At 59.7% G+C, this 139733-nt stretch overlaps 4 protein-coding genes across 4 annotated transcripts in view; 2 read left to right on the top strand and 2 right to left on the bottom strand.

Moving 5' to 3' along the window:
• POLE (DNA polymerase epsilon, catalytic subunit) overlaps positions 1–4550 on the top strand; it is a 64002-nt gene extending 59452 nt beyond the window's left edge. Inside the window, 4 exon segments of the mRNA XM_031650942.1 lie at positions 2002–2202; positions 2549–2674; positions 3318–3407; positions 3502–4550. Coding sequence (XP_031506802.1) covers positions 2002–2202; positions 2549–2674; positions 3318–3407; positions 3502–3615 — 531 coding nt within the window. The 3' untranslated portion in view covers positions 3616–4550.
• A 1356-nt stretch (positions 4551–5906) lies between these two features.
• P2RX2 (purinergic receptor P2X 2) lies at positions 5907–9246 on the bottom strand. The gene is made up of 11 exons (XM_031650187.1): positions 9182–9246; positions 8647–8782; positions 8471–8542; positions 8302–8377; positions 8125–8221; positions 7874–7954; positions 7641–7779; positions 7156–7286; positions 6934–7024; positions 6742–6807; positions 5907–6663 (listed from the first exon to the last, which is right to left on the bottom strand). The coding sequence occupies exons 1-11, from the start codon at positions 9244–9246 to the stop codon at positions 6313–6315; spliced, it is 1305 nt and encodes a 434-aa protein (XP_031506047.1). The 3' UTR covers positions 5907–6312.
• A 16909-nt stretch (positions 9247–26155) lies between these two features.
• On the top strand, positions 26156–28502 carry LRCOL1 (leucine rich colipase like 1). Its single transcript, XM_009182095.4, has 4 exons — positions 26156–26259; positions 27809–27934; positions 28057–28182; positions 28268–28502. Exons 1-4 carry the CDS (start codon positions 26164–26166, stop codon positions 28436–28438), a joined length of 519 nt encoding a protein of 172 aa, XP_009180359.1. The 5' UTR covers positions 26156–26163; the 3' UTR covers positions 28439–28502.
• A 13084-nt stretch (positions 28503–41586) lies between these two features.
• On the bottom strand, positions 41587–136920 carry FBRSL1 (fibrosin like 1). Its single transcript, XM_021923197.2, is given in 21 exon segments — positions 41587–43785; positions 44389–44593; positions 44829–44912; positions 45136–45213; positions 50850–50982; positions 52273–52344; positions 52490–52519; positions 52679–52747; positions 54137–54232; positions 54432–54488; positions 55255–55472; positions 56234–56439; positions 56532–56862; positions 59166–59211; positions 79707–79736; positions 98822–98857; positions 101139–101228; positions 118849–119046; positions 136496–136630; positions 136632–136720; positions 136723–136920. Coding segments are annotated over 21 exon segments (3057 nt in total). The 5' UTR covers positions 136760–136920; the 3' UTR covers positions 41587–42968.
• Positions 136921–139733: the final 2813 nt, after the last annotated feature.

Genomic DNA, 139733 nt, shown 5'->3' with positions numbered 1-139733 from the left:
ATGCAGTGGTGTGGTCTTGGCTCACTGCAACCTCCGCCTCCTGGGTTCAAGCTATTTTCCTACGTCAGCCTCCCACATAGCTGGGATTACAGGCGCCGGCCACCACGCTCGGCTAATTTTTTGTATTTTTAATAGAGACAGGATTTCACCATGTTGGTTAGGCTGGTCTCAAACTCCTGACCTCAGGTGATCCGCCCGCCTTGGCCTCCCAAACTGCTGAGATTACAGGCGTGAGCCACTGTGCCTGGCCCAAAAAAATAGTTTCTTGGGATGAAAGTGAACACTGTGGAAATGACAATAAAGGATTGAGAATATTCCGTAAACTTAGTTGCAAAGCAGCATCAGGGTTTGAGAGGACTGACTCCAATTTTGAAAGAAGTTCTACTGTGGGTAAGATGCTATCAAACAGCACCACATCCTGCAGATAAATCTTTCCTGGAAGGAAGAGTCAGCTGATGCCGCAAACTTCATTGTTGTCCTAAGAAATTGCCACAGCCCCCCCAGCTCGGCAGTGTCACCCTGATCAGTCAGCAGCCGTTAGCCATTTACATTGAGGCAAGACCCTCCACCAGCAAAACACTTGCAACTCGCCAAAGGCCCCGATGATTGTTAGCATTTCTGAGCAATAAAATATTTTAAAATTAAGGTACATACATTGTTTTTTAGACGTAATGGTGTTATGCACTTAATAGGCCACAGTATAAGGTAAACCTAAGTTTTGTCTGGGCAGAGTGGCTCACACCTGTAATCCCAGCACTTTGGGAGGTCAGGGCGAGTGGACATTTGAGCCCAGCAGTTCAAGAGCAGCCTGAGCAACATGGCGAAACTCATCTTTACAACGATTACAAAAATTACCTGGGCATGGTGGCGCATGCCTGTCGTCCCAGCTACTGGGAAGGCTGAGGTGGGAGGATCAATTGAGCCCCAAGAGGTCAGTGCTGCGGTGAGCCATGATTGCGCCACTGCAGTCCATTCTGGGCGACAGAGCAAAATCCTGTCCCAAAACAAAAACATACCACCTAGGTTTTTTTTTTTTTTTTGAGATGGAGTCTCACTCTGTCACTCAGACTAGAGTGCAGTGGTGCGATCTCAGCTCACTGCAACCTCCACCTCCTGGGTTCAAGCGAATCCCTGCCTCAGCCTCCCAGGTAGCTGGGATTACAGGTGCGCCCGCCACCACGCCCAGCTAATTTTTGTACTTTTAGTAGAAGTGGGGTTTCACTGTGTTGGCCAGGATGGTCTTGAACTCCTACCCTCAGGTCATCCACCTGTCTTGGCCTCCCAAAGTGCTGGGATTACAGGCGTGAGCCACCACAAATCACGTAACATTTATATGTACTGAGAAAACAAGCGTGAGCCAAAAATCACGTAACTTTTATATGCACTAAAAAACCAAAATATTTGTGTGATTTGCTTTATTGTGATATTTGTCTGTTGAGGTGGTACGAAACCGAACTTGCAGTATCTCCAAGATATGCTTGTATTCCAGAACCATTTGTTGAAAAGACTATTATTTTTCTATTGAATCATCTTTGTACCTTTTTCCATAACTTAATGAACTTATCTGTGTGGGTCTATTTCTGGATTATGTATTCTTTTTTTCTATCTCGGGTTCAATTTGCTAATATTTTGTTGAGCATTTTTGTGTCTATGCTCAGTTATTGGTCTGTAGTTCCTTTGTATGGTCTTTGGTTATAGTATCAGGGTGATGCTGGCCTCAGAGTAGGTTGGGTGCTCCCTCTTCAGTGTTTTGAAAGATATCGTGTAGAATCAGCAGCATTTCTTCCTTAAATGTTTAGTAAATTCCCCGGAGAAGCCTGTCCTCACTGATGGAAAACTGCCAGTGTAGAGAAGTCGGCTCTCTGAGGCTTCTACAGGGACTAAGGCAGGGAGGAAAGGACACCAGGAAACTGTAGCCTAAGGTCCAGAGGGTTCTGGCCCAGACAGAGCAGCACGGAGGCCCCGGGAGCTCCTTCCCGATGTGGGCTGTGGTCTCTGCAGGTGCTGTCCCTGGACACCAACATCACAAACCAGGTGAATAAGCTGAACCGAGACCTGCTTCGCCTGGTGGATGTCGGCGAGTTCTCCGAGGAGGCCCAGTTCCGAGACCCCTGCCGGTCCTACGTGCTTCCTGAGGTCATCTGCCGCAGCTGTAACTTCTGCCGCGACCTGGACCTGTGTAAAGACTCTTCCTTCTCAGAGGTGCGGCTGAGCCCCAGTGGGGTTTTCACTGTAGAGCAGAACGTCTGAGGGCACTGCAGTGTCTTGGGGGCTTCTGCAGCCCCAGCTCTGTAGGTCACACCTGCTGCCGCTCTGACTCACACGGATTGGCAACAGGCCCCTTCCCAGGCCTCCCCATACCACGTTCGGAATGTTGTCCTAGGAAGGGCTCAAGCGCAGGTGGGAGGCCGGAGCGCGCGCAGCTGCACTCAGGAGACTCGCCCCTCAGCAGGCGCTTCTTACAGCCCCTTCCTCTCCTGAGATCCTGCGCAGGGCACTGTGGTCTGGAGGCTGGGCCAGTGACCTCTTGCACTCTTGCTCTGCCTAGGATGGGGCGGTCCTGCCTCAGTGGCTCTGCTCCAATTGTCAGGCGCCCTACGACTCCTCTGTCATCGAGATGACGCTGGTGGAAGTGCTGCAGAAGAAGCTGATGGCCTTCACTCTGCAGGACCTGGTGAGCAGTGCCTGCCGCCCACCCGTGTGCCCTGGAGTCCGCAGAGGGGTTTCTGTGCACTCCTGGGAGCCGGGGTGTGTGCAGGTCCTGAGGCACGCCCTGGTGTCCTCCAAAGGGCCTGCCCTGCAGACCAGTCCATGCCTGAGCCCGACGGACTATTCTGTCTACACTGGTTGAGCACCTGCCTTGGGTCAAGAGCTGGCCTTGTGGGTGCTTTGTTCTAGTGGAAGGAGGCAGACGTTCCCAAGTGTGAAGAGAAGGAAAGGAGGAAGAGGGAGTTGCGCAGCTCGGCCACAGGAGGGCCTTGCTGAGGGGCATCTGAGCAGAGGCTGGGGGACGCACCAAGCTGCCGTGTGGTGGCACACGGCGTCCAGGCCTGCAGGATGGAGGGAGTGAGCAGGGCCTGGAGGGGGCCTCAGGACTGGGCATCTGGGATGGGACACCCACAGTGAGGGTGGGCGTAGGGAAGGCGCTGGCAGGGTGGGCGTGCATTTTACTCATAACCGAGGGGCTGGCTGCGCACAGCACAGGCTCAAGGCTTACTGATGGGCCCACAAATGTGTCTCGCGAGCCTGTGAAGAAGCAGCAGGCAGGTCTGGCCGGGGCGGGAGGGCCAGCGCCCATCGGGGTTGCTCCCTTTCAGATCTGCCTGAAGTGCCGAGGGGTGAAGGAGACCAGCATGCCTGTGTATTGCAGCTGCGCAGGGGACTTCGCCCTCACCATCCACACCCAGGTGGGCTTTCCTTCATCTGCCTCGGTTCAGCCTGGCCTCCTTGGCCTCCTCTCTGAGTGGACTGGGGTCTCACTGTGCCTGTTTATTCCTGCAGGTCTTCATGGAACAGATCGGAATCTTCCGGAACATTGCCCAGCACTACGGCATGTCGTACCTCCTGGAAACCCTGGAGTGGCTGCTGCAGAAGAACCCACAGCGGGGCCGTTAGCCAGACCCGGGCCCTGGGCGCCTCTGTGTCCGTGCCAGGCCTCCTGATGCCAAGGCCACATCCCCGTGCTTTCAGTGACTAGACCACTGACCACCCTGACTGTCCAAACTTGTGACCCCACGCCAGGGAACGGGGAGGAAACCAAAGAAAACCATTTTCAGGGAGCTCAGACGTCACAGGAGGGAGTGGGAGCAGGATGTGGCCCTGGCCTCGCCAGAGCACCTGCAGAAGCAGGCCATGAGCGAGGCTGCGGGTGCCCTGGCCACTGTTTCTTATGCAGTGAATGCTTTTCCAGGCCTCTGTTGCTTCCTGCACCACACCTGGTGGGGTGCGAGAGTCCTGTAGGTGCCCCCAGTTCTTTGTCCTGCCTCCCAGAGGGAGGAAAAGCCCCTGGGGGCTTCTGGCTCCCTGAGATTGGGCTCTGAGACGAGATGGGTTCCCAAGGCCCTGGTGGGGCTGGAGTCTCACCTGTTTGCATGGAGAAATGGGCTGGGCCCACAGCCTCACAGGAGCAGTTTGTGGGCTGGTTTCCCGGGGAATCCAGACCCTAACCTGTGAGAATCTGGATTTTGACTTGTTGAGCCCTGCTCATTTGGAGCCAGGTCTAGAGGGAACCCCCCATCAGCCTCAGGAAAACAAGACTTCTGTGCACCTCACTTCCGGCTCACCACAGCCCTTGTCCTTCACCTCCACACAGGACCGGCTGGAAGCAGAAAGAAGAAAGGCCAATTTCACAGGGCACCAAACAAGTATGAAATGTAAATCAGGAATTCAGACACCCCAGGCGAGAGCCTCACAGGAGGGAGGGGCCCCACAGGCTCCCCAGGAGGCTCACATCTTTGGCCCAGAGCCAGCCTTAGTTTGTCCCTGTCATCTACTGTCCGAGGCCATCGCTGCTACACTTTGTTTTTATTTGCATTTCATACTGAAGTTTCTCTAGGTTGTCACTGTGTGTGTGTGCAGGGCGCCTCAGATGAGGGGACTGGGTACCACTGGGTATGTGTTTGGCCCTTGGATGCTGCTTGGGCCGCCTGCCTGGAGAAACCTGATGCCTGCTCAGATGGAGGAGTGCTGAGGCCTCCAGAGTGGAGATCAAATCAAATTAGGGCAAGCAGGGGAGGAGGGAGGCTGGCTGACTGGGCTTCATTCCTGGAAGCAAATCTGGAGAACCCTCAGGGGAGTGAGGGGGGCCGGGACAGCCAGCCGTCCCTCAGGAAGACCACCTAGCAAGACCAGGGGTCGCCCGGTGCAGCCACGGGTGCCGGCCAGCCTGGGTTTACTCTGAGGCAGCTGGGGCTGGCGGCATTTGAGCAGTGGTGGAGGGGTCAGAAATGGGAAGCTCTGGCCCTGGTTCCCAAGCAGCGGCTCAACCAGAAGAGCCAGTTTCTCCAAAAATGAGCTGGATATTTGTGAGCCACACAGCATGTGCAGGCTGTGGGGTGACCTGAGGCCGGTGCCCCAGGCTGGGAGGCCACAGTCAAGGGAAATGGGGCCCGTGAGAAGACGTATTCTCGCCACCTGAACACAGCGCTGGGGTGAGGACTCCAAACTCAGGCTTTGAGGTCCGACCAGGGCCGTCTTCCCCGCCCTTCTCTGCCCTTTGACCTTTGGGAGTCGTGTTGCTCTCCTGAGACTGGGTTTCCCTTCAGAGGCAGGATGCCATCCGCCACTGGCACAGGCGACTTCATGATGCTCAGTTCTGGGCTCCTCCCCCCACCTGGTGGGCACCAGTCTAGCCACTGCAGCATCTAAGGATGCAGTAACCAGATTACCCACAAGCCCTGATCCAGTTAGTGCTGCTCCCAGGCTGGTGTCTGTCCACCCCGGCCTGGCCTGACTTCCCATCGCCATTCCTGCCCCCACCCATGGAGTAGGAATGAACACTGGCCTGAGCGCTGCTGTGGTCTGAGCTTTCATTTTCCTTGTGTGCAGCTGTCCCTGCCTCCCTCCCATTTCTCTCTTCCTGAGTCATGCTGTCCTCCCACATTTTGAGATGAGCCAGCTTTGGTTTGGAGTCTGGGGTGGCCCTGTCAGAAGTAAGTGCACTGAGGAAGTGGCCTGGGTCCCGGTGCACCCCCAGCCTGGGCAGACCTGACCGTGGCCCGGCTGGCTGTGGGGACCGAGGGTCATGGGGCGGGCAGACGTGCCCTGCACACTCCCAGGCTGCTTAGAGGGGAGATGACTCATAAAGGTCACTGCAGCCCAGCTCCAGGCCAGCAGGGCCTGGCCTCCCATATTCATAGGCTCGCGATGCTTCTCCGCAAGGAATGAGGCCAGAAGGTTCTGCTCACAGGTTTATTGGACTGAGTATGTTGTGACTTGTAAGGGAAGAGTCTGGGCAGATTCGAGGTTACACCGGTGGGGTGGAGTGGGGTGAGGGTTCCCAGGGCCCAAGACCAGGAGCAGAGCCCCTCAGAGCTTAGCTGGCTTGGGTTCCAGGTGACTGTGAGGTGATGGGAAGTGAGCAGCCCTGTAGGGGCCAGCTGGGGAGGAGGTGTCGGGCTGGTATGCCAGGGTGGGGCACAAGCCTGGGGCCAGAGCGTGCCCCCAGCCCTTGCACAGGGACCCTACGGTGCCCAGTTTTCGTGGAGATGCCCTGCTACTGAGGTGCCCATGTCTACTGTGCAGGGTCCCTAGCCAGGGACTGTCTCTGGCCCCACCAGGCCGGGTCTGCAGTCCAGTGTGACGGGAAGGAGCTCAGAGTTGGGCCAAACCTTTGGGGTCTGTGGGTGTGGAGGCTTGTGGGGCAGGCTCGGAGGCAGGAGTGATCTGCTCAGATGGGGCAGAGATGGGGCAAGGCCGCAGGGGTGGGAATGCTGGGCCACACTCTGCCCCTTGTTGGCCCTCCTGGCCTGATGGAGGGCTGGGGTGCTGGTCCTCGGAGCAGTGGCCGGGTTGGGGTGGGGCCTGGCCCAAAACACGGGCAAGGGTCACAGGCCAGCTACCTGAGGGGCGGCTCGGCGTACACACCTTGTCAAATTTCTTATGGCTGTAGACCTTGTTTTTGTTCATGAATGTTAGCAAGATCCAGTCGCACAGGAAGGAGCCCTGGGGCCAGCAGAGACCGGTGTGTAAGGGCCCGGTGGACACCCCGGACCCGCTGAGACCCCAGAGACGGTTTCTTACCACCCCGACGGAAGTTAGAGCTGTGGCCAGATTAATAATGGTGGGAATCAGGCTGAATTTCCCGGCCTGGGGAGAACGAGGGTTGTGGTCAGATGTCTGATGCCTGATGGAGCTGGAGGGAGGGGTGGGGCCTGAGGAGCTGAGATGACACAGGCTAGCAGGGCTGGCCACGGCCCCAGCAGGTGCAGTCACCTGTCCATGCACGATGACGTCAATGCGGATGCCGTAGGCCTTGATGAGCGTGCGGGTGGTGGTACCATTGATCTTGTAGTACTTGGCAAACCTGGAATGGGAAGGCCTGGAAGCCAGTGCCCACTTGTCCCCTGTGCTCCAGGGCTGCCCCATGGGCACTGGGCCTCTCGGGACCCCACTGTGGCTATGCCAGGGTGGACAGCAGTGTCCCAAGTACAGTACCTGAAGTTGTAGCCTGACGAGGCAGGCACGTGCTTGGGGTCAAGCCTCCGGAAGGAGTACTTGGGGTTACACTCCGACGCGGGCAGGTCCAGGTCACAGTCCCAGTTGATAATTACCCCGATGACACCACCCTGTCAAGAAGGAGCCAGGGAAGGGGGTCAGGAGGGCACACAAGAGGCCCCTCAAGAGCCGGGGTCAGTCCCAGGCTGCGTGTGAGGTGTGCACTGAGGGGCCCAGGGGCGGCTCAGGGGTACCGGTGGGTGTCCAGTGTCTGAGGCACAAGGGGTGCCAGCAGCCAGCCCTGTGGCCAGTGTCAATAATTCAGCAAGCGCCACACAGGACAGGTTGTGCTGATCACATTTCTTTCCTCTGCCTGAGCTGGGCCAGCTGGTCAGGAGGGAGGAGGGACTGGTCCCCTGTACCCCAGGCCCTCCCTGTGCAGGTGGGAGCCCACCCTGGCCCCACCCCGCCTGCGCTTGCCCTGCCTTGTATGCGAGCTCCGCGAAGCTCTCCCCAGCCTTTTCCACAATAAAGCCCAGCTTGAAGATGGGGCAGTAGAGGTCGGAGGCCTCGTGGAACGTGCAGCGCTTCAGGTACCCGTCTGTGCGGTCCGCGATGTTGCCCCTGAGGAGGAGACAGGAGGCAAGGCCTGCACCCCAAATATGCCATTCCCAGGAGGTAGCCCCCATGCTGGGCCGTCGCCACACCCCCCTCTTACTTGGAGAAGTGGAATTTGGGGTAGTGGATGCTGTTCTTGATGAGGATGGTGAAATTTGGGGCCATGGTACCCAGAAATTGGCTGAGGAGGCACGGACGGGTTGTTAGTGCCTCCTCCCGCAAAGCCCCCTCCTGGCATTGGCCCCCACCCCTCCCCAGCTCCTGTCACTCCTGCCCCGCCCCTTTGGCCTCTGGTCAGAGAAAAAGGATCAGAGTGGAGGCTCAGGGCCCCAGGCCAGGGCGCGGGTGCACCTGACGGAGGCCCCATCTTCCACCGGGCACCAGCCGAACACCTCGCAGGTCTTGGAGGGCCCCTGGTAATAGGGCACACAGCGCCCGGTCCGCAGGCCTGTGGGGCAGAGGTCACTGAGGCAGTAGTGAGGACGCAGCCCTGCCCCACCCGCCCAGCCCCAGCTGGTGCACACTGACCGTTTCCCAGCATGTCCAGCTCCCCAGTCACACAGTCGGCGTCGGAGAGGCAGGTGGCATTGTGGACCTTTATGCTCTAGGGTGGAGGCGGCCCAGTCAGGGACCCCGCAAGGGACAGCTGGCCCGCCTAGCTGAGGCAGGGTCCCCCAGCGCCGCGGGATCCCCTCACCTCGGGGCAGGTTCCCTGGGTCTGGGAGTGGGTGGCCTCGACCCTGGTGATGATGCTGAACACGCTGCCCCCCTGGGCTCAGAAAGAGGGGGAGGTCGGCCAGGCGGCAGCTGCTGCCCCCTCGGCCCACTAGGGTGGGGTGCACGGCGGGGCGGGGGGCAGGGGGCGGCCCGCACCTCCGGGGGCTTCACATACTCCTCCACGTCCCACACTTTGTGCTCGGACGTGGTGATCCCCTTGACCTTGGTGATGGTGGAGCTCTCCGGGCCCGTCTCGCTCTCCTGGTAGCTTTTCTGCACGATGAATACGTACCTGCGGGCAGGGGCGGCACCGGCTCCGGAGGCGACCCCGGGAAGGCTGAGTTCGCCCCGCAGGCACGGGCCTTCCCGCGACCCAAGTCCGCTCTGCGGGGCTGTTGGGGCCTGCCCCCGCCCCGCACCCCCAATCCCAGCCTCAGCCCCACCCCCTGCCCCACGCCCCAATCCCAGCCCCAGCCTGCTTGCGCCCCCAATCCCAGCCCAGCCCTGCCCCATTGGGTCCATTATTCCATTCTTCCAGTCCCATTCCTTCCATTCCATTCCATTCCATCCTCCATTCCATTCCTTGATCCATTCCAGTCCATTATTCCTTCAGATGTTTCCTTCCATTCCATTCAGGCCCAGACCTCCAATTCCTCCCAGATCCAGAATCCTCATTAGTCCCCAGAGGGACCAGCAGCCCCGGGCCAGGCGCCGGGCGGTCGCCCCCGCGGGGGGCTTGGGCTGGGCGGCGGCCATGGCGCGGGCGGCCCCCACCTCCGGGAAGCCGCTGCCGGGCTGAGGGTCGGCCCGCTTCTGCCGGGCGGGGGCGCCCAGAAGTGGGCAGGGGCTCGCGGCTCCGCCTCCGGGGTGTGGCCTCGAGCCCGCCCCGCCCCGGCCCCGCCCCGCCCCGCAGGTGTCCCGGGTGTCCCAGGTGGGGCTCGGAGCGGGGCCTCGCGGGGGCAGAGCCGGGAGCGCGGCAGCCCAGCCCCAGCTCCCGGGGCGCGGAGTGCCAGGGGGCCCGGTGAGGAACCAGCGATCTCGGAAGCTGGAGGGTCAGGATTCCCAGGGTGGGAACTTCTTCGAGCTCCAGGAGAAGGACGAGGGAAGTTCCGCCCGGCCACCGCCCAGCGCCCTGACCCGTCCGCCCGGTTCCTGCCGCGGCTGCCGGGGCCTGGAGCGGAACCTGCACTCCCGCCTTTGCCCGCGGGCCCCGCAAAGCCCAGCCCTGGGCTGGAGGGAGGGTCACAGCGATCCGCTGTCTTTGCAAGCCAGGTTTTCTTTCTTACTTTTTTTTTGAGACGGAGTCTGCGCTCCTATCGCCAGGCTGGAGTGCAGTGGCGGATCTCAGCTCACTGCAAGCTCCGCCCCTCCCGGGTCCCGCCATTCTCCTGCCTCAGCCCCTCCCGAGTAGCTGGGACTACAGAGCCGCCACCTGGCGGCTAAGTTTTTGTATTTTTAGTAGGGGACAGGGTTTCTGCCGTGTGTTAGCCAGGATGGTCACCGATCTCTGACCTCGTGATCCAGCCGTCGGCCTCCCAAAAGTGCTGGGATTTTTTTTTTTTTTTTTTTTTTTTTTTTTTTTTTTTACTTTTCGAACCTCTACCCCACCCATTTATTTTGAAGCCGTCCAAAGCATACAGTTTTCACAAAGAGCGCTTTAAAATGGTTTATTGTGATAAAATCAGCGTAGCATGTGATTAACTATTTTAAAGTAAACAATTCAGTGACATTCACAGTACTGTGCAACCACCACCACCTCTAGTTCATCCCCAAACACTTTCCCCACCCCAAAATAAAACTCCCATCCATTAAGCAGTCACGACCCGTTCCACACTCCTCCCATGCCCTGGCAACCACCAGTCTCTTCTCTGCCTCAATGAATGGATTTGCCTGTTCTGGATATTCCGTATCAAGGAAATGCAATATTTGTTTCTGAGTTAAGGCCTTTTCTGTCTGGCTTCATTCACTGAGCATGTTTTCAAGGTTCATCCACATTGCAGCATGTGTGAGAGCCTCACTCTTCCTTACGGCCAAGAGAAATGTCTATAGGCTGTACAAAGAAGGCATTTAGATTGCTTCAAACTCACCCTGTGAATGGCGCTGTTATAAACCACTGGAGTGTATGGGCGGTAGCGGTGAAAACTCAAGAGCCTGTAATCCAAGCACTTTGGGAGGCCGGGCAGAGCCGGATCCGAGGTCAGGAGATGTCAGAGACCACCCTGGCTAACACGGTGAAACCCGTCTCTACTAAAAAAAAAAAAATACAAAACTAGCCGGAAGGTGATGTGGGCGGGGCGCCACATAGTCAGCCTTCTCGGGAGGCTAGAGGCAGGAGAATGGCTAAGGAACCGGGAGGCCAGGCCTTGCAGTGAGCTGAGATCCATTGCACACTCCAACCTAGGCTGACAGAGCCAGACTCCCTCAAAAAAAACAAAAAAAACAAAAAAAAAAACACTGGGTAATGTAAGTATTTATTTGAACTGTTAAATTAACTCAATTAACAGGCTGCCTCTGCGCCTTGAGTTTCTAGGTAACAACAAACTGCAACCTAATGTACCACAGAAACAAACTGAAAGCCTAACTTAGGAGTATATTTTGGAACAAATAGCTAGGTCTCAGCCAATCACAGGCTGCCAACTGATCTGCTCATGTCCATATAAGGCAAGCACCTCAAGCTGTAACAAAATCAAACTAATTGTGATTTTTTTTTTTTTTTGTATCTCACTTCTGTGTTCTGTCTATAAAAACTCCCTGCCCACATTACAGAGTGGAGCTTTCAAACCTCCCTCACTGGTTCTGAGTGCTGCCCAACTCATGAATTGTGGAGTTGTGTTTTGCTCAGTTAAACTCTGTTGGCTGGATGCAGTGGCTTGTGCCTGTAATCCCAGCACTTTGGGAGGCCAAGGTGGGTGGATCACTTGTGATCAGGAGTTCAAGACCAGCCTGGCCAACATGGCAAAACCTCGTCTCCATTAAAAACACAAAAGTTAGCCTGGTGTTGTGGCACCTGTAATCCCAGCTACTCGGGAGGCTGAGGCAGGAGAATCACTGGAATCTGGGTGGTGGAGGTTGTAGTGAACCGAGATTGCGCCACTGCACTCCAGCCTGCACAACAGAGCGAGACTCTGTCACACACACACACACACAAAAAAACTCTTAAATTTAATTTGTCCAAAGTTTTTAACAGTTTGGTGTCAGAAGTGGGATCTGAAGTAGACCTCCAGCCACCCGCTAGGAGCACTGAAGGGCCTGTGTGCCTGCTGATCTCTCAAAGCATCTAGAATCAGGTGAGTTCTCTCTGCTGGATTTGTGCTCTATGAACATGTGTTTTAAGCCCTCTGCTTTGAGCAATTCTTTCTTTTCTTTTCTTTTCTTTTCTTTTTTTTCTTTTTTTTTTTTTTTTGAGATGGAGTCTTGCTCTGTTGCCCAGGCTGGAGTACAGTGGCGAGATGTCAGCTCACTGCAACCTCTGCCTCCCAGGTTCAAGCAATTCTCCTGTCTCAGCCTCCTAAGTAGCTGGGATTACAGGCACATACCACTGTGCCCAGCTAATTTTTTGTGTGTTTTAGTAGAGACAGGGTTTCACTGTGTTGCCCAGGCTGGTCTCAAACTCCTGAGCTCAGGCAATCCGCCCACCTCGGCCTCCCAAAGTGCTGGGATTACAGGCATGAGCCACCGTGCCCGGCCTTGAGCAATTCTTAGACTGGAATGGGTCCAGGATTGAATTGGATCCAAAACTTAACTCCATTGTTAGAGGCCTCAAGTAGGTCCCTTTCGGTTCGGGTTTGTCTGAGTCCAAGGAGTCTGCGTGCCACCTTCTGGGACTCTTGCGAATTTTGTGTGTAGGAACTATGGACCCAGAACTTGTGCATTTTTTAGAAAAATAGGTTAACCCCAAACTCAAAAAGACCCCTCCAAATTCTCAGAACCGTACACCTTTTGGAGACCTTAAGGTAAAGCTAACCAGGGAAGTTTTCCCCAGAAGCAGACGGCATCCTAAATGTGGACAGCTTTTCCAAGATCATGAGTCGACACTTCTCCACCATCATGAAAGCCTTAGCCTCCCCCCAGCCCCTTATTTCCTGCTGTTTGACTCTTTTCCTTTTCGTTACAGGAAAATCCACAGGACCGTAATATGTGGATGACTTTAGCTAAGGCTTATGCTCTAGGAAAAACCCAGAGTGCTTGTTGGGTTTGTGGGTTAATGCCAAAAACCAGGAAACTATGTCAATCCCTTTCATTCTTCACAATGACAGTCACCCTGGAACTCCCAGGAAAGAGTAGAGAGTGTCCCCGCGTGTCCCAGGGGAGAGTGGAGAGCATCCCCATCCCTGTGTCCCAGGGGAGAATGGAGAGCATCCCCGTGTCCCAGGGGAGAATGGAGAGTGTCCCCGTGTCCCAGGAGAGAGTGGACACATGCACTCTCCTTTGTGTTCCAGACACCACTGCTGTCACTTTCCTATACCCGCTGAAACAGTGTCCTGACCTTTCCAATTAACCCAAACACTACTCATATGAAAGTGTGCCTGAGCGACGCCTTCAGAAGGTAGATGAGGCCAGGCATCCCATACTCAAGACCTGGGGGTTCTCTCTGTGGGTGTGAGACATGGCGTGTGTGATGTCACTGGATTGAGTCCAGTGAGGTCCCTTTCCATTAAATGTGGTTACACACCCTCACAGCACACTGTAAAGGGACTTCCTACGTAGCTTTCCCACTGCACCTGCTGGGAGCGGGATGGACGTGCGGGTTTTCACTGACTTCTGCTCAGATGCCACCAGGTGGCGCCCTTTTCCAGCCCCGAAAGCCTCTGCTGGGTCTGGAGACTTTGCTTCCCGTGTTGAGCCTCCTCACTGGTTTGAATCTTGCAATTTGGTCTCGCTCACTCCTGCCTTCCAAGTAGCTTCCCCTGACAGTTTCCACCCAGGATACCTCCCATAACAGAGGCCAAAGCAGTCAACAACCGAAATTAGCACCAGCCTTGAAATCAATGAAGATAAGTTAGTTTTCACTGAAGAAAGTCTCCACTGGAATTCTTGGGGCCTCACTCTTGGTGGTAGTGAGGTGCTGGTTGTGTGGAATTCTAAACTAATTCATAAATTGGGGAACATCTTGGGCTTGGCGGCCAACCCGACCTTGTTGTCTGCAGCTTGCAGACCTCATCAGATGCAGATGCCCAGTCTTAACTTTTCCAGTCACCAGATTCGTAAGCCAAATAAAATTCACTTCTTTATAAACTACCCAGTCTCAGGTGTCTGTTATAGCAACACCAGATGAACTAAAACCGATGTAGAGTTTATTTCTGGACATTCAGTTCTGCTGATGTAGATGTCCTTATACCAGTAACACACAGTCTTGATGACTGTAGTGCTACAGTAAGTTTTAAGGCTGCAAGGTGTGAGTTCTCCACCTTTGTTCTTCTTTTTCTTTTTTATTTTTTTTAGTCAGTGTCTCATTCTGTCACCCAGGCTGGAGTGCAGTGGCACGATCTCAGCTCACTGCAGCCTCAACTTCCCAGGCTCCAGTGATCCTCCCACCTCAGCCTCCCAAGTAGCTGGGACTACAGGTGCATGCTACCACGGCCGGCTGATTTCAGTATTTTTTGTGGAGATGGGGTTTTGCCATGTTGCCCTGGCTGGCCTTAAATTCCTGGGCTCTGGTGATCCTCCTTGCCTCAGCCTCCCAAAGCTCTGGGATAACAATCATGTGCCTGACGTGTTCTTTTTCAAGCTTGCTTTGGCTATTCATTGCCCCTTTCCATTCTATATGAATTTTAAGATTAGTCTTACCATTTCTGCAGAAAACGCCATTGGAATTTTCGTAGGGATTGCCTTGAATCTGTAATATGTTTTGGGTAATATTGCCATCTTAACCATATTTAAGTCTTTCAATCCATAAACATGGGATGGCATTTCATTTATTCAAGTCTTTAATTTCTCTCAGCGATGTTTTGTAGTTTTCAGTGTACAACTCTCTTATCTCTGGTTAAATTTCTTGTTAAATACTAGATGCTTTATTTTTTTGGACACTTTAGAATTATTTTCTTCATCCTGGCTAACATGGTGAAACACCGTCTCTACTAAAAATACAAAAAACTAGCCGGGCGAGGTGGCGGGCGCCTGTAGTCCCAGCTACGTGGGAGGCTGAGGCAGGAGAATGGCGTGAACCCAGGAGGCGGAGCTTGCAGTGAGCTGAGATCCGGCCACTGCACTCTAGCCTGGGTGACAAAGCGAGACTCCATCTCAAAAAACAAACAAAAAAAAAAGAATTATTTTCTTAATTTTATTTTAAGATTATTCATTGCTGGTGTTTAGGAATACAGCTGACTTTTGTGTATTGAATCTTTATGCTGCAACTTTGCTGAATTTGTTTTTTACTTCTGGTAATTTTCTTGTCTTATAGATTCTTTGGCATTTTCTAGATGTGGGATTATGTCATTTGTGAATAAAAATAGTTTAACTTATTTCTTTCCAATTTGAGTTCCTTTATTTCTTTGTCTTGTCTAATTACTCTGTCTAGAGTTCCAGTACATTATTGGCTAGCAGTGGTGAAAGTGGACATCCTTGTCTTGTTCCTGGCATTAGGGGGAAAGCTTTAAGCATCATACTATCACATATGATGTTAGGTATGGGATTTTTTTTCCTTGAGGCAGGGTCTTGCTCTGTCGACCAGGCTGGAGTGCAGTGGCGTGATCTCGGCTCACTGCAGCCTCCTCCTGCTGGGTTCAAGCAATTCTCCTGCCTCAGCCTCCCAAGTAGCTGGGATTACAGGTGTGTGCCACCACACCCGGCTAATTTTTGTATTTTTAGTAGAGACGGGGTTTCACCACATTGACCAGGCTGATCTCCAACTCCTGACATTGTGATCCACCCGCCTCAGCCTCCCAAAGTGCTGGGATTACAGACGTGCGCCACTGTGCCCGGCCCAGTTTGCTATTATTTTGTTGAAGATTTTTATACATAACATATAGTTTTCTTTTCTTGTAATACCTGTGTCTGGCTTTGCTATCAGGGTATACTGATATTGGCCTCATAAAATCAGTTAGGAAATGTTCCCTTGTGAATTTCTTTGGAAGAGTTTAAAAATAGTTAGTGTTAATTTTTCTTTAAATGTTAACTTTTAAAAGTTCTAACTTTTAAAGTTAGAAGAGTTGGAAGAGGAAAGAATACTTCTTAAGACGGAGTCTGTTTCACCCTCAGGCTGGAGTGAGCGATCTCGCCATCGCAAGCCTGGAATTCACCATTTTCCGAGGTTGGACTACGCCACACTGCCGCTGTTTTGTGTTTAGATTACCAGAAGAAGCTGATCTTCCAGATGCTGCTCCCAGTGCTGGGATTATTGAGCCACCGCTACCGCCAAAAGAATACTTAACTCATTGTGTGAGAGGTCAAATACCCTGAAAGAAAAAGACAAGATACCAAGGAAAGAAATGGCCGGGCACAGTGGCTCACACCTGTAATCCCTGCACTTTGGGAGGCCGAAATGGCTGATCACAAGGTCAGAGATCGGTGACCATCCTGGCTAACACGGGAAACCCCGCCTACCAAAGTACAAAAAATTAGCTGGGCGCCGTGGCTGGCTTCGTAACCCCAGCCACCGGGAGGCTGAGGCAGGAGAATGGTGGGAACCCGGGAGGCGGAGCTTGCAGTGGCCGGACAGCACCACTGCACTCCAGCCTGGGCGCATAGGAGTGAAGACTCCGCCAAAAAAAAAGAAAAAAGAAAAGCAAAAGAAAAAATAAGAAAAATATAGGACCTGGCCGGGCCGTGGCTCAAGCCTGTAATCCCAGCACTTTGGGAGCCGAGACGGCTGATCACGAGGTCAGAGATCGACCATCCTGGCTAACACGGTGAAACCCCTGGCCCCTACTAAAAATACAAGAAACTAGCCGGGCGAGGTGGCGGCTTCGTAGTCCCAGCTACCGGGAGGCTGAGGCAGAACGGCGTGGAACCCAGGGGCGGAGCTGCGGTGAGCTGCTGATCCGCCACTGCACCTGTGCCTGGGCAACAGAGCGACTCCATCTCAAAAAAAAAAAAAAAAAAAAAAGAAAATATAGAACCCAATATCACTTACAGATGCACAAATTCTCAACGCAATATTTGCAAACCAAATTCAGCAACATAAAAAGGATTACACACCATATCCAAGTAGGATGTATCCCAAGAATGAAGGTTGGTTTAATATCCCCAACTAATCACATCATACACCATAGGAATAAAATAAAAGGCAAAACCCACATGATCATCTCAATAGATGCAGGAAAAGCATTTGACAAAACCCAACACCCCTTCAAAAACACTTAGCAAATCAGGAACAGAAAGGAACTTCCTCAACCTGTTAAAGGATATCTGCAAAAAAATCCCAGTTAACAACTTTCTTCCTAAAATTTATTTTTTATTGTAATAAAACATTTAACATGAGATCCACCCTTTTAACAAAATTTTAATTGAACAATACAGTATTGTTAACTACAAGTGTGATGTTGTATAGCAGACCTAGAACATACTCATTTTGCATAACGGAAACTGAAACTTTATACCTGTTCAGGAGCAACTCTCTTTCACCCTCTCTGCAGCCTCTGGCAACCCCCATTCTACCCTCCACTTCTATGAGTTTGACAACATCATTTTTTTTCATAATTTTTGAGATAGGATCTCTCTCTGTTGCCCAGGCTGGAGTGCAGTGGTGCAATCCTAGCTCACTGCAGCCTTGATCTCCAGGGCTCCAGTGATCCTCCCACCTCATCCTCCTGAGTAGTTGGGACCACAGGCACAAGCCACTGTGCTAGGCTACTTTTTAAATGTTTCGTGGAGATGGGTCTCATTGTGTTGTCCATCAGCCTGGTCTCGAACTCTTGGGCTCAAGTGATCTCACCTTGGCCTCCAAAAGTTCTGGGATTACAGGCATGAGCCTCTGTGCTCAAGTGACAACATAATTCTTTTTTTTTTTTTTTGAGATAGTATTTGACTCTGTCACCCAGGCTGGAGTGCGGTGGTGCGATCTTGGCTCACTGCCACTTCCACCTTCTGGGCTCAAGCGATACTCTTGCCTCAGTCTCCTGAGTAGCTGAGACTACAGGCATCAGACACTGTGTCTGGCTAATTATTTATTTATCTCCCTATGTTACCCACGCTGGTCTTGAACTCCTGGGCTCAAGCAATCCTCCCACCTTGCTTTCCCAAAGTGCTGCTGGGATTATAGGTGTGACCCACTGTGCCCAGTTGACATAATTTGTTTTTTTTTTTTTTTTTTTTTTGAGGCAGAGTTTCGCTCTTGTTGCCCAGGGTGGAGTAAAATGGTGTGATCTTGGCTCACCGCAACCTCCACCTCCCAGGTTCAAGCTATTCTCCTGCCTCAGCCAACCAAGTAGCTGGGATTACAGGTATGCACCACTATGCCCGGATAATCTTGTATTTTCAGTAGAGACAGGGTTTCTCCATGTTGGTCAAGCTGGTCTCGAACTCCAGACCTCAGGTGATCCACCCACTTCAGCTTCCCAAAGTGCTGGGATTACAGGCCTGAGCCACCACGCCTAGCCAGCATGGCCTTTCTTAAAGGCTCTTAAAAGAGGGCTCTTGGCCGCTGCTGGGATTACAGGTGTGAGCCACTCCGCCTGGTCTGGTTGACATAATTTGGAATGGTGAAGAGAATAAATGCTTTTTCCCTGCACTCAGGAGTAAGACAAAAGTGTCCTCTCTTGCCACTTCTATTCAATATTTTTGAAATTCTAGTTATAACAAGTAGGTGACAAATTGAGAAAACCTGCAAAAGAAGATCATCTCTATATGCAGATGAGATGATATTGTATAAGGAAAACCCTAAGGAATCCACGGGAAACTGTTAGAACTATTAAGTTCAGAGAGGTTTCAGGATACAATATAAATATATAAAAATCAGTTATATTTTCTTTCTTTCTTTCTTTCTTTCTTTTTTTTTTGAGACAGAGTCTCACTCTGTCACCCAGACTAGAGAGCAATGGTACCACCTTGGCTCACTGCAACCTCCGCTTCCTGGATTCAGGCAATCCTCCCACCTCAGTCTCCCGAGTGGCTGGGACTATAGGCATGCACCACCACACCCAGCTAATTTCTTATTTTTGTATGTTTTGTAGAGACAGGGTTTCCCATGTCTTGAACTCCTGGACTCAAATGATCCACCCTCTCTGGCCTCCCAAAGTGTTGGAATGACAGGTGTGAGCCACCACGCCTGGCCACGTTTAATTATTTTAGATTCTTCATGCAAGTGGGATCATGCAGCATTTGTGTTTCTGTGCCCGGCCTGTCTCACAGCATACTGCCCTCAAGGGGCACCCGTGTTGTTGCATATGGCAGCAGTCTCTTCTTTTTTAAGGCTGAACAGTATTATGTTGCCTGGACACACCATGCTTTATCCATCATTCATCCATCAACGGACATTTAGGTTGTTTCCCACTAATCTACTTTCTGTTTCTATGGATTTGCCTGTTCTGGACATTTTCTATACACTAACAGATTTATTTTCATTTGTTTAAAGCCTTTCTCTCTAAAAAATTTTATAGCATATCTGAGATATAATTCACATATACAATTCACCCATTTAAAGTGTATCTTCATTGTTATTAGTATAATTGCAGGATTGTGCAAACTCCACCATGATGTAAATTTAGGATATTTTCATCACTCCAAAAAGCTTGCTCCCCTGCCCTCCCCTCCCCATCCTTCCCTGCCTCACTTTGCCTCCCACCCTACTTGCTTCCCCTGGGTGGGGATGTTTGCTGAGTCTTTGGCTTCCACTGACAACTCAGGCACACAGCCCTGGCTTAGGTAGTTCTCCATTTATTTCCTCCCACATGGATCCTGAGCTGTCTCTGGGTCTCCCTTTTGGCCAATAGAATGCAGTAGAGGTGATGCTGTGTGACCTCTGGGTAGGTCAGAAGCAGCCTTGCAGATCCTCCTGGGGCTCTTGCTCTGGGGAAGGCACTAGCTACCCTGGGGCCATCGTGTTGTAAGGAAGCCTCTGTAAGCCACATGGGGGCCATGTGAAGAGGACAAGAGTTGATGGGCTCCCAGCCCATCAGTCCCTCCAGGTGCCAGATGCAGGAGTGAAGGAGCCATCTTGGACACAGCCCTGTTGAGTCTTCAGATAATTTTCGGCAGCCTAGCTGCTACCTGAAAGCTGATGCCTGAGCAACACGTGTGAGAACCGCCCAGCTGAGCACAGTCAACCCACAGACAGAGCAACCATCACAAGTCATGTTTTTGGGCTACTGAGTTTTGGGTGCTTTGTTTTCTGGTGGTCAACAGTGGAGGTGCTGCATTAGACTGGGTACATGTACCCCTCGTTCCTGTTGCCAGAGGCCAGGGCTCACTCTGAATCCCTACCCTGACTCCCCATATTCATACCCCTCAGCATCCTCACTGCTCTTTCCTGCCTCTCTCTCTGCTCCTCGTCCCCCCAGCCCTGCCTCAGCCTCCTTTCCCTTCTGGCTGGGCATGCACACTATGGCGTGGATCCTCTCACTTCCAGCCTCTCCCTGCCCATTACAGATGCCACCACGCACCCAGGAGCTTCCAAATCCTACCTGTGGTTCTCACCCGAGACCCCTTTAATGGCCTCAGCATTCAAAAGGGCAGCATGACTGGCACTGGAGCTCCAGGGCTGGCACCTCCCCGCCCTCTCTAGTGTCCCCCTGGGCTGTCCCTGCCCTCTCCACCTTCCCTGCCTCCGCTCCCCAGACACTGGGCTGTGCCCACCCCTCCTCCCCGTGCTTGATGCTCTCCTGCTTTCCCAACCCCACTGGACCAGGCTCCTGGCAGCAGGTGTCGTGCTGGTGTCTCTGGGAAGCCTCCCTGACATCCTGCTGCGCGTTGTCCCCCTGGCACCTCCGTTGTCCCCCTGGCACCTCCGTTGTGCCCCTAACGACACCCACCACACTCTGCACAGTGTGTTTGTTGCCAGGCCCAGCTCTCACACTGGACGGAGAGCGCCAAGTTGACACCAGGGCACAGCCTCCTCCCCCGCCGAGCCTGCCACGGCGCCTGGCACATGGTCGATCACAAATAAATAACGAGTAAACAGCCCATTACATGTTTACTGCCTAAGCAGATGAATGTAGAGATAAATAAAGACCACCCAGATGAGAGCAAGGCCAGGCTCTGAGTTCAGAGCTTGGGAGCGCCACACTCTGAGATCGGCAGGCAGGGGGCGGGGCACAGTTCCGCTGATTAGGGTGGTGGTGGTGTTGTGGGGAAGGCAGGGGCGGCTGATGGAGAGTGAGGTGTCCGGTGGTTGGTGAGAGGACATGTTTGGCGTCCTCTGGTTGGTCCTGAGTTGGAAGTGGGGGCAGAACACAGAGAAATCAAGCCCTGACTGTCCCAGCAATTGGCTGCAGAGGTGGAGCTGCGGCTTCCAGCTTCTTTGTGGTCCGGAGTCAGTAGCCGTGTGGGACTGGCCCCTGTCCAGACGCCTACACTCAGCCTCTCATGCGGGGAGATGAGCGTCTTCCTCCTGGGACCAAAGGAGGGAACAAGAAGGAGAAGGAAGAGGCAGGGCTGCGATTGTGCCCAGGGTGCTGCTGGGCTGCCACGTCCCTGCTCGGGGTACTTCTCTGCTTTGGGGCGTCTCATCGAGAAGCTGCAGCCTGGCCTGTCTCACCTCTACACAGAGGGGCTGCTGGGGCCTGACGGAAAAAGGTAGGGCCGCTGCATGTCCAAGCAGCTGTCAGCCACCAGGGAAGTTTTCAGCAAGGGAGCCCAATCTCACGAGTCACTCGCACGTCCTGTCCTCTGGGTGTCAACAGGACACGTGCACGACCCAGAGCCCAGGATCGACCCTGCAGCGGAGCCAGCTCTGCCCTTGGTCGGGGTGCCCTGTGGGGATGACTCCACCTGCTGGGTGCCCAGCCCGGCCCTCCTGGGCCCTTGAAACTCAGAAGAGTCGGGACAGGGGTTATAGCACCAGCCCCAGGAGCTTATGCTCAAAACATGAAAGCTGTGGTTTCCCAGACGATTTATGGGGATCTGTAATGTCTTTGACAAGATTTAGCATCAAGCTTTTTACTTAGCAGATTGAACTACTATGGAAACAAACTAGATATTGATAATTATAAGAAAAACTGAAGAAATGTCTGATCCAAGAGATTTTTTTTTTTTTGAGATGGAGTCTTGCTCTGTGCCCCAGGCTGGAGTGCAGTGGCGCGATCTCGGCTCACTGCAAGCTCTGCCCCGCTGGGTTCACGCCATTCTCCTGCCTCAGCCTCCCGAGTAGCTGGGACTACAGGCCCCCACCACCTCGCCCAGCTAATTTTCTTGTATTTTTAGTAGAGACGGGGTTTCACCGTGTTAGCCAGGTTGGTCTCAATCTCCTAACCTCGTGATCCGCCCGTCTCGGCCTCCCAAAGTGCTGGGATTACAGGCTTGAGCCACCACGCCCGGCCCCAAGAGATTTTTAAGCAAATATCCGGGAATAGAGACCCCCATGTATATAGAACATTTGAAAATCATGAGCTTCCGGCCGGGCGCAGTGGCTCACTCTTGTAATCCCAGCACTTTGGGAGGCTGAGGCGGGCGAATTACAAGGTGAGGAGATGGAGACCATCCTGGCTAACACGGTGAAATCCCATTTCTACTAAAAACACAAAAAATTAGCCGAGCACTGTGGCAGGCGCCTGTAGTCCCAGCTACTCAGGAGGCTGAGGCAGGAGAATGGGGTGAACCCGGGAGGCGGAGCTAGGAGTGAGCTGAGATCGTGCCACTGCACTCCAGCCTGGGCGACAGCGCCAGACTCTGTCTCAAAAAAAAGAAAAGAATGAGCTTCCATCCCAGGGGTAACAGCACCTCCAGGGCACTCATGAGGTCGGCCTGTGACCTTTGCTTTTATTGTGGTAAAATGCATTTAACATAAAGTTGATCATTTTAACAATTTTTTTTTTTTGAGATGGAGTCTCACTCTGTTGCCCAGGCTGGAGTGCAGTGGCACGATCTCAGCTCACTGCAACCTCTGCCTCCAGTGTTCAAGCAATTCTCCTGCCTCGGCCTCCTAAGTAGCTGGGACTACAGGGATGAGCCACCATACCCGGCTAATTTTGTGTTTTTAGTAGAGACGGGTTTCACCATGTTGGTCAGGCTGGTTTTGAACTCCAAACCTCAGGTAATTGCCAGCCTTGGCCTCCCGAAGTGCTGGGATTAGAGGCATGAGCCACCGCACCCAGGCCATGTTAATGATTTTTAAGTGCACAGTTCAGTGGCATGAAGCAGGTTGACGTTGCTGTGTAGCTGCCACTGCCATCCATCTGCAGAGCTTTATATCTTCCCAAATGTCAACCGACCCCGTTAAACACCAACATCCACCCCACCCGCCCCGGGCACCACCATTGCACTGCCTGTCTCTGTGGGTTTGACGACCCTGGGGACCTCACACATGGGCTCAAACGGTATCTGAACTTCTGTGAGGGGCTCATTCCCTCAGCATCAGGTCCTCAGGGTGACTGTGTGGCCTCCGGGTCCGAGCTGCCTTCCATTTCCAGGGCCACTGACGTCCCATTGCACATACATACCACATTCGGGGCAGGGGTTACGTAACACATTCGTCCACCCTCTGGCCGTCGTGAAAAACGCTGCTGCAAATGGTGTGACCTGTGACCTTTTAGACACTGGACTTTCCCAGCACAGGCAGCTGCCTGTTCCTGAGCTGAGCAGGGCCCTTTGATCTGTCGGGCACATCGTGCTCCATTTGGAAACGAGGGCTGTGAACTTTGCAAGGGCCTGTGAAAAGGTTTGAGACCAGAAAAATGTTTTTCCTGGTTCCAAGTACAGGAAAGATACTGTAAACTTCAAATTTAAAAAAGCTGGCCGGGCGCGGTGGCTCAAGCCTGTAATCCCAGCACTTTGGGAGGCCGAGACGGGCGGATCACGAGGTCAGGAGATCGAGACCATCCTGGCTAACACGGTGAAACCCCGTCTCTACTAAAAAATACAAAAAACTAGCCGGGCGCGGTGGCGGGCGCCTGTAGTCCCAGCTACTTGGGAGGCTGAGGCAGGAGAATGGCGTGAACCCGGGAGGCGGAGCTTGCAGTGAGCTGAGATCCGGCCACTGCACTCCAGCCTGGGTGACAGAGCCAGACTCCGTCTCAAAAACAAAAAACAAAACAAAACAAAAAAGTTATAGGCCGGGCGCAGTGGCTCACACCTGTAATCCCAACACTTTGGGAGGCTGAGACAGGTGAATCACGAGGTCAGGAGATCAAGACCAACCTGGCTAACACAGTGAAACCCCGTCTCTACTAAAAACAAAAAAAAATTAGCCGGGCATGGTGGCGGGTGCCTGTGGTCCCAGCTACTCGGGAGGCTGAGGCAGGAGAATGACGTGAACCCAGGAGGCGGAGTTTGCAGTGAGCTGAAATCGCGCCACTGCACTCCAGCCTGGGTGACAGAGCGAGACTCCATCTCAAAAAAAAAAAAAGTTATAGTTGTGATTCAATTTAGCTTTTATGTAGTTACATTAAAAATTATATTTAGAACGGGCACAGTGGCTCACACCTGTCATTCCAGCTACTCAGAGGCTGAGTTGGGAGGATCACTTGAGCCCAGGAGGTTGAGGCTGCAGCAAGCTGCGATTGTTCCGCTGCACTCCAGCCTGGGCAACAGAGCAAGGCCCTGTCTCTAAACAAAGTTATATTGAATAGGCTGGATATGACCGGAAACACGGCTTACTAAGCTTGCCCGATGGCTGGGGATGTGGCCATTCATCTTGGAAAGTGTTGACATGACTCATTTGTCTGGGATCGGGGCTCCAGGATCACGTGAGAGGGGCATCTGAGACCTTTGACCTTTTACTTCCTGTGAGGGAGGCAAAATCAGTTCCTGACTTTGTGATGCTGACACAGTGGCAGGGAAGACAGGAGGGAGTGCTGGGAGCGGGGAGGCTGCCCAGCTGCAGGCAGAGGTGTGGGTGCAGGGACTGCTCATGTGCGGAGGACACTGCTGGGGCTGGGCTGCCCCTGCGATGGGGATGGGGGAGGTGGGCATCCATATTTGGGTTCCTCTGACTGGTCTTGAGTTGGAAGTGGGGTCACTGACCGAGTCCTGACCTGCTGTGGCTTCCCCAGCAGGCGGCTATAGGCTGTGGCCAGAGCTCCACCTTTCCCCTGAATGCACGTGAGATATGAGGAATTTAAGAAAAATAATAATCAAGGGGATTCAGAGAGACAGAGAGAGGGAGAGAGGGAGAGACAGAGATGAGACAGAAAGAAACAGACAGAGGGAGAGACAGAGAGATAGAGACAGAGACAGAAAGAGACAGAGAGAGGGAGAGACAGAGAGAGACAGAGAGACAAAAAGAGAGGGAGAGACAGAGACAGAGACAGAGAGACAGAGAGCAGACAGAGACAGAGAAGAGACAGAGACAGAGAGACAGAGACAGAGACACCCTGCCCAGCCCCAGCGCAGCCATGAGTGATCAGTGATCTCACAGCATGGGGTGAGGGAGCCGAGGGGGAGGCCGAGGGTAGACTTTCTTTGTGTGGACTTCATATTCGCCCTTCATCTTACATAACGAATGGTTTATCTTATTAGTGTGAGTGGTGTTCGTTTTCTATTTTCTGGTTATTTATGGCCATCATGGAGAAATCGTTTTGAATTTTATGTTGATCTTGGTCTGGACTCTCCAGTCACTTCTCACGATTTGTGGAGCCTACTGGGTTTTCCCGTATGGCTTTGGAACCCGGGAGGAAAAGAGAGACTCTCCTAATGACGTCTCCCGTCTGGGCTCTGCTGGAAAAGTCCCAAGGAAGGGTTCCTGCCGTCCACCCTGTCCTGGGCCGGTCGCTGTGGCGGGGGCGGCGCCGTCCGGGCATGGGGCTCACAGTGAGCATGGCTGGGCCACCAAACACACGCAGGGCGATGCTACTGCCTCATCTGATGCCCGCACTGCTGCGCGGCTGGGCAGCAAGGGCCCCTCAAGGAGGGACCCCAGGCTGAGGCTCCTGCTCACGCTCACAGCAGGTGCTCACGTTCAAATTCATCAGGGGCACCATTGTCCGCTGGGAAAAGGGTTCTTCAAAATCCATTTTTCACGTTTTGCCTTGATGTGTTAAATCCATTTTCCATGCAGTGCTAAAAAGAAATGGGTCTTTATGCCACGAAAAGCCACAGAGGAACCTTAAGTTGCACTTTACTCAGTGAAATAAGCCGACCCGAGAAGGCTAAGACCAATTCCATCCAAACAGGATTCCGGAAAAGGCAAAACCAAGGAGACAGTGAAAAGCTCAGTGGCTGCCAGCAGCTGGGGAGGGTACAGTGGGTTTTTAGGGCATTCAGTATCCGCTCTGCAGGATACTGAAACGGTGATTCCGTGAGAACGCACTCACCCAAACCCGCAGCAGGCACACACCAAGCGACCTCGTGTGAGCTGTGGATGTCAGGTGATGACAGCGCGTCCCTGTGGGTCTATCAATGGTGACAGATGCGTCACACGAGTGCAGCATTATAATAGGGGAAACTGAGGCAGGGGAAAGAGGGTGACATATGAGAATTATATTGTCTGCACTTTTTCTGTAAACCTAAAACTGCTGTAGAAAATAAAGTCCATTATGTTTTTTAAAGTCTGTCTTGCAAGAGAAAGGAGAGGGAAGGGAGTGGGGATGCCAGTGCTAGGCGCCAAGCAGCACAATCCTGGGTCTCCGCAGGTCCACGTGCCCAATGGCTGGCCCAGGGTGGACGATGCTGCTGCTGCTGCCGCTGGGGTCCTTGGTGGGGTATGGGCTGCAGAAGCAGCAGATGAACCTGTCCCATAAGGTGGGTGCCAGCGGCCCCTGATGCCCCTGCAGGGGCTGCCACCTGCCCGCAGGGGCTGCCACCTTCCGTCAAGAGGCTCTCAAGGCCGGGTGCGGTGGCTCACGCCTGCAATCCCAGCACTTTGGGAGGCTGAGATGGGCGGATCATGAGGTCAGGAGATCGAGACCATCCTGGCTAACATGGTGAAACCCCGTCTCTACTAAAAATACAAAAACTAGCTGGGCGTGTGGTGGGCGCCTGTAATCCCAGCTGCTCGGGAGGCTGAGGCGAGAGAATGGCGTGAACCCAGGAGGCGGAGCTTGCAGTGAGCTGAGTTCTGGCCACAGCACTCCAGCCTGGGCAACAGAGCAAGACTCTGTCTCGAAAAAAAAAAAAAAGAGGCTCTCAAAGCGACACAAAGCGTCTTCCTGGATGAAACCCTCCCGGAGGCCACACTCGCTCTCCTGGCCACACCCCCGGCTGTGCTGCCTAAGCACATTTGAGGCTATGGGATGGTGACCCCAGCACCAGGAGCAGCACTGGGGCCACTACGGCCGCGGTCAACCAGGCAGGAAGGAGCAGGGCCGCGTGGGAGCTGCACTGGTGCACACTTCTGTTTTTTAAAATATACCCATTTTTCTTTTTTATTTCATTACTTTTTAAATTTGTGTGTGTGTGTGTGATGAAGCCTCACCCTGTTGCCCAGGCTGGAGTGCAGTGGTGCGATCTCAGCTCACTGAAACCTCCACCTTCCCAGTTCAGGCGATTCTCCTGCGTCCGCCTCCTGAGTAGCTCGGCTTACAGGCTCCCGCCACCACGCCTGGCTAAATTTTGTATTTTTAGTAGAGATGGGGTTTCACCATGTTGATCAGGCTGTTCTTGAACTCCTGACCTCAGGTGATCCACTGGCCTCGGCCTCCCAAAGGCATGAGCCATTGCGCCTGGCCAGAAAATACACCCACTTTTAATAAAGTTGTTATTTATGTTAACAGGCAATGGGATTCCTATTGTTATCTTAAAAATCTCTCAGTTTTAGGGTCGAATGCAGTAACGTCAGTAGACATAGCCTCATCCACAACACTCTGAGCAAGCAAGACCAGAGGTCGCACACACGGTGGTGCCTTCTGTGTGTGGGGGTGGGGGGTGGCTACAAGCCTTGGCACGGGGGGTGGGGGGGGCGGGGCCTGGCTGTCGGCTCGCCTCTGCTGGCTGTGTGATCCCGGGCGCCGTGCTCACCCTTCCTGAGCTTGTTTCTTCTCCTGTAAAATGCCAGGCACTGGGCCGGGCCGAGAGCTTCGCCCATGCTCTGCTGCTGCATCCTTGCCCTCAGTGCCTTGGTTTACCCTCTTCTGCATGGCTCACGGTAGACATTCCCTTTCTCAGCCCTGGGCCCCCAGCACTGACCTGCCAGAGCCACGGCAGTCTGGGTTTGTTCCAGAAACTTCTCAGGGAACCCAAGTTTGAAGGATGATGACACAGAGGAGCCAGAGAGACGGGAGTCCCTTCCTGAGTACTGGGTCTGCAGGCCCTGCCCAGGAACAGGTGAGCGAGCTGGTGAGTGGCATTTCAGGTCATCGGGGAGCCATGCAGGAGCCATGAGGAGTGCCACAGCAACTGCTGTACCACCAACAGCCTGGACCCACACACGCTCTGCACCCCTAAGACCATCCTCCTGCAGTGCCTGCCCTGGAAGAAGGTGAGGTGCATGCGGCGGGTGGGGGGCAGAGGAGCGAAACTGCTTGTGGCCCCCTCCCACTGCCCCGGAAGAGCCAGGGAGTGGATGGTGGGTGCAGGGATGAGGCGTCTCCTGTCCCATAGCCCAACGGGTACAGATGCTCAGACAACTCAGAGTGCCAGAGCAGCTGCTGCGTCCGCAACAACAAGAGCCCGAAGGAGTTCTGCACATCCCAAACCATCTTCCTGCAGTGTGTGCCCTGGCGCAAGGTGAGCTGCGGGCACCTGGGGCGGATGGAGCAGGGGTAGCAGGAGATGGCCCCTCTCCACGACCACTGCCTGGCTGCCTCCCCAGCCCAACGGCAACTTCTGCAGCAGCCACCAGGAGTGTAGCAGCCAGTGCTGCATCCAGCTGAGGGAGGACAGCCCCTTCCGCTGCACGCCCCGCACCGGGATCCTGGCCCAGTGCCTGCCCCTGGTGAGTCCCGGGTGGGGGCTCAGCCTCCAGGCCCTCCCCTGGCTGTAACAGGGAAGTCACACAGAAACCCAGCAACTGGCCAGGTCCGGGGCCGTGAGAGGTGGGCTCTGAACTCATGGGGCGGGCAGAGCACCCAGGCACCCCAGCTCGGAAAGGCTGGCGCTTCACCACCCATCTCATAAAGTGGGGGCCGCAGAGAAGGCTCCTGGGCTGGCACTGAGCCCACCAGGCCCCGCAGGGCACAGGTGCCCAGTCAGAGACTGTCAGAGCCTGCGGGGCTGCGGGGAGGGGGACCCAGGACCAGCCCCCCGTAGGAGCCGAGGTTGAACGTCTTCAGGCCAGAGAGAGAACGAGCCCTGGAGGAAGAGGGTCCTGGCTTCTCCCCTCCCTCCCCCTGACCGCTGCTGTGGTTTTCCCTGACGGGAAATCCATGGGATAAGCCTTGCGGTGCAGGCTCCGACTCTGCCGAGCCCTGGGGTCAGGGGAGGGGCCAGGTTGCCAGCGGCGCAAACGCTGTGGGGCGCAAATGTGTTTGCTGGAGCCCGAAGCTCCCATGTGGGGTGAACGGGTCCCGGTCCCCACAGGTGAAGCTTGTTCACAGCCCTCGGTACCACCAGGCCCCGTCGTGGGCGCTGGGAGCAGCTCCGGGCGTATGGCGCTGCTCGTGGGCGTCCCTCTCGGGCGCTGAGCGTGGGCGTCGGCCTCCGGGTGCTGTCCCGGCCCCCACGAGGCTGGCGTCGGGAGCAACCCCAAGATATTGTCCCGCCTGTTTGTCTGTCCTCTTGCGGCGAAAACCAGCGTCCTCTTTGCTTCACGGGTTCCATTGTTCAGCTCCAATTGTCCCCTGTCTTTTCGCTTTACCGGCTGGTTCCCCGTGGTCTTCGCTTGTTCCTTTCATTGTCTCTCAGTTTGTCCTCGAGTTCCCTTGCTTGCCCATCCCTCTGTCTCTCGCTTGTCTGTCCTCTGTTCTCAGTCTTTCAATTTGTCCCTTGCCCATCCTTTGGTTCTTATTCCTTTGTCTCTTTATCTGTCCTTGTCTTTGCTTTACTGGAGTTGTCCGACAGGTTTCTTTGTCTTCATCCTCGTCTTCCTTTATTTACGATTGCAGAAATCTGTCCGACGAAATCTTTTGTCTCTGTCCCTTGTCTTTGCCTGTCTCTGTTCTTGTCTTTGCTTGTCTGTCCCTTGTCTCTCATTCTGGTCTGTCCTCTGTTTTCTTTTTCATTTCCGGTTTGTTTTGCTTCCTGGTCTTTCATGGTCTGTCCGTTCTTTCAAGCCTGTCTGTCGCATTGCCCACTTTCAGCTTCACGGCTGTCCTGACGCACCATTCAGTCCCCCGCGCATCTCCTCAGCTTCGGGGCCCGTTCCCCGCGCGTTTCCTCAGCTTCGGGCCGTCCCCGGCGCGTTTCCTCAGTTTTGGCCTGTCCCCTGCACGTTGCCCCAGCTTTGCCTTCTCCTTCAGTGACGTGAGCTCCAACCTGGGTGTGAGGGACCGACCTGGGCCCTGGGATGTTCACACCGGACCCCGTTGCTCTGGGGCTGGCTCCAGTGGAAGCTTCGCTCACTGTTCGTGCTGCTGTTTCTGGAGCTCTGAAAATCTGTGGGGAACTGAAAGGCAATGACCAGCCTGGTGGCACGAAATGTCTGAGAACAAATCCCAGGCACTGGGACGTGTAACCTGATTGTTAAACATCAATAAAGGCTCCTGGAGGACCGAGTGGCCATGTCTCACCCCTTCTGTGTTTTGAATAATAAAAGCGTAAAATCTGGAGGAAACCTGGAGGTCACAGAGAGGTGGTGTCTGCTGGGTCAGTGCCAGAGCGGCCTCCTGGGAAGCCTGGGGAGGCACAGGCCGTGCTGTGGGAGGCAAGGCCAGGGCCAGAGCCTCGGGTTTGCTGTCACCTCCCACCACCACAGGGGTGTTGAATAAACGGGTGCAAGCCCGTGTGGACACCGCAGGTGAAAATCGCTCCCTCCCTGTCCCTGGCACGGTCAGTGCTCAGCACATAGGCACCCACGTCCGGGATGCAAGCCCAGGCCCTTTCTCCTTCCCCTGGCCCCAGCTGAGCTTCTGTGGTCACTTGCCTTCCCCTCGGGGGATCCCTGGTTCAGGCCAAGAACTCTTCTGGCTGCTGACTCCCGAGGGCAGCCCTGGGCTCTGTGTGGTGGTGGGGGAGGCTGGGGGCTGTTGGGGGAGTGGGTCCCTCTGCTTCGTTTGGTTTCTGATTCCATCTGCTTGACGTTCCCCGAAAGGCCTCCATCCCCAGCCCACCCTGTCCCTGCCATTTTCAGCCTGGGCTGTAGTGTATTTGTTTTTGTCTTGTTCCCAGTCCTTCCCCAGCACGTGGGTCTTCCTTTCCTAAGTAATTATAAACAATCTCCATCTCTGCAACTGCAGGACTATCTGAGGCTCCCCCTGGAGAGACTTGTGGGGCAGGAGCACCTGGCCGCGGTCGACTGTGCACACCCTGAAGTTACATCGTTTTGGCAACTTCCTTAAGAAAAGGCATATGACAGGCCGGGCGCGGTGGCTCAAGCCTGTAATCCCAGCACTTTGGGAGGCCGAGACGCTGGATCACGCAGGTCAGAGATCGAGACCATCCTGGCGTAACACGGTGAAACCCTCAGTCTCTACTAAAATAAAACTACTGGCGAAGGGCGAGCCTCTGTAGTCCCAGCTACCGGAGCTGAGGCAGGAGTAGCCCATGGAACCCGGGAGGCGGAGCTTGCAGTGAGCTGGAGATCTGGCCACTGCACTCCAGCCCGGTGACAGAGCCGACCCGCCCAAAAAAAAAAAAAGAAAAGGTATATGACAGGCCGGGCGCCGTGGCCTGGGGCCTCGTAATCCCAGCACTAGAGGCCAGACGGCGGATCACGAGGTCGAGATCGAGACCATCCTGGTTAAACCGTAAACCCCGCCTCTACTTCAAAAAAAATGTCACCAGTCAATGAGGTGGCGGGCGCTCAGGTCCCAGTTACTGAGGCCAGGCAGAGAATGGCGAACCCGGGAGGCGGAGCTGGTGAACTGAGATCCGCCACTACACTCCAGCCTGCTACAGAGCGACCGCCCTGCTAAAAAAGGCCGGGCGCTGGTGGCTCACTTCGTAATCCCAGCACTTGCAGGCCGAGGCGGCTGGATCACAAGAGTCAGGGAGATCGGTGACCACGGTGAAACCCCGCCTCTGGGGTACAAAATTAGCCGGGCGCCGGGTTGTGGCGCCTGTAGTCCCAGCTACGCCGGGAGGCTGGAAGTAGAGAATGGCGTGAACTGGAAAGAGCTTGCAGGAGTCAGATCGCGCCACTGCACTCCAGCCCATGGCTGTGACAGACTCTGTCTCAAAAAAAAAAAAAAGGTCACGCTGCGGCTCAAGCCTGTCCCAGCACTGGGAGGCCGAGACGGCGGATCACTCCAGGTCAGGAGACGAGACCATCCTGGCTAACACACGGTGAAACCCCGCCTCTACTAAAAATACAAAAAATTAGCCGGGTGAGGTGGCGGCGCCTGTAGGCCCAGCTACTCGGGAGGCTGAGGCAGGAGAATGGCGGGAACCTGGGAGGCGGAGCTTGCAGTGAGCTGAGATCCGGCCACTGCACTCCAGCCTGGGCGACAGAGCGACACTCCGTCTCAAAAAAAAAAAAAAAGAAAAGGCATATGACATTATGAACACAGTGTTAGGCCTAAAACTGAACATACTTACAGTGAAAGACGCAGCACACCATGAGTGTAGGAAGCTCACACGGGCAGCATCACAGACAGAATTGGAAGCTCACACAGAAAGCATCACACACAGAATCGGAGGCCCACACAGGAAGCATCACAGACAGAATCACACGGCACGTTTTTTACCCTAAAGTTCCTGACCTCACAGCCTCGGATTACTTTTACAAAATGACAATTTGGTAACGTTTTCTGTGGGAGAATGGAAAATCAGCTTAATCTTCCCACTGAGGGGGCTGAGCCACGTTTTCTGTGGATAAGAGTTGCTCAGGTATGAACCTTCTGGGGCGTGTGTGGGCGACAGACACAGCCGCCGTCAAGCGATTCCCATAAGAAGTCAAAGCAAACCTCTATCCTGATTAGAAGCTTCTGAGAACTGAATTTTCCACACACACACTTCTACCTGTCTGACACCGTCCCCACACCCCAGCGTCTAGATCCGGAATCTTCAAACAGGACATATTGGAGACACCATCAGGCCCCCGCCTTCTTGTTGATGTCAGGTGGGTGAGCCCAGCATGGGGGCCGTCCCTATGCAGGTGAGCTGGAGTTTGCGGGCCGTCCCCACAGAGGTAAGCCAGGGCATGGGGGCCGTCCCCACAGAGGTGAGCCAGGGAGTGGGGGCCGTCCCCACGGAGGTAAGCCAGGGTGCGGGGGCCATTCCCACGGGGGTGAGCCCAGCAACACTAGGGAAAAGCTTCCTCAACTCGCCTTCCCCACAGGTAGCTCCTGGCCGCTTGGCGCCCCTCCTCCCGCAGAGATACCGGAAGTGCACAGGGGCCGTGCCGAGTGGAGTCAGGTCTTGACCCAGTACAGTGAAAAGATCTTATTTTCCCAGACTTCACAGAAACATTGACCGTGTGTTTGTCAGAGTCAGCTGAGGGCAGACGCCACACCAACATGGGGACGGGGGTGTCTAAGGTGAGGGGTTGCGCGCTGGTTCCAGGAGGAGCAAAGTGAGCCCAGGGTGGATGCAGAAGGGGTTCCCTGCCTGGCGCTCGGGAGATGCTGGGGCCACAGCCACTGGTTTGGAGAAGCTCTCTGGGTTGAGGCCAGGGGCCCATGGCGGGGCCAGCGGCACTGTACGCTAGAGGGAGGCACCTCTGGGTCCTCCCAGCCAGGGGAGTGAATGAACCAGGAAGCCCCAGCTTCGTCCAGCATGGCAGAGGGGCTGCCTGTGGGCAGTTCCAGAACCATCCATCAGTGTGAGGCTGTCGGCCCCAGGATACGGACGATCCCCCCACTCTGTTCAAACCCCTCGAATCCTGTTTCCTGTCATGTTGGGTCAACTTCACTATGAATTTGGAAGTCTAAGAAAATTACAAAACGAAACAACATCGTGAAAGTGAGCAACAGATGCCACCGTGCCTGAGTCCGCCTGTCCGTTCCTTCCGCACGGGCGCCCTCTCCCAGCCGCTGCCTGGCCGACGTGTGGCTGGAGTCCACCCCTGCTCCTTGGGGACACGGCCTTGCTGTGGACTGAGTGTGTCCTCACATTCATGGGTTCAAGCCCAGAGCTCCAGTGTGACGGGACTGGAGTGGGGTTCTGGGAGGTGACTGAGGTTTTGATGAGGCCGTGAGGGGCCTCGTGAGAAGGGAATTCACGCCCTTGTAATGAGAGGCTCCAGGTGACCGCGGTGGTAAACAGTCCCACACTGTGAGAAAAAAGAGACGACAGAGCCGAGCGTGCCAGCTCCCCCTGCCCTGCCCACCCGCCGGGGCAGGATGCCCTGGGAAGGCAGCTGCCTGCAACCCAGAGGGGGCCCTCGTGGAGCTCGTCCTGCTGGCACTCAGATCTCAATGTCATTGTTTTAGCTGCTGGGTCTCTGGGGTTCCGCAGGGCAGTCCAAGAAGGCTGAGACAATGCTTATAGCGAAATCCTGAGAAACCCTTGCTTTCCACCCTAGTAGAACAAACCAGATACGCTGCAAAATGATCGTTGTTATTTTGACCACTCATCCTCAAGTTCTAACAAAATGATAATTTTTAAAAGAACAGAATAGGTAAATGTAACACATCAAACTTGAAAGCATCTGGAAGAAGTGTAGGTCCCAGCACTTCAGGAGGCTGAGGTGGGAGGACTGCTTGAGCCCAGGGGTTTGAGACCAGCCTTGGCAACATACCGAGATTCCATCTCTACCAAAAATACCAAACTTAGCTGGGTGTGGTGGTGCGCACCTGTGGTCCCAGCTACTAGGGAGGCTGAGGCAGGAGGATCACTTGAGCCCAGGAGGTCGAGGCTGCAGTGAGCTATGATTGTACCACTGCCCTCCAGCCAGCCTGGCAACAGAGCAAGGCCCTTCGAGAAGAAAAAAAAAAAGAAAGAAAGAAAAGAAAAGAAAGGGCCAGGCACAGTGGCTCACACCTGTAATCCCAACACTTTGGGAGGCCAAGGTGGATGGATCATGAGGTCAGGAGATTGAGACCATCCTGGCCAACAGGGTGAAACTTCGTCTCTACTAAAAATACAAAAACAAAATTAGCTGGGTGTGGTGGCGGGCGCCTGTAGTCCCAGCTACTCAGGAGGTTGAGGCAGGAGAGTGGCGTGAACCCGGGAGGCGGAACTTGCAGTGAGCCGAGATCGTGCCACTGCACTCCAGCCTGGGCGGCAGTGCCAGACTCTGTCTCAAAAAAAAAAACAAAAACAAAAACAAAAAAAACAAAAAAGAAATACAGATGTGAAGAAACACAGGTAACATTCCTAAGAGCACAAGGCACACACAACACCCAGGCTGAGCCTCCAGGGCTCTGGGAGATGGGGCCGGGCAGAGAGCGCCTGGTGCATGGGGGCCCCGGAGGGCAGGGGCTGCGGGTGGGGACAGTCACACGTGGGAAGCCACTGGCCTCGCCCCAGGGCGTCACGCTCAGGGGAAGGCCCAGCTGCAATGATGTAATTGATGCATGCAGGGAAAGTTTCAGGAGAAAGGTTTCACATGGGTTCAAGCGTCTTCCCCTCAATGCTCAATTACAAAGTGGGGGGCAGGTGGCCAAGTGCAGGTCAGGACCAACGCCTGATGGGACAAACTGGCATTGGGTGCTGCCGGCGGCTTCGAGGATCCCCAGCAGTTCTGTGTATTTTCCAGTCCAATGCCCACGCTCCGGAGAAACCCAGTGAGGGCGTCCCCCAATCGCTGCCCAGAACCTTCTGCACACCAAGGTTGTGAGAGTCCCTGAGAGGCAGGGGGCTCTCCCAGGAGGAAGGAGCATGAACGCTGAGGCCCTGCACCAGGCAGGGAGCCGTGCTGCTCGCTGATCCTGGGGGCTGCGGTGTGGACTGGGACAGACAGCCCGCCTGCCGGAACAGACAGAGGGTGCCGAGAGGGAAGGCAGAGGGTTGCCAGCTCACTCTGAGGTCAGGAAAGAGTTATTTGAATGGCACTTGCAACTTTTCAAGCTGGAAATGTTTAAAATAACAAATACCAGTTACAGATAAGCACCGTTTCTGAACCCACAGTTCCACATTGGAGAATCAAATCCCACAAAAATGTTTGTCCCAGAAAGTGCAGTCCCATAGATAAGACTTAATCCACAAACCAGACACAGTGCCAGGAGCTGGCATCACGGAGCACCCGTGGTTCTTCCTGGAGCATGAGGAGTCCAGCTCCTCAGGACGGTTCGAGAGCACAGGTGGCATCCCCAGAGGGGGCAGCTGCCTTTCCTGATCACCCGTGTATTCTTTTGCTTGTAACAAGGAGCATGAGTCAATCCTGTAATTTCTTTTTCTAAAATCTAGGCTGGCGTGGTGGCTCACAACTGTAATCCCAGGACTTTGGGAGGCCAGGGTGGGTGGATCACCTGAGGTCAGAAGTTTGAGACCAGCCTGGGCAACATGGCAAAACCCTGTCTCTATTTAAAAAATATAAAATTAGGCCGGGTGCGGTGGCTCATGCCTGTAATCCCAGCACTTAGGGAGGTCCAGGTGGGCAGATCACGAGGTCAGGAGATCGAGACCAGCCTGGCCAACATGGCAAAACCCCGTCTCTAATAAAATACAAAAAAGTAGCCGGGTGTGGTGGCAGGAGCCTGTAATCTCAGCTACTTAGGAGCCTGAGGCAGGAGAATCGCTTGAATGTGGGAGGCGGAGGTTGCAGTGAGCTGAGATCGTGCCCCTGCACTCCAGCCTGGGTGACAGAGCGAGATTCTGTCTCCAAAAAAAAAAAAAAAAAAATTTTAGAACAAAAATGTAAAGGAGGGAAATTCCAATAGTCGAGTTGCTGTTTCTGTTTACACGTTGAACTTGATGAGCAGGGGTGTCAGATCTGCTTCTCTGGGGCAGAACAGGAGCTGTGCGTGGCAGGCCCGGGGACCATGCAGCCTCTCGGCCACCCAGGTGCATGCACCTGGCCCCTGCTTGGTCAACTCAGCCCTCGGGCCTCTTCCTGACTAGGAGGCAGCCGTGTCCTGGTGGTCTCTCTAGTGGGTGAGGACAGGCGGTCACAATCCTCAGCCGCAAGCCATTGCAGGATTACGAGATGTGCTTCTGACCCTCCCTGCCCCCAGAACCCCCGCCCCCGGCCTGGCGGCTGGATGCTGAGCCTCTCGTGGGGCGTGGGGCTGGGGTGAGGTTTCCTGGAGGCCACACGGACTCAGCTGTCTCCGCAAGGCCTCTTTTCCTGTTTGCTGCCATGTTCAGCAAGGCCACATCCATCCCCCCACACCCTGTCGAAGAGGACCCAGTTCAGCTCGGAGTAGCCCCAGGCCCACACAGGAAGGAAGGAATCAGGGTCGGTGTGAGCCAGCGGGTCTGAAGCCTTCATGGTAAATATTTTATGATGCTTCCTTTTCTATCTAGAAATGAAATTCAGTTCTTATAAGCTTCACATATAATTTTAGGGAAAAGATATCTAAGGCCCCAAAATATATAAGCCCCAAACTGTGGTATAACAGAAAAATAAAAATAATTTATAGCAAAATGTTGTGGATTTCAAGTCCGTGAAGGCTCAGGTGTGCAGATGCCAGATGCAAAACGACCTTCAGGTTTCCCAAAGGCCCCTGGGTTAGTCCGGCTCCCACTGAGAACCTGGGCCCTCAGCCAGCAGGCCGGGCGTGGTCCACGTCCCCTGCCCTGTTGACAAGGGTGCAGGCCCCCCAGTGTCAGCCGATGACACCTCGGCAGAGACCCTCTGGTGGTGAGGGGGAACCCTGGGGAGGCCCTGTCTTTCCAGACAAGGTTGACACTGTCTCCCCTTCGCTGATCTCTTTCCCTGGTAGGTGGATGTAATGCCTGGAGCTACAGCAGCTATTTCATTACTATGAGGCAATGAACATGGAAAGGCCAAGAGAATCACAAAAATGCCAGGCCTGACTCAAGCTCCTGCAGCACCTCCCGAACCTCTGCCTCCAAAGCACATGTCATATGGAAAACTCCGTGTGTTGATGGCGTCATGGTCACGGATCCTGTACTTGCAGGCACACTCCTTTCTCTCTGAGCCTTCCCCAGCGTGTAGAGCCTGTTGGACACAGGAGCACTGGCCCCTGGCCTCTCCCAGCAGCACCACATGCCCTTGGGCTGTGGATAGGACCCCAGCTGACACTGCAGAGAGCTCAGTGTTGTCAGTCATGAATACTTACAGTCTGCATCAAGATCCTTGGATTCCAGGTTCCCATCAGCGGTGGGAAGATCACCATGGCACAATCTCTGGAATCTGCGAGTACGTCACCTAGAAGGCCATGTCTGAGCAAATGTGATTAGAGTCAGGATGTGGAGGTGGTGCGGCTTTCCTGGATTACCCAGGTAGAGTGTAAACGCAGACTAGTCCTCACGAGAGAGCTGGGGAAGCCTCAACATAGAGGTGGCCACGTGAGGACGAGGCACGGAGAACGGGCTCGTTTGGGCACCCAGGGCATTCCAGTGTTCATGCCTGTCCTGAGACTCCACTCCCTTGCTGGTGAGGGGTCCAGGCATTGCCAGGAGGAGCCCAGCAGGACATCTGGGAGGCTTCCCCCTTCTTCGATGCCTTCGCCCGTCCAAGACACACCTGGCCCCTGCTGCGTGCCAGGCCCTGAGTCTGGTAGTAACAGGACGGACTTTGATGCTGTTCCTCTCCCTCCTGGGATGGCCAGGAGTCACTGTAGCTGCTTGACAAATGTCACCCAGGTTGAGTGTTTTTAAAACCCTGTATCTATTCTATGAAGGATAGAATATTAAAACATATATCAAAACCTTTATTTTTCTGTCAGCATCAGATGTGCTCCCATTTGCCTGACTGCATCTTTCAGGTCTTGCTGAAATAAAATAGAATTTCAACTCCTGATTTTTATAGCAGAGTCTGTCTTACCCAGGTTCTAATTTACCCAGGTTCCAAGTTTTATATCAAGGTAATTTAGCCCAAGTTCTACATTACCAGGTGAGATGGAAATAGCCTGACCAAAATCCTCCGGGGACAGGGGAGGGTCACTTGGACTGCTGACCTGAACGATGTGCCCCTCACAGAGAGTGTTTCCAGGAGCGTGTACCCTCATAGAGTGCTCCCAAGAAGGTGTCCCTCCTCACAGAGTGCTCTCAGGAGAGTGCTCCTTCACCGAGTGCTCCCAGGAGGGTGCTCCCCCACAGAATGCTCCCAGGAGGGTGCTCCCCCACAGAATGCTCCCAGGAGGCTGCTACCTCACAGAGTGCTCCCAGGAGAGTGCTTTCATCAGAGTGCTCTCAGGGAGTGTGCTCCCTCTAAAAGAGTGCTCCCAGGAAGGTGCACCCTCACAGAATGCTCCCAGGAGCGTGCTCCCTCACAGAGTATTCCCAGGAAGGTGCTCCCATTTCACTGAGTGCTCGCAGGAGGCTGCTCCATCAGAGTGCTCCCGGGAGGGTGCTCTAGTCATGAGTGCCTCCCAGGAAGTTGTGCTCCCATTTCACTGAGTGCTCCTCGTGAGGAGGTTGCTCCATCAGAGTGCTCCCCGAGGGTGCTCTAGTCACAGAGTATTCCCAGGAAGGTGCTCCCATTTCACTGAGTGCTCGCAGGAGGCTGCTCCATCAGAGTGCTCCCGGGAGGGTGCTCTAGTCACAGAGTATTCCCAGGAAGGTGCTCCCATTTCACTGAGTGCTCCTGGGAAGAAGTCCACCCTGGATTCTGCACCATCAGAGATCACTCCCCTTAAAGATGATGCTTGGGGAGGGATGGCTGCCTCAGTGCCAGGGCTGGCCCTACAGTGGAAGGCAGCCCCAGAGGGACCCTGCCTGGATGGGGTCCCCTCCCCCTTTCTCTGCATTTCAAAGCAGGCTGTGTGCTTTGACTTAAAGGCAGACATTTCACCATTTCACTCCTTCACATGGCATCCCTAGGCTCGCAGGTAGTTCTGGCCAGGAGATGGCCCTGGAGTGCCGCCCACCCTCCAGCTGCCATCCTCCCTCCAGTCCCACTGCCGCCCTACCTCCAGCCACATTGTTGCTCTCTCTCCAGCCACATTGCTGCTCTCCCTCCAGGTGCACTGTCGTCCTCCCTCCAGCTGCACTGCTGTCCACCCTGCAGCCGCACTGCTGTCCTCCCTCCAGCTCTACTGCTGTCCACCCTCCAGCTGCCGCCCTCCCTCCAGCTGTGCCTTACAGGTGCATTCCCAGATCCCTGGAGTCACAGGACTGGGCCTTGGCCTTGCCTCCTCCTCACTGCTGGGCTGCCCTGCAGGGGACTTGGGGCAGAGCAGGCCTGTGTGGATGACTAACACAATCAGCTCACTCAGGGCAGAATATGCAACGCTGGAGTCTTCCTGAAGATTTGCTGCACAGGTTGGAATAACCAAGACAAGGGGATGTGAAGCACAGTCACGTGCCATCCAGCCGCGCTGTGGGAAAGGACAGGCTGCATAGGCAGGGGCAACCCTAGAAGATTAGAATGCGGGATTCTTTTTTTTTTTTTTTTTGAGATGGAGTCTTGCTCTGTCTCCCAGGCTAGAAGTACAGTGGCATGATCGCAGCTCACTGCAACCTCTGCCTCCTGGGTTAAAGTGATTCTCTTGCCTCAGCCTCCAGAGTAGCTGGGATTACAGGCGAATGCCACCACGCCTGGCTAATTTTTTTTATTTTTAGTAGAGATGGGGTTTCACCATGTTGGTCAGGCTAGTCTCAAACTCCTGACCTCAAGTGATCTGCCCACCTCAGCCTCCCGAAGTGCTGGGATTCCAGGTGTGAGCCATCACGTCTGGCCAGAATGCTGCATTCTTACTGTACCTTTTCTTTCTTTTCTTTTTTTTTTTTTTTTTGAGACGGAGTCTTGCTCTGTCGCCCAGGCTGGGGTGCAGTGGCCGGATCTCAGCTCACTGCAAGCTCCGCCTCCCAGGTTTACGCCATTCTCCTACCTCAGCCTCCCGAGTAGCTGGGACTACAGGCGCCCGCCAACCCGCCCGGCTAGTTTTTTTGCATTTTTTAGTAGAGACGGGGTTTCACCGTGTTAGCCAGGATGGTCTCGATCTCCTGACCTTGTGATCCGTCCGTCTCGGCCTCCCAAAGTGCTGGGATTACAGGCTTGAGCCACCGCGCCCAGCCTACTGTACCTTTTCATGCACAAACACCTACCACCATGTTACAGCTGCGGACAGGATTCAGGAGTCACATGGGGTGCAGGTGTGCAGCCCAGAAGCAACAGGCTGGCCCGTCCAGGCATGTGCCACACACTGATACTCACACAGTGGCAAAATTGCACAACACATTTCATAGAAGCCCCACATGGCAGATGGTCCAGGCCCCAGACAATAACCCGGTGGGGTGTGGAGTGGGAGCTGCCCCTCCTGCCACCCTGGAAGGGTCTTATGGGACACAGGGCACTCCTTACTGGGTGCACAGTGGGCCCACGAGGCCTCCTTCTTAGGTTGCAGCCCTGGGGCCCCTCAGTGAGGAGTTAATTGGCAGGGCCGGGGTGGAGGTGATGCTCAGGTCAAGGCCAGGTGTGCACCTGGAGCTTTCCTGAACATCACTCAAGGCAGGTGGGCCTGGTGCTCACCGCACAGGAGGGTGGGGGCTGCCACCTCTGCACCTGGCTCCTGCCCTCTGAGCTCCTGTTCATTCGGGCACAGCCAAGGCAAGGTCAATCCCACAAGTCCCTGCAGGGCCAGAACTCTCTGGCATGAAGGCGAAACTAAGAGCATCTTCTATGCACAAAACCCTGTGGATGTGAGTGAGGGAAGGCGGCCATGGGGTCACTGGGGGTGGGACGACAGGGGGCCATGTGACATTCCCAAGAACGAAGCGACACAATGGGGCATCTGGCACAGCCAAGAACTGGGGTTTCCATGGGGAGAGGTGGCGCTGGGGGAGGGGGCTGGGCAGAGCCGGGGGCTGGGGTTTCCATGGGGGGCTGGGCAGAGCTGGGGTGGCAGCAGGGCTGGGAAGCTGGGACCTGCTGTGCTTAACTTCCTGGGTGATGGCACCCGACAGCGTGGGGCCACCGAGGTGCCCAGCATCCCAAGGCGCCTGCAGGAGGGACGCACGCCTGTAGGGGGTCAGCCTGGGTGAGCCCGGCCCCCCAACGCCACACAGAACACACGACCACAGTTTCATCCAAATCAAGGCTGTATTTATCATCACTGATTGATATGGGAACAGAATATTCCAAACAAACGGGGTCCACCGTGGAAACGTGGCTGAAACACAGAACTGAGCAAAGCATGTGGCTCAACGGCTGACCCTGAAGGCTGGGAAGCCTGGTAGGGACACAGCCCAGACGTAGGGGAACACAAAAGGCCTCAAGGAGGGCAGGGCATGGGGGGCTCATGTGGGTGAGAGCAAAACCCAAACCGAGAGGAGGCCAGGCCAAGGGCCCGGGAGGCAACGACCACACCAAAGTGACGCTGATGCCTCACGCGAAAGAAAACACACAACAGTGATTTTTTTTTTTTTTGTACTCAGCCTTTAGACTCTTGCACTTCTAAACCTCCACCGATCTGGTCTACAGATTCCAAGAACACTGCACCATCCACACAAACGTCCACAGAATCGCCCTTGTGGCTGGAGCTGGCCAGTCCTGAAGCCCACAGGAGCCGCCCAGGAGTGCTGTTCTGCTGGCCCAGGGGCCCTGATGGGGGTACCCAACCTCTCCACGGACCCAGGGGCTGGGACGTCGCTGGCGGAACCTTCCTCCCCCCACCAGCGGCGGGAGCGCTTGCATAGTTGAAGGAAAGTTGCTGCCATTAAACTTCTGAGAATGTTTACAACCGGCAGCGCCTGGGTTTTTGTGACCGTGTTAGACAAACCACCAGAGGGGTTTCTGGAAACCGATTTATAAAGTCTATCTAGATTAAGAATTTAATAACGTCATATATTTATATCAACAGACTATTTACACGTTTCGTTTGCTTTTTAAAAAACAAACCAAAAAAGAAATTCTCTTACACTTCTGCATAATAAGGCAAAAAACAAAGTTTTGTACATTATTATTATTTTAATATAGATCTGTAACTTCGGTTCCAAGTACCAAGGGGGGGCCAGGGCTGGCCTGAGTGGGGGCCTCACAGTGCGCTGGACAAAGTGACCGGTTTTTCTCCATAAATAAGACAAAGAAACCCTGGGGATCTGGAGAAGGATCTGAGGCCATTAAACTGCAAATCCCAACCGAAAACGAAGAAGCAAAAGTTTCTTTTTTGGTTCTTTTAAACGTCTAAATAGCATAAAATTAAGAAAAATACAAATCCATTACAAACACTTCTCATTTGTGGGGGGAAAAGGTACAAACGCGATTTTTTTTCCCAACAGCCGAATCCCAAACTCGGAAAACAAAAGATCACCCTCAGAAAAGCCGACACCCAAGTCCCCGCCTCCGCAGGCTGCGGGTGGAGAGGCGGCGCCGCCCCAGGATCGGCGGGAGCTGTGCTTGAGTTCTAGGAACTGATGGAGAAACGGACAGCGGTGCGCTCGGAGAGGCGTCTGCGGCCCCGGGGCTACCGCGCCTCCACCTCCGGGGGGTTTCGGGACGGGGAGTAGTCGCGCGCCTCGCCCGGCCCGAGGCCCCCCAGCGGCGTAGTCCGGCTCCGCGGCGGCCCCGGGGGCGTGGGAGGCCCGGCCGCGGTCACCAGTGGGGGCGGTGCGCCGAGGGCGGCGGCGGCGGCGGGCGGGGTCCGCGCCAGGAGCCCGTTGTGCAGCGCGCCGGGCGCCAGGCGAGGGAAGTGCAGGGCGCCCAGCGAGGGCAGCAGCGCGCCGTCCAGGGCGGGGGCGGCGGGCGGCAGGTGCGGGGCCCGCGCGCGCTCCAGCTCCCCCTGCAGGCGCTCGGGGCTGTAGCCGTGGGGCTCACGGTCGCGGTAGGGGCGCTCCGGAGGCTCCAGGAGGGCAGCGGGGCCCGGGGCGGGGGCGGGGGCGGCAGCGGGGAAGGCGCGGCGGGGCAGCTCCAGGCCGCGGAAAGGCTCCCACGCGAAGCCCGGCGCGCCCAGGCGCTCGCGGCCCAGGCCCAGCTGCAGGGGCGCGGGGTGCAGGGCGCCCCCCGGGGGTTCGGAAGCCTCGTCCTCCCCGCGCTCCTCCTTGACCTTCACGTTTCCCGGAGCCGCCTTGCTGTGGGGCGGGGACGCGCGCGCGGGCATCTTGGCGGCCTCCTCCTTGGCTGGGGAGCGGCTCTCCTTGACCCGAGGTTCGGACTCGCGCTCCGCAGAGGCCCCGGGCCGGCCCAGCTCGCTCTGGCCCCGGAGCAGGAGTCCGCTGACGGGGTGGCCGGCGGGGGTGGCGGGCGAGGCCCGGCTCAGCAGGCGCGTCTTCTCCAGGAGGTCCCTGGAGGCGGCAGGGCGGACCCGTCACTCCCGAGACCTCCGTCCCGCCGAGCGGCGCAGCCCAGGCTGCTCCCATTGCCTGGCGGGGCCTCCAGCTCCTGGGTGGCCGGTGACCCCGCAGCACCCACGGCTCCCGCACCCCCACAGGCTCCCAAAACCTACGCGTCCTCTCTGCGCTGGGCGGCCTGGAAATCTCGGCCGAGAGACGAAGCAGATGAGCCGCCAGCAGCGACTTCAGCTCCCCACGGGCCCCTCCCTGTTAGGACGGGGGGCCTGCCGGCAGCCGCACCCCCGAACTCCTCCCTCAAACTCTGCGGCTCAGGCCGACCTGGAGGTCTCCCTGATGGCAGGTGTGGGTGCCTGTGGTGGGGGTGGGTCTTCACCCTCCTCACCCTTCCCAGCCCCAGGGCACGGCCTTCACTTCCCATTGCAGAGAGGAGTCGCCGGAAGCAGAACTTTGGTCCCCATACCCCGGGGCTCAGCACAGAGCTGGACAGAGCATGAGTGGGCAGCAGTGCGGCGAGGAGGGAGAGAGGGGGAGGGGGAGAGAGAATGGGGGCTGGGGGGGTACGGTGGGGGGATAGGGAACAAGAGGGCCACTCACCGTTCCTGCTCCTCCTTGCCATTGTCCGGCTCTCGGTCATGGTTGGTCAGGGCTGACCCCCGCTCCACCTCCACGGACTTGGGCCACGGGGGTGGAGCGGGGAAGGATGGCGGTGCCCGGTGCAGTCGGTTCCAGGCCTCGTGGGGGCTGGGCAGGCCGTGCACAGAGGAGCCCTCCTTCGGGGCAAAGATGCTGCCGCCAGGAGCTGGGGGCAGAGGCCATGGAGCGTGAGGTTGGGTCTGTCCCTCCCCAGCCACACCCCAGGAGAACCCGGGAGGGGTTTTAGGAGGGTCCCAGGCTGACATTGAAAAGGGGGTGCCCCCAGGGGGCCCAGCCCAGAGAGGAGGGAGGTCAGCCAGGCATCAGGGTTCCTGCAGAGGACACAGGCATGGGGGAGGGGCGCGGGCATCGGGGGAGGGGGCACAGGCTGGGTCACTCACCCAGTGCGTGGCTGCCCAGGCCCCCAAAGGCGTGGCTGCTCAGGCTCCCCAGGCCCCCAAAGGTGCTCGGTCTGCTGAAAGGGTCTGTGGGGGCAACCGCAAGCCCCAGAGGTCTGTCAGGTGTGGGCTACGGCTCCCACCTGGCCCAGTGAGGCTGCTGCAGAGGCTTCCAGCCTGGTGGGTGCTGCCTGCATGACCCAAGGGGCTCCCTGGGGCTTGGGGCCACCTTCTCGCCCACCTACTTCCCCCACCCCAAGGCTGCTGAGGAACCAGCCAGGCTGCGTGGGCTAAATTCAGAAGCACCCACCTGTCAGGGGGCCAGCGGGCAGGAAGCTGCCGGGATGGGCTGAGGCTCCAAATGGGTTGGAGGCAGGATGGGCGGCACCTGGGGGGGGCAGCCAGGTTTGACAGAGGCCAGGAGAGAGCACCAGGGCCTCCCATCTGCAGCTCTGTTCACAGGGGGCACCCCAGTTTCCTCTGTGAACCTTCACCTCCCATTCTCTTGCATGCCCTGAGGGGTGAAGTGTGTCCGGTCAGAGTAAGAGGTGGAATTTACCCCACAATTCGGAGGAGGTTTGACTTGGGGCTGCAGTGGCAGCCATCCTGGGAACCCAAGCGGGGCAGCGAGGGAGGTGCTGAGTGCAGTACAGCCCTCAGAGCAAAGGGGCCGCAACTTGGGCAGAGACAAAGTCCAAGTAACATGTGCCTTGATTGGACCACTCCTGAAGCCCTTATCCCAGAGCTTTCACCTGGGAGCTGATAAATGGTCCTCACTTCTTAATGTGGTGCTGGGCCTCAGGCCCGGATGGACATGGTGCTGTCTTGGAGGCTGCATGTCGCAGCCCCTCGTGGCATTCCTGGGCACAGGCCCAGCCCACAGCGCCATGTCAACATCAGCCCTGGCCCCCCAACAACCTGGGAGAGCAACCATGTGAGGCCCTGGCCCTGCAAGCGGCTGCTGCAGGGGACTCAGTGCTGTTGGGCCAGGGGCCATCCTGTACATGGGTCCAGGGGGCAGGTTTCTAGTAAAGACCAGCAGGGCGTCATCTTTAGGTTACTCCAGTTCCCTCCCAGCCCTAATCCTGGGGACCCCAAAGACGGGGTGCTCACGCCTCCCATGTAGGACGCAGTGGGTTGTGTTCAGAGCTTCTGATCTCCACTGAGCTCTGGCATGAAAGCTGATGCCAGGCCGGGCGCGGTGGCTCAAGCCTGTAATCCCAGCACTTTGGGAGGCCGAGGCGGGTGGATCACGAGGTCAGGAGATCGAGACCATCCTGGCTAACATGGTGAAACCCTGTCTCTACTAAAAATACAAAAAACTAGCCGGGCGTGGTGGCGGGCGCCTGTAGTCCCAGCTACTCGGAGGCTGAGGCAGGAGAATGGCGTGAACCTGGGAGGCGGAGCTTGCAGTGAGCCGAGATCGCGCCACTGCACTCCAGCCTGGGTGACACAGCGCGAGACTCCGTCTCAAAAAAAAAAAAAAATGGGTGAAATTGGTCAGGCGCAGGGGCTCACGCCTGTAATCCCAGCACTTTGGGAGGCCGAGACAGGAGGATCACTTGAGGTCAGGAGTTTGAGACTAGCTTGGCCAACATAGTGAAACCCCGTCTCTACTAAACATACAAAAATGAGCCAGGTGTAGCGTTGCTTGCCTGTAATCCCAGCTACTTGGGAGGCTGAGGCAGGAGAATCACTTGAACCCGGGAGGTGGAGGTTGCAGTGAGCCAAGATCACACCACTGCACTCCAGCCTGGTGACAGAGCAAGACTTCGTCTCAAAATAAACAAACAAATAAATAAAAATAAAATAAAATACCGGTGAAATGGACGAACTTCTGGTGAGATTAATGAAGAAAAAAAGAGAAGATGGCACAGCCAAGCAATATGAAGAATTACCAGGGCCTGCGGAGTTCAGGTGTGACGGATGGACAGCTATGGAGCCTGCCCCAAATCAACTTACTAGAAACACTCGAGTTACTGAAACCAATTCAAGAAGAAACAGCTTGAGGAATACCACACCCAACGGGGAAGAACAATCAGTACCTGGAACCTGAGTGTGAGCCTGCCCAGCCTTGAAGGAAGTGATGGCTGGACCTCACAAGAGCTCTTCCAGACAACAGAAAAAAGGAAAGCTCCTTAACTCGCTGAAGAAGGCAACCAGCCCTCATGACAAAACCTGACAGATGCAGTACAGGAAGGGAAACTACAGGCCAGGCTTACTCAGGGAAACTCATCTGAAACAAAGCACTGGAAAAGTGGCTCCAGAAATGTATCAACCACATTTCTGTAAATGTAAAACCATCCACTCGTAGATACGACTTTCTACACAGAAAAGGTAAAGGAATTGACAGACAAATGTCTTTGCATTCGTAAAAATTTAGCAAGATTGCTAGTTACAAAATCAAGAGATGGCACACGAATCTTCAAAACAGATATGCACTTGTTTTCTAGCAACAGCTAAAGAACTGTAACTTACAAATTCCAATCATAATATTAGTAAAATATAAAGCATCTATGAATAATTCTACTAAGACCTAAATGAATGAGATACTCCATGATCAGGGATAGGAAAATGATACCAGAGACGACGCATGAATTTCTCTTAGGTTGATGTACACCTTTAACCCAATTCCAGTGAAAGCCGGAACCTAACAGGCAGATTGAAAGTTTATATGGAAGAGAAAAAAGAGCAACAAGGAATCATCCTGCCCCTGCCAGCCAGATATCAAGACCTGCCAAGGAGATGGAGGAGGAGGCAGCACTGGCCCCAAGGACGGAGGAGGCCCAGTCTTGCAGGACAAATGGCAGAGCATTGAGGGACAGCCACCAGGTATCCAGAGGAGGGAAGGGGAGGCAGGGAAGGAGCAGGTTCGGTGGGGCGGGCAGTGTGGAGGGCCCAGAACTGGGCGCCACACTGAGCAGGTGTCCTGGCGGACAGCCAGAAACTGCAGCCTGGACTTCTGCTTTCTGAGAAACCCAGACTACCGGGAAGCTCCATGGCCCAGAGGCCACCATGCTTGTGAAGCCAGCCTCAGGTGGCCGCTGGCCACACTCATCACCCCTGTGTGGACAGGGCTCTGCCCTCGCAAGTCCACATGCAATGTGGCATCAAATGGTCACAAACACGGAAGAGACTGAGCACGGTGAGGAGAGAGTGAGGGGGGCTGCAGCGGGGGTTGGGAGCTCTGAGGAAGGGACAGGCCTCAAGGACTTGGTGGCTGGGTTCTTGGTTCCAACAGCAGGACAAGTGGGCAACGCAGAGCCCATGTGTGTGCCTGTGTGCACGCAGTATCGCAGGTGCCTGTGCATGTGCCTGTGTGCGTATGCCTGTGTGCGTGTGCCTGTGCACGTACGTGTGCCTGTGCATGTGCCTGTGTGCGTGTGCCTGTGCACGTACGTGTGCCTGTGCGTGTACGTGTATGTGTGTGCCTGTGCATGTATGTGTGCCTGTGCATGTACATATGCCTGTGCGTGTACGTGTGTGCCTGTGCCTGCCTGTGCGTGTATGTGTGTACGTGTACGTGTGTGCCTGTGCATGTGCCTGTGTGCGTGTGCCTGCGCCTGTGTATGTACCTGTGTGCCTGTGCGTGTACATGTGCCTGTGCACATACGTGTGCCTGTGCGTGTACGTGAGCATGTACGTGTGCCTGTGCGTGTACGTGTGCCTGTGCACGTATGTGTGTGCCTGTGCCTGCCTGTGTGTGTGTGTACGTGTACATGTGTGCCTGTGCATGTGCCTGTGTGCGTGCCTGCGCCTGTGTGCGTGTGTTCCTGCGCCTGTGTATGTATGTGTGTGCCTGTGCGTGTACATGTGCCTGTGCATGTACGTGAGCATGCACGTGTGTGCCTGTGCGTGTACGTGTGTGCCTGTGCATGTGCACGTATGTGTGCGCCTGTGCGTGTACATGTGCCTTGCGTGTGTGTGCCTGTGTGTATACGTGTGCCTGTGCGTGTACGTGTGTGTGTATGTGCCTGTGCGTGTGCATGTAGCTGACCCTTGAACAATACGGGTTTGAAGTGTGTGGGTCGACTTAGACACAGATTTTCTTTCACCCCTGCCACCTGAGACAGCAAGACCAGTCCCTCCTCCTCCTCAGCCCCACTTAGCGTGAGGACAAGGACGAAGACCTTTAAGATGATCCACTTCCACGCAGTGAATAGCAAATATCTTTACTCTTCCCTATGATTTTTTTTTTTTTTTTTCGGTGACAGGGTCTTGCTCTGTTGCCCAGGCTGGTGAGCAGTGGCGCAATCATGGCCTCACTGCAACCTTGACCTCCTGGGCTCAAGTAACCCTCCTGCCTCAGCCTCCTGAGTAGCTGCGACCACAGGCGCCCACCACGCCTGGCCATGATCTGTCTCATAAGGTTTTCTTTTCTCTAGTGGATGTTACTGTAAGAATACAGTCCATCATACATGTAACACACAAAACAGGCGTTCAGCAAGTGTTCATGCCATCGTAAGGATTCCTGTCAACCGTGTAGGCTGAGTTAAGTTTTGGGGGAGTCAAAAGTTATACCTGGATTTTCAACTGTGTGGCGGGGAGTGACCCAGCCTCTCTGTGGTTCAAGGGTCAGCTGTATGTGGATGTGCATGCTTCACGTGGATGTGTATGTGGAACTGTGTGTAACTGTGTATGTGTAGAAAGGCGTGTACCGGCCGGGCGCGGTGGCTCAAGCCTGTAATCCCAGCACTTTGGGAGGCCGAGACGGGCGGATCACGAGGTCAGGAGATCGAGACCATCCTGGCTAACACGGTGAAACCCCGTCTCTATTAAGAAATACAAAAAACTAGCCGGGCGAGGTGGCGGGCGCCTGTAGTCCCAGCTACTCAGGAGGCTGAGGCCGGAGAATGGCGTGAACCCGGGAGGCGGAGCTTGCAGTGAGCTGAGATCCGGCCACTGCACTCCAGCCTGGGCGACAGAGCGAGACTCCGTCTCAAAAAAAAAAAAAAAAAGAAAGGCGTGTACCGCACAGGCTGAGACACCATCTTTGGAAAGGTCTGTACACACGGCTGGCCCTCAGCCGGCCTCTGGGCACCCAGACTGTGTCTATCCCACACCATGGTTGAGCTTCAAGCCCACTTTCCTCCTGGGGGCCTGGAATGTGGACTTGTGCCAGGCAATGGTGCCCATGGACCAGCACCCCAGAGCCTGGGTGCCTCTGCGTGCCTGGAGGACACTTGCATGTGGTCACGTTGCATTGCCGGGGGAGGGGGTGACTTGGGAGCGGGTGACTTGGGGAGGGGATGACCTGGGGGAGGGGGTGACCCGGGGAAGGGCATGGCCTGGGGGAGCGGGTGACTCAGGGGAGGGCGTGACCCTGGGGAGCGGGTGACTTGGAGGAGGGCGTGACCCAGGGGAGGGGGTGACCCGGGGGAGCGAGGGAGTGACTCGGGGGAGGGGGTGACTAGGGGGAGCAGGTGACTCCCAAGGGCAGGGAGGTCCTCGCTGCTCCCGGCAGACCCCAACCTGGGCTGTGCCACTGAGAACAATACAGGCCAAGTCCTGGGACCCTCCCTAGGAAACCACCACAGCTGGGCTGGTCCTGGGACCCCCGGAGCAGCCGTGCACATCAGGAAGGGGCACTGGGATGTGGGCCCAGCCCGGCCTCAGGAGCAGCTTCTGCTGTTCAGCGAGAGGCCAAACTCCTCCTGGGACAGCGGGCGCTGGGAGACAGAAGGGGGTAGCCTGGCGGGGGCCTGGGTCCCTGCCACTCCTTTGCCTCTGGTGGGGCCAGAACAGGGAGCCCCAGAGAGGAGGAGTGGCCAGGACCAGCCGCCTCAGAGCTGCGTGCGTGGGCTGAAGGCCCCCCAGGACACACTGGGCAGGACTTGGTCGGGAGGAGAGGTGAGGTGAGGGAGTTGCCAGGCTTTGACCTGAGTAAGTGGTGAGCATCAAAAAGCAAAAACTGGTACTGAGGTCCAGAGAACGTTCTCACTCCTGGCACAGGAAGGCAGGCTCAGCCGGGCAGGAGCAGGAGGCTTCCGTGTCCCCCACCCGGCCCCCGATTCCATCTCTCACCTGTGCTGGGGAAGAGGGGCCGGGCCAGGTCCTGTGGGTAGTGGAAGCCAGCAAACACGCCCGGGGCGGGGGGTCTGCCAAACAGGTCCAGCTTGGCCCCCACCTCCAGCTTGTGGGGGTCCAGCTGCATCTCCTGGGAGGACAGAGCGTGTGAGGGCTGCCTGCCCGGCGACCAGCCCCGACCACAGGAAGCCCAGGCCTGGGGGGTCGCAGGGACTGGGTGTGAGTCAGTCCAGAAAGGAGAGCAGGTGGGATGAATTTCAAGGATGTATTCTCCAACTCAGAATGACAGAAATGTTACCGTGATCAGCAAAAAAGGTGAACGGGAGAGCTCACATCCTCTGAACTGTGGTATGTACTTAGCACATCTCGGCTGGTATGCTATGTGGTCATGGAAAACAACTTACTTTTTCTGTATTTAGATTCTTTTAAAAGTTAAGGCCGGGCGCAGTGGCTCACGCCTGTAATCCCAGCACTTTGGGAGGCTGAGGCGGGCGGATCACGAGGTCAGGAGATCGAGACCATCCTGGCCAACACAGTGAAACTCCATCTCTACTAAAAATACAAAAAATTAGCCGGGCATGGTGGCAGGCGCATGTAGTCCCAGCTACCAGAAGGCTGAGGCAGGAGAATGGCGTGAACCCGGGAGGCGGAGCTTGCAGTGAGCCGAGATCGCGCCACTGCACTCCAGCCTGGGCGACACAGTGAGACTCCGTCTCAAAGAAAAAAAAAAACAAAACACAGCATTCTCCTCTGAGTCCCGTCCTGCTGATACCTCTCCCAAAGGGCATTTAGGACACAACGATTTTTAAGAGTTGTGTGCGTAGGTCATGTGTGTCATCGAGAACAGCACAGGGACAGCAGAGGCACAGGGTCCCACGGGGTTGAGGCCACAGTCCCGCTGTCCTGGCCTCCCAGGACTCTATCCTGCCCCCACGGCTCCTAGCCTGATGGGACCAGCACCAAGCTGCCCACGGGGCCCTCCTTCCTCAGCCTTCCCAGGTGCACATCAGTTGTGAGCGCCCAGGGTCCACCTAGGTCACTGCTGAAGACCGAGGAATACAGCAGGCACTCCATCGCTGCAGGGAGTGGGGGCAGGGCAGAGGACCCTAGAGGCACCCCAGTGACGTGGGGAACTGGTGCGGCACCCCATGCCCCTGGTCTGCTCCCCATGACCCAGCCGGCACACCTCGCCAAGGGGAGGGCCTTGCAGCACCCGGGCACCCAGCACTGCCTTGTGGCCTCACTGACCTGCTTAGAGTAAGAGCCCAGCGCCCAGACGAAGGGGGAGGTGGCTCATGCGTGAGGATCACACCCGTGCACATGCGTGTGAACACACCCGCCTCACGCCTGGCCTTCCAGGGCCCAACCAGGCTGGAGAAAGGGGTCCACAAGCACCCCACACCAGCCCAAGTGGTCTCACCTTCATCTTCTGCTGGTGGCGATAGATCTGCCAGGCGATCTGCACGTGCACGGCACACCACCTCCCCGGCTTCTGAGACAGGACGGAAGCACTCAGTGGGGCTGGCACCACCCCCACCCATGTCTTCTGCAGACGACTCCTGTCACGGGCCCCCCCGAGGCCACCCCGGAGGCACCAGAGTCTTCCCCTGCCACAGGCCTTCCCAACGCACACTCACCTTGACCACCGCCCGGTACGGGTCAGACACCTGTGGAGACAGGAAAGGAGTGTTAGGTCCAGGCCCCTCAGGAGGCCGAGTCCTGGGGGTGCAGGGGACACGGCCCCTTTGCTGTGGCCACCAGCCCACCCAGGGCCAGGCCGGGGCAGGCCATCACCGGGCTGGGGACGGGTGCCCACTGACACCTACCCCAGGCGCTTTCTGCAGGAGTGTGTGAACCGCACCAGCCCGGCGGGCCACCTCAATGGCGTTTGAAGTCTGAGGGGAGAAAGAGAGAGAGAACTTGTGTGTGCATGGGGCAGCCCAGGCAGGAGGACACCTCGGGGCTTCCTGGGTCTGGCATGGGCCTGTGCCCTGCTTTGCCTTGCTGTGGGGCCCCACATGCTGTCACCCAGGGGCAGCCTGGCCTCCCTCGCAGGACCACCACACCTTTAGCCTGCCAGTTTCTGCAAAGGTGGGAAGAAGGTGCTCTTGCCAGAGAAGGTGGGTGTTTCCCACTAGGGATGCCAGGGAAAGGGAGGTCCCAAAGCAAAGACTGGCTGTCACACCACACTCCTTTCCTGCCCAGACTGGCTCAACTACCCCTTCCCTCTGGGCTCCTGCCCTGCCCAGGAGCAGCTGTGCTCAGGGTGACGCCGGGACAGATTCCTTCCCTCCCAGACTCAGGGCCTCAGTGTCCTGGCTGTCTGGGCTCAGGGCAGTGCCCCCAAGAGTCCCAGTCTGGGGGTCCCTGCTCGACATCTGCGGGTGAACCACATGCATCCCCCCTTCTCCATTCCTCCGAATTCCTCAACCACGGGGTCTGGGGGCCCAAGACCCTCTGGTGCCCGGGGGTGCCTGGTCCTCGGAAGCGCTATCTGCCTGTCCACGGGAGGGTGGTGCCCCAGGTGAGCCCAGGTGTGCGTGCTGGGGCCTTCAGGGCAGCTGTGGGCAATGAGTTGGGGGCTGCAGGGTCCTATGAGGTCAAGGGCTTGGCAGCTACTGGGGATGGCCCAGGCCCCGTCTTCAGAACCCAAGGCCCACAGGTGAGGAGGCTTCAGGACTGAGGTGTGTGCCACTCCGTGGAGGGTGGGGTTACAGCACAAGGCCGGGGACAGTGGGGAGGGTCATAGGGTTCCCTCTCCCCTGGCTGAGGTGGCACACAACCTCCTGCTGCCCAGGTCCCCCGAGGTGCGGACGGTCCCATAAGGCCCAGGTCCCCTACGGTGTGGATGGTCCCATAAGGCCTGGGTCCCCTGTGGTGCGGGCGGCCCCGTAAGGCCTGGGTTCCCTGCAGTGTGGACGGCCCTGTGAGAACCAAGTTCCTTGTGGTGTGGACAGCCGGTGAGGCTGCCGTCCACACTGGGGCCTCCTGCCAAGGACTGGAATGTTCTCCATCGAGGCTTCCACAGTGTGCCCTCTGCACGGTCCCACCACGTCCCAGGGCTGCCCCCAGGTCAGACCCCCTGCCCCTCCCACGGTGGCCACACACAGACCGCAGGGCCACCCACCCTAGCCAGGGCTGCTCATGCCAGCACCCAGATGACGACAGGTACAAGGGAGGGAAGTGGGGGTGGTTGTGGGCACAAAGTTTGGCGAGGTTGTCATGCACTCCCTCCAAAATCCCCCCACCCACTGTGCCTGCCCCACCTGCCGGGGCAGCGGTACCTTGGGCTGAAAAGCACCCTGCAGGGACCCGAAGGGGCCGGGGTGTGGGAGCAGGCTGGGCAGTCCCGGGATGGCAGGAGGGAAGGACGGGAAGAACTGTAAGAGAAGGAGAGCGGATGGAGTGGGAGGCCCAAGTCCCCACCTCACCCTCTGCCTGTAACCAGGAGGTGGGACCAACGCAGCAGGGGCAAGGCCAGGCGAGGTACGGCCCCATCCACCCACAGCCCCACCTGCCCGCCCGTAGCCAGGGCCTGCATGCACAGCGACACGCACCGGGCCCCTTGGGGACACTCACACTCACGCTGGAATGTCGGAAGTAGGGGCTGTCCAGCTTGGGTGCGTACTTGTCAAACTAGAAGGGAAGGAGGGGAAGGTGAGGCCCCGCACACACGACACCCTCGCTGGGCCCCAGCCCCCGCCCACCTGGCCGGGCTGGGCAGTGACAGGACGGCGCTGTGCTTCCCCAGGCTGGTGGCTGCGGCCAGCCGTCCCAGGTTCCTCTAGAGCGCCAGCCCCACGGCTCTGAACTCAGTCTCAGGCCAGGACGGCCCCTCCATTCTAAGGCTCCCCTTGCATGGGGTGGGAACTTGGGTCACTCGGGCAGTCTGTGTGCCCGGCTGAGGCCTAGGGCATGAAGCCCTGGCGGCTGGGCCGCGCTGGGGACACACCCGGTAACTGACAAACTGGCCAGTTTCCAAATAAAACTCGAGAGAGTGGAGGAGACTCGAGCCCCCAGCAGCTCCCTGCTGAGACCGGGCCTCCGGGTCGGGGCACATGGGAGGCACCCTGAGTCCTGGTCCCTGTGTCCCTCAGGCCTGTCTGGGCCTCCAGCCCTGGCACTGGGATCTAGTGCGGGTGTGAGGGTGTCCCATGCACGTGGGCACGGGGTGCCTAAGTCCAGGAACACGGCCCGGGGTGGGGACCTCATGGCACGGCTTGGGGTGGGGACACCAGAGGGCACGCTGGGACCGGACAGACGGACGGATGACAGAGAGGTGCCGCCGGCCCCCCACCTCCTCCTGGGCTGGTGTGCGTGCGAGCGTGTGTCTGCGTGTGCCTGCTGCGTGTCCCTGCCCCACACCCGCCCCCGCCCCCTGCCAGCACGCGGGCCTACGCACCGGCGGGGGTGCGGCGGGCGGCGTCGGGGGCAGCCCTGCGGGGAAGGGGGCGAATGTGTGTTGGTGCTGGTGTGTGTGTTGGTGCGTGTGCTGGTGTGTGTGCTGGTGCTGATGGAACTCCGCCCGCAGCAGAGCCCCCGGGCCCAGGGAGGCGCCAGGCCGCTCGGCGCTCTGCACCAGAAACCGCGTGTTCAGCTCTTGCCTGAGCAGCTCGTGATCTACAAGAGAAAAAGAGAGAGAGACAGAGAGGCACGTTGGCCGCGGGCTCCCGGTGGGGCGAGGCGGATAGTCACCTGGCACTCCCGGGGTCGGCAGGCCAAGCCGGGGTGGCCGCTCGCCACGTGCGGGCCCAGGGGTGCAGGTAAGAGAGGAGCCTGTGACCAAGTACCAATCAGAATCCCCGAATGAGGCTGGCAATACATGATTGGCTGGCTGAATGAGACCGACAGGCTGGCATCTAGAGGCAAGAGAGAACACGGTGAGCCCCTCCCCAGGAGCCAGGGTCCAGCCACCCCCAGGCCAGCGTCCTGGTCCCATCCCGGGACACACGGGCATCCCCAGCCTGGGCCAGGCTGACTCGGAGCCTGAGGAAGCGCCTGGGGGCCGAGGGAGGAAGCCTTCGCGGTTGGAGTTCCATTGGGATGGCGCCTGCTTGATGTGCGCTCCCCTCCTCCCAGGGCTCAGGACCCAGCAGGCTGCGGGGGAGGCCTGGCCCCAGCAGGGGAGGCCCGTGGGCCTGTCTCAGCGTGAACACGTCTGTACGTGTGCGCACATGTGCCCTGCCTGTCCCCGCACGCACACGGCCCGTGGCCCAGCAGGGACCCCCGGGGAAAGGCACACCTGGAGGGACCATTCAGAGGTGCCCAGGATCCGCGGCGCCCGCAGCAGGTGGAGGGCCCGGCTGTGCGCCCCTCCCCGGTGGCTGTGTCCCCACACCCCCTACCCCTGCCCTGGGTGAGATTGCGGCCGAGACACCTACCGGCCGGGTGTCCGGGGAGGACCAGGCTGCTGGCCGGCAGCGCCGGGGGCGGGGGCAGTGTTGGGGGCGCGGCAAACATGGCCGCGTGGAGCTGGTGCTGCGCCTGGGACCGGAGCGCCAGGTGTGAGGTAGACAGGTGGGGGCCCGGCCCGTGAGGCGACAGCGACACGTGCTTCCCCAGGCCCAGGGGGGCGCTGCTGCTCCTGCTGCGGGACACGGGGCTCAGTGCCTGCCAGCCCGGCCCCTGCAGAGCCCCCCAACCTGAGCCGCACAGGCCCCGCCCCCGCGGGGACCCCACCTGAGGCCGTGCAGGCCGTTGGCTGCCGCCTGGCCGTGGCCCGCGAAGGCGCCCAGGGATGCAGGCACGTGTGTCGGGAGCAGGCCGCGGGGCTGCGGGGGTGGCGGCTGCGGGGGTGGCGGCTGCGGGGTGTGGCGGGGCGGGGCAGGGGGCTCCTTCTTCACCAGGGGGCTGGCGCGGGAGCCGGGCGGGGGCCCCGGGCAGGGCGCGGCGTGGGGCGCGGGGCTGGCCGCGGGCAGGAAGCTCTCGGCGCTGAGCTCACGGCTGCGCTCCAGGCCTGACACCTTGGGCACCGCCCCGGCCTTGGCCTCCGACTTCTCAAGCGCTGGGCCTGCAGAGAGAGGGTGGCTGCGTTCAGACCAGCAGGGCCTCGTCCCTGCCCCTCCGGTGGCCCAGAGAGCCCTGGAAGATGCCCGGTGCCCAGGCCACGTCTGGTCTCCTGCTGTGCCCCCATTTCAGATGAGGCAGTCACGGAGGCCACGCAGCCAGCTGGATCTCACGGAGGCTCCAGGCCCCGCCCAGCGGAGGGAGCTGGCTTGGGAGCCTGGGCCTGGGTCGGGGGTCGGGGTGGGTAGCCCACCTGCCCGAAGGTGCATGCAGGGACAGGACAGGACCTGCAGGAGTCAGTCCCTGGGCAGGGGCTGCTATGATCTCATTTAACAGACAAAACCGAGATACATCAAGGACTTGGCCCAAGAGGGGAGCTGGATTTGAATGCAGGAGCTAGGGCCTGTGTGCCTATGCCTCATTTTCACCGCCCCTGGATGTGCCCCCAGCCCAGGGCATGGGTCCATCCCACCCCAGCAGCAGCGCCCACAGCTGGTGCCCACCTTTTCTTTCTGGAACCCCCTCGTGGAAGGCTTGACCACTTCCCGGAAACTTGGGCAGGGACTGGGTGGGAGGCTGCCCCCCCGTGACTGCCCATCACCCGCCACCCTTCTGCCCACCTAGGCATGTCCCCCGCAGGTCCTATAGGCCCATTTGAGCCTCTGGGGCCTGCCCCCCCACCCCCGCATACCCCAAACCCTCCTTTTGAGGCCCCTTCAGGCAGGTCTCAGATCAAGTCCCCAGGAGCCAGGAGAGGGCAGTGTCCATGCAGTGGAGCTCCTGTTGCCTGGGCTCAGGAGCTGTCACAGTCAGGGGGCTCAGGAGCTGTCACAGTCAGGGGGCCAGGAGCTGTCACAGTCAGGGGGCCAGTTTCGCAGAAGCAAAACCAGGTTCCAAATGCGACATGCCTCCTGTTCACGTCCCTGGCAGACCCTGCTTCCTTCCTGAGGCCTTGGGATGGTGGAGCCATGGCCCATGGGGACAGCTGCAGCCACCCCTGCCCATGTGACCATGGAGCCTGGTCTGTTGGGGCCTCAGGGAGCTCCTCCCAGGCAAAAACAGGCAGCAGGAAGCGGCCCCATCTTCACTCTTCATCTGGGGTCAGGCCTTCCACAGCAGCCACCCCCCAGTGACCGCAGAGAGGCTGTGCAGAGGACACAAGAGAGAGGGAGCCCACGGCACTGTCTCCACCAGTTTTCCCAGCCCCCTGGGTCAGCCCCACCGGACCTCTCCTCCTCTCTCCCACATCTCCAAGCCAGCCCTGCACACAGTAAGAGCCGTGATCAGGATGGAAAGAGGCTTAGGCTGCGGGCCTCCTGTGCCCTTCTAGCACCTCCAGCCCTCACTGGCACATTGTCCATCCAGATGTAGCAGCAGCAGCTGCGGCAGTGAGCTGAGTATTCAACAGCCCCGCGTGACACTCTGTCTGCGAGGCCACCTGCCTCTCCTGTTGGGGCCCGTCCCATGCACACCCCTTCCGACACCATCTGCACCTGCTTTGCTGAGATGCTCTGATGTGAACAGGCTTCCAACTTGAAGGCAGGTGAAGGCCATGACTGCTACAGGGCAGTAGGGCCCATCCCTGCTGGTGTTGGCAGGGCCTGTCCTGTCTAATCACATCCGGGTGAAGCTGTCCCAGCGAAAGGGCGGTTCCAGCTGGAAACCCAGAGAGGCGGGAGCCGAGACCCCATGGTCCTGCCAGAGATGCTGCCCGCCTAGGCCCTGGCGTGGGAATCCCAGGATCCCAGCACCAAGGAGGCCTTAAGAAGACGCTGGGGCTACCCCCTCTGGAGAGGGTTGCTGGACCGTAGACACCCCGCCCCACAGCTCACGGCCACAGGGTACGACGGCCTGGCCTGGAAACGCTATCCAGGCCCCTCTACTGCACCACAGGGCCTTGCAGGCTGCAAAGCCAGGGACGTGAGTCTGAGTCCTGTTTCTCTTTCACTCAGCAGCCACAGGTGCTTGTGATGCCTGTGGCGGGGGGGCCTCCAGTGCCAGCTGGTCCCAGGTGTCTGACCCCACGAGCCTGGGGAGGGCCTGAGAGCAGGCGTTCCTAACGGTTCCACCTGGAGCCGCTGCTGCGAGCGGAGCCCAGGCCCTGCCTACGGCTCAGTGGCTTCCTCTACTCTCCCCTGCTCCTGGGGGCTTCCCAGCAATCCCAGCACCCTAGTTCGACCCAGTTCTGCACCCCAGGCCCCTAGGCCATCTCTCCCCAGACTTCAGGGGGATGTCCTGCCACCAAGACGCAAGGCGCACCATGTGCCTTCAGAGGCCCAGGAGCTGAGCTGAGGGGGACCCACTTACCTTTATCGGTTCCTGGGGCAAAGAGCTTCTCGGAGCCCACGGATGCCTGGAGAGAGAGAAGGGGGTCAGGGGCAGTCAGGGTGGTTCTCATCCTCGTGGACCCTGCGCCCGATGCCCACACACAAGTCTGGGTGGGTTTCCAGCAGAGCCAGGCAGGATGTGCCCTTGTGGATGCCCCATGTATGAGGTGAACATGCTTAGTCCTGAGCTCCACACGGGCCCCTCTCTGCTCAGAGCAGCAGGCTTCCTAGAGGGGGTCTGAGTGAAGACGGGGTTTGAGGGGGGATCGGGAACCAAGGCTGCTGCTGGCATGCCCTGGGGGAGCACTGGCATTTGGCAAATCTGCGTCCCTCGCAGGAGAACCAGCACCGGGAGCTGTGTGGACCCCCACCTGTCAGGCCAGAGGTGGATGGTGGAGAACCCCAGGACACACGTCCTGTTCCCAACCACGGCCCAGCACAGGCGCCTTGGCAAAAGTGAGAGAACCAGGATACCGACCAGGCTGGACATCTGGGTCCACAAGGCCGTAGGACACCTCGCTATGCTCCCGGGCTGGCTGAGCTCCAGGCCTGGTGCCCAGCGCCCACAGGACACTGCGCTATGTGCCTGGGGCCATTTGAGCTCCCAGCACCCACAGGACACTGCGCTCTGTGCCGGGGGCCGGCCGAGCTCCCAGCACCCGTGGACACCACACTATGCTCCCGGGCTGGCCGAGCTCCAGGCCTGGTGCCCAGTGTTGCTGAGAGGCAGCTGAGTGTCCTGGGCCATGTGGGGGAGCCTCTCAGAGGGTCAATCGCAGAAATTGCGCAGCCCCACTCCTCCATCTCTTCCAGAGAAACTCACCCAACCACCCGTCACAAGCGGGTGGCGAGAGCGTGGGCCTGTCAGGGCGAGAGCATGAGCCTGTAGCCACTAATAGGGAGGGGTGGATGGAGGGTCCCACGCTCTGGGGGACTTCACAGCAGTTTTCAGGAATGAGCTTGGTTAAGAATGACCTTAAATAGATATTTCCCCCCTAGTTTCTTCTTTTTTGTTTTTGTTTTGATTAGACAGCTTCATTGAGTTGTGGACCGAACATTTCTGTACACCTGGAATTCACACGTTGAATTCACCCCCCAGGTGATGGGATCAGGAGGTGGAGGGTGATGAGGTCATGAGGTATTGAGTGTGCATGGAGCCTCACGAACGGGATCAGTGCCTTATAAAGGGCCCCAGAGAGCAGCCTAGCCCCTTCCACCACGCGAGGACGCAGCGAGAAGGCACCCTCTGTGAACCAGGAAACCCTCACAGGGACTCTACCATGCCTTGACCTACTTGCGGCCTCCAGCACTGTAAGCTGTGCATGTCTGCTGTGGACAAGGCACCTGCTGGGGTACTGGGCCAGAACAGCCCGCATGGACTAAAGACTTGAGATGTAATTCACATACCATCCAACTCACCGTCTAACGCTTACAATTCACTGGCATTTAGTATGTTCACGGTGATGCACCTGTCACCACGGTCAATTACAGAACATCATCATCACCCCAAAAAGAAACCCTGACCCATAACTGTCACCCCAACCCTGGGAAACCACAAATCTTTCTGTCCCTGCAGAGCTGTTCTTTCTGAACTTCCATGTGAACGCCGTCAGGCGACACGGACCTGCTGTGATTGGCTTCTCTCACTGAATGGCTTTTGATGTTCACACACACTGCAGTGTGTACCCTGGAGAGATCGGGGACGCTGTGTGTGTGGAGGAAGCAACTGCAAAGAAGTGTTATGTGGCATCCGGACAATGTGCCTGTGCTTGGGCACGTACACACACTCAGGCATATACACACACTTGGGTACGTGTACATGGGCACACTCGGGTACGGGTACATGGGCACATTCTCAGGTATGTGTACGTGGGCACTCAGGTACGTGTACGTGGGCACACTCGGGTACGTGTACGTGGGCACATTCTCGGGTACGTGTACGTGGGCACTCGGGTACGTGTACGTGGGCACTCGGGTACGTGTACGTGGGCGCTCTCGGGTACGTGTACGTGGGCGCACTCGGGTACGTGTACATGGGCACATGGGTATGTGTATGTGGGCACATTCTCGGGTACGTGTACATGGGCACTCGGGTACGTGTACGTGAGCACACTCGGGTACGTGTAGGTGGGCGCTCTCAGGTACATGTAGGTGGGCACTCGGGTACGTGTATGTGGGCACTCTCGGGTACGTGTATGTGAGCACACTCGGGTACGTGTATGTGGGCGCTCTCAGGTACGTGAACGTGAGCACTCTCGGGTATGTGTACGTGGGCACACTCACTCTTGGACTCTCGGATACATGTACGTGGGCACTCTCGGGTACGTGTACATGGGCGCCCTCGGGTACGTGTACGTGGGCGCTCTCTTGGGTACGTGTACGTGGGCGCTCTCGGGTACGTGTACGTGGGCACACTCGGGTACGTGTACGTGGGCACACTCGGGTATGTGTATGTGGGCACATTCTCGGGTACGTGTACATGGGCACTCGGGTACGTGTACGTGAGCACACTTGGGTACGTGTAGGTGGGCGCTCTCGGGTACATGTAGGTGGGCACTCGGGTACGTGTACGTGGGCACTCTCGGGTACGTGTATGTGAGCACACTCAGGTACGTGTAGGTGGGCGCTCTCGGGTGCATGTAGGTGGTGCTCTGGTGCGTGTATGTGTGCGGCTCTCGGGTGCGTTAGTGCGTGAGCGGGTATGTGCGTGGGCACGCTCACTCTTGGACTCGGATACGTATGCGTAGGCACCATGCGTGTACATGTTTACTCACTCGGTACATGTACACGGTAACCAGTGCGTGTGCGTGGGTGCTCTTTGAATGGCTGCACTCTGGGTACGTGTACGTAGGCTCACCGGGTAAATGTGAGCTTTCAGAATTGCTGCGTTAATGCATTGGGAAAAACAAGTGCGTGTACATATAAGGTGCTCGAATGCGTGTGCGTGAAGCTCACCAGTGCGGCATTGTGAGCGCTCTCTAGATGCGTTGTGTGTGAGCTCGGTGCGCGTTATTTTGTGGGTGCTCACCGGTGTGCGTGTGCGTGGGTGCTCACCGAATGCGTGTACATGGGCACACCGAGGTGTGCGTGTGCATTGTTAAGGCACTCTTGGGTACATGTACACATGAGCACATGGTGCGTGTGCGTGGGTGGCTTTTCGAATGTAATGGCTGGGCGCAGTGCGCATTAATGCGTGGGTGTTGCTCACCGGTGTGCATATGCGGGGGCACCCACTCTCACTCTCAGGAATGCGTTATGCATTGAGCACACTCACTCCGGGTACGTAACAGGTTGAACGCCGATACCGGTGCGTATTACGCGAGCACTCTCCAGATGCGTAATGCGTGGGCTACTCGGTGTATTAATGCGTGGGCTCACCGGTGTATTATTGCATGGGCTCTCGGAATGCGTGCGTGGGCACACTTCGGGTACATGTGCGGTAGGCACGCACTCTGAGATGCGTTATTACGCTGAGCGCTCGAATGCGATGTGCGGCGCCAGTGTCACGGTAATGCGTGGGCACACACTCGGGTATGTATGCGTGGGCACTCTGCAAATTTTTGTATGTATGTGGGCGCACTCGGGTACGTGTGTACCTGGGTGGCAGTGTGTGCATAGATGTTTGTGTCCATGAGCATCACGTGTGTACACAGGTGCGTGAGTGTCGACGTCCATGTTGGTGAAACTGTAGAACAGGTTTCGAGCTCGTGTCCACCAGGAGAGAGCAGTCCCCTCTTGGGATGGTTGGGGTGGCGGGCACAAGAGACCCGGCTTAAACGCTCGTATTTTAAGTTTTTAGGAAGGAGACTGCTTTCTGATAATACTTGTGTAGCTGAAACGTAACAGTGACAAAGGTAATAAAATAAACGGCTTCGCTACCAGGGAGGGGCCAGCCAGGCTTGCCGAGCAAGCACGGCTGTGAGAGACCAGGGCGTGGGGAGCATCTGACTCGGAGGCTGGGTGCTGGGAGACAGGGGCTCCATGTTTGTCTGTCCCCCGATCTGTAACATGATCTGTGACTCTTAGGGCTAAAACAATAAAAAGGGATTTAGGAAGCTGGCTGGTGAAAAGTGCACAAGACCCACAGCTCTCTAACTTGCTAAAATCTGGGAGGGCAGCCAGACGCGGTGGCTCACACCTGTAATCCCAGCACTTTGGAAGGCCGAGGCGGGCAGTTCACGAGGTCAGGAGATCGAGACCATCCCGGCTAACATGGTGAAACCCCATCTCTACTAAAAATACAAAAAACTAGCTGGGTCCCAGTTACTTGGGAGGCTGAGGCAGGAGAATGGCGTGAACCCAGGAGGCGGAGCTTGCAGTGAGCCGAGATCGCGCCACTGCACTCCAGCCTAGGTGACAGAGCGAAACTCCATCTCAAAAGAAAAAAAAAAAAACCTTGGAGGGCGAGGGCAGGGGCCCTCCCAGAGCCAGGAAGCTCGCCAGGGCGTGAGCCAGCCCAGAGGGGCACTGGGTGTTGGGAAGAGGCCTGCTGTCCCCGTGCCACAGCGCACGTTTCCCATCACCCCCATCAAAATCCCAAGCAGGGATCTGGAACACATGCATTACTAGGTCCTCACTACGGGAGCTGCTTCCCCTGAATCCCGCACGGCCCAGCCAAGGGAGCTGCGCTGCTGTCCAGGGAGGAGACGAGGTGGCTCAGGGTCCACTGGGGCCTGATGTGGGGCTTGGGTGAAGCCAGGCCCAGCTGCCCAGAGGGCAGGGACACCCGTGTCCAGCAACTAGCAGACGGGTCAACGGTGAGCGTGTGGCGAGACAGCGCCTGCCTCAGCCACACATGCACATGGAGGAGCTGTTGACACACGCTCCGTGAGCCTCAGAAACATCACAGGAGCTAAAGCCAGACCACAAAGAGCACGCAGCCGTGTGACCGTGAGTGCAGCCCCAGCCACAGCAGCCGGAGGGGTGCTGCGGGTGGACAGGAGCTCGGGGGTTCAGGGGAGACCGTGGTGGGTGTAAAGTTGTAGGTATATGTCAAAAAGCAAACCGCACACTGAAAATAGCTTCATTTACCGCAGAAATAAATAGGTGCATTTTACCACCAGTAAATGACAGCACTGGAAACCAACGAAACGACGCGACACGATGCCGGGACGGACGGACAGACGGACGGAGATCCAAGAGTGGGATGAGAACCCCCAAAGTTCCCACGGATGCCGGGATGGACGGAGAACCACAGAGCAGAATGAGGAGCCCCAGATGTGGTGCAGGCTGTGGGGGCCAGGCGTGGGCTGCAGGCTGTGGGGACCAGGCGTGGGGTGCAGGCTGTGGGGGCCAGGCGTGGGGTGCAGGCTGTGGGGGCCAGGCGTGGGGTGCAGGCTGTGGGGGCCAGGCGTGGGGTGCACGCTGCAGGCTGTGGGGGCCAGGCGTGGGGTGCAGGCTCCGGGGGCCAGGCGTGGGGTGCAGGCTGTGGGGGCCAGGCGTGGGGTGCAGGCTGTGGGGGCCAGGCATGGCGTAGGTCCTTCAGAGCAAGCTCCTGTTTTACCCCCTTCTCGAAATAATTCCAGACAGATCACAGACATAAAAGTGAAAAACCATCAACGTATCAGAGAAGACCAGGTGTGGATTCCACCTTCTTGCTGGAATGGGAAGCCTTTCCTAGTCATATTGCAAGAGCCCAAACCACAGAGAAGACCAGTGGGTCCATGCCTGTGAGATGGCAAGAGCCAAACAGGGCCTGCCACACCCACACGCGCCCAAAAGGTCCTTGCACAGGAGGAAGGTGGGCCCTTTGGAAGGGGGCAGTGGTTGGGCCCTGCATGTGCACGTGTTAAAGGGCTGCGGTACAGCTGGTGTGAGGGGACGCGGAGCTCCTGGCACTGACGCTACCTGATCTACTCGCCCTGTGCAGTTCCTGGCAGGGCTGAGGGGTTCATCCACCTGCTGAGGGCCGGCAGTGGCGGGGGTCCTGCAGCCCAGCCTCCTGCTGGGTGAAACACCAACTCTGTGTCCAATGTCCCCAGCCACCAACCCCCAGGCAGTGATGTAGAACGTGCTTCTGAGACGAGGGGGCCGCTGCTCAGACCCAGCTCAACCATGCAGCGGCTGGGTCAGATGGAAGCTAGGAGATCCTGGCACCCCATGCAGGGACCCTCCCAGCCCCGGCCCAGGGCCCCGATGACCCTCTCCCTTCCCCAGCCTTGCAGCCACCACCCCTCAAATCCTGGCTTATTACAAAGAAAGAAGGACAGGAACCTCTCACCCCTGGGAAGTCGGGGGCCCGGAGGTTGGGGCGTGTGCCTTTCTCCCCTCTGCTCGCCTCAACACCATCCCCCAGAAGTGTGGCTCCCATGGGGTCTGCCTCCACCTCCCTGCCCCATCCAGCCACTGCTGGTGACCCAGGCTGCGCAGTGACCATCCAGCATCAGAAACGGGAAGGACTCCGAGAGAAAGAGGAGGAACAGTGAAGGGGTCTGCGCAGGTGGGCAGGGAGGAGTCCAGACCAGCCTTTGGGCCTCCAGGGGGCTTGGGGCTCCCCAGAAAGAGCTTGGCACTTCCTTGGCCATGCCCATCCCCCAGCAGTGACAGCACCAAGCGCTCCCTTGGGCCAGGCCCCCAAATCTGGGCCCCTCACACAGCAAGGATGGGGATGATGCACCCCAGTGCTGCTCCACGCCAGCCAGAAACCAGGCACTGAACGCCCAGGCCTGCCACAGCCCCCTGGGGTCTCGCCTGGGCCTGCACCATCCTCCTGGGAGGCCTTCCAGACACTCATCTGAGGGGCTGCCCCATCTCTGGCACCCACACGGGCCCTCTTCTTGGCTGGCATCCGGGTTTGAGCGGCCTCTTCACCAGGTGGCCCACCTGTTAACTGCCCCCTCTGTGGGTGGGGCAGCAGGCCCCACCACGCTGCCAGGACTCTCCAGGGGCCAGAAAGGAGGTGGGTGCTGAGGCCTCCCAGGTGGGCAGAGGGAGGAAAAGCCAGCTCAGCCTGCAGTTTGACGGCCAACCCAAAAGGCAGACACCAAAGCACAGTCCCCAAAGCCGGCCCTCGTCTCTAGGGTAACCACAGGTTGGAGCCCTGGCTGGGGCTCTGCTGCTGTCCCCCTCACTGGGACTCAAACACTCTAGTGGGTTCCGCTCCCCGTCCCAGGCTCGAGCACAAGCTCCCCAGGGCCACAAGGGGGCGCCCCAGACACCAGCAAAGCCAAGAGGGCTGCAGGGGAGGGGAGGGTCCTCCGCACCGGCCGCGCGACTGGGACCATCCAGCAGCACCCACGCTGGTCACACCACAGTGGGCCCTACACTTAGCAGACAAGTTTGCGCGGGGAAGTTGAGAATGGGTGCTCCAGGGGTCCTCGGCCCTAGGAGAGGCCCCGGAACGCAGCTGGCCTCCACCTCACAGCGAGAACCTGGACACCTGGCCAGGTGCAGCCACGCCCATTCTGGAGGGCTGAGAGCAGACCCGGGGCCGGCCCTCTGGGGGCCTGGCCCAGGCTCCAGCCCCTTCCTAGACCACACACAGGAGCTGCACCTTGTGGGGCTCGTTCTCCCACGCGGTCCCTCAGCTCTTTCCCTTCTAGGACAGGGCTTCCGGCGCTGGCCAGCTGACCTAACGGGGGGGGGGGGGGGGGGGCAGCCCCAGGGGCCACCAGACCCGCGTTAACTTCCCAGCCATGATCTGCAGGAACGTGACCCAGGCGCGAGCAGCCGCCTTCGCCTCCTATCCCGGCGCTGAGCCCGCGTGGGGTGGAGGGAAGGGGGTCACTCCAGCCCGGGGTACAGGTGGGAGGACTCCGGGCCCGGAGGCTCAGGGTCCCTGCGGAGAGGCAGAGGGGACGCCCGGGCGAGCCTCAGCCCCCGCGAGGTGCACAATCCCGGTGGCGGGCGGAGGTCAGGGCGCGCTTTGTCTGCTAGGACCCGACCCGCGGAGCAGCCTCGGCCAGACACGCGGCGCAGCCTGGGCTAGCCGCGCCCCGCCCCAGACAAAGAACTCCAACTCGGGGCAGGTGAGCGCGGCGCCGGGAACCCGGGTGGCCGATTCCGCACCGGGGCGCAGACAAAGGCGCGCGCCCCCCACAACGCTCGGCCCCGCCTCCACCGCCGGATCCCAGGTGCCCGACCCGGGCCTGGGACCCTCGGCCGCGCCGCACCCCTGTCCGCCGGCCGCCACGTGCGCCCCCGGGAGGACGCGGTCTCCGCGCTCGGCTCCGGGAGAGGCGGGGTGGGCAGAAGGCCCGGGGATCTCGGGCGTCCCGCTCTTCTAGGGGCGGTCTCTCCCTCTCCCCTGTCCCCCAAAGTCCCGATCCCTCTCCGGAGTCCGCAGCGCGCACTCACCTCGCCGGCGCCCCAGGCGGTCGCCACTAGTCCCGGGGCCGGAACCGGGGTGCATGGAAGCGGGCGTGGAGCGCGGGCCCCGGGTGGCCCCGGCCCGTCCAGGCGACCCCTCTCCCCGCGTGCCCTGCTCAGCCGGAGCTCGGGCCGGGGACGCGCATGTCCGCCGCGCCGGCTCTGCGCGCTCTGGGCGGCACTCGGTGCGCTCTCGGCCCCCGGGCGGACGTCGGGCGCGGCGCGGGACCCGAGGCGGCGGGCGCGGAGCTGGGCGCGCGGGAGGCGGGAGCGCGGGCGGGGCGGGGGCGGGGCGCGGGCAGACCCGACTAATCCAGCCCCGAGGCGCCGATCTACCCGCGCCCGCCGCCGGCCCGGGGTCCGAACGCGCTGCCTCCGATCGCGGTCACCCGGGGAAGCGCGCGCAGCGCCGGCCGCACTAAGCGCTGTGTGGGCGCCGCTCCTCCGGTCCTCACAACAAAAAGTTGTGGACAGCTGCCACTCCGCTCCCAGAAGGGGAAACTGAGTCAGAAAGGGCGACAGCCAGGCGCGGTGGCGGGCGCCTGTAACCCCAGCACTTTGGGAGGCCGACGTGGGCGGATCACTTGAGCCCAGGAGTTCGAGACCAGCCTGACCAACATAGGGAGACCCCCGTCTCTACAAAATAAAAAATTAGCCGGAGTTGGCGGCGCAAGACTGTGGCCCCCGCTACTCGGGAGGCTGAGGTGGGAGGATCAATTGAGCCCGGGAGGTGGAGGCTGCAGTGACCCGAGATTTCACCATTGCACTCCAGCCTGGGTGACAGAGCAAGACCCAGTCTCAATAAAAGGAAAAAAGAGCAACCTCATTGCCACCGTGGAGAGCTGGGACCTTAAGAGAGGAGCCCTCCCCCCAACCACCTGCTGCAAGTCCCGCCCTCCCTGGGCCTCGGTTTCTCCCTCTGTGAAACCGAGGTGCAAAGTTGGAGACGGCTCCAAGCAGCTGCTGTAGCTGCAAACAGCTGCACAGCGCACCCCCCAAGACCACCGCCCTGAACCCCCCGGGAGGGACAGGAACCACCTGGCTCTCCCTTAGGGTGGGGCGCTTGAATTCGGATCCAGACCCAGCCAGGCCTTCCTGCAAAGGCTGCTTATGTGCGCCTGGCCGACCCAGACACCCAGCGCGGGACCTTCCATCCCAGCGCCCACTTGGCAGAAAACCAGGACACCAACTGCGAGTAAGGGAGGGCAGGCCTAACTCTGGACGGGGCAGTTGGGAAGTGTTTAAGGTCGGGTCCCTCCAAGCTGCTGCGTGGCTGGGGGCACACAGGGAGGCCAGCTCTGGTCGGGCCAGGGACAGACGACTTGGGCACAGGTTTCGGGACTGAGGTGGGAGCTGGAGCCACGTTTCTATTTCTGGGCTTGGAAGGCCTGGCCCAGGCAGGGCCGATCCATGGGGGAAGCTGCAGCCATTCAAACCGCAGGAGCGGCTCCCACACGGGTTCGATGGAGCCCTCTGCAAGCTGGACCAGCACTTTCTGCTCCCAAAGGCGCCAACATGCGCAGGACACCTCCAATGGTATAGAAGGAATCGCCAAGGTCGGCCTCAGCCAGGGAGTTCCAGCCCTCAGGTTCTATTTGAACTGTTTAACCAAATATACGTATTCCCTTTAGCAACAAGTGGCCCCCAAAGTCCTGCTGTTTCCTGCCATGAAAACAGCATGCACTTGTGCACTTCCAGATGTACCGCGTGCCGCAAGCCATAGGGCCCTGAAGCCTGTACTCTCAGGACTTGGACAGGTCACCACTCGTCTCACTGACGAGCAAACAGACGTGCTGCTGGCGTGGCTGGTCTGGGGCAGAGCTGGGCTGAGCCGGCAGGCTGGCTGCAGGGCTCATGGCTCAGCAGGGACACTCCTGAGATGGGGATGGGGCTGTTCCATTTGAGATGCATGGAGCCCTCAGGGAGATGTCAGGGTTAGAGTCAGGCCCAGGGTGCTGGCCTGGGCAAAGCCAGCCAGGAGGGGCCGTGAGGACAGGCCATGAAGGGGCGCTGTGCCGAGGTCATTTCTGTCTATCAGGAGTCTGGATGGCGAGGCCCACAGAGAGGGAACGGGCAGCGGGAGGGGAGGAGAGAAGACAGACTCAGGCACAACCCTAGCTCAGCCCCTTCCTGCATGCCTGGCCCTGGGAGGGATGCCATCCCCGGGCCCTGCTCTGGGGTCCCTGCATAGATGGGGCCAGTGTATCCTCAGCCCCGAGAAGCTGTGCTGCCATCGGCTCCTTCTCCGGGTATAGAGCACGGGGGCCCGGGGTCCGGGGAGTTGGGGGATCAGAAAGAAGGAATTGAGGGGCAGCAACTAGCCAGCTCCGATTGGGCTACAGCCACAGACTCAATGTGACCAGCTTCTCTCTTGGGACCTCACCACTCCAATCACAGGAGAAGCCATCTTCCTCCCACAAACGAGACTTCCAACCCCACTTTCCAACCTCAGTCCCGAGGCTGCCTTCAGCACTGACTGTCCTGGAACAGGTAGAGATCCTGGCCTGGGTCAACGGGGTCGAAAACCCAGCCTCGAGCCCTGCCCCACAGCCCTGTGCCCCAGTTTGGGAGTGAAACTAGACCCTGAGAACCCGAGGCAGGTCTGTGTTTTGTTTAGAAAGGAGAGTAGCTCTGATATGAAAGATGTAACGAGGTTAGAAGTCTAGAAGGAAGCAGAGTGGGAATAGATTATCTGGAGAAAGAAAAGCATTCACGGGAGAGCACGCTGATATTAAATATCAGGCTTCCAGGCCAAATATACATAATCCACTTAGGGACTTGATGGTGGTGTTCAGAGGCACATTTATCCAGAGCTTATGGTTCAGCAACCAACACTGTAACTGTGTCTGTCATCGTTATGCAGCGGGGGGGGCGGGGGGGTCATCATCATGGGAAGGTGCTGGAGACCCCAACCATTACCAGGGAGTGCAGGGCACATAGGGTCCTCTCAGCCATGCTGCCCCAGCCACCCTGGGACACCAGATCACCCTGGGAACCGCCCTGGGGGGCACCCAGCCTCCAATTGGCCATGGTTAGCTGAGTGCCGGGGCCGGGAGACCACAAGACTGCTTCCTCAAGGCTGCCACTCTGCGGGGCACATATCCTTGAATTGGGCCGTGTGGCCCAGTGACCATGATGCCAGCAGGTCCGACGGGGGTGGGGGGCGGCAGGCAAGGCCTGGAGAGGAGCATCCCACAGGACAGGGGTGGGTGGTGGGGGCAGCAGGAAGGCCTGGAGAGGGGCGTCCCACAGGACAGGGGTGGGTGGTGGGGGCAGCAGGAAGGCCTGGAGAGGGGCGTCCCACAGGACAGGGGTGGGTGGTGGGGGCAGCAGAAAGGCCTGGAGAGGGGCATCCCATAGGATGAACACTCAGACACGCCTAGCAGGCTCTGGCCTGGGGGGTTGGGCCTAGGCCTGCGCCTGCTATTGCAGGCCACAGCCATGCTAGCAGTGTGGCTTTGCCATGGAATGACTCTGTGGTTCTGCCTGCCACAGAGGTGTGCGCTCTCTGAGCAGGGCTGTGGTGCATAGGTGAGGGGTAGGCCAGGCTCCCCAGGCCCGAGGACGGTTTCATGGGGAGCCCGGAGAACCCTGCGTTCACCATCTCCATCCAGAATGTCGGGAGAAAAGCAAAAGCCAGAACCACCTATTGAGATGCTCAGAGGCTGCCGGCCTGGAAATGCAAATCCTGGCAAATTTCAGCTCCTGGGGAAAGGGCAGAAGGCGCCGGAACTTCGCGGAAACGCAGAACCAGGGAAAGCCTCTGAGCAGAGAGGATCCCAGGGGCTGGGGGAAGAGCCCAGGGATGCTGTGCCGAGCCAGGGATGGCAGCGCCTTCCCGAACCCTGAGGCCACAACCGGCCCTGCAGGCTGGTACGCAGGCACGAGTGCCCTCCGGGAGAAAGGTGGGGCCACCTGCAGGCCCCAAGCCCCCACCCATCCTGATCCTCAGATGGGGCTGTCCCAGGTTATCCAGGTGAACCTAAATCCGAGGACTGGCATCATTTTGAGGAGAGGAGACACAAAAACACACACAGAGGAGGGGCCACATGAGGACGGACGGCGGCAGAGACAGGAGCAATGCGGCCACCAGCCAGGGATGCCGGGGTCACCAGGAGTGGGAAGAGGCAGGAAGGATCCTCCTCTGGGGCCTCTGGAGGGAGCGTGAAACTGACACCATGATGCTGGACTTGTGGGTGTGGCCCCCACGCTCACGCTCTGGTGGGGCGGCTACCGTGGCCCCCATGCTCACGATGGGGTGGGGCGGCTATCGTGGCCCCCACGCTCACGCTCGGGTGGGGCGGCTACTGTGAAGGCCGTGGGACACCACGGCCCGGGGCTGCCTGCCAGGGAAAGCCGTGACCCCCTCCGGAGATACACCATGGCTGCATTCCCAACCGAGCAGAGCTGTGCACAGCGCAGGTTTAACATTTGTTAAATATTAAATCACAAGAAACGCGTACCTCCCCCAAACGCATGGAATTCGGCCATCCCCACAGCCGCCCGGGCCGGCGCGACTCCATTTTACAGGCAAGGAAACCAGGGCTCAGAAGGTCTGCGGTGGAGGTCGCCCCCAGCAGGGGGCAGGATGGGGCCAAAGGCCACACAAGCTTGTCTTCAGAATGTTTGGTTTCCGGTTTCGAGATATAGTTCCAACTGCACATTTTATTTTTCAATTTTTTGGAGACAGAGTCTCACTTTGTCACCCAGGCTGGAGTGCAATGGCACGATCTCAGCTCACTGCAGCCTTGACCTCCCGGGTTAGGTGACCCTCCCTCCTCAGCCTCCCGAGTAGCTGAGACTACAGGCACGCACCACCACACCCAGCTAATTTTGTATTTTTTGTAGAGACAGAGTTTCACCTTTTTGGCCAGGCTGGTCTTAAACTCCTGACCTCAGGTGATCCGCCCGCCTCGGCCTCCCAAAATGCTGGGAGTACAGGCACTCGCCACCACACCCGGCTAATTTTTGTATTTTCAGTAGAGACGGGGTTTTGCCATGTGGGCAAGGCTGGTCTCGAATTCCTGACTTCAAGTGATCTGCCCGCCTCAGCCTCCCGAAGTGCTGGGATTACAGGCGTGAGCCACCGCAACTGGCCCAATTGCACATTTTAGAAAAGCATTAAGATGCATGTTTAACATCAATTGAGTTACATTTATTTAAACATACTAATCAAAACCCACCTTATGAAACATCCTTTCTGAGACACCCTGGTCTGTTCCAAATCCACTCTGGGCCGCTGTTTTCAGACCCCCGTTTCTGCTGGTGCCCTGCAATGACACCCCAAGCTGGGCCTCCTGAGGGTGTGGGTTGCCCTCGAGGCTTCTGGGGCAGGGCAGCACCTCCTCCACGTGCCAGGGGTGAAAGCCTGAATGGGGGCCCTTGTCACTGCTCCCTGCCACTGCCCAGGGTCCTCCACTAATTGCTGACCCCTCCCAAGGCGGCGAGGCCCTTCCCGACGCTTCAGGGTCTGATGCCCGCTGTGGTGTTCGTGGGACCCCCGAGGTGCCCCGTGGTGACTGATGGCTCTGAGCCCCTTCTCTGGACTTCTGGGCTTCCAGTGCATCCTAAATCTTCCTTTGCCCCGACGGGGACACCACGGGGCCCTCAGGACAATCCAGGTTCTGTTCTTGGAGCCCCGTGAGCGAGGCCAGGCCCGTGGAGCGGAGCAGCTGCCCAGGTACAGCCAAGTGGGGCCTCTGAGGCTGGGAAAAGCAGGAAACCAATTCCCCTGAGGTCGGTACCTTGACTTCAGTCTGGTGAGACCCGCCCTGGACCTCCAGCTCCACCGCTGCCACCAGCTTGTGCCGTTCTGAGTGACTGTGTTTACGGGGACTTGTTACAGCAGCTGTGGGACGCTGAGACCCCCTTCCGCCCGTGTTGCCCCGAGTCTGTGATGTCACTGCCTCAGCCAGGCCCCGCTTCTGCTGGGACCGGTGCAGAGGCCTCGCTGGCTGTTGGGCCTTTGATCTGAGGACCCGGGTGCTCACTCTGTGGTGGTCATGATCTCGGTCCTCAAAGGGACGGACAGGTCCGCACCTTCTGCCCATGCCCTCAGCCTGGCTCCAGCGAAGCACGGATACCAGCTCAGGGTGGGGCGCCACCCCTTCCTGCCCCCAGCAGGCCCCCACCAAACGCCGAGTTCTACCACGTGGGACCCAGGCAAGCAGGGCCCCGCAGCCTGCCATACAGAGAGCACAGATGGCCTGTCTCGGGGACCCAACCACCCAAGGCCCCCACGCCCCACTGAGCCAACCCTCTCAAGGCCCTTCTGGGCTCAGCAGCCCCAAGTCAAAGTGCAGGACTCAGGCAGGAGGGTGGCGGCTTCAGAACCCCGCACACCCTGTGAGGTCACCCCATGGTCACCTGGTGTGGGTGGGATCTATGTCCAGCAAAGAGAGTCCTGGCCCAAGTTCACCAGAGACAGCAGTGCCAGGGACGCCGCTCCCTGCACTTGTCCCTAGGGAAGGATGGATGGGCCTCCAAAGCCCCCAGAACGGGGCTCCCAGGAGTGGGCTGGGGTGGGTGGGTGTGAGACACACAGAAGAAAGCCTCCGTGAGCTGCAGATACATGCAGCAACCCTTCCTCAGAAGGTGCCTGCCCGGCCTGCCAGCGGCTGGATATAACAAAGGCGTAACCCACACACTGGAAATTTCCCAGGACCCCATGGAAGATGAGCAACTGCGGGGTGCCCATGGCAGGGGCCTCCAGCCTGTCCAGCCATCCACTGCCCTTCTGTCCATCCTGACCAGCCGTCCATCTATCCTCTGTCTGTCCAGTGGGGTGAGTACCCATGGCAGGGGCCTCCGGCCTGTCCAGCTGTCCACCACCCTTCTGTCCATCCTGCAGGATGAGTACCCATGGCAGGGGCCTCCAGCCTGTCCAGCCATCCATCCATCCTCTGTCTGTCCTATGGGGTGAGTGTCCACGGCAGGGGCCTCCAGTCTGTCCAGCCGTCCATCCATCCTCTGTCTGTCCTGTGGGGTGAGTGCCCATGGCAGGGGTCTCCAGTCTGTCCAGCCGTCCATCCGTCCTTCTGTCCATCCCGTGGGGTGAGAGCCCCATGGCAGGGGCCTCCAGCCTGTCCAGCCATCCATCCATCCTTCTGTCCGTCCCACGGGGTGAGTGCCCCATGGCAGGGGCCTCCAGCCTGTCCATCCATCCATCCATCCTCTGTCTGTCCTGTGGGGTGAGTGTCCACGGCAGGGGCCTCCAGTCTGTCCAGCCGTCCATCCGCCCTTCGGTCCGTCCCGCGGGGTGAGTGCCCCATGGCAGGGGCCTCCAGTCTGTGCAGCCGTCCATCCGCCCTTCTGTCCGTCCCGCAGGGTGAGTGCCCCATGGCAGGGGCCTCCAGCCTGTTCATCTGTCCACTGCCCTTCTGTCCGTCCTGCAGGGTGAGTGCCCCATGGCAGGGGCCTGCAGCCTGTCCAGCCAGCCATCCGCCCTTCTGTCCATCCCGCGGGGTGAGTGCCCCATGGCAGGGGGCCTCCAGCCTGTCCAGCCATCCATCTGTCCCTCTGTCTGTCCTGCGGGGTTAGTGCCCCATGGCAGGGGCCTCCAGCCTGCACAGCCGTCCATCCGCCCTTCTGTCTGTCCCGTGGGGTGAGTGCCCCATGGCAGGGGCCTCCAGCCTGTCCATCCATCCATCCATCCCTCTGTCTGTCCTGCAGGGTGAGTGCCCCATGGCAGAGGCCTCCAGCCTGTCCATCCGGTCCATCCGTCCATCCACCCTTCTGTCCGTCCTGCGGGGTGAGTGCCCCATGGCAGAGGGCCTCCAGCCTGTCCAGCCGTCCATCCGTCCCTCTGTCCTGTGGGGTGAGTGCCCATGGCAGGGGCCTCCAGCCTGTCCAGCCGTCCAGCCGTCCCTCTGTCTGTCCCGCTGGTAGTGCCTGAACTCGCAGTTCCCGAGAACAAGAACCTACGAACTTCAGCGACGAGACGGCAGAGGTTCAGAGGGGACCCAGTCAGGCCCAGCGCCCCACCGGAAGAAGGGTCTGCTGGGGAGGGGCTGGGTATGGGGGTCTGGCCTCGGGGTGGTGGGCAGCTTTCCCCTCTGCCCAGGCTCCACTGTGGCCCCATTTTGCAGACAGAACATGGAGGCTGTGGATGGTGGGCTGCCTGCGGGGTCTACCCCACGCTATGTCTGACCTCATGCCGCTGTCCCCCAGCCCTGCCCCTTCCAGGCCAGTGCTCTTGGCCGAGGCCCAGCACTGGGGGTGCTTCCTGGTGGGCTTCTGCAGACAGGCCCGACAGCTGTCCCTTGAGGTGGCCGTGGTGGCCACCAGCAGCAGGAGGAGCGAGGCCACCACCACCTGGCAGCTGCCTATGGAGCCCCATATCGCTCTTCACCCCACACTTTTCCAAGGAAAATGCGGTTAGACACAAACCACAGACTTGCGAAGGGGCCTTCTGGCAGCACCGGAGTCTCCCATCAGCTGCCAAGGGCCAGGAGGGGCTTCGCAGGGTGGGTGGCCTCTGGGGAGCGGGGGCTGAGCGGGCACAGCGTGAGGGAGGTGGTGGAGAGGTGTCTCGGTCAGTCTGTTCACGTGGAGGAGGGCAGTCCCAGAGTCTCCACCTTGAGTGGCAGGAGAGCCCAGGGTGAGTCCCCAAGGGGTGGCTGGCCTGGTGGGAGCTGGCACCCCAGACCGAGCTCAAACCCACAGATGTGGGATAAGACATGGAAGCACACTGGCCTGAGACGTGCACCCTCGCCCTCCCCACCACCGCGTCCAGGAGGCTCCTCGAGGTGCACTGCCACCTGCCCCGGCATCTGCTTTCGCGGGCAGGGCTGTTCCCTGCATGTCTGCTGGGTCACCGCCACAGACCCCACCCAGGATGCTGTCTGTGGCTTCTCCATCTCCTGCCCACTGGGAGCGGCCAGGCCATGTGAGCAATGGGCTTCCCAGGTCTGAGTGAGGGTCTCCGAGGGTCCCTGTAAACGTGGGCACTCGGGGACCTTCCTTCCACATCCAGTTCACAGATGGGTTCCACACAAGCCCGGGGCTGCGGAGGGGGTTCTGGGCACTGCTGATGCAAAGCGCCCCCATGTTCCCGTCTCAGAGCCAGGAATTCTGCCATCTGGAGCCTGCAGGGCTCTGTCCCTCCTGCCTCTGCCTCCTGCTCCCTGGCAGGGGTGCCGGCCTTGCACAGCGGTGCCCAGAGACAGAGATCTGGATGACTCTGCTCCCGGTGGGTAGCGAGGAGGGCTGGTCACGGCCAGTGGGGCGCTGGCTGACTTCCTACACCTGCTTATGCCTCTGTGTGCGTCTGGATGGGCTACACACACACCCTCTGCCCAGAGAAAGTTCCTGACCACCTGAACCCAGCACCGCGCAGAGAAGACCAGGAGGGACCGAGGCCTCCTACCCTCCTAGCTCTCCCCAACTCAGAAAGCTGACTTCCGAGCCTCGGGCTGGATGCCACAGAGACGTGGAGACGTCTGGACGGGGGTGTCCTATGGTGCAGCATCCCACGCACTCGGAAGGAAACAGAGACTCCTGCTGCATGCTCTGGGCTCCTCCCTCTCGCTCTGCTGCAGGAGACGCGCTGCCGGCTCCCAGAACGCACCAGGGTTGTCCCCACCTCGGCTTCTGTCAAGTCAGCCTGGGACCCCCCTCAGAGCACGCCCCAAGGTCACAAGAGATGGACAGGCTGACGGGCCAACAGGAGAGGCCCCTGAGGTTTTCCTGGCCCACTCTGCTGCTCTGCCCGGCCTCCGGGAGCTGCCCCCCACAGAAGCAAACGGGGCCGCAGGCGGGTCCCACCCACTCTGCCAGCACCCTGCCCCACGTCCGCTGGCGCTCAGACCTTGCAGCAGCCAGAAGGAGCCACCATCGCCGGGACTCAGTGTTTGGTGGAGCTGCCTTCTCCGCTCCCGCCCCGCCAGGCCTCGCTGCTCTCCCCAGAGTGGGCGTGACCTGAAGCGCTGCCCTGGAGAAAGGTTGGCAGCCCCTCCCCCTCTCCTGCCGTCCTCCTCAGGACCCGTGGCCACCACAGCCTCAGGAAGCCCCAACACGGCCCCAACAGCACGGAATGCCAACCTTGCCTGCCAGAATCCTGTGTGCAGGAACGCCGGCCTCACCTGACTGCCGGGACCCTCTGTGTGTGGAGCCCTGGCCTGGACTCCCTCCCGGACACCGCCCAGAGCTGGTCATCTCCCCTGGGGCTGCTCAGGCGTCTCAGAGACAAACGCGGACTCTACCTGACCCCATTCTAGAATCCTCTTTCAGCCCGTGCTCTCCCATGGACCCCTCGGCCTCCAGCCCAGGCCCGGGCAGGGGCCGCATCACTGCAGGCACAGCCTGCACAGACAGCGGTCAGGTCCCAGAGGCTGGCGTTACCCTTGGTTGCTGGACACTGAGGGTGTGCGGTTATAGGGGTGGCCATCAGCCTTCCCCGCCAGCACCACCTACTCCACGTGGACCTGGCCTCCGGGGCCGCAGGTGGCTTTGCCTCACCTCTGTAAGGCAGGCGAGGACGGGAGAGGGAGCCCCCAGCAGGCCCCAGGCTCCAGAAATCCTCTCCTTCCTGCCTTCCTCAGAGCAGCCCTTGGTTGTGGAGTGTCTTCCCCAAAAACTGCTTTTAAATGAAAGGAGGTGGGGAGGGGGTGAGTGGCTCTTTCCCAGGTGCCCGTGACCTCATTTCATTCCTGAGATCAGGACGAACGTCACTCCGGTGAAATGTTAGGCCTGTCTGGGTTTGAGCGTTCCTGAGATCAGGACGAGCGTCACTCCGGTGAAATGTTAGGCCTCTCTGGGTTTGAGCGCAGGCGCTGTGGGCAGGGGCTGAGGGCCACGCGGAGCCACACAGGGTCCCGGGTGAGGCCACTCGTGTGGGCTTTGTGACCACCAGGGCACATCCCCAACACTGTCCATCCGTGGACGGGCGAGGAGAGGTGCGTGGCGCAGGAACACCGTGGCTGGAAGCAGCCCAGGAAGCTGGAGCGCCAGACGTGGCTGAGCCCGACACCACGGCCCACGTGGCGCCTGCCCCAGAGCCCAGGCCGCAGCCACCGAAGGAGCCAGCACAGCCCAGCCTCTGGCTTCCGTGGCAACTTACCTTGACTTCTTGGGGCATCACCAACTGAACCACCCAGCTTTCCTCTCCCAGCCACCGCCACTCTGGCTCCAATATCTGGACCCCCACTGGGCCCTCAACTGTGAGACCCCACAGCCCAGACAGCTCCTGCTGGGACACAGGCCACTGTGGGCGTCCCCTAACCCCTGTGCAGACCCCTCGTGGAACTGTTCCATTCATAAAAGCCTTCCTGGAAACCCAGGGCAGTGTCTCCCTGGCCCAAGTGAGAATCGTCGCACACATGCAGTCCGCCTTGGGCCTCTGCAGGGCCGTCTCTGAGGCCGGGGTGTCCACTTCCCTGGCACACCTGGCAGGGCCCTCACCCCTATCCAGGTGTCCCTGAGTGGCCCCTGGCAGTCACAGGGGGACAGTGAGGCGCAGTGGTGACGGGCCAGGGCCTCACGCCGCGTGCCCGGCCTCCTCACCCTCCTGGGCCTGATGCTCCTCGGCCACAGGAGGTGACGGTTCCTCCCTGAGAGGCTTTGGGATAAGTGGGGCAGGCCCGGGCCTGGGAGCTGCCCTGGGGCAGAAGGAGAGCCCCATGGAGGCTGCTTCGAGGCTCTGAGGGGACACGGCTCAGGGGCTGCTCCAGGGCCTTCATTCCTGGCTCAGGCTGCAGGAATCCTGCACTAGTGGGGACTGTGCTGCTCCTGTACACTGAGGGGGACTGTGATGTGGTCATAGGCTGGGCACCTACCGCCTGGTTCTGGGGGCTACGGGTTTAAGGTGGGGGCTGGGCTCTGCCCCTGCTCCCTCAGGACTGACGGGGCCAGTCCTGGGGCACGGGCCCAGCTGCCCTCTGCTACCCAGGAGCTGGAGCTGGTGTGCCCGACCCCACGGCAGCCCTGCCCAGGGCACCCTCCTGGCTGGGGCAGCACGGATGCCCACCTGGGCCTGTGTCCCGCCAGCCATGGTACTGGCCCCAGCCCTGGACAGGCTCTTCCACAGCCAGTAGAGGCCAGCACCCCCCAACACCACCACAACTGGGAGGCCACAAGCTCCCTGCACCCACCGGGCAGGGGGATCCCCCCAGTGCCCGACCTTCTGCCTGGTCTCCAGGGCCCACCTCGCAGGGCCAGAGTCAGCAGGGGAGGGCAGGGCCGTCAGCCAAGCCCAGGAGGAAGACGTTGGGCTTACCTTGTCGTCCGGGCCGCTCTCGCTGTCGCACTGCAGGAACAGAGAGACAGAAGTGAGTCAGAGCCGCACCAACTGGTGTCACCCGCTCGGGACATGGTAGCAGCCAGGCTGCAGGGGCACGGGGGGGGGGGGGGGGCCGCCCTGGCTGCTGCCAGGAGTGGGAGGTGCCAGCAGGCCCCGGTGGTCGGGGTGGTTAGGAGGAACGTGGGCCAGGGCCCGGCGCTGCACCAGACAGACCTGGATCACAGCCCCCCTGGGTGCGATGGACAATGGGGCACAGCCAGGCCAACTCACCAGCGGTGGGGACAAGACCGGCCCTGCAGCCTGAGAGAAGCCCTCACTGGTCAGACCCTCAAAGCAGGGCGGCCATGAAGACCCCCATCCCAGGCCAGCCAGAGCCTTCCGCACAGCCAGGAAGGAGGGCAGCCTCTGGCCCAGGACAGCCCTACTGTCCCCAGTGACCCCCGAGGGGATCGATGGCACCACATGGGCTGGGAGATCCAGGCACCCCAGCTCCTCATGGTGGGCAGAGCCTGGGAGCCTTTGGGGTCAGGACAGCCGGGGGCTGGGGAGGGGCTGGCAGTGCACAGAGGGCCACGGCCGCTCAGGCTTAGACACTGGATGCCAGCACCGCCTGTCAGTTTGGCTGGTTAGGGTGGGGGTGTGATAATCCCGAAAAAAAATCCGCTTTCCATTTTCAGTGAGCAGAGCTTTACCAAGAACACACTGACTGCAGTGTCCCCTAAAAGAATCAGAAGAGGAAAAATCCCTTCCTGACAACTGCAATTATGAGGTATTCACGTCGAACGAATGATATGGTGGAAGATAAACCCCCCAGGGCATGGAGGGTGGTGAGTGCCAGCCTGACGTGTGGGCGGCGCCCCCCTGTGTGGAGCCCCCTGGATTAATGCAGGTCATCGAACGCATGGCTGCCCTCCATGTCCAGCTGCAGCTGCAGAGTTTTTGGTGATGGAGTTCACGGCACGGTGTGAAACGCGCTTTAGCAGACACTCTGCAGCCAGAAAGGGCTGCTCCCAGCGCGTGACAAGTCACACTCCAGGTGACTCCTACTGGTGGGACCCCGGGCAGCTGGGGTGGGCCTGTGGGGGGGTCTCCTGAGGCTGACAGGCTCCCCCAGGCTGTCTGTCCCGGCTGTGCGCTGCCCTGGTGGGCTGGGCCAGGACCCCCACGGCGCGTGTTCTTTCCCACACAGAGAGGAAGGTGGGAGCCTCTTCTGGCTACACAGCCGTGGCCAAGCCCTCTCCTAGGGTCCCTCCTGGTGTGGCCTTTCCGCCATGGCCAAGCCCTCTCCTAGGGTCTCCCTTGGTCTGGCCTTTAGGATGAGAGGCAGAGGAGAAGGGCCTCAGTCCCACCCGCACCCGTCCAGCTGGGCCCACCACACAAGTACTGAGGGCTCCAAGTCAGAACCAGGCCCGTCCCGCCCCGGAGGCTGCAGGTGCAGAGCTTGCCAAGGGCTGGGCACAGGACCCCGACATGTGGACCAGCTTTGCTGGTGGCCCTGGGCCCCTGGAGGCCTCCATCTCCCCTGCTGTGATATGGGCGGGCCTTGGTGTCTGCTGAGGAAAGTATGAAATGGAACTGCCCAGGCTCAGCCAGGAGCAAAGCAAGCAAAGACCAGGAGGTGGGGCAGGGGAAGGCCCAGACCAGGCACACAAGCTCCTGCAGGGAGCGCAGGGGAGGGGAGGAACATGCCAGAACATGCCAGAACACGCCAGGGCTGAGAGGGCCAGAAGAGGGCAAAGCAGGAGCTGAGACTGTGCCGAGGGTGCCCTCTGCACACGGGGAGCCTGGGGAGGGCAGAGAGGGAGTGGGCCCTGGAGGCGAGACAGGAGGCAGCCCCTCCAGCATTCGGAGGCCTATGGGGGCGTCAGGTGCCCTCTGACCTCACAGTGGGACTTCTGGGGACCCCAGGAAGGCCTCTCCCTGCTTAATTTGCGCTGCAGAGCCTTCGACTTGGAAACGGCAATCCCACCAGACTGTCGGGTTTCGGCCAATCAGGCCTTGAGAGCAGCTTGACACTTGGGGCCACACGGGTGCACCCGTGGCCTAGAGGCCACCTGCCCAGTCTGGCCTCTGCTCTTGTCCCTGCACCCAGATCCCTGCTTAAGCCTGGGTTGGCCCTGAGACCCATGGGCTGGAGCCAGCAGCTCCCACAAGCCCAGACCTAGTTACAGATCTCCCCATGGGTTTCAGGTCTGTGACTGGACCCAGCCAGGCTGACCGCACAGGCGAGGGTTTAATGTATCCAACAGCAAGGAGGCAGTGAGGGGTGCTTTCCAACAAGCTTTCCAGCAAGTGCATGAATCCTCTAATTAACCAAACAGCACGGCATTGTCAGACAGGCGCAGGCGGGGCGTGAATTAATTCATGTTATTAAGTCCTACTGAATTAATGTTTAACTGCAGTGGAGTCGGCATGGAATGAGGCAATTAATCAGGGCAAGGAGGAAAAGGAGAGACACATCTGTCTCTTGGGAGCTGCCTGAGTGAGGCGACCTTTCACGGGGCTGGGGCTGGGCTCAGTGGCCCAGGGAACATCACCCTGTGTGGGTTTGGGATAGGCAGGAATGCCTGGGGGCAGAGGACAGACCCCAGGCCCCGAAGGGACATGCTGGGCATGGTCAGGAGGCCAAGACTCAGGCTCCAAAGAAGACGCTGGCTCCATGCTTCACGGCCCCACACTGGGCAAGGCCTTGAGCTCTCTGTGTCTCAGTTTATGCTTCTGTAAATAGGAACAACTTACAGGGTTCTCCCTTACAGCTCATAGGGTTATTGTGTGACTTAAATAAGTGAATACGTGCAAAGCACTAAGGCAGTGCTTGATATATAGTACATTACACACATACGACGGTATCATCACCACCATCATCATCCTCACTGCCATCACCATTACTCTCATCACCACCATCACCATCATCCTCACCATCGACACCATCACCACCATCCTCACCATCACCATCACCATAATCACTATCACCATTGTCACAACTATCACCATCACCACTGTCATCACCATCTTCACACCACCACCATCACCATCCTCATTACCACCACCATTATCATCACTATCGTCGTGTCACCATCCTCAACAGCACTGCCATCACAATTATCTTCACCACCATCACCATGATCACCATCATTACCATCACATCATCCTCACCACCATCTTCACCAGTCACCATCACATCACCCTCATCCTCATTACCATCATTGTCACCGTCACCATCCTCACCATCACCATCGTCACTATCCTCACCATCGTCACCATCCTCACCACCATCACCACTGTCACCATCCTATCATCATCACCATCCTCACCACCATCGTCACCATCACCATCATCACCATCATCGTCACCATCACCATCATCGTCACCATCACCATCATCGTCACCATCATTACCATCATCGTCTGCCCACAAAGCCAAGACCGAGAAGATGCCCTCTACTCTGGAGTAGATGAAGTCTTAGTCTGGGAGTTTTAGAGTCTCTCAGCCCTGGCAGTGCTCATGCTTGTCTATGATCCTGACGGCCAAGGCTGGAAAGGTGAGCCCTCCTGCAGCCACAAGGAGACCCTGACATCAAGTCTTTCCTTCTCTACTCGTCCTGAGCTCCAACGGCAGCCAGCAGGCAGCAGCTCCCTGTACCATGGTCTGCCAGCCTACAAGGCCCCTCTGAGTCTGTCTGGCCTCACCATCCAATAATGGCCCTCGAGACCACTTGTCAGTGCTTGTTCTCTCCACCCATGCCCTCAGTCAGTCCAGTTTTAAACCGTGCCAATCGGGGCCCCTAGACCACTTAAACCCGGGTGCCTGGGACGGGAAGTAGCAGTTGGGTGATTCTGGTGAGTGGCCGTGGGGACAGCCTCTGCCCCCGAAACACTGGACTCCCTTCCTTCCTCCTGCCCAGGGCTCTGGCCCTCACGCCTAAGGTGTGGGGCAGCCAGAGGGAGGCACCTGCCAGGGGTTCCAGACCACTCAGCAGCGAGGGTCAGAGGCCAGGTGTGAGCCAGGGCTCCCCACCCTAAGCCCACAGCTCAGCTCCCCCAGGCCCTGGGCAGCTCTATCTGCCCCACCTCTATCCCAAGCTGGGTGTGAGAGCTGCGGTGGGACTGAGAAGCTCAGGCACCTGTTTCTTCCTCCATGACAGTGGGTTCCTCGACCACCCCAGGGGCCACTGCGTATCACCATATTCACAGATGTGGCTGTGAGGTGGGGATGCCTAGCACCTCCAGGCTCCATTAGCGGCCTTCCCAGACCCTCACATGTGGGTGGACAATGGCCTCGAGACATGGCTTTTAATTAGTGGCCTTCCCAGACCCTCACCCGTGGGTGGACAACGGCCTTGAGACGTGGCTTTTAAAGCCACAGACTGGTTTGGTTTGGCCTGATTTATTTTTTAAAAATTGGCTGCCAACATTTGAACACCTGGAGACTTCTCATGAGCACCAACAGCTGCTTCCTGCTGAAAAGAGGAAACTGCATCCCCGCCTGCCAGCTCCCTGTGGGCTCCTGACACCTCCCCCAGCTTCTGGGCCCCGGCCCTGGGGTGTCAAATGCTGGGCACAGCCCAGAGTTAACGTGTACCCTGGAGCCCGGTCTGGGCTGGTCCTGGCCCCACTGCTTCGCGGAACCTGGTCTGGGCGGGTCCTGGCCCCACTGCTTCACGGAACCCGGTCTGGGCCGGTCCTGGCCCCACTGCTTCGCGGAACCTGGTCTGGGCGGGTCCTGGCCCCACTGCTTCGCAAGCCTGGTCTGGGCCGGTCCTGGCCCCACTGCTTCGTGGAACCTGGTCTGGGCCGGTCCTGGCCCCACTGCTTCGCAAGCCCAGTCTGGGCCGGTGCTGGCCCCACTGCCTCGCAGAACCTGGTCTGGGCGGGTCCTGGCCCCACTGCTTCATGGACACTGGACACCGTGGCAGAGGTCTCTTCACTTCTCCAAGCCTCGGTTTCTCATCTGCAGAGACAGCGGCACCTTCATGGGGCTTCTAAGTTGGAGGAGGCAACATGCGTGGCAGGCTCGGGACAGCAGCCGCTGGCATCCAGGCTTCATAAATGGGAGCTGCCATCAGTGTCATTTTCACTGTCACTGTCACCACCACTGCCACCAACCTCTCCCCCTTCCCCCATCCCTCAGAGGCATCTGGGCCCACCCTACAGCCGGGCACGGGTCCTGCCAGTTGGCAGTGCACCGTTGGTACCCGAAGAGCCTGGAGGGAGCTTGGCCCCCATCACCCAGGCCTCCCTGCACCCCTTCCAGACCCTGGGCAGCTACGGGCTGGGGTCGGGGCTGCCTGTCAGCCCCGCACACGGGGAGACACCAATCAGCACGGCTATTAAGCAGCAAAGGACGCCTTCCCTTCTCAGCGCGAGCGTTAATTACGGCTTCGCTGCGCTCAGGGGCCGTCTGATCCCACTGCTCAAACAAAGGCATGAAAAATTCATGAGCAGGGACCCTGCGTTGAGGTCGCCGCTCCCAGGGGTCCCTCGGTGTCTGGGCCCCGACCAGGCAGGATGGGGAGGAGACAGGAGACAGAGGGGCCAAGGGGCTGTCCTGGGGAGGGTCTGGGCCCTGCACTGGACGAAGGTGCTGGAAACACTGCCAGCCTCTGCTTCCACCTCCCCAGCTTCTCATCCAGGCGAGCTGCCTGGGCCCGGTGGGTGGGAGAGAGGCTGAGGCAGGGCCAAAGCTGCTCCGGCAGGGCCAGTGAGGGCCGGGTTTCTGCCCCGAGACACTGCATGAAGGTTCCTGAACACAACTACCTGGGGCAGGGGGCCCTGACCCCTCTTCACCAGCAGAAAAAATGCCCCCACAACATGGGCGCCTGCACCGACCAGAGGTGCCTCGAACAGCGGCAAGGCGTGGGCGGGACGGAGTGGAAAGGCCTGGCCTGAGCGTCAGTGAGAGGCCAAGCTGCTGGGAATGCCGGTGCAGAAGCCCCACCTGGCTGAGTGTGTGCGGCCTGAGTGTGCACACGTGTCCTCCATGGGCACTGGTAAGCCGTGTGTGCACACCCAGGTACCCGGGGACACGAGGAGCATCTGCCATATGCACATGTGCCATGGTGCATCCTGCGTGTGCCAGTTCCCGACCCCTCCCTGTACCATCTGGTCATCCTGCCCTTGGTGGCTTCTGCCCTCAGTGTCCTGCCCTGTGTCCCAATGTCTGTATGTGGCATGTGGGCACCTCAGGACCTGCCACGGAGCCGCATGCCACTGAGTGGGGAAAAGGGCCACCTGTGCCGCCTGTGCTGGGCCCTTGTGGGGCAGACGGCGGCTCGGTTGCTTGACCTATTCTGTCTGAACCTGCAGCCTGGAAACTCCAGCTCCCTGGATGGCTCGGGGCGGTCGGGGGAGCAGCTCTGGAAGGGATGGGGCAGGAGCATGAGTGGCTGTGGGCCCCGTGCCCTGCCCTGTGGGACCCCATCTTCCCAGATGGCAGTGCCAAGGGGCCCGCCTTCATTTGGGCTGCACACTCGGGCGGGATACAGAATGTATTCCAATCAAGTGATTTGGCTGAAATAAGGGGCAGGGGCTGGCGTGGTGCCGGTGGCCCCCAGGGCAAGGAGCAGCTGGGAAGGTTTCAAGTTGAGCTTCACACTGTGTGAAATGTCTCATCATTGGAAAGCCCCTTTCGGCTGCCTCAGTCCTGTGAATCCGTACTCCTCCACCATGCGGGCTCAGCGCGGGCTCCACTTCCCTTCCCCTCCATGGGCAGAACTGGGCTGCCTGGGGGGGGGGCGGGGCGCGGCCAGGTGGGGGGCATATGTGCACTCACCCCACGCAGCCAGGCAGCTATCTCCGGGGTGGGGGGTGCGTGACCACTGGGGGGCTGCTGGCTCCTCGTAGGCAGGGGGTTACGGGTGTGGGTACTGGAGCCTGGAGCCGCAGGGCCCAACTCTGGCACTTGAGGGTGAGGTGCCTTTGGCCTCCCACAGTACTGGCATGGAATGGGATGGGTGGGGCCCATTGAGTGGATTTGCTCCTGATGTGCCTCGGGGTAGGGGTGTGGTGTAGGGCTGTGCCCCCAGGGTCACAGCAGTATCAGCCCATTTCATAGGTGAGGAAGTAGAGGTTCAGAGGAAAAGCACTTTCTTCAGCTGCATGGTCACTCAGCAAGGGCCTGGAGCTGAGCCCAGGACTCAGAGCTGGGGATCTGGGCTTGTGGGGCCATAGGTGTGAGGCCAGGAGCTCTCCTGACATCGGGGAGCGTCCCCCCCGGGTGAGGCAGGTACAGCGAACAGTGGGCTTGCCCTGGAGCCTTTTTCCAAGTGCTGATGTGGTGAGCCCAGAGCAGGCACCACATACACTGCAGGTGGCTCGGAAGCCCACAGGATGGCCGGCAGGGACAGTGCGTGGTACGCGGGTCAGGGGGCGTGTGGAGCCCACTGAGAGGGGATGTCTGGCCTCCATTCTGGCAGGGTTGGGTACAGGAGACAGTGTGGGGCTGGGCTCTGCTGCTGCACCAAGCCAGACGGAGGTGTGCCAGGGACCAGAGTGGGTAGGTGGCCAGGACCAGCTGAGCACACTCTCAGGGTGACCCACAGGGAATGGGGCACAAGGCTGAGGGAAGGCGGCACCTGGCGGGAGGGACCTGGGGTCAACTGAGAGAGGGTTGGGGGGCAGGACTGGGTGGGTGGGGGCTGGAAGGCAGGACTGGGTGGGTGGGGGAACGGGGCTGGGAGACTGGACTGGGTGGGCATGAGGCTGGAGGGCAGGACTGGGTGGGCCGGAGCACGGGGCTGGGGCTTCCTGGCCCACCTGACAGCCAGCTCCTCCCTCCCTGACATTGATCCTGGCATTGACGCCTCCCGCCCGTCCCCCAGGCCTTTCTTCTCTGGAGACTGGAAGAGCGGGTGCCTGGAAGGAGCTGCTGTGGGGTCCAAGGGGTGGGGGCTGGGCAATGTGTGGGGATGCGGCTCATACTGGGCTCACTCGCAAGTTGCCACAGACCCACCTGCTGCCCGGTGGGGACACTGAGGACCGAGTGCCTGGGAGCCACCAGGGTGCAGCCTGGGGGTGGGGCTGGGTGGGCTCTGAGTCCTGAATCCAGGCTCTGAATCTGTAGCAGAAGCCGCGGAGGCCACGCTCACCCTCTGCTCAGGGCCCCGCCGCACTGAGGCCCACCAGAGTTCCTCTCGCTGTCCTGGGAGGTGGAGGTACCCTTGCACCTGGTTACACAAAATAATCGGGCGGCAGGTCCTGAAAAATGCCATGCTTGCTTACTCAGCAAATTCAGCTTTTATGAGTGTTTAGGCTTCAAACACCAATTATCCAATTAATGAGCAATTAACAAGCAATCAAGTCACTGCAGCCAACAGCCACAGCCACCAGGAGCTGCAGGTGAGGCCCTGGAGCACACACGCCAGAGCTGGACTTGCCTGTGCACCCTCCCCACAGTGCCGAGGCCCCATGGGCTGTGCGCCCGCCTGCGAGGGTGCCTTCCGGTTGGGGCTCAAGCCCTCAGGAAAGGCTGTGCCACGCGGCGGCCCCGTGGCCATCACTACCAGGGAAAGCTCTGGGCTCTGCAGCGCCCACTGGAGGCCCCCACTTAGTGCACCCAGCACAGCCCACGCTTGCCTCAGGCCCTGCAGGACTTGGGCAGCCCTTGACCTCCAGTCTAGGCCCGTGAAGAGACAGCTGGGGATGGGAAAGGGGAGCGGTGGGGCTGTGGGGCTGGAACCCCTGCCTCTGGCCCCAGGATCTCTGGAGGCATTTCTGAACTCTCCCTGAGAGCTGCCAAGGGAGACCACTTGAGGGGCCTGGCGAGCCACGCGTCAGCAAGAATGTGGGGCTGGAGCCCTGGTTAGGAGGAGAGACAGCTGGAGAACGCACCCTCCCAGGCCCCTTCCATCTCAGGACCTCCTATTCTCAGGACCTCCTATGAATCGAACTAACTCCCTCCCAGGCCTGCCCCGAGGGCCTCAGCCCAGCCACAGCCAAGCTCGCTCTGACCAGGGATCTGGGTGAGCCGTTCCCCCAACGCTCTTCCCTGCCCCGAGGGACTCAGCCCAGCCACAGTCAAGCTCGCTCTGACCAGGGATCTGGGTGAGCCCGTTCCCCCAACGCTCTTCCCCGAGTCCCGGCCAGTCTGGCTCCTCCTGGCACTCAGGGCTCTGTGGCCCCCCTCCGAGTTCTCCGTGCAGTGGCAACCCTGCCCCTCCACACGAGTGCGGCCAGCCCCTCTGCTCAGGGCTCTGATCCCACCCAGCGAGGATCTCTGACCAGCTGCTTGCTGATCCATGGTCTTGTCTGTTGAGAACACGGATCCTGTTCCCAAGGATCGACAGGGTCCACTCAGCTGGAGACACGGCAGGCACACACGTGAGCGGCCTGGGCTCCGAAGTCCGCACTGCCTGCAGCCCCACGCTGTGCTTGGAGGGGACAAAACTGTCCTCCTGGGGGCTCCCAACTGTCACAAAGATTGGGGCACTAGGTGCTGGGGCCAGTCCCCAAGGGAGCACTGCCCAGCCCCAGTGCAATTCCAGAACATTCCACCAGACATCTGCAGTACTAGAAACCTGCTTAGCACCGCCTGAGCCTTGGACCTAAATGCTCTAAAATGCACAAAATCACCTTTAATTTTCTCTAGTCGCGACTGCCACAAACGGAAAATCTGGACCAGCATTTGCTCTGTGACACCCTGGGACGCAGATGGGGAGGGCCCACCTCAGCCACCTCCAGGCTCAGCCCGACTCACACACCGGACACGCTGGACCGGCATTCGTGCTGTGACGCCCTGGGATACGGGCTGGGGAGGGCCCACCACAGCCACCTCCGGGCTCGGCTCGACTCACACACCGGACAGGAACCGTCTCACTCAGAACAGCTTTCCATTCTCCACCCGAGTGCACCTCTTCCCATTAAGTACGTGTCCCTGGACACACGCTCTGTGGGCTTCACACCCACAGCAGAGGGCACCCATCACACGACAGGGTGGCCATGCAGCACATCCCTAACCCTCAGCCCTCATGTCCTGCTGAGCATGGCCACCTGGAGCCCCTGTGCTCTAGCCTTCCAGCTGTCTCCACACAGCAAGGGGGTTCCTGGCGACAAGAGCTGGACACCAGCCGCTTCCACTCCACCCCACCCCACACCAGCCTGAAGACCCCGGCATGCCACCAGAGCCCCTGGCCTCACCATGGTCATTACCACACAGGCACGTGCACAACACGATCATATATACACATGTGCAAAGACACAGTTACATACACACATGTGCACAGTCACATACATTTTTATGTACACACATGCACACACATGAAGTTATGCATGCATGTGCAGTTATATGTACACATACGCACATAATACACTTTCACATACACATGTGCACTCACACCATCATGTACACATAGCATTCACACCGTCATGTACACATGCACTCACACACATCGTCACATACACATGGCACTCACACCATCACGTACACATGGCACTCACACCATCACGTACACATGGCACACTTACCTTCATATACATGTGCACTCACACAATCATGTACACATGCACTCACACACACCGTCATGTACACATGGCACACACACCTTCATGTACACGTGCACTCACACCATCATGCACACATGGCACACGTCATATACACGTGCATTCACACATGCTGTCATGTACATGTGCACTCACACACTATCATGTACACATGGCACACACACCGTCATGTACATGTGCACTCATGCACACACCATCATGTACACATGGCACAAGGTCATGTACACATGCACTCACACCGTCATGTACATGTGCACTCACACCATCATGTACACATGGCACACAGTCATGTACACCTGCACTCACACACCATCATGTACATGGGCACTCACAAACACCGTCATGTACACATGGCACACACTTTCATGTACACGTCCACTCACATATACACCATGCACACGTGCACTCACACCATGTACACATGGCACACACATCATGTACATGTGCACTCACACACACACCATGTACATGTAGAACACTGTCATGTACACATGGCACACACTGTCAAGTACATGTACACACATCATGTACACACATCCACACACATGTACACATATGTGCACTGTCATGTACACATGCACTCACCCACAGTCATGTACACACATGCACTCACACCATCATGGACACATCTGCACTCACAGTGTCATGGACACACATGCACTCACACCATCATGTACACATGTGCCCTCAAACTGTCATGTACACATGCGCACACACACACCATCATGTAACGTGCACTCACACCATGTACACACGTGCACTCACGCACACTATCATGTAACATGCACTTACACCATCATGGACACACATGCACTCACACTGTCATGGACACACGTGCAATCATGTACACACGTGTGCTCACACCATCATGGACACACGTGCAATCATGTACACATGTGCACTCACACCATCATGGACACATATGCACTCACACACACCATGTACACACGTGCACTCACACTGTCATGTACACACGTGCACTCACACACACCATGTACACACGTGCACTCACACTGTCATGTACACACGTGCACTCACACTGTCATGTACACATGTGCACTCACACACACCATCATGGATGCACGTGCACTCACACCGTCACAGACGTGCACTCACACCGTCACGGATGCACGTGCACTCACACTGTCACGTATGCACGTGCACTCACACTGTCACGTACGCACGTGCACTCACATCATGTACACATGCACTCACACACACCATCATGTACACATGTGCACTCATGCCATCATGGACACACGTGCACTCATGCCATCATGGACACACATGCACTCACACCATCATGGACTCACGTGCACTCACACCATCATGTACACAGTGCCCTCACACACACCATCATGGACACACATGCACTCTCACACACTGTCATGGACACGTGCACTCACACACACCGTCATGGACACACATGCACTCACACACACCATCATGGACACACGTGCACTCACACCATCATGGATGCACGTGCACTCACACTGTCATGGACACGAGCACTCACACTGTCACGTACACATGTGCACTCACACACACCATCATGTACACAGTGCACTTACACTGTCACGTACACATGTGCACTCACACCATCATGTACACACGTTCACTCACACTGTCATGGACACACATGCACTCACACCATCATGGACATGTGCACTCACACTGTCATGTACACACATGCACACACACAGGACTCCTAACCCCTGGCCCCACAAACCTCCCCTCTGGGTCTCTGCCCAGCTGCTTCTCTGGGGGTTCCTGCACCCCCTGGGCCTAGTGTGCCTGGGGCACCCACAGCCTCAGTCTCACTTCCCCATGCACCTCCTGCTCTCTGATACTGGCTGCATTTGCTCCTGTTCCTCATCTGGCTGGGAGAGCTGGGATCTGGCAGCCACTGACCCACATACCTGCAGATCAGCTCTGCTCACCTCTTCACACCCAACCAGCACTGTCAGGGGGCCAGGCTGCAGCTCCCATCCTGCCTCAAAGGCCTCCACGGGGTTTCCTTCCATCTCTCCCTCTGCGTCCCCACAGTGGATGGAGTGTGGATCTCAAATCCACTCTCCTTTTTCTCATTAGCGTCCCTCCCAGCACAGCCCTGGCTGGACCAGAATAATTAATAAGCCTGTGTCAGGGAATGAATAAAAGATGGCCCCCCGGCCCCGAGCACGTGGCTGACCTTTCTTGGAGCCGATCGTATTAATATATTCTCGTGTTGTCAGGCTCAAAGTGCTAACTGCCTCATGAATTATTTATCAACACAAAAAGTCTTAACCAGAAACAGTGTTAACATTAATTCCTAACCCCTGTGTCACAGCAGCCCAGCCCGTTCCCATAATTGGATTTCAGCTTGACGGACACCCTGGACTCCAGCCTGGCCCTCTCCAGCAGGGCTGTGCACCGCCACCTTCACTGTCTGTGCCGCCCTCCTTGGTCGGGCACCTCCCTGCCCTGTGGGGCTGCCCTGCCTGGTGGACGGCTGTGGTCCCCGTTCCTGGGAGTGCTGCAAGGAGCTGTGGGCGGGGTGAAGGGCAGCACTTACGAGGCCCCCCCAGGCCAGGGTCCAACCCCTCCCCTGGAACCTGGGCTGGGCTGGGGGGCTCTGACCTGCAGAATGTGCTGGAATGGTGCCGCCGGCCTGGCTGAGGCTCTGGGAGGGCTGGCCACAGCTGCCTGGGCCTTGAGCCACTGAGGCCCAGAAGCCAGGCACGTAAGCAAAGCCACCCTGAACCCTCCACCCAGCCCAGCCAGCAGCCACCGTCCCCGGGAGACCCCAGTGAGCACAGTGTAGCACAGAGGAGCCAGCCAGGCTGAGCCTTGCTCAATTCTGACCCATGAAACGGAAGATAAAAGAGCACATGCCGGCCGTGGGGAGTGAGCCCTGCATGGGCACAAGTGGGCAGGGAGGCGGCGAGGTGAAAAGGGTGGACAGGGAGGGGACCAAATCCATTGGCCCCATCTGGACGCTGCCCTGGTAGAGGGTGCGACAGGTGCAGCTGACGCCTGGCCTCGGCTTCTGCATCTGCAGACGGAGGTGAGGCCTCTTCGTGGACATCACCCGTTTGCAATCAAATACCACAGGTGCAGAAGTCAGATGATCGATATGCCATGGAGATGAAGGTGTTCTCACACGCAGACACTCTCTTCACCTGGGGCCCGACAACGCACGCCCTCCCATAGCCCACAGAGGCCAGGCCCCGAGTGGGGGTGGACGGCAGAACGGCCACCTCCCAGGACCCCAAGTCCCTGCTGTCCCCGTGCCGACCTCCCAGGGCTGAGTGGTGGTGCCTGGGCTGCTGGAACAAGCCCGGCCTGGACCCTGCCCCTCTCAGTACTGGGTGGGTCAGCCCCTCCGTCACTTAGCCTGGGGTGGTGGGGGACAGTGGCACTATCTGCACAGCCTCCCATCCTCCACGACCCAGCTCCCCCGCACACCTCCCTGTTTCCTCCCGCAGCGGCACCCGCCCGTCTCAGGTCCTGCACACACAGGCTTGCCCCTACCCAGACGCCCTGGCCTGCCCCTTCTGAGACGCTGCCCTGACCCCGGCCCACTTTCCCTCCCAGCTGGCAGCTGCTGCTCTCTGTACCGACTGGCTCCTCTCCCCACTGGAACAGCAGCTGCCTGAGGGCAGGGACCCTGTGTGACGTGCCCAGCACGGAGACCAGCCCAGAGTCAGGCTGTGCTGAGGCCACTGCCCTCGGGCACACGATCACCGTGGCATGGACGGACAGATGGGTGGCCGATAGGGATAGGTGGTGGGTAAATGCATGGATGTGGGTGCGTGAAGATGAACAAATGGGTGGGCAGATGGGCACGGGCTGTGGCCACCACGGGTAAGGACATGGCTCAGCCCCCACCTCTGCAGTCCTCACACAGCAGCCAGCCTGAAAGACCCTCCTGTGCTCAGAGGTTGGGAGGAGACTGAGGCTCTCTGACTCCAGGCAGAGGCTGATGGGTTTTATTGCTTTTGTACAAATTATGGCTGCTCAGAAGAGGCCCAAGGAGCCACGTAATGAGTGTCATAAACCTGCCTAGTAAAGACAGCGCCTGTATCGGGCCTGGTGCAGAGCGAGGGCGGCAGGGCCTGGGCGGCTGGTGGCATCTGCAGTGTCCCACCTGGGCACAGAGTCCCACCAGGGTCTCTGCCCCTCCCGCCCACCTCCAGCCTCCCTGTCCCAGGCCTGCCCCCAAGCACGCGGTGGGCTCCCTCCTCAGGGGCCTCAGAGCCTCCCACTGGCCCCGCTGTTCAAACCTGCGCCTGCTTCAGTCGGCCTGGCCCCTCCTCCCGCCCACTTCCAGACCTCCCTGTCCCTGTCCCCGCTGACCTGGCTCCCCTTCCCACCCGTCTGCGCTGTGCTTAACACCCCAACTGGGGCAGCAGCTCCCTGGCTTCCCTTACCAGGGCCTTTCCCGTCTGTCTCCCCACAGGCATGCCCTGGCCATGGCCACGCTCCGCACACACGGGCTAGAGGGGAGGCAAGGGGACCGATTTCTCCACACCTCAGTTTGTGCAGGGCAGGTGTCTGTGACCCTGATGGATGGCCTCGCCAGTGGGGACAGGAAGGGTCTGTGGGGCTGCAGCCAAGAGGTCGCTACTGGGGCAGAGGAGGACGTGTGGGCATAGCCACGCAGGTGGCCCTTCTTGGCGGGCACAAGGGGCCGGGCAGCCGCATGGAGGACAATCCTGGACGGGCGGAGCTGAGTGGTGAGGGAGGTCTGAGGGTCTCAGTTCCCAGTCACTGAGGTGGGTGCCCATGGGTGGCCCCATTGGCCTCTCTGGGCCTGCCACCCTGTCTGGAGAACACGATGATCTGGTAACTAAATGCCGCGTGCAGGGTGAGATGGGTCCCTGAGGCCTGGGCCTCACCATGGGCTGCCACCGATACCCTGCAGCTCATCCAGCCCCTCACCCTGGCCCCTGCACGCCCCCTGCTGGCCATGGGCCCTTCCAGAACATTCTGTGCACGGGTGTGGGAGGGCAAGCCAGGCTCCTGTGCTGGCAGGAATGGCTCCAACCCCAGCAGGCTCTTGTGGATCCTCATTCTGTCTAACGAATCCACCAGCCCCTGCCACGCATCCACCAGCCCCTGCCACACTGCCCCTGCCACGCTGCCGTCAGTCACCACATCCTCAGGTGGAAGCAGCTCGACCTTACAGTGCTGACGGTGGCCGAGGAGGCCAAACCACACGCTTGGGGCAGCAGCTGCTGAGGATGAGCAATAGCTGGGGCTTTGCTGGCCACCGACGTGGACAAAATTACACCACTTTCAGGACGGTTCATAAAACCAGACCAGGTGAAGAATGCCCGTGCCGCTCAGCAACACGGGAGGCTGCCGGCCTGGCTGTGGCTCCTCAGTCACAGATAGGCAGCCAGTCACAGAGAGGCAGGCAGCAAGGGGTGCACACGTGAGCAACACGCAACACCACATGCACAACATGCAACGCCACATGCACAACACACCGTGCCACGTGAGCAACACCACGCCAAGTAGTTCACAACACACACCACGTGCACAACACGCAACGCCAAATTCACAACACACAATGCCACATGCGCAACACACGCCAAGTTCACAACACACAATGCCAAGTTCGCAACACGCAACACCACGTGCACAACACACACACACACAGGTCACGCGCGGATGCACGCGCACGCACACACACGCAGAGGCCCAGCGAGGAACCCGTGACACTGCTCAACAAGGCAACACACAGCCCCACACAGCCCACCACACGGGGGTGCCGCAGACACGAGGTGCACACGGGCACATGCGCACATACACACACACACATGCACATGCACACACGCCCACACACATACGGCAGCCCCAGCCTAGGGAGCACCCCAGGAGTCTGAGGACCTCAGGGAAGTACCGAACCCCCACTAGTGGGTCCCAGGCTCCAGCAAAATCCAGACCCTCACCCAGGCCCCCTGCCTGCTCCTGGGTCCTGCCTGTCCTGTTCCTGGGCACGTGTCCCATGGGGCCGGTTCTGGGTCCTCTGCCCCGGGGACTGTGGGGCTGTTTCTGGGTCCTCTGCCCCTGAGGTGGTCTGGCCTCCACCTGCCTCCAGTCCTCGGTGCCGGGGAGGAGCACTTTCGAGGAGGCCGGGCACCTCCCTGCTGTCTGCCTGGAGCCTGGGCTCTCACCTGTACGCCCCCACACACTGGACACAACGGGCCCCCAGGGCTGACAGCATGGGTGACTGAGGGCTACACCGGACCAGGGCCCCGGGTGCACACCTGCACATGGCGGGGCCCATCTGTACGCACCAGGGTCTGAAACACAGGTCTGTGTGCGCCGGGGCCCAGGGCACACACACAGGACCGTCTGCAGCCCTCAGGGTCCTCCCGGGCTCCTGAGGCTTGGAGGGGAACCCCATCCCCTGGGCAGCAGGCCGGCTCCTCCCCTGCCTTCCCCCTCCCCCCACCCCACCATCTGTCACTTCTGTGCCTCGGCTGTGGGGGTTAAGCTGCAAGCAGCTGGCAAGTTAATGACGGGCTTTCTCAGGAAACACAGAGAGTGCTCTGGAGAGAAGACCTGAATAACGAATGGAGACTAAGAAGCAGAAGGGCACCCAGTGGCTCAGGGCAGAGAGGCCCAGGTGCCCTGGGGGCCTCAGACCAGCTGGGGTGGCCACAGGAGGTGACCATGTGCACACCTCACCAGTAACAGGGGGCAGAGCCCACCTTCCAGAGCTTAAGACCTGGCCCTCCCCCTGACCCACAGTAAGCCGGCAGGAGCCCTGCCCGGCACTCGGAGATGTCACCGACACTCACAGTCTAGCACCTACGCAGGGGCCGCAGCCCTCCTCCTGCCCATGGAGTCGGCATCAGGGCACCCCCCCTTGGCCCAGGTGCCTCCCAGCAGCCAGGGCCAGGTGGCTTTAGCCTATTTCCACACGCTGACCCCGAACATGCACACCAGGAGCCGGCCTGTCAGGATATGGCTGAGGGCCTGCCCAGTACACCGCCCAGAGAAGGGTGGGGGAGCGTCGTCACACTCATGACGATGGCTGTCAGGACAACCACAGCCACCTCTGAGGGGCTGCCCCCTGCGCACAGACGACAACAGCAAGAGTGCCCAAAGCTCGCCGAGGCCCCACGCAGCACAGGAGGAAGGAAAGCCCCAGGAAGAGGTCCCTTGGGCGGGTGGACGCTCCAGGAACCATTGCCCAGAAGTGAGCTCCGGCCACCCCAGGTCAACGGCTCATGGACTCTGGGCCAAACCAGGTGAGAGGCCAAAGGCAGAACCCGGGGTGGCAGAGCCGAGCCCAGGGTGGCAGAGCTGAGCCCAGGGCTTTACACAGACCTTCAGGTGAAAGGGCAGCCTCAGGGGAGCTGGGGTGGGGGTGCGAAGGGCCCAGCTGAGCCCCTGCCGTGACCCAGTCAAGTGGCCAATTCCTGCCCATGATCCTGGGTCCAGGGAGCATGGGGTCCACTCCTGGCCTGTGGCTGCGCCGCCCATGCCGCCCCCTCACCGCCTCCTGCTCTGCCACCAGCAGAAGCTGTGGGACAGAGACACTGGGGCGTGTCCCCACCAGTCCGCATCCCCTCTGGCCTGGCCACACTGGGTCACTGATGGTTAATTACACACCCTATAAAAAGCTGCTGTGGTTTAGTGAGGGAGCCTCTCCGGCCTGGAAATTGCGGGGGCTGCAGGGACGGGGCGGGCAGAGTCCAGGCCCCCACCCTCCCACGAGCCGAGCAGGCCGTCAATCTGTAGAAATGGCTTTTATGGAGCTCTGGGTTTTACGATGTCATTAATGTTCCTCCTGATACTTAAGGGAAAATGAAACACAGTCATGAAGAGAGCAGGGGACAGCGGTGATGGGGGTCGGGGAGATGGGGCTGGGCCTCCAGGTCTGGGGGACAAGGGTTGGCGCCTGGCCTCCCAGGCCATTCCCACAGTAAGTCCAGGCACGTGTGCAAGGAGACCTCCGCCGTGCCATGTGCACCCATGGGGAGGCACGGCACACCGAAACACACCCACTCCCCCCCGGGCACACACCCATCATGAAGGCTGCACACGGGTCTCCTTCCCCCTGCCCGCCACGGGGTGCTGACTCCCTGGGTGCTGCTCTGCAGTGCCCAACCTGGGCCCAGTCCTCTCTGTCCGGGCTGAAGCAGGTACCGGTTGGGGCACTGGAGGCGGCTGCTCACACCACGGGCACCTCCACACCAAATGTCCCAGGCCCCCAGTAGGACCCCAGGAAGCAGCCCGGCCATGGTCCCGCGGATCCCGGCGGCCTTAGCCACAGCTGGGGTCTGTGCAGGCTGACCACTCCGAGGCTCCTGGCAGGGCCACAGCCACAGGGCCAGCCCATCCCCCTGGGGCAGCACGTCAGCCTGGGGGCCTCTGGCAAACCGTGAGCAGGACACTCCCCCGAATCTCCATCCGGAGCTTGCCCGCTCCCCACCAGCCCATGGTGCTTGAGGCCAGAACCAGTCTGGGGCTTCAGAGGGAAAGCGGGCACAAGACGGGTGAGCTAGGTTGTGGGGCCTCGGACAGGTGAGGTGGGGGCCCGGTCCTAAGGCCCCAAGGGGACAAAGATGGTTCGGGGGGTGCTGGGGGACTTACAGAGTAGCCTCTCCCTGAGACCGCCTGCGCAGAGCTCTGCAGGAAGGAAGAGGGGACAGTCAGTGAGGCTGCGGCTCTGACCCAAACTCCTAGGGACGCACCCGGCCACCTGCCCCGCAGCCCCACAGCCCTACAGCCCATAACCCGGCTGAGCACCTCTCCCGGGTGGGGACAGGTCCAGATGCCCAGGCCCAAGACCGCCAGCGAGACGTCCTCACAGGCAGGGGGCACGAGGGCTGAGGCCACGGGGAGGAGGACAGAGCTGGGCGTCATGGGGGTGCCGTGGTGGGGTCCTCCCCAGGGCTGTTGTCCTCCTGGCCCAGCCAGTCTGAGGCTCCCCTGCAGCAGCTCTGGGATCCAAACCCGAGGAGGCTCCCACAGAGACGCCCTTGGCTAGCTCCCTGTCCCCAAGAGGGAAGGCCCCACCAGAAACGCTCCTCAGAGGAGGCAGGAAGACCTGGGGGAGGCCGGCCCAGGGCCCCAGCTTCTGCTGACCTCCCTCCATGCCCACCCACCAGAGGGGTCCACAGTTGCAGGACTTCGGGGAGGGTGCCCTGGCTATTCATGGAAGGCTTCCTGGAGAAGGTGCCAGATGGAGCCCTCAAAGGAGGGTTTACCACAGGGGCCTGACAGGTGAAGGGGTCGGGGCTGGGGGATGGCAGCTGGGAGCCCCTCAGACATCAGGGCACACTCTGGTCTGCAGGGGCTGCTGGGGTCCCCCATACTCTTGGTGGGGATCCCTCTGGTCTGCAGGGGCTGCTAGGGTCCCCCATACTCTTGGTGGGGATCCCTCTGGTCTGCAGGGGCTGCTGGGGGCCCCCTATACCCTTGGATCCCTCTGGCTTGAGTGGGTGTTGTGAGGTCTTCCGGACAGAGGTGTGGATCACACCAGCTACACACTCAGACCACCAGGGCCTCCCCCAGCCGGAGTAGAGGGGAAGCAGGCTCAGGGTTGCTGTAGTGGATGGGGTGGGTCACTGAGCCAGGCAGGGTGGGGCTCACGGAGAGGGTCCAGAGCAGCCTGGGGAGCAGGGGGCAGATGCAAAGATCCAACACCCCGAGGGGCAGGGCAGAGGAGGAAAAGGGGGCTATGGGGCCAGCTGAGAGCAGCCCCCCACTCTCCCAAACCAATCTAAAACCCCCACTACAAAGTTGGGGAGGACACCCCCTCCCCTTCCCCAGACAGACCCTTGCCAGGGCCAGGTCAACTCCTGAAGGGCCCCAGGGTGTCACGGGACAGAGCCCAAGGCCCTGGGTCCCGATGGGCCCACCCGCCAGCTCCCGGCTGTCAGAGGGGCGGGGGGCCTTTGTTGCCCCGGGTTTGAGCCTCAGTCCCAGCTGCTGCGGTGTGCCCAGAATGTGACTTCATTCACCATGGGCTGGCAATCAGAGGAAGAACCAGGGCAGCGGCGACCCCAGGTAATTCCCAGTCTATTTTCCTAACTTGTGGCAACAAGATGGGGAGACGGGCAGTGAGGCCTTCATTTAAGTGATAATGAGATGCCTCAGGTTCCATTCATCGGAACTCCTCCCACCGCCCACCCCCTACACCTGCAGGAGCTGGGGAAAAGGTGTCAACGCCTCCCGCCTCTTCCAGACCCCAGCCCGGTGTTCCCACAGCCGCGCTCTCAGGGTCCAGCCCTGTCACTGGCCAAATCCAGCATGAGAGCCTAAGTGTGGGGGGTCCCGGCCCCCCGGGGACCTGGGGCCTAGGGGCCTCTCTCAGGGACACCAAAGGCGTGTCCTGACCCAGGTCAGTGTGTGCCTCTGCCTGGCACGGGCACGTCGGGAGCCTGGGACGCTCGGCCCAGACCTGATCAGGGTGAAAGAAGCACCTTCCGCTGACGTTTAACAAACCCCGGCCCCTGCTGCCTCCACACTCCACCTGTCTCCCGCCCCAGCCCACGAGGCAGGTGGGTGTCCCCAGCAGCGGGGCAGGACCCACGGCAGCCCAGGTGTCCCCAGCAGTGGCCCAGGGGTGCCCATCTCGAGGCTCGGCCGTCATCCGCCTGCCCTCTACCCCCAGGGCCAGCGGTGCAGGCGCAGCGTCCAAGGCAGGCTGAACGTTTTGGGCTCTGGGCTCTGGGCTCCTGCTAGCTCGCTCACCGTTTCTTCATTTAAATCTCTTCTAATAGGGAAAGTCCTAATGAGTAAAAAATCATGCTTTAATGAAGGCAAAATGCTAATTGCTAAGACAACGCCTTCATGGGAAACCGGGCCCTAACCAGCGGCTTCCTGGATGCCCTTGTGCAGGACGCAGCGGGCAGGCGGCCCAGACTCAGGGAGCCTCCAGGCGCAGGCAGCTGTGGGTACTCACATCGCTGAGCGGGTCCCGGGAGCTGGTGGCTTCGAGGACGCTGTCGTCGTCACTGTCCCGGTCGCCCCCTTTGGACACGGTGACCTTCATCTGGGACAGAGAGAGACACTGTCTCAGGCAAAACTCCACCTCACCATGTCCGCATCGGGGCCCGCTAGCTAGGGCTACGTGCCTGCTCCCGGCACCCTGGCCCCGGGGGCCCCAACAGCCACTGGGCGCTCTGGGATGTGACGTGCTATGGTGGGCTGGGTCCTGGTCTGGGGGCGGGAGCAGCAGCAGGACAGAGCTCTGCAGAGCCAGGAATGCCATCCCAGCTGACGGCTCACACACCGACAACACACTCTACCAGGATGGGGAGGACCCACCCAGGACCCGCCGGCTCAGTGACATGAGAACCGCCATGTGCTCGGAGCCGCCCCTTCCACAAGCCACTGATTTTGAAGACATCCTGGGGGTGCTGGGGACCACGGGTGGGGCCTTCTCCCACACCCTGGGCTCTTCTCGGCCTCAACGGCCAAGCCGCCCGCTGGCTGGTTAGCACCACCCCATCTGGCTGTACAGGGCTACGACCTCCAGGCCAAGCCTCAGTACCACCCACTGTCCCTTGGCTGTGCCCACTCCACCCCCTTCGGTCGGCACCATCCCAGGGTAAGCAGCAAGGTGGTGGTGGGACCTGCCTGTCCCTGGCCATGTGCCCTTGGGCCACTGCTCAGCCTCCCCATGCCTCGGTTTCATCACCTGCAGAAGGAAGCGGCCACACTCACTGCCCACCGCCACCACCTCTGACACCAGCCAGCATGGGCGCCGCTGCATGCCAGGGCCTGGCCCAGGCGCTTTGCACGCACTCACACGTTTGCTCACACAGTGGCCCCGAGTAGAAACTATTTTCCTTTACGTTTCGCGGATGAGCAAACAGACGTGCAGACAGGTTAAGTGGCCACACAGGGACCAAACCCAGAGCCCTGCATGTATTTAATTTTCCTACTTGGAAATAATTTCAAACCTGCACAACGCTGAGGGAAGTGAGAGGCCAGAGCTCCTGCTGGCCGGCACCCAGCAGGGACGCCCCGCACAGCCAGCTCCCAGCCTCCCGTGGAGGCCCAGCAGTCTCCCTCTCTGGCCACCTCGGATCTAGAACAATTCTGCACCTTGTGGCGACATGCCCCAGCACGTCTGGGCCCCCAGGCCTCGCATCCCAGGGCCCCCAGTGGGGCCCTTTACATTGAGTCATCCTAGGCAGGAGCGCGCCCCAGCCTGGGGAAACCTGTCCCAGGACCGGCTGGTGTGGCTCGCTACAGCCATGAGCCTGGCTCCCCGCCGACCTCGGGCGCAGCCAGAGCCCGCTCCGTGCACCTCCTGCAGCAACAGGCCTCCGGGGTCCCGCACCCCTTCCCTGTGTGGCTGACGGTTCACACAAGGCAGACAGTGCCAGTACCAATTAAGGGATGTCACCCAGGCCCCTGAGGTCCAATGCCCCGGGCCCATGAGGTCCATCAGGCCGCACAGTAGCAGGAGCCCGCACTGGAGGAGGCCCCGGCTGGGCGGGGACGCAGCCCCCGAGCAGTCTGAGCCCACTGGGCAGGCGCTGGGGGCAAGGTGCTCGGCTAGTGACCTGCTTAGCTGCGCAGTAGCTCTCACAGACCCTGTCCAGGCTGCCCAGCTCTTCCTGGCACTGTGGCCTTGGGCAAGGGACTGGCCTCCCCCAGCCTCAGTTTCAGCGTCTGTAACTGTAACATTCCGGAATCCTGGCAGGGCCCCTCGGTGCAATGAGGTTTAGGTGGTGGCATGGCCAGTGCAGCGGATCCTGGGGCCGGCACCTTCCAGGCCACCAGGTGTCACTGTTGTCACCAGCTGGACTCTCACGACCCCTCCTTTCTCACCCCTGGAGCTGGCATCACGGTCTCAGTCGGGCAGCCCTGCCCACCGTGTCCCACACGTGCTGCCCTGCTGGGGCCGTCAAGAGTTCCGTTCACCTCCACAGGGAGCCAAGGGTCCCACTCCTAGTGGGGTCCTGGAAATGCAGCATCACCGTCCCCAGAGCCTGTCAGGAAGGAGTCTCCAGGCCCGCTCCAGGAACCGTGTGTCACCGGCCCGCTGGGGGTCTGGCCATTGGCAACGGCCCCATGAGCCCTGCACTCACTGCTAGGGAGAGCGGTTCAGGGCAGGACCTGGCGGCGACAGGAAAGGCTGCCACAGGGCTGCTGAGTACAGTGGTGCCGGCTGCTCACTGCCCAAGGACACCCAGCCAGTGGGAGGGGAGGCGGGGCTAAGATACACCCACACAGCGGAGCCGTGAGGAGTAGGGCACCTCTCCACACTTCACACCTACACAAACGCCACCTCCGGTCATGGCTGGGCACAGACGGAATGCTTCACCCCCACGCCCGCAGAGGGGCTCAGCGGGCTGCCCTGCGTGTGCTCCTCCCACACCTGGAGGCCCTGAGAGGTGGCCAGGCAGGTCGTGGGGTGGGGTCTCTTCCCCTTCCTCGGGTGGCCGGTTTTAGCTCTGAAAGTCCCAAGTCTCGAAAAACCCTGTAGAACTGGGAACCTGTGTCCTGGACATAGGGCACGGCTGGTCACCCCACTCTGTCCCCAGGCAGGACCCCAAACAGCCAAAGGGGCTGCCCTCAGTCCAGCCGCTTCTCAGTGCTGCCCACCAGCCACGCCAGGGGCCAGGGAGGCCACACGTCCACTCCCCGCAGGAGCTGGAGAGACAAGATCACAGTCCCTGGAGACACATCCATGTCTGGGGCCAGAGGGTGCCCCCTTTGCCGTGGAGGGTGGGCAGGAGCTACTGCACCTGTGCCCACCCCAGCCTTGAAGTGTGCCCACCTATCTGTCCACTCATCCAACCAACACCTGTGGAGCCCCGACGAGTCAGGTACCGCTCTGGGCAGTTAGCAGAGCAGACCCAAGCCCCTGCCCTCCCAGAGTGCCAAAGGAGCAACCGTTCCTGGTGCACACAGAAGGTGGCTCCATCTGCCAGGTGGCAGGTGCTGGGGGACAGGCAGCGCAGGCCGGGTAGGGCCCCGGACGCAGTTCACTGATGGCACCAACAGCCAACAGCCCAGCAGGCCCGGCACACACACTGCAGCCCCAAGCTGCTCTCCTCACAGTGCGCCCTGCTGCCCCACTGAACCTGTGCTTCCTAGGGTGGGGGAGGAAGGCTGAGTCTGTCCAGTTATGTCAGCAGGTGGGGTGTGTGGCAGGAGCAGGGTGCGAGGAACAGCTCCCAGCGGGCCAGCGTGGAGCGCCTGTCAGTTTCTGCAACTTTAGTACCCAAACCACAGTTGATGGAAGCCACTAACAGTTTAACAGCCGGCTTCAAATTTCCTGAACCCTCAGTAACCTGCTCCTGCAAGCTGCACTCCACTGGGCAGCCACAGACCAGCTGCTGGTGGGGCCAGGACCGTGTCCCAAGAGCACTGGGGCCCTGAGGGTTCTGGCAGTAACCGCAGGAACATGGTGGCTCCAGGCATAGAGAGCTCCTCCCCCAGGGTCTCCTCCCCTCACCAACCCCCTCCCTCCACACCGTCCCCCAGCTCCAGGCTGCACGTCCAAAAATCACTGCCTCTGGGTTGGCCACAGAAACGTGGTTCCACTGGGAGGCTCAGGCTCAGTCAGGGGCTCAGGTGCAGCCCGGCCTGTCCAGGACTAGTGCCCCTGAGCTGTCCTGTTGCTGGGAAGGGGCCAGAGAGACAGGAGCCAGCAGAGGTCCCATCATGAAGCAGCCAGGAAACCCTCTGGGGCGCACAGAGACCCACACAGACCCACAGGTACTGGCAGGCACACACACCGCCCCAGGCTGAGGGGATGCACCGGCCGCATACACGCACCCACGCCCCTCTCCACCACGGCAGTCACACTGGCCCTGTACACACCGTGTCCCATGCACATGGCTCACTGATTCATCGTCCCACCTACTCCCCAGACCCGCCCCAAGGCTCTGAGCACACACTGTCCTGCACAGGCCCTGCCCAAAGTGGAGCACCCAAGAGGCCCCACACCAGCCCCCGTATCCCTGTGTACATACTGAGCAGAAGGTGCCCTCCCTGGGAACGTGCAATGGTCAGGGCAAATGCGCGCACCACATATGGCACGGCGGGAATGGCAGCCTTGGAGTGGTGCAGTGCACAACTCCGACAGCTACACTCTGCAGCCCTGGTGAGCCTCACACCAATCGGATCACACCCGGGGGACTCTCACACCCCATCCCACGGTGTCACATTCAGACAAGGGCTATCCTACAGGTGCATGATCTCAGACTGGCCAGCGACAATGCCTCCAGCCTCTGCACCCGCAGGCCTGGGAGAGAGGGTAGGAGTCAGGGGCTGCCTGGGCTGCTGTTCTAATGTGGACCCTGGAGAACCCTGAGAAGGGTCCTGTGGCCTCCTCAGACCTGCCAGGCCAAGGGCAGGCCCCCTGGGAGATGGGGCAGAGGTCAGGCCCCCACACCCGTTAGCTGGGCTGGGCCACAGTTCCAGCAGAAGACGGGAACGTGACGCCCCTGAAGAAATGGAGCACAGATATGCAGACGCGGAACTGCCACCATCCCGTGTCCTAGTGGAAATGTGTGTGGACCCAGCACACCCCTGCCCCCAGCCCCGCAGCCTGTGCTCCCTCCTCCTCGCAGTCCCTGCTTCCTCCTAAGGAGCTGAGCCCCTTAGAACAAGGCTCCTGGCCTGGTGCAAACAGTGCTCCCTCAGGGAGCTTTCAGGACTCCTGGGCCTCCCCCAGGGACTGGATGTCATGGGCCTGGACTTCAGACTTTCCAAGTTCCCCACCCGCCAAGGTTGAGAAGCCTCAGGGGACTGCAGTGGGTGTCCCGCTCCCTGGCTCAGGGCAGGGCAGGGCAAAGAGGGTGTGGCTGCTATTGTCCACAACGCTCCATTTCCCCACCTCCCACAGTCCCTACCAGCTCCCAGCTAGTCCAGGTTTTCTGTGTTTTATGAGCCCCCAAAGCCGTCCCTGAATCCTGAGAGCAGGTGCCTGGCACAACTGTGGGTGGGTGGTACCTCTCTCCGCTGCCTTCACTCCCAACGGGACAGCCCCGGATCCCTCACAGTGTCTCTAGGCCTTGTTGAGCTATGAATGACAACTATGGGCCCCTCATATTTAGCAAGGGAAGAGCCCGACTCTGGGGCCCCTCCGTCCCGAATCTGCCCGGGCCACAGGTGACGTGCAGGCAGACGCTACGCCCTGTCCTGCCCTTGGCCCTACCACAGGCCCCTGCCGCTGCCTCCTGGGGGCTGGGCTCACGTCCCTGGTCGGGAGGAGCTGATGCCACACCCACAGCACGTGACACCAGCGACTGCATCCTGCTCTGTTTTGTGGACTGTTGTCCCCACCCTCGGGAGCTCCGAGGGCAGGGGCTTTGTGGCGGTCACTGGTGCTGCTCCAGAACTTGTACTCCCAAGGTGAGCCTGATGGGGAAAGGAAGTGACCCAGTTCCGGGGTCAACCTGAGCAGAGGCTGCCTCAGGAAAATTGCCATCTGCAAAGAAAGAGATGGGAGAGCCCTGGGGAGCATCCCAGACAGCAGAAGCAGCCAGGGAAAGGGAGCTTTCCCATAGCTGCTGGGAGGGTGTGCTGGAGAGGTGTAAGGAGGGCTGTGTACCTGCTGGTGGGGGCACTGGAAAGGGGGGCCCAACTTCCTCACCACTCATCCACGCTACCTGCACAGCCTCTGGGCTCTCTTCCACACATACTCAACCTACAACCCTCAGACTGGAGGAGTAGCCACTTTTTTTTTTTTTTTTTTTTTTTTTTGAGACAGAGTCTTGCTCTATCACCAGGCTGGAGTGCAGTGGTGAGATCTCGGCTCACTGCAACCTCTGCCTCCCGGGTTCAAGCAATTCTCTGCCTCAGCCTCTCTAGTAGCTGGGATTACAGGCACTCGCCACCACATCCAGCTAAGTTTTATATTTTTAGTAGAGACAGGGTTTCACCATCTTGGCCAGACTGGTCTTGAACTCCTGACTTCGTGATCCACTTGCCTCAACCTCCCAAAGTGCTGGGATTACAGGTGTAAGCCACCATGCCCGGCCAGGGGTAGCCACTTCTTAGCACCCACAGCTCGAAGCTCAGGCTGGAGTCACACTGAGCTGAGGGCAGCACCTACTGGTGAGGTCTGGCACTGCAGCCCAGCTGTATGAGACTGCATAGCCTATGGGAAGAACGACTCTCAGAGTTGGGAGTGGGGAGTCAGAAGCTCCAGAATGAGGGAAACTCTGTTGTCTGTCTCCAGGACCCTGGTATTAGCAAAGCATGCCTTCCCCTCCTCCAGGCTAACACCACACAGTGTTGTTGTGGCCCTGCTTCTTCCAGAAACTGTTCCTGACACTCTGTTCACTCCACATGCCAACCAGGCTGGGTAAAGAGCTTCTCCAGGCTCCCACAGTCCCCTAAGTATTTGTTTCTGTGTCTCTCTTCAGTAGACTATGAGCACCCAGTGGGCAGGGGCTGTCTTTTATCCTTGCCTACCTAGCACAGGCAGGTACAGTAAAGAGGGACTCAGGCAATGTTTAGGAGAGACCAAGCATTCCCTGAGTCAGCACAGTGTCAGGGGAGCAAGGTACTGCCCCCCAAGTATGGGACACTCCAGTATGCTGCTCCACCTTCTTCTGTTGTGATTCAGATGGGTAGATGGATGGATGGATGCATGGGTGGATGGATGGACAAACGGGTAGATGAATGGGTGCATGGGTGGACAGATGGACAGACAGGTGGATGGATGGACAGGTGAGTGGGTGTATGGATGCATGGGTGGATGGATGGATGCATGGGTGGTTGGATGGACAGGTAGATGGGTGGATGCATGGGTGGATGGATGCACAGATGAATGATGGATGCATGGGTGGATGGATGGACAGATGGGTCGATAGATGGACAGGTGGGTGGATAGATGGATGCACAGGTGGATGGACAGATGGGTAGATGGATGGAGAGATGGGTAGATGGATGGACAGATGGGTAGATGGATGGATGGATGCATGGGTGGATGCATGGACAGACGGGTGGATGGATGGACAGATAGGTAGATGGATGGAAGCACAAGTGGATGGATGGATGGAAGGAAGGAAGGAAGAAGGTGGATGGATGGATGGATGGATGGATGGATGGATGGCAGGGTGGACGGACGGACGGATTTGACGACGATGGACGCATGGGCGGATTTGGACGGACAGACGGGCAGATGAACGGGCGCACGGGGCGGGACAGACAGACAGACAGGTGGATGGATGGAGAGACGGGTGGGTGGATGGATGCATGGGTGGTTGGATGGATGGCGTGAGGGACACGGGTGGATGGATGGACAGACAGGTGGATGGATGGACAGACGGGTGGATGGATGGATGCATGGGTGGATGGACAGATGGGTGGGTGGATGGATGGATGCATGGGTGGATGCATGGACAGATGGGTAGATGGGTGGATGGATGGACAGATGGTGGATGGCTGCATGCTTGCATACATGGGTGGATGGATGGATGGATGTGCATGCATGGTGGATGGATGGACAGATGGATGGATGATGGACGTATGGGTGGATGGATGGAGAGATAGGTAGATGAATGGATGAGATACACTACAGATGATATGAGGGATGCTGGCTGAGTTAAGGCCTAGGAGACGCATTGCCAGCAGGCTCTTGGGGACACTAGTGTGTCTGGGTGAGTGCATGTGAGTGTCTGCAAGGCCCTGCCCATGCAGTCCTGTGTGCTGGAGGAGGGGTGGGAGCAGCAGCTATGCTCCGTGTCAGAGTGGACTCCAGCAGGTGTGTGTCGCCAGGTCTGGAGTTGGCCCCTCTGGACTCCCGGGCTGCACCGCTTCTGCCGGGGCCACCTGGGCTGCATCACCTGGTCTTGCTCAACTGCGCCCCATCTGTCCGACAGATGAATGACCTAATTCGAGCCACTGCCACCCTCCTGAACAGCTGCAGCAGCCCGCCCACTGGCGCCGACGCCTCCACAACAGTGCTGCCTCCATCATGAGTTTGTAACAACACACGAGCTCACGTTGTTCCCTGGCTTAAAACCCTCAGTGGTTTCCCTCCGCATGAGACCAGGTCCCTCCTTAGCCCTATCTGCCCACCCCATGCCCGCTCGGCTTCTCAGGCACACACCACCAGAGGCCTGGGCGGCTGTGCTATCTACCCAGAGCGCTCTTCCCTGACCGCCTGGTCAAACGGTACTTTCTCTCCTTCCCAGGCACGGCTGTGCTCTCACTCAGACCCAGAGCGCTCTTCCCTGACCGCCTGGTCGAACAGTGCCTGCTCTCCTTCCCAGGCACGGCTGTGCTCACACTCAGAACAGTCTCCACTTGCTCTGCCATCGTCCCAGTTATCATTCAACTTCCCGAGGGCCGCATGGTCACTTGTCTTGTCTGTCGCTGCAGCCCCAGGCCCAGAACAGGGGCTGAATAACCAGAAGTATAAAGTGGATGAGGAACGGAAGCGCCTTCCCGAACAGAGTGAGGCTGGGAAAGCAGAGGTGGCCACACCCACCCCGGACCGGCTCTCCCCAGGCTGTGGGGAGCAGTGCCTGCCAGGCCCAGGTGCTCAGCCTTCCTCTTCCACTCCCACCTGACAGCACCCTGGCTGGCGAGGCCCCCAGCCTCCCGGGCGGCCCCTTCCCCTGGGCCGACTCTTGGTCTGCAGGAGGGCCCTGTCGGGTGGGAGGAGGCTCTAGGACCCTGTGACCCAGCCTGCTGCTCCCTGCAGGTGGCAGGTCCAGGCCCAGAGTCTAAGGCACTGATTAAACGAGGGCCTCTCTCCACAGGCCCCTCACAGGAGGACCCTCGCCCGGCAACCAGGACAAAGACGAGCCTCTGGCGTCTGGGCCTCAAACCAGCCAGGCCGGGCCCAGGAGGCGGGAGAAATTACTCTGAGAATTCATAGTAATAAAAGCAAGAACCGATATCATAATCGCAGCTATGTAGACAGCACACACCTTGCATGTTAGCTCATTTTATCATCTCAACCACCCGAAAACAAATGGACTATTTAGTAACATCCCCACTTTACAGAGAAGAAAACTGAGGCCCAGAAAGCTGCCCTCCAGGGAATGGCCACGGGTGCAGATTCCACAACAAAGCCAAGCCGCTGGGGTTGAATCCCGGTCCAGCTGCTCACCGCGTGGACCTTGGGCAAGTTATTTAGAGGCGGCTTTTTTCCTTCGGCATCCTCATCCGGCAAATGGGAATAGTTACGGGGCTGCAGTTAAACAAGCTGATGCGTGTTAACCGGTGGAAACGTGCCTGGGACAATCAGAAAAGACTTCATGTGTTAGGCTGGTGATAGGGTGCTGAGCGGGCTGGGGGAGGTGGCACTGAAGACAGTAAATGTGGACATCCAGAAACTCCATCTAACAGATGTAAGACTCTTCAGATTACCTACGCCGGGCATGGTAGTTCACACCTGTTCCCAGCACTTTGGGAGGCTGAGGCGAGTGGATCACCTGAGGTCAGGAGTTCAAGACCAGCCTGGCCAACATGGTGAAATCCCATCTCTACTAAAAATATAAAAACTAGCTGGGTGTGGTGGTGCATGCCTGTGATCACAGCTACTCAGGAGGCTGAAGCAGAACTGCTTGAACCCGGGAGGCGGAGCTTGTACAAGATCGTGCCACTGCACTCCAACCTGGGTGATAGAGTGAGACTCCGTCTCAAAAAAAAAAAAACAAAAAAAAAACTATTCGGATCATCTATTTCATCTTGCATCAGTTTTGTTTTCCAAGTAATTTTCCCACTTCACCTAATTTGTTGCAATAAAACTGTCCCCATGTCACCTTTTTCGTGTCTACAGTGCCCATAACGGTATTTCCTCTTCTGTTCCTAACATTCGTAATTTGTGTTTTCTTTTTCTGGTTCATCTAGCTAGGGACTTCTCAACTTTGTTAATGTTTTCAGAGAACAACTTTTGGCTTTATTTCCTCTATCGTGTTTCCCACCTTATTAATTTTTCTTTTTTTTTTTTTTTTTTTTGAGATGGATTATCACTCCGTTGCCTGGGCTGGAGTGCAGTGGCGCCATCTCAGCTCACTGCAAGCTCCGCCTCCTGGGTTCACGCCATTCTCCTGCCTCAGCGTCCCAAGCAGCTAGGACTATAGATGCCTGCCACCTCGCCTGGCTAATTTTTTGTATTTTTAGTAGAGATGGGTTTCACCATGTTGGCCAGGCTGGTCTTGAACTCCTGACCTCAGGTGATCCACCCTCCTTGGGGTCCCAAAGTGCTGGGATGACAGGTGTGAGCCACCACGCCCGGCCTGCCTCATTAATTTCTGCATTTCCGTTCTTGTCTATACTACAGCTTTCCTTTATAGGTTTACTTCCTTTTTTTGTTTTTGTTTTGTTTCTTAAGGCAAAATCTTAAGACTCTAGATCTTTCTTTTCTTTTTTTTGTTTTTTTGTTTTGAGACGGAGTCTTGCTCTGTCGCCCAGGCTGGAGTGCAGTGGCCGGATCTCAGCTCACTGCAAGCTCCGCCTCCCGGGTTCATGCCATTCTCCTGCCTCAGCCTCCCGAGTAGCTGGGACTACAGGCGCCCGCCACCTCACCCGGCTAGTTTTTGTATTTTTTAATAGAGACGGGGTTTCACCGTGTTAGCCAGGATGGTCTCGATCTCCTGACCTCGTGATCCGTCCGTCTCGGCCTCCCAAAGTGCTGGGATTACAGGCTTGAGCTCTTCTTTTCTATTATAAGCACAAGCTAGTTTTCCTTTAAGCATTGCTTTAGCTGCATCCCATACATTTTGATGTAGTATTCCTTATTTTCCAGTGAAATTCAGCTCAGAGGGAGATTCAGGAGGTGGAAGCTAAGAACCTGCCTGGCTGGGTGTGCTGGGTAGGAGGACAGGGGAGTGAGGAGAGGAGAATGCCTGTCAACTTCTAGCCCGTCATCTGGGTGGTTCCAGGTTCACCCACTGAAATGGGGAAAGACAGAAGCTGGTGCATCTGGTTTGTCCGTGCCAAGTGAGGGGGGCATCCTGGGTCCCGGCGGGACACTCTGGACTGATGCATGAGGACACTCAAACCATACAGCCGATGAGGCAGAGGATGAGGAGATGACAGCAGGCGCCTGGGAACAGCACGGGCATGAGATAAGCACTCACAGAGGGCACATCGTTCTGGGCCCCCCACACCTCCCTGCTGTCAGCCCTGTGGTCACTGCGCACAGAAGCCGCCAGTCTAAACTCAAAAGTGTTGTAAATGTAAGACACCTACTGGCTTTCCTAGACTCAGTATTAAAAAAAAAAAAGAGTAACAAAGATCTGATAATTTTTATATGGATCACGTTGTTGAAATACTACTTTTAAAGTACATGGAGTGAAATGCAGTATTCTATTAAAATGAATTTTACTTTATTTTTTAATTCTATATGTGGCTCACACAATACTCCTATTAAACAGTGCTGCCCTAGGAGAGTCCAGGGCCCTGCCCACCCCTGCTGGATGAGAAGCTGCCCTCTGCCAGGTCCCAGGGTACCCTGAGGGAGCCCTGCAGGGCGTGTACCAGCCCTCAGAGAGGCTTCTTACCAAATCCCTGCACCGTGGCTGGGCCTATGGCTCAGCATGGAAACCCTTCTCCCTCAGAGTCTTCCCACAGCTTTGTGAACTGCTAGGGATGTCCCCTATCACTGCAGCTTCTGGCTAGAGGAGGATGGCTGGTGGCCTCGGCCCGGTCAATGCCAGTCCAGTTCAGTCTGGTACGGGCCACCTGGGAGGACGCCAGGGCAGCCAGGGAGATCCCGGGTCAGGTCGCAGCCCTGTTCAGATCCCTCCGAGGCCCCAGGACTCCCCCTGGACTTCTGGGCGGCCCTGGGTCTCCCTTGGGCACCTGTGGGTGGTCCTGCCTTCCGGCCTCTGCACATCCAGGTAGCCCCCCACCCCGCCATCCCCTCTGTGTCTTTGCCCTCACCACAGTTGCCCAGCACGCTACCCCAGCCTGTCTCCCCACACACGGAGGAGCCGAGCCATGACGCTAGAAGAGGCGGAGCTCATCGTCCTAGGTGCCTAGATAAGGGTCCTGAATGAGCAAACGGGGAAGGCCCAGCAGGTGGCGTTTCTAACACGCAGGGCAGGGCCTGGGGGTGGGACTGCGGCTATTCACCTGCAGTGAGGGGTTCAGTCAGAGAGACAGGGCCCTCAGAAGAGGATTGGCAGGCAGAGGCCCACACACCAGGCGCGAATGCTGGGCCAGCTGCCGGGAGGTCACCCACGCTCACACCCCGCCCTCCCTGGGGGCTGCTCAGCGATGGCTCATGGACTTGGCCTGACCTGGGGAGGACCTGAGGGCCTTAGAGCTCCAGGCCCCTCGTGGGGTTGGCCCCACTGCCACAGCCTCAGTGTCACCCACCTTCCAGGAATCCACCCCGATCTCCCCTTCTCCGCCCCCAACAAAACCACCACTGCCCTCACCTGCCACGGGCTCTGCAGGAACATGCCTCGGCCTCTCCCAGAAGGCTCACGCCCTCCCCACAACCCCTTCTGCAGATGGGAGGGGACCAGCCTGCCTGTGCCAACAGCAGCAAGGTGGGCAGAGGCCCCCGCAGAGGTGACCAGAAGGCTGATGGTCACTAAAGCACTGTACCCAGGCCCCAGTCTCCAGAGGGGTTCCTGAGGCAGCAACAGGGTCTCTGTAGTCAGGCAGCAGACAGCCTCCCCCATATCCCCAGTCACCCCCCGGAAGACACCTGCATCCTCAACCTTCAGGCTGCGCTGCCCCCACCCTCTCTACAGCAGCCAGGACCCAAGCCCACCTTCCCACTGAGTACTGACCCCTTCCAGAAACAAGAGAACAAGCCACGTCCCACCCAGGCCTCAGGCTCCGATCTGCTGCCTGTGATGGGAGCTAAATCCCACTTGCTGGAGGCCTGGCAGGCCCGCAGCTGTGTCTTCTGGTCAGCAAAGTCAATCATAAAAATTAGAACTGACCACCAACATTTCAACATTGCCAAATCCAGAGAAACCTGGATTTCCAGCTCTTCAGAAACGTCAAAGATCTGGCCACACAGAATCTGCATTTCCCAGGGCAACACCTGGCAGCAGTGTCCCCACCAGGGTGCGGGCCTCAGGACACAACACAGATGTCCAGCCCCGTAGGGCTCTGGTGTCTCTGCCCTCCCCATGGTGGCACCCTGACCCCAGGCCAGTGCAGACAATGGGTTCAAGCTGGAGGCTGCAGAATCATGGCCAGGCCTTGGGAGCCCCTCTGGGTCCTCAATGTTTCCTCCACAGGTGTCCTCTGCACCCCCAACTGCTGGTCACGGGGACCCAGGCTGCAGTTTCCAGCCCTCCTCCGCCCTCCCTGGCAGCCTGGCCTTCCCCATTAAGGGGCAGCCAAGTGCCACTGCTCAGCTCCAGCACGAATGGCCCCTCCCTGGCCCCTCCCCACTCCCTCAAGTCGTTGGGGCCTGCCCCAGACATGACTCTACTCACTCGGCCCCCTCTGTACTCACAGGAGCCTGGCAGTGGGGGCGGGGGCCCGAGCGTGGAAGGAGGGCAGGAGGCTGTTTAAATCACCACTGTCCCCCATGCGTAACAACAGAGACGTCTGAAGGCAACTCCAGCCCCTTTGCGAGACAATGGCTTGTGTGGGTGACTGAGATGGCACCACCCTCCAAGCCCGCACCCCAAGTGTGCCAGGTCTAGCCCGGAGCTCAGCCAGGGTGCCGCAGCCAGGACTCGGCCCCTCCATGCCCCGGCCTTCTGTGAGAACACAAGCATCTGACAGGCCGCGCAGAGGACGCTGGGCTGAACCACCCTCCCTCACAGGGCCCAGGGCACCTACCCCGGGGATGGTGTCCCCCAGGCACGAGCTGAGAGGGGGATCTCGACCCCTGCCACACTGGCCCACACAGTAGCCTCGCGGTGGGGGGATCAGGAGGCCAGCACCCTGCATGCCGAGCACAGTACAGACCCCCACTCCAGGCCTCAGATGGGTGGGCAGGAAGGCCAGGAACAGATGTTCCAGGTCTCCCCTGTTTGGTCAGAGTGCAATGAACCCCGAGCCAAGCCCAGCACAAAAGCCGTTTGTGGGAATAAATCACGTAAGACACAAGCTCGTCTGTTTAAATTACAAACGCTGATGCTGTTATAAAAAATAGTGGCACGGCACTTTTTATTTTCTTTAATCAGAAAAATAAGCCCTGCGCTTCTGGGATGGAGGCCCCAGGTGAGCACCGGAGGAAGGGGCCTGCGTGGGTGGGGAGCGAGGGGGCCCATAGGCCAAAGCAGATGCTGCACCAGAGGCTGGTCAGGACCCGGGAGGGCCTGCGGGTGTGGGGTCCTCATGAGCAAGTGCAGGGAACTGGGGGTCAGCAGCTGCCTGGCCTGGGAGCCAGGGACACCCACCCCCACTTCCTGACACCCGAGGCCGCCCAGCTGGGCGAGACCAGGCCTGCGGGACCAGGGTCTCCTGTCACTTGGCGCAGGCGTCCAGGTGGTCAACGCTGCTCTCTGGAGGGCCACTGGCTACAGCCTGCCCAGCTCCCCTAAGGTCTGGAGACAGTCAGAGCCCCCCCCAAACACCCCCTCCCTTTTGGGCCAGTGGCGTGCCTCAGACTCCAGAAGACTCGAGTGGGGCTGCCTCGAGACCAAGTCCTGAGGGGGTGGCAACCCCTGACCACAGGTGGGGGCCGTGGAAGGGGCCAGGATGGGCCCAGGGGTAGCCTTGTAGTGTGAAGTGTGCCCGACTGCATGCAGGTCAACAGTCAGACGGGACACTGCGGGGGGCTGTGGGGAAGCCAGGAGAAGGTGCTGCCCACCCTATGGGCTCCCCCTCACCTGCAGACCCTGCGGGCAACCCATCAGTGCATGCCCACGAGGGTGGTAGAGGCAGAGTCCTGAGAGGTGGGGGTGGGAGCCTCCGGGTCCCCTGCAGCTCCTGACCCACCAGATAGGCCCGTGTGCCCCCTGCAGCTTGGGGGCCCTGGAGGTGGACACCAGCACCTCCTGACTACCAGGGGGAGGGCCTGAACTGAAACCCACACCTTCACCATTCGCCACTGGGCTATTCTGCAGGAACTGCAGCACCCCACAGATCCTTCCTGCCCAGCACACCACTCACTCACGCCCTCTCTCGCACGCACGTGCACACAGCGCGCATGCGCACACAGCACGCACACACCAGGCTCACGCGTTCTGCACAGGTGGCACGCCTGGGGCAAGCGTGCACGCAGACTCAGAGATGCAAGGACAGTATTGTCAATTCAGAGGCACAGAAAGACGCTGAGGGGCCCCCAGCAAGCTCCCCGCCCTCGGGGGCTGTGTTCCCCTCCCAGGGCATGCACATCACAGGCAGCAACGCGGGTGGGGGCACTGTGACACCAGTGGGGGGAGAGGGAGCATGGCGGGGCAGCACGCAGATGCCGGTTCATCTCTCCTCCTGGTGTGGTGGGCCTCAGCCTGATCACGGCCCTGCAGGGGCTCCCGCCTCCAGCCGAGCCTCAATTTCCAATGACAAACAGCCCAGCCCTGTCTAGAGAAGGCCTCAGGCTAGTCCAGCAAAGCATCTCCGGCCCGAAGGGCAAGGCAGCCTTGGCCCTCAGGGCCCTGCCAGGGTGCAGCTTACACTGGAGTGGGCTGGAAAACCCATATGGGGAGGTGCCTGCAGGCATCAGGCTCCAGGGCTCACAGATGGGGCCTGACGGGCCACCCCGGGGGCACAGGATCGGGTCCACCGTGACCTCAGGGGCCGGCAGGGATGGCCCAGGGCCAGAAGCGAGAGCCGCGGCTGACGGGCTGGCACCAGATCCAACAGGGACCGCCGCGGCTGGCAGAGAAGCCCCAGGAGAGGCCGGCAGGGTGGGCCTGGCTGCCCCAGGAGTGAAGGACGATCGGGAATGGGGAGCAACGGCTGGGGTTTGCAGGGCTTGTTGGGGCCCATGAGCGGCCGCAGGGGCTGGCAGGGCTGCTCCAGGCCCATGAGCGGCCGCTTGGGTGGGCAGGGCTGCTCCGGGCCCATGAGCGGCTGCTTCTGCTGCCTTGGCCGTCCCCGGCCCAAGAGTGAAGGCGTGAGTGGGCCAGGCTGCTCTGGGGCTTCCACTAACCGCTGGGGCTGCCTGGGGCGCAGCAGTGACCGCCGGGGACGGCTGGGCTGGCCCAGCAGGGACCTTCGGGGCTGGCTGTACTGACACGGGGCTACGAAGGCCCGCCGGGGGCAGCAGCACTGTCCTGGGAGGAAGCTGGCGGGCCGTCGGCGTGGTCGGAGGGTGAGGAGTGGCCGTGGGGGCTGGTATCGCTGGCATTGGGCTAGCAGCGACCACAGGGGCCGGCTGCGCTGTCCTGAGGATGCCCTGCCGGGCTGGCCACAGTGACACGGGTTGGCCCACGGCCGTAGGGGCCGGCAGCGGTGCCACAGGGTCAGCAGGGACCGCAGGCGCCTGCAGCGGTGCCTTGGGGCCAGGAGGGACCGCAGGCGCCGGCAGTACAGGCAGGGGACCAGAAGGGACCGTGGGGCCAGGAGGGACCGCAGGCGCCGGCAGTGGTGACACGGGGTCAGCAGTGACCGCAGGCGCCGGCAGCACTGCCTGGGGCCTGGGAGTGCCCAATGCGGCCGGCAGGGCTGGGCCAGGCGTGACCGCTGGGGCTGGCAGAGCTGATCTGGGGCTGGAAGGAGCCGCTGGGGCCGGCAGGGCTGACCGGGGCCCAGAAGTGACCGCCGGGGCTGGCAGGGCTGTTTCAGGCCCAGAAGTGACCGCTGGGGCCAGCTGCGCTGACCCAGGAGTGGCCGCTGGGAGGGCTGGCAGGGCTGCCCGGGGTCCGGGAGTGCCGACGGGGCTGGGAGGGACCCCTGGGGCTGGCTGGGCTGGCTGGGCTGGAGCTGTTGCTGGCGCTGGGCCGGGCCGTTCTGGTCCCAGTGGCTGGCTGGGAGCGGCCCCCCTTCTGGGGAGCACACCTGCATGGAAGAAAGAGCACGTGTCCACCTGGGCAGGTGTCACCGCCCGCGGAACCCCCGTCCAGCCCGGGCCCAGGAGGCATGCTGTCCTTCTCCAGCAGCCCAATTCCCAAGGGGGCCGAGGGGAGCCGAGGACACCGCGCAGAGCCCCACCCTGGAAGGAAGGAAGGCGCACACCAGTGGACCCCCTGCAGAGGAAGCAGCTGCAGGCTGAGCCGCACCCAGGACAGAGCCCCACGCGCCAGGGAAGCCCCCACCTGCTCTGACAGCCCCTCCTGGGCAGGAGGCCCCTGGGCAGGGCAGGCAGAGCCCTGTTCCCAGCTGGGCCACGCACCTGACCACTGACCACAGTCACGTGCCTGCAGCCACCGCCGGGACCAAGCGTTCCCCTCCCCACGCCGCACACGTGAGCAGATGGCGCTGCGTGTGGACAGGACAGCCCTCGGCAATGCGCCTGGACCCCTCCTTATAGACACGCTGGACACCTGTAGTCGGCGGAGCCTGATGGACACGGCAGGGAAACGGGGCCGGCCTATCAGTTTGGCGCCCCAGCCCGGCACGCGCGCCTTGCTGCCCCAGATAGGCACCTCTCCTGCTGTGGCCCTAGGCACGTCACGACCCCTCCGTGACCCAGCGGGCTCCTGCCTCTGCTCAGCCCAGCCCTGTCCACGTGTCCTGCACCCCAAGCCTGACAACGATGGACGCGCTGCCAGGCAGGCCCGGGGGCCACATGGGGTGGTGTCCAGGTGCTGGCGTGGCCCCGGGGCGGTGAGCACTGACCCGACGCAGAGCTCCCGGTCGGGGAGGGACCTGCTCACCTGCTTGGAGGGTTGCAGTGGGACCTTCCTCGCCCCATCGCAGGCGGGCTCGAGGTCCTGCCCGGGGCTGCCTGCCTCCAGGGGCCGCCTGATCTCACTCGGCTCCGCAGGGGGGCAGGTTTCCGACTCCCGGGGCTTCTTGATGAGGCGACGCTCCCACTTGTCTTTCCGCTCATGTGGCTTCAGGGCCATATCCTTCTGCAGGGAGACAGGGAAACGCCAGTTAATTGGCGGGACCCCAGGGCCTTGGGCCCAGGACAGCACCTGGGACAGCACCCACCTCAGCAGCTCTCAGGGGAAGGAGCCTCCAGACTTGGGAAGGGCATCTCTGAGGGGAAGGAAGACGGCAGGTGAGATGCCGAAGTGGGACCGGGGTGGGAGTTTCCCAGGGCTCAGCCAGCAAAGGGGCTCGACGAAGCTTAGCCCAGCAGCGAATCTCCAGTAAGTTTCACAGGAGGCCAGCCCAGGGCTGCCCAGGACTGCCCCCTCTGAGCCCTGCTGAGACCAGGGCTGTCTTTCAACACTGAGCGAGTGCCCTGCAGTGGGGGCCAGGGACCACAGGAGCCTCTCCAGGGGACACCCAGGCCCCACAAGAAGTGCTCCTCCAGGCGACAGCCCACGGGAAGTGCTTCCCCAGGTGACACTGTATTCCAGAGGGCCTGAGGGGGTCTGGCCAGTGCTCCCAGATGGGTCTGTGGATTTGGGACAGAGATGCTTCCCAGGGCTCACCGTTGGGCTATCAGACCCTGGGGACACCCCCAGGTCCCCTGTAAACCTGCTGGCCTCCCCTGGTCCCTCTCGTCCCATGTCAACTCCTTCAGAGCACCAACTAGCCTGTAGACAGCCCCAGGACACTCCAGCTCCCGCCCTGCCAGTGGACATCGGGCAGCCCTAGGTTTTGGGGTCCCCACCCCCACACTCTTACTAGTGGTTTACACTTACACTTACTAGTGGTTTACACTTACTAGTAAACCACTAGTAAGCACCTTCTGTATGCTGGCTCGGCTCCTAGCACTAGGGCTGGTGCAGACATACACGGTGCATCAAGTCTAGGATACAGAGGAGCCAGCTGGCCAGCGACAAGCATCCACGAAAGGATAGAATCCTCTCGGGGAGAGCACGGCTGTGAGAAAAACAGCAGCAGTGAAGCCCAGGACAGGACCCACGTCAGAGCTGCTGCCAAGGACCCTGGGAAGTCACTGGGGAGGACCCGCCCCCAACGAGGGCCACAGTGTCCCTGGGAAGGACCCACCCCCACGGAGGGCCACGGCGTCCCTGGGGAGGAGGACCCACCCCCACATAGAGCCACGGCGTCCCTGGGGAGAAGGACCTTGGCTGTCCCTCCAGTAAGGACAGATGACAGGGACACAGCCATGGTGTTGCCGGCCATGCCCTCCCCGGCTGGGAGCCCTCCCCATGACACAAGCACCACCCCCACCAGTCTGAGCTGGAGGCCCTGAGAGGCCCAGCAGCATTTCCAGGCCCCCTGCCCATGAGGGCTGATCCTGTCACTCCAACTCCGCTGTTTCCGGCTCCAGGAAGCCTCCTTGTCTCCCCAAGACCCAGCTCCTGCCATGTGCTCTCTGCAGAGCCACCACTCAAGGCCCAGAGCCCTGCTGTGAGCGGCCTGTTCAAGCCCGACAGCCCGTGGTCTCGAGAGTTCCTGCTCATCCACCCAGGATCCGTCAGGGCTGCCCGTCCCAGGCAGCTGTGGATCCAATCCCAGTCCCACTGAGCTCTGAGGGTCTAAGCCTGGACAAATCAAAGGCTGCAGCCAAGAGAATGGCTGTTCACAGCGCTGGATCAAAAGTAGGAACAAATCAAGGTGTTACCTTTCACAGTAACTATGAAACCTGCAAGGGCAGCCTGCCACGCAGGGCACCGCTGAGCTAGGATTTGTCTTTCTAATGGGCAAAGAGTCAGAGAAAACAGGCAAAGGGCAGATATGAGAAGGCACAACCGAGTGGTGCCCTCAGGGCACAGATGCTCCCCCAGGCCCGCTCCACACCTCTCTCCATCGCCAGTGTTCACAGCTGGCCAGAAGGATGCATGTGTCAAGGGCAAATTGTTTACATTTACCACATTTTCTGTAAACCTGCTTTAGTGTTACTTTGCTTTCAAAAAAATATAAAGATTCCTGCCGGCCCCTCCTCCCGTCCACAGACCCATCCTCCAGCTCCCTCCCGGCCCCGGCCCCACCCAGCACAAGGCAGTGAGTTTCCTGTCCCGTTTGACCCGTACCAGAACGTCCATCTGTCCTGCCCCCTGCTTAGCCCCAGGCAGGGCTCACAAGCGCTGCTGAGTGAACATTCTAGAGAACAGACAGCACAGGAGTGGGTGCCCACACCGGGCAGGAGAGGCCTCCGACGTCTCCGGCTCCAGGCGCAGCCCCTGTGCCCACAAACCCCCAGCCAGCGCTGCAGCCACGCTCACTGCAGAGAACGGAGGCCATTCCCAGGAAGCTCTGGGAGGGCTGTCCCAGGACTCTACTCCTGAGGTGCGAGCCAGCGCTCTGCCTGCTGCCCTGAGACAGTGGGAAAGGTACCCAGGCCTGGGATAGCCATGCGGCTGGCCCCTCTCCTGGCCACTCCGGGGCTTTCCAGGGTGAGGCCGGCCCTGTGGGCTGCGCCTGGCAGGTTTCAGAGGCCCCACAGCAATGCCACAGCACTGCCCTGCCCTGCCCAGCTGCTGAGAGAGGCATGACCAAGGAAGCCCAGGCAGGGGCCCTTGCCAGCCCCACCGCTGCACCTGACACTCCACTCTGCCCAGTGGCTCAGTCACTCCACATACACCTGAGGGGTTGGTGGTACAGCTCAGAGACCGTACAGCGTCCCGTCCAAGGCCACCATGACAGGCAGCAGCGTGGCCACCCCCGCTCCTGTGAGGACCGGAGTCCCCCTTGGGGCACACCACGGGTGGGGGTGGGGCCGGGACAGGAGTCCAGGCCAGATGGGGGGCAGTCCCCAGGGACTGAGGGACAGTGCGTGCCCTGGGCAGCCCCAGGGTCCTCATCTGTAAACTGGGCAACGGCCCCACCCCCATGGGTGGCGCCAACCACCACACCAAGGTGCCTGGGCTCCACGGAAGAAAGGCACCGGGAAGTGACATGAGCTCTGGGTGGGGACCTTGCACGGAGCCAGGGAGACCAGCAGCAGCCACGCGCTCACCCACTTCGTCGTGTTCTCCGCAGTGAGGCTGTGCCAGGCACTCTGCTAAGTGGTGGGTCAGGCCCTGCTTATCTTCTTGTTTGTTTGTTTTTGAGACAGAGACTCACTGTGTTGCTCAGGCTGGAGTGCAGTGGCACGATCTTGGCTCACTGCAACCTCTGCCTCCCAGGTTCAAGCAATTCTCCTGCCTCAGCCTCCTGAGTAGCTGGGATTACAGGTCACCATGTGTAGCTAATTTTTTTGTGTTTTTAGTAGAGATGGGATTTCACCACGTGGCCAGGCTGGTGTCGATCTTCTGACCTCAGGTGATCCGCCCGCCTCAGCCTCCCAGAGTGCTGGGATGACAGGTATGAGCCACCACCGCACTGGGCCTGGGCCCTGATTATCTAATCCACACACACAAGACCCCACGTGCTGGCCGCAGTGACCACCCCAGTGTGGAATGAAGACACAGACAAGAAAGGCCTGGAAAGGCTTCAGGAGCTGTGTCCCCAGCACCACCCACCACCCAGCCCAGCTCTGGGGTGCCAGCCGGGCCGCCTCAGGCCACTGTCCCAGCTGCAGGAACCCCTGCTAGGCTGAGGCAGTGGAGGCCCTGAACCCCCCCACAGGTCTGCAGTGCACACCGGGGTCAGCACACGTGGCACCACACAGGGGCCCTCCAGGAAAGCGCGGTGGGGGCCCTCCCTGCGCAAGGCCACTGCCCTGCAGTGGCTTCCAGTACCCCCAGTAGTGGCTAGGGCCCCAGACCTCCCTGCTCCCCTCCCGGGAGGACCACCAGGGCTGGGCGCAGGCTTCTGTGACACTGCTAGACAGATTCTCCTGTAGCAATTCTATGCGACTGCTTTTGGCTCTCTTAACGTCATTACTATACAGCACCATCAACATTCCTAACTACACTACAATGACGCAAACAGAGATAAAATAATTCTACCCCAGCACACACAGAGCGCTGCTGCCCCCTCTTGGGGACGGGGCTGCCTGTTCCCGCCCAGGCTTGGCCTACCCCCTGCAGCCAGGTGGCCACGCCCTGCTCCTGAAACCACAGCAGCGGCCTCTCCCCTCCTTGTCACCAGGCAGGAGGCTCTGGAGAACCGCCTACCCAAGACCTCACCTCCCTGGCAGGCCCCTCTGCTTCCCACCCAGAGTGATGACCACGTTCCCCCAGGCAAAGCCAGGCCTGGAACCCCCAGGGATCTTCTCGGATGGGTGGGAAGCTGCTCTCCACTGGGGGCAGGAGGCTGAGGAAGGATGCAGCTGCTTGGCTCCCAGAACCTTGTTGGCTCACACCTTCGTCAGGTCTGTCTCTGTCATTCCAAGAGCTCAGGCCCAAAGCCCAGAGCCTCTGCCTCTCAACTGTGTTCAGTCTGGGTGCAAACCCCACAGCTCTCTCTGCAGAGCACCTGAGCGTCCGCTCAGCGCCCAGGTGGCACGGCTGCCTCCCATACCCAGGTCCTGTGGTGGCCTGTGCCCCGCCATCCCCTCTGCCTTGGGGTCAAAAGCTGAACAGAAGCTGACACAGGAGACCCTACAGGGAGCCCCACTCACAGCCCCATGTGGGGACTGGGTCTATCACCCCTCCAGCTGCAAAGGTGGGAATGGGACCCTTTCCCACCATGACCTCTCTCCCCCTTGGCTCACACCCACCCAGTGGGCGACAGCCCCCACGTCTCCCCCCTGCCCAGGGTGTCCCAATGTCACCTTGGCTGGTTTTTTCTCATGGGGACCCCACATCGAGCACCCACGGGGACTGCCCGGCAAGCCTCACTGACACCTCAGTTGTTCCAGAGGCCTCCAGGTTGTGCCCAGCTGCTCCCATGGCCTCCAGGATGTGGTTCTGCGGGCTTGCGGCTCTCGCCTAGCAAGGGACCAGCAGCTGGGAGCTGGGCTGCCCCTGCAGGACCGCCACAAGCATGGTGGCTGCTGCCTCTCAGGGACGGCTGAGATTCCCGAACACCCAGTGAGGGCACGTGGTTGCACTCTAGGGGCAGGGAGGCAGGGTCAGGGCTCCCGGGGGGGGGGGGGGGGGGGGCGGGGCGCTGTGAGGCCCAGCTTGGCCGTTACTGCTGCACCCCACTCCTTGGGAGCTGTGGAGGCTGTGGCCTGGCCCTGTGTGGGCCGGGAAGAGCTACCTGGAGACAAGTCGGAGACCCAGGCCATTGGTGACGGTGCCAGGGAGAACAGCAGTGCTGCCTGAGATGGAGTGGTGCCAGGACAGGTGTGAATGCAGGGTGCATGGCAAGTGGACACGAGGGGGTGGGGACAGAAGCGGGAGAGGATAGGAGGGGTCCTCTGGTCCAGGGCCAGAGCCTCAGAGACCAGTGTGGGCTGACAAAGCCCAGCCCCGGTGGTTGGTGCGCTAGGTGCCCTCGCTGCTGTTGTGAGTTCACAGGGCCAGAGTGGGCTACGGAAATGAAGCCTGAGCCTGCCTTCCACTCGGGGCCCAAGGCTTTGGACAGGAGTAAGAAGGGCTGCCATGAGCAAATGCACAGCCCATTCCGTGCATGGGGATAGTGGGCGTGAGGCCTGAAGCAGGGAAGTGGGGGATGGTGTGAGGGGCAGGCTGGTGTGAGGACCACAGTGGAGCCACTGTTTGGCCCTGGTTTTATCCCAGGGTTCTAGTCCAGCCACGCCTGGAGAATCGTCTGATAGGGGCTGAGCCTGGAGAGTGAACGAGGTTGCCCAGTTACCCTCTGACCAGCCCAACCAGCAGGCCACTGTCACGCGCCACGCCTGGAGGTCAGTCCCGCTGTGAACTCGGAGCCTCACTGATGCGTTCCTCCCTCCAGCTCCAATTTACTGGAAGGCCACGGATCACACCTGGCTGTGGCCTGCAGCCTCGCCCTTCAAACCAAAGGCCTTCTGCAGGATTCCTCTGGGTGGCCATGAGGGCCAGGCATGGAGAGCCGGGTATGGAGGGCTGAGGCAGCACCAGGGAGATGGCCCAGGGTGGCAGTTTGCCAGGAGGGAGGTGACGAAGGGCTGGAGCCTGCCCCGGCCACCAGTGGGGCCTGCCAAGGATTCTAGAAAGGCCCCCTGGAGGGACAGCCCACACCAATGCTGGCAGCAGGGGAAAGCAGGCAGCTGACCCCTCTGTCCCTAAGAACCTGGGGGGCTGCCGCAGGTTGGGGCATGAGGACACATCAGGATGGTGGTCAACACACTGAGAGGGACGCGTCACTCAGACCTGGGAGGTCAACACTTCAAAACGAACATACATCCCGTCCGTGCACTCTCTGTACACACGGACTTCCTCACAATGAAAAGAATAAAAAGAAAGGGAGATTTTTTGGATTTAGATTTAGATGAAGAGAACAGAAAGGAGCCAGGAGATGGAGACACCGGGCAGGTGAGGCTGTCCCCAAAGAGGGGATGCAGGGCAGGACCCTGTAAGCTGACGTCTGGGCAGCCAGCCGAAGGAAGGGGAGGAGCCACCGGCCTGGGTGTCCTGCTCCAGGGCCGTCCTGCATGCTGGGCCCTGCTGTGTGGCCACCATTGCTGGGATGACGAGGAGTCGACTGCTGGGGCCCCAACCTCTCCAGAGACCCCTGTCCCGGCCCCTGCACAGGAATGGGCCGTGCATTTGCTCACAGCAGCCTCTCTCACTCCTGTTCAAGGCCTTGGCCCCGAGCGGAAGGCAGGCTCAGGCTTCATTTCTGTGGCTCACTCTGGCCCCTGTGAACTCACGACAGCAGCAAGGGCACCTAGTGCACCAACCACCGGGGCTGGGCTTTGTCAGCCCACACTGGTCTCTGAGGCTCCTGGCCCTGGGAGCCCCTTCCCCAGCCACTCACCCCTGCTGGCAGCTGCCACAGGCAATCCCACGCAGCAGCCTGGGACACACAGAGCCTCTTCCTCAGCCACGGGGGGGCGGCCCGGGCCCACGCCAGCCAGGTGTCGCTAAAGCCACAGGCCTGGGGTACGAGGACCACAGGGGCAGCCGCCGCTCGGCCCCACCTTTATCCCGGGATTCCAGTCCAGCTGCGCCCACAGAACTGACGATCCCCAGGGCTGGGGGCTGGTAGGGGCTGAGCCCCAAGAATGAACAGGACTGAGAGGCCAACCCACTTCTGACCTCAGGGTCTCGGGGAGGAGAGTCACAGGGGAACCAGTGTAGCCCCCACCCAGTCCAGTCCACGTCAGGGGCCTGGTCCACATCACGGTCCCCCTCCCTGGGCAGTCGCTGCAGGCCCCTTGGGCTCCTTCCCCGACCGGCTCCCAGCCACACGGTCCCTGGGGAGAGGCACGCAGCCATGCCGGCCATAGGACAGGGTGTAGCAAGCAGGTAAGTGGGGCATGGGATTAGGGTCTGCCCGAGGACAGCCAGAGGCCTGCTGTGGTACGAGCAGCAGCAACTGGGGCAGGCGCCAAGGGCTGTGGGGGATGCCACAGCAGGACAGGTTAGTGAGGGTGGGGTTGTGGCAGGGCCTGGGCTCCCTGTGAAGGCACAAACAGGCTCTTCCAGGCTGGACAGAGTCTGCAGGGCCTGGACTCCCTGTAAGAGTGTCAACAGGCTGTCCCGGGCTGGACAGAGTCTGCAGGGCTCTGGGCTCCCAGGCAGGGAAGCAGTTAGACGACGTCTGATTTAGAAAACTGTAGACTGGGTGGGTGGAGGGACCAGGACAGGGGACAGCCACAGGGCCACGACTCCCTGGAGGCCAGTCTGGACACACAGCAGGACCAGCTGGCCCTACGGGGGACAGAGGACAGGGAGCAAAGAGGCCGGCCCCATGGGCCCAGGCCAGAGAGGGGGAGCCCCAGCCTCCAGCCCATGCCTGAGTTCTGATCCTGCTCAGCCACTCGCCAGCAGTGTAGATGCAGGAAGTGACTGCATGGCTGTGCCTCAGGTTCCTCATCTGTAGCATGGGGACAGCACAGCACCCGCCATGGGGGCTGCCAAGGGGAGTGGGCGTGACGCACACGAAGTCCTGGAGCTGTGCCTGGGCCTGGAGCCGGGGCACTGCTGCCCTTTCCATCACTGTCACCACCGCTCAGTAGCAAGGCTTGGTGGTGGGGCCGCGCGTAAGCCTGGGACACACTCAGTTATTCTGCTACCTACAGCCGCCCAGCCAGGACCAAGTTCTCAACAAAGGGAAGGTGGTGGCCACAGACTGGGCAGGCGCCCCTCTGGCCTCAGTGGGGCAGGGTCACAGCGTGCGGCTCCCAGCCCCAGACACTTGATGGCTCCTGCAGAGTCCAAAGGGCAGTGCCTGTGCCTCCTGAGCCAGACACCACGGATTCTGGCCAGAGGGTCCTGGGTGCACACACATGGTACACACGTGGGCTGGGAAGACGGGCATGGAGACTTCAACGCCTGTCTGGGCTGCAGAGGGACCAGCAGCCCACCCAGCCTGCTCTCTGACGCCAGCACAGCTCTGGGGAACCCCATCCACCCCACAGGCCAGCTTTCCACACAAACCAGATCAGCACAGCTCTAGGGAACCCCATCTACCCCACAGGCCAGCTTTCTACACAAACCAGATCAGCACAGCTCTGCTGCGCCAAGAGAGTTGGGGCTCGGTGGCTGTTCTGTCCCTCACACTCCTCAGAGGAGGGCGCCTGTCGTCCTCTACAGGTACGTGGAACCAAGTGCCCCATTTGCCCTGATCTCACGGAGTTTAGGTACTGCGCAGTGCCCCACCCCCAGCCCTGCAGTCCCCCAGCCACAGCCCCCAGCCGTCTCCAGACAGCCTGCCATAGGCACCCCAAACCAGTACCACCTGCCACACGTGCCCTTCCTGACGGGATCTCAGGAACCGCCATGCCACAGTGCTGCCCCTCACAGCCTGCACTCCTCCCTCGGTGCTGCCCCTCACAGCTGCACTCCTCCCTCGGTGCTGCCCCTCACAGCTGCACTCCTCCCTCGGTGCTGCCCCTCACAGCTGCACTCCTCCCTCGGTGCTGCCCCTCACACCTGCACTCCTCCCCAGAAGCCCTCACGGTCTCCTCTGTGACTCCTAGCCTCCAACGACAGCCTCTTTACTGCCATCCCAATACTCAGTGGCAACGGGGCCTGTGGGTGTATCTTGGGGGCTGGCCCAGGGCCTGGCACACAGCCAGGGCTCAATAAATGCTTGTAGAGTCCGTCAGGGAAAGCAAAACAGCTCAGAATTCTTCCCTGCTGGCCAGCAGCTCACCTGGCCTTTCCCAGAGGTCCAGCACCACTGCTGCCCAGCACCACCCTGCCGGGCTGGCCCTGGAGGTTCCACTGTGCAGCAGCAAGACCTGGGCAGAGGTCTGGAATGGGCGGGGCAGCTGCCGAGGCCGGATGAGGCCCACCAGTCCCAGGGACCAGTTTGGCCACCCAGGCTCCTGGAGGCCTTACAGAGCACAGAGCACTGTCCCGGGGGACAGCAGAGGTGGCAGGTACCCTTGGTCACATACACAGGCAGAAGGGGCCCAGCCTGCCGTGGTGAGGGTGGAGGAAGCCTGCTGAGTGGACGGGAGCATGAGCAGGTGGCCACAGGACCTGGCTGGGGTTGTCGGCCTCTCTGCCCAGCCCACAGTGGGGTGAGTACCATGGCCAAGCCTCAGTTTCCATCCATCACACAGGGTAGCCGCAGCTGCACCTCCAGCTGTCCTGGCCCACAGGGACACCAACACCTGATGGTTCTTCAGCTTCCAGCCTCCCTCCCCCAGAACAGGTCAGTGTCCATCCAAGCGCAGCCCCACCCAGCTCTGCAAGGCCCACCCAGGGAGGGGCACAGCCAAGTCCCAGCCAGGGCCACCCTGCTGACCAGGATGGGGGGCCCTGTGCAGTAGCGCCTCGAGGGGCCCCAGCACTTCCCACAGCTCCCACGGGATCTGGACGTTCCAGGCTGTACAGCAGGAGACCCCAGACTTCCACGACCCACATCCCCACATGGGGTTGGTAGGGGCAGACCAGGACATGTGTGTGGGGATGGTCCATCCTCTTCATTTCCCTGGAGGGTCTGGAGAAGGACAAGAGTGGAGGGCTAGGGGCCAGGAGGATGGGCAGCCACAGATCCACTCTGCTGCAGTCCTGGACAGCCTGTAGCTCAGCCTCCAGCTGGGACCTCCAGAGATTGGCCAGAAGGTGTCTGACAGGCAGGTGGCCGCTGTGGAGCCTCTGCGAGGGTGGCTGGGGGCCTGTGGGTCCTGCAGGCCTCCCCACTGGAACACTCTGACTGCTGTCACATCCTGACACAGCCCCCGGCCCCGTGCCCCCCCGCACAGGCCTCACCGTGAGCGCGGGGCCTGGAGAGGGACCCACACCCATACAGGGGGCACGCAGCTGTGGGGCTTGACAGATCTGGACGGCCAGCTCTCCCCACCGGCCACCTCCCCAGGTTCCCAAAGAAACAGCAGGCACCCTCCCCAGAGGCCCTGTGGGCCAGCTCTCCCAGGGAGTGCAGGCCAGGCTCAGCGATGGGCCTCCCAGCTGCTGCCACACGACCACTCTAGATGCCACATGCTCTTGGGGTGGGGCCGGGGAGGACATCAGGCCCGAGGGGTTTCTCGGGGAGGCACATGCAGGGCACAAACACACACATCGCACGCCACAAGCCCTGGCCCTCCCTCAGAGACCTGGGGGCTGCTTACATGCTGACCCTTGTTTAGGGACAAATGGCTTTGTCATGGGCCACGTAGGGGCAGTCAGGGCCTGACCCTGGGCCACTGAGAAGGGTTAGATCCCCAGCCCGGGACTGCCTCAGCAGGGGTGAGGTGGCGCCCCAGAGGTCCTGAGGCCCAGAGCCTGGATTCTAGCCTGGGGCCACTCACTGAGCTCATCTTGACAGGGGCAGGAGGCTGGCGCACTGAAGGGTGGTCACGTCTGTGGGCTCCTGAAATATGCAGGAGCTGAGGCCAGAGGGGGTCCTGGTGCCATCTGGGTAGGGGAGTATGGAGGGGGAGCCCGGAGGGAGAGGACAGCCTGGGACACAGGGGTCACTCAGACTCCTAGAGGCTCAGGTGGGCTGGGCTCCTCCTGCAGGACTCAGGGGGCTCCTGGGGACTCAGGTGGGCTGGGCTCCTCCTGTGGCTGCCTCTGACTCAGAGCAGCCAGGCTGGGTCCGCCCCTGGACCCTGGCCCAGCTCTGTGGTTCTCCTACTTAGAAGGCCCTCCTGACCTGGCCAGGGCACCCCGGGCTCCTCTCCCCCAGCCTCCACTTCTAATGAGGTGGTCCCGTGGCCCCTCCCTCGTTACCCGTGTCCCCACCCCAAACCATGCTGACTTAGGGTCTCTAACTGGTCACCATTAAATGGGCTGGAGTACTGGGACCCAAATGTTCTGTCCAGGTGCTGAGAAAGCGGTTAATTCTTATGCCATTTTGTCGTTACAGGAAAAGATGAAAAGTTCCCAACCAAAATGCAGAACCAGCGGAAGTAACTCTACTAGAAACAGGGCGGCAAAACTCCGAACCATCGGCAAAGCAACCCAAAATGAGACTCCACCAACACAGGAGATGCCAGGGCCACGTCCGGAGTTCAAGGACAGACCGAGAGCAGCAGCATGGGTGCCGTGGGGCCTGGGAAGAAAGCGCAGGGAGGCGGCATAAGCTGGGTGAGCAGGGCCACCCCTACCTGATGCTGGACCAGAGACGCATCCCGCAAAACACAGGGCGCCCATCAGAATGCCGGGAAACAGGGAAGGAGGGAGGGACACAGATACCCGCAAACAGCAACACCAATCCTCACGCTCCTGACACACAAACGCAGTAAGGCACGAAGAGTCCCGCAACACAGATGCGGGGAAGCAGCAACGTCACAGCCATGTGCAGATGCCAGCAGGGCCTATGGGAACCCCCCAAGAGTCCCCTAGAAACTGTCTGTGCTGACGAGAGAATCCAACAAAGTGCCCAGGTAGAGATGCCAGGTGGGAAGAAGTTTTCTTAGACAAACAGCAACAACCAGCCAGAAAACACAGCGAAACGAGGCTTCCAGAGTGACAAAAACACAAGCCCGGGTAAATACCCAACACGGGCCCCTCGGCAGGGAACAGGCCCTCACGACCATCAGGAGCCTTACAACTGCCACCCACAGACAGCAGGGCCAGTTCTGGGCACTTCTCTTTCTCTAGAGAAGCAATCCCACAAAGGCAGGAGATGGGGGACATCTGGGGACAGATCTCCCGTCAGGACAGCTGGGGCAGCTGGGGCAGCTGGGGCATGAGAGTCTAGTCCGGGAAAGAGGGGGTGGGGCCAGCCCGGGTCTGGTGTGGGTCTGGCTCCCTGCTGGAGGACTGTGCAGTGAGTCACAGGGACCCCTGGGAGACCCCGACCGCAAAGGTGCGCAGCACGTGCGGACGCACAGGCACGCGGCGTAGCCACAGCAAGGACGGGAAGGCCTTGGAAACCTGAGCCAAGAAGTGACAGGGCCAAGCAGCCAGGCGGGAGGGGATCCAGGCGGGAGGGGATGGGGAAGAGGGCCGGGGACCATCCTACTGTAACAGCCCTGACCCCGAGGCCAGCAAACCACCAGGCAGGGCCCTCGAGGGGCAGAGCCACAGGCAGAGGACGCAGAACCCTTCTCAGAGCCAAAGCGGCCAGGTGCAGGCCCTGCTCCAGCCATGGCAGGGCCTGGGGAGCTGCTGGCCCCCAGACAGGGCCTGGACAGGTGGCGGGCACCCACGTGGACCGAGGGGCCAGCGACTGTTTTCATGGCCCCTGCATCCACCTCCCCTGAGGGAGCAGCCCCTGCCCACGGCTGAGAGACTCTCTGGGAGGAACAGGAATCCACACAGCTTCCAGGCAGCCCCTCACTGTCACAGGGCGGGCCCTGGCTCAGCTCCGCACCCCTGCCCCATGGCTGTGGGTAAAGCACTTCCTCTCGCTGGGCCTCAGTTTCCCCACCTGGAGACCAGGAAGCAGCCACAAGGAGTTCCCTGGGCCGAAGCCTGCCCTCTCCCTGGCTCTCCTCACTGAGCCCAAATGTCTGCGGTCTCAGCCCCACCCCTATCTGTCTGAGAGTTGAGCCAGGCGTGGACTCACAGCGCCCCCGGCACAAACTCAGCCCCCACTGGCACCACCAACAGTGTGGTCTCAGCGGTGCCCGGAGGTCCAAGTGACACTGTCAGGCCCCACATGCAGTGCTCGGCGGGCCGGGCCCAGCCCCGACATGGCCAGGTCATACTTCCGGCCCCAAGCAGCCAAGAGCCAGCCCAGATTCTATGCCTGGGCCTTTGCTCCTGGAATCCTGGCCACTCTGTGAAGCCCACCAGGCCCACTAGGGGTTCACAGACAGACCACCTGGCTCAGCCTCCAGGATGTAGGGCAGGGCAGGAAGGTGCCTGGGCCAGTCCCTCACACTCTCACATTCCCCACCATGGGCTATGTCCAAAAACCTGTACCCTCCCCTTGGCCAAGGCCCACTGGCTCCAGGCTCACACCCTAAACCCACCAGCGTTCTGGGCCATTTTCAGCAGGGGTCACAGCTCGCCCATGGACAGCCCTGGGAGGCCGGGGGCCGCACACAATCAGTAGCCTGGGGTTTCTCGAGCACAAGTTTCCCGCCTGTCTGTGCATGGTTCAGCAGCAGCAGGTTCAGCAGCGTTTTGGGTGATGTCCTGTGGTTTATGCTGAGCAGAGAATGTGGAAGCACAGGCGTTAGAGGAGGCCGCTGGCCACCAAGCTGGGATGCTGGGTGCTTTCCTTCCGCCTTTATTCCCGGGACACACGTGGACCTTCTGAGTGGCCGTGTGCCAGTCAGGGAACAGCTCAAGCTTCAGCACACACCTTCTTACGGAGCTTGATGTGTGAACCAGGTGAAAGTCACCAGATGAAAGTGATTTGTTGTTTGAAAAATACAAATCAACAAAAACTCACAGACACCAAACCAGAATGGTGGTGTCCGCCTGAAGCTGGTGGCCAATGTACTCCCGGGCACTGTGCCACCTCCCTGTGGCCCAGGCCCAGCCCAGAGCACCGTGGCCAGCGTCGCTGGGGTTGTGTGGCCAGCATGCGGGAATGGGCGGTGCAGCCCACTGGGCTAAGCGGGCCTGGCCTATCTCCCGGGAGATATAGGGACCGGCACAACCTGTTCTGTGGCCTGAGGCCAGATAAGGATGGCCTTTGCTATCTGGGAAGAGGCGGTCTGACGTAGCCCTGGATACACCTCTCAGACCCCAGCCTTCTTGGGAGGACCCCAGGCAGAGAACAGCAGCACTGACCGGGCACATACGGTCACAGCACTGCTTCAAGGGCAGGGGGCTTCCTGTGTCCTCTGGTCAGTACAACCAGGGGACAGAGCCGTCACAGGATACAAAAGGGACAGCAAGAGCCATATTCCCAAGCACCCAGAGTCCCCGGTCAGAGCAAGAGCAACGGAGAGGCCAGCAGGGCTTCCTCAGGCCTCCTGTCCCCACAAACCACTGCCCCTGGTTTGAGAGTAGAAAATCAAGACGGCTGGCTCAGGTCAGCCATACCGCCCCACCCACCCCAGCACTGGGGCCCAGCACGCCCCTCTCAGGTGTCCTCAGCCCTGCCAGCTGTGCCCCGCCCCATCCTCCTCGCTAATCATTAATGCTGTCTCCAGGGCTGCAGGCACACCCTGAGCCAGGCCAGACCCTGGCCCTCCTCAGCCCACAACCACCACCGCCAACATTTAGGGAGCGCCTGCTGTGTTCACAGCACATACAGACACAGGGACAGGACAAGGGGGGACTCCTCCTCCGCTACAGGAGCACATATAAACGTGCAGGTGGTGGGGGCCTGCCCCAGGCACAGAATGGCCTGTGTGTCCCACCCAGGGTACAGAAAGGGGCCGGGGGCTTGCCCAAGGCACAGAACGGGTGTGGGGGCCTGCCTCGGGCACAGAATGGCCTGTGTGTCCCACCCAGGGTACAGAAAGGGGCCGGGGGCTTGCCCAGGGCACAGAACGGGTGTGGGGGCCTGCCTCGGGCACAGAACGACCTATGTGTCCCATCCAGGGCACAGAAAAGGGGCAGGGACCTGCATGGGGCACAAAAGAGGTACAGAGACCTGCCCCAGGCACAGGGCTGGGCTTAGGGGCTCCCACAGACAGGCAGGGAGGGTGGTCTGCCTGGGGGAAGAAGGGGCTGTGAGTGGGGGGCCTGCCCCAGGGGCCGGGGCTGGGAGTTGGTCCCAGCACATGTGGGGTCTGGGGGGAGGTAACAGGACTCCCGCAGGCAGGCTACACCTTCCCGACAAGTCTACACTTGTGTTTGGTTGTTTACATCACTGCAGTGTCCCGCGGGCACGAGCCAGCCTCTGGGGTTACAAGGGCTTCCTCCGACTCCTGAGTGTCCCATCCTCCAGCATCCCAGAGTAGGAAGAGCCCCCAAGACGTGGGTGGGGACAGAGAGACTGTGAGAGAAGGAGGCAGAGCCGAGGGCAGGCTGCTCCTCCAGGAGTAAACGAGTTGATGCCTGTGAAGGGCAGCTCAGGTGGAGAGAATACTTACTTAATCAGTCATTACTATTTATATGATTATGATTTATCTGAACTTTGGGGAAAAACCACTACACTTTGACAAAAAATGTGGTCAACCAAGAGACACGTGTGGGACGATCATGAGGTTATGACTTGTGCAGAAGCCCCGTACTTTCCCAGGCAGCCTCCGAAGGGCAGAGGAAGGGGCATGAAACCACCCCGGGGTGCCGTGGCTGTGTTAATGCCACGCAGAAGCAGACTTGTCTCACTATGACCTGGGGGACCGCTGGTCTAAGTCGAAGTCACCAAAACCCACTGGACCCACTGCCTGCAGGTGGCGGCACGTGACCCTGCTGGAGCAGGTGGACAGCCAGTCAGAGCCACTGCGGGCAAAGCACATGGGCCTGGGATTGGCCCTGGGTCTCCCGGGCACTTTCTACACGCCGAGCTCTTCCCAGCACCAGACCCCATAGGAGACACAGAGGACAGTGTCTGCTCTCCTTCAGTTTACAAGTTCTTGCGGGAGACAAACATGGAGAGCAAAGACATCCTAAAACAGCTTCGCAGCGCGCAGATGACAGGAAGAAGGTGGGCAACATTGACGGGGGTGGGGGGCACCACTTCAGAGGAGTCCAAGGTGACATTTTTGCAGAGACACAAAGGCACCAAACATCAAGCAGGCAGAGAACAGCAGGGTACAAGGGCTGACCCGCTTGGAGCAGCAAGGAGGCCGCGGTTAGGGACCCAGGAGGTGCGGGCGGGCAGTGACGGCTCTGGAAGGTGGGCATCGTCGCGGTCTCAGCTGCAGTGCAGGAGCCGAGCGCAGTACGTGCCCAGTACACATGCAGTCCATGTCATCATCACCACTGAGAGAGCAGAAGACAGCCCCAGGGCCATCCCGTCCCAGCACAGAGCATGGCGTGTGCCAGCTCTGGAGTCACCCAGTGTGCACGACAGAGGATGGCCAGGCTGTGTGATGGGCCTAGCACCACCCCTGCGTCCTGGGCCCACAGGAGCCCCAGCTCTGCCGTGCACTCGGGACACGAAGCCTTAGCTCTGCCCGTGCACTCGGGACACGAAGCCCCAGCTCTGCCCATGCACTCGGGACACGAAGCCCCAGCTCTCTGCCCGTGCACTCGGGACATGAAGCGGCACCTGTTCTGGGGCCACTTCCCTGGACACCAGCCCTGACCCAAGGCTCTCTAGTTTGGAGAGTTTGGATGAGAACTTGAAGAGGACTTGCTGCCTCAGGGGCCTGCAGTAGCCATCTCCCCTTTTCCCAAAGCTCAGCTTCCGAGACAGGGGGATCTCAGGCCATGGGCTCCCAAGCCCCTGGAAAAGTGAGAGGGGTTGGAAATAGGGTGATTCTGGGAGTCAAAGTCCAGCAGATGAGGGTCTCCCAAAGTAAGTGCCACACGAGACACACCTCGCTGAGGGGGTCTCTGCCCTGGTGGAGGGCACCTGGCTAGCATTCCTGCCCAGGCCCGTCCTGGGGAGACAGTGCCCACCCCAACTCTGGGACAGCATTTAATTTCCTTCGCTGCTCAGCTGGGTTCACGCAAGAGGGGCAGTATTTGCTCAGTAAATATTGTCCATCAGCCAGACAAGCAGTATTTTTTGCCAACCTATTAACCATGCAGCAAGCAACAGTCACCAAGAGGGGTCTTGGGATTAACCCTCCTTCTCCCCTTCTCAGCAGAGCCCTCGAAGGGAGGGGGGAACGGGATGGCCCGCGGAGTATCCATTTTATCACCACCTCCCTAAGATCCAGCACTGCTCCCTAGCACGTCCTGAACCAAGCAGAGCGATACGCTGGCAACAGAAACACAACTGATAAAAGGCCGACGGTGCTGTCAGACAGCCCACGATTTCTAAGCGTCGATTTCTTTGCCTCTGAAACTCAAAACGTCCCTAAACCCACCCAACGCTGCTGTGTCTTCCAGATGCGACGGTCTGGGAGAGCGGTCAGCACCCAGGGTCCCTGGAACGGGGACAGAGTGGCCGGGGCTTCCCTCAGGGGTGCCCACGGCGCGGGCGGTCACAAGTCCAGGGGTCCCGGGACCGCCCAACGCGTCAACTCCGGGCCCCGTTCTCGCCCCGACGCGGGCGAAGCTGTGCCCGTCCACCTACCTCTAGGGCCTCCAGGGTGCTGAAGCTGGCGATGGCGAAGCCGTCGATGACCTCCTCCTCCTGGGAGCTGGACTCGCGGCGGCGGCGGCGCGGGGGACGCGCTGCGCGGGGCGCGGGGGCGGCGCCTCGGGGGGGGCGCGCCGCGGAGGCCTGCGTTCTCCTTGCCGGGGCTGGACTCGGGCTCCTCGCCCGACGACGGGCTCTGGGCGCGGGCGTTCCGTCCGCTGCGCGCGAGCGCCGGCTCGGGCGGACCTTGGCCTCCATGGCGGCGCGTGCGCCCCGTCGGGCCGGTGACCCTGACGCCCCGCGCCTGGCTCGCGGCAGGCGGGCTCCCTCGGCTACGCGGCGCCGCCGGACTGAGCGTGGCCGCGCGGGCTCGGGCCTGGGCGGCGGCGGCGGCGGGCCGGGCCGGCATGCCGGGCGCGGGGCGGCTCAGCCCCGGGCCCGGCGCGGCCTGGGGACCCCCGGCGCGGGCGGCTGGGCGCATCGGCGGGGCGGGCCTGGCGCTCAGCGGCCCTCGGCCGCCCCCGGGGCGCGCTCCCCATGCAGCGGCGCGGCTATCGAGCCGAGCGGGCGGGGCCGGGCGGGCGCGGCGGGCGGCAGGCGGGCAGGCGGCCGGGTTCCTGGGCACCGGGCTCGTGAGGCGGCGGCGGCGGCGCCCCGAACAGATAACAACTGACGCACTTCCGCCCGGCTGCGCTCGCCAGAGGAAGTGAGGGCCGCCGCGGGCGCCCGCGCGCCCCGCCCCGACCACGCCCCGACCACGCCCCGCTCACACTGGCTCCGCCCCCTTCACGGTCACGCGGCCTGCCCCGCTCACGAGGCTCCGCCCCTCCCCGCCCCCTTCACACTGGCCCCGCCCCTACCCGCCCCGCAGGCTCCGCCCCCTCCTCGACCCGCTCACTCAGACCCCGGCCCCGCCCCGGCCGGCCGCGCTAGTTCATTCAGGCCCCGCCCCGCCTGCAGGTGCCCGCCCTTCGGCCTCGCCCCCTAGCCGCGCCCCGCCCCGGCGCCCCGACCTCTCCTGCAGCCCGCGGTGGTCGGCGCCGCTCCTTCAGGGGAGGGCGCTGGGCGTCCACGGCCCCTCCAGCCCCTCCGCGGGCACCTGCGGGCGGTACTCTCCAAGCGGGAGGCGGGGGCAGCGCCAGCCTCCTCTGCGGGGCGGGGGTCCTCGGCCGCGGGCGGCTTCCGAGGAGGGCGAGGGGCCTCCGGTCCTGCGGAACCGAAGTCCTGCCCTCGGCTAGCGTGGAAGGGACGGGGAAAGGGCGAGGAGGACCGGGGGAGGGTCCTCGGCCAGGCAGTGCCCCCTCCCCGCGCCCCCGCGGACCCTCCCGGGCTTCCTAGGATGCGGGAGGGGTCTGCCCGCGTCCCCGCCCCGCGCCACGTGCCCCCAAGTCCCACAAGAAAGCAACTCCCGCCACCGAGACCCCCGGGAACGCGCCCAGCGGGGCGGGGGCTGCTGCCTGGCACGGAGCGCAGTGCGGAGGGCGGCGCGGGCAGGAAGCGCACGGGGGCGGCTGCGGTTGCGAGGCAGGCGCGGGGCGAACTTCCTCCTCCACCCCCAGGACAGGCCGAGCTCGGAGGGGCCTGCCCGGTGGGGTTTCCTGAGCCCCGGGGCCCCTTGCGCGTGGGCACTGGAGTCATTGATTCACGCAGCGCGTATTCGCCGGATGCCTCCTGTGTCCAGGCGCTGTTGGTGACCCCGCAGCGGCTGAGACAGATGACCCTCTTAGAAGTGGGAGAGAGACCCTGAACACAGGGCCAAGTAGAATATCAGCCAGGGATAATCTTAAGAAAATCGAACTGGGAGGTGTCACAGAGAGTGGGCATTGGTTGGTCCAGAGGGCCTCCCCGAGGAGTGGCGTCTTCGAGCCCTACACAGTCATGGGGACTCTGCTTCAGGTCAGGGCCACAGCCCTGCACAGGCCCTCGGAGGAGAATGGTGGTTTGCTGGAGGGCGGAAGGGAGGGTGCCCTCGGTTGCCCTTAGTGGGAAGGGGTCCCTGCCCACTCTGCAGGGTCCACATTACCATGCCTCTGGGAGAGGCGACTGGCGGCCTTTTGTGCGGGGCAGGAAGGGTGTGGTCCGGGCATCACGGGCTGTTTGCTGGGCTGAGGCAGTCGGGAAAGTAGCTCACTGGTGTGGGGGGACTTCCTGTTCACCCAGCCTCCTCCTGTCCACCCAGGCCGCTCTCTGGTTCCCCGTCAAAGCCTCCCCAGGGTGGGGGCAGGGTCCCCCTCCCCCTCTTCCCATTCCGGGTTTTGTTAAACCGTGGTTTCACCCTCCAGCATCCTCCCTTTTGATTTTTAAAAGCCTGATTAGGAAGACAGAAGCGGACCGGGAGCAGTTTCTCCATGCACGCCTGCTCCCGATTTCCCCTCCCTGGACAGAAGGCCAGGAAATGTGGGCGAGGGTCACCCAGATGGCATTTCAGGCTCTTGTTTAGATACAGACCCCTTCCCGAGCAGCCTGGGAGTCCTCACCTGCTCCCGAGGCTCCCAGAGGCCACCCCACCCCAGGCTGGGCCCAGAGGTCAGTCAGACTGCAGGGGGCATCCTGTGGGCACCCCATCTCCCCAGAACAATTGCTTGGGAAGGTCTGAGGTTCTGGTTTTGAAGTTTTTTTTTTTTTTTTTTTGAGACAGGTTCTCACTCTGTCACCCAGACTAGAGTGCAGTGGCGTGATCTCGGCTCACTGCAACCTCCACCTCCCGGGTTCAAGCCATTCTCATGTCTCAGCCTCCTGAGTACCTGGGACTACAGGCCCATGCCACCACGTCTGACTAATTTTTTTTGTATTTTTAGTAGAGACAGGGTTTCGCCATGTTGGCCAGGCTGGTCTCAAACTCCTGACCTCAGGTGATCTGCCCGCCTCAGCTTCCCAAAGTGCTGGGATTACAGGCATGAACCACCACGCCCAGCCGGAAGTTTCTGATTATAGAAATACGCTGTTTCTTTATCTGGTCTCTGAAGACATTCAGATGCGTGATCCCAGTGAAGGGCAGGGGCTCTGTAGACCTCCTCAGGGGCTTCCTTTTTGGACTCCCCCTGGGTTTCCCTGGCTGTCCTGGGGGAGGCGTCCCCAGGTGCCTTCTCTCCTTTGATCCATTTCCAGGTGTTCAGATGGCCAACCAGGGACCAGCCGCCATCTCTGGAGTTCTGGGCTCAGGTGCTCCCCAGAGAGGGCTTGCTCTGGGAACCTTCTCTTCCAGGAGAAAGCAGCTGGGCTACGTGCTGGA

The sequence above is a fragment of the Papio anubis genome, chromosome 9 (genome assembly GCF_008728515.1).
Source record: "Papio anubis isolate 15944 chromosome 9, Panubis1.0, whole genome shotgun sequence".
NCBI classification, from domain to species: Eukaryota; Metazoa; Chordata; class Mammalia; order Primates; family Cercopithecidae; genus Papio; species Papio anubis.
This window is presented reverse-complemented; position numbering and strand designations above follow the sequence as displayed.

Bases quoted from the DNA above. Each gene is read 5' to 3' on its own strand.
- P2RX2 (XM_031650187.1), bottom strand. From the start codon at position 9,246: ATGGCCGCCGCCCAGCCCAAGCCCCCCGCGGGGGCGACCGCCCGGCGC. The intron at 8,378-8,470 runs GTGAGGGGATCC...CCTCCACCCTAG, and splicing joins CCCAGGGAACCTGCCCCGAG to AGCATAAAGGTCCACAATGC. The intron at 7,287-7,640 runs GCAGGGCAAGCG...CCTTCTTGACAG, and splicing joins TCGCGGAGCTCGCATACAAG to GGTGGTGTCATCGGGGTAAT.
- LRCOL1 (XM_009182095.4), top strand. From the start codon at position 26,164: ATGGCTGGCCCAGGGTGGACGATGCTGCTGCTGCTGCCGCTGGGGTCC. The intron at 26,260-27,808 runs GTGGGTGCCAGC...GTGGCATTTCAG, and splicing joins AGATGAACCTGTCCCATAAG to GTCATCGGGGAGCCATGCAG. The intron at 27,935-28,056 runs GTGAGGTGCATG...CCTGTCCCATAG, and splicing joins AGTGCCTGCCCTGGAAGAAG to CCCAACGGGTACAGATGCTC.